We start from the raw sequence: 141,157 nt of genomic DNA on the forward strand, positions 1-141,157 counted from the left end.
CATGTTTGATCTGAAAGAGAGGTATTTGTAATCCTCAAATCGGAGACGGAACGAGACCGCTTGTGCGCGATTTCCTTTTATACTAATCGCGCATCCTCTGTTTTTTCTTTAATTTGTAGTAATGCTACGAGGGTCTCTTCGTAGGAAGCCTGTGTTTTGATGGTATCACTATGAAGTGAGTGCGTTTATCTCTCTTTCGAAAAACGAACGAACTCTGCGTATCTAGGAAATTGCTTTTAAGTTTGCGAATGAATGACGGTACGAAACAAAAATTTCTTGGTCAACTGTCTGTTCTCTCGCTGTCCGACGTCGCCCGAGTGGCATTCTCGCAATTCGGAAGAAGTCGCGAGGCTGAATTATTATTAATAAAAAAAAATTTGGTCGAACGAGGCTGAATTATTAGAGCGCAAACGTTGGTTTGGATGCGCAGGTATTTTTCAGCCAATTGATTCGCCTCTGCTACGTCTTCTCGAAACCTGCCGTTGTTTTCCTTTCCCTCTCCCACTCTCTCTCTCTCTCTCTCCTCGGTTCTCACCAACCTCTCTTTATAAGCATCTCCTCCTCCGCTCCTCCCTTTCCCCATCTCTCTCCCTCTCTAAGCAGCAAGAAGCACTACTGCACTGCACTGCACTGCAAAGGACGAGACTGGCTCTGAAACTGAAACCCATAGTCACCATGGACTCTGCGGCCGTGAGGAGACCCTGTTTCATCGAGGAGGACGACGGGCTGGCCTCCCTGGCCGATATGGAGGCCGGGGTCTCCGGGAAGCAATGCCACTCCTTCGTCTCCCGCCCCCTCTGCTCCGCCAGGAGCGGCTTCCGGAACGTCTCCTCCGCCTACTCCGTGGCGTCCCCGAGATCTTCTTCCAGGTTCTACGATGCCAGATTCGAGGATCACCACCGGCCCCATTTCCTGGAGTCCTGTTTCCTCTGCAAGAAGCCGCTCGGGAGTAACAGGGACATCTTCATGTACAGGTCGGTTGAATTTTCTCGCTGCTCTTTTTGCCTTTTCTCTATCTCCTGGTTTGTGGAGCCGAAGTGATTGTTGATTTGACCCATGAAAAGTTTTCTGCTAGTACTGATTAGTGTTGGAGAAGAAAGTCCCGGACAGATCTGGCGATTGTGATTTTTTTGGGAAAGTCTTTTTATGACTTGATTTTCCGACTTCATTAGCAAATACTTTCGATTTATTCCCGGGGCTTCCGTCAGTCTTTTTTGGTCTGATTTATGAAGGTGGCGTGTCTGATATGAGTTTGTTCCGTGGTGTTTCTTGCAGAGGGGACACCCCATTTTGCAGCGAAGAGTGCCGGCAAGAGCAAATAGAGACCGACGAGGCCAAGGAGAACTGGAACCTCTCCTCCTCCATGAAGGCTCTGAGGAAGAAGAAGGACCAGAGGAAATCGACCTCTCCAACCAAAGCTCAGGGCTACACGTTCCATGCGGGCACCGTCGCGGCTGCTTAGAAATCAAGACATCGCTTATTTGCGCGCTTAATAATTACATAAAATATATATGAACACGAAACTACTTCACATGAACCAACCCATGTCGCACAAAGACGAGATCTTTGGTTCTGGGTATGTGGCTGACTGACCGAGGAGGGCCAAGGAGAGTATAGCAGGAGGAGGAGATCGACGATGATGACCCGACAAAGCAGCCCAAAAATGGAAATGAAAGGAAGATGAGTAAAGAGAAAAAGGGACCCATTTTGATGTTTTGTTTTCTCGATTGTGGGTGTATAATTTTCAGGGGATGATGTGAGATATACAGAGAGGTTGTGGTTGGGGGTCGTGGTTGTGGTGTTCTGGGAACGTGCTCAATGAGATGGCTCTGGTTTTGGCTTTTGGTTCTTCTTTTTTCGCTTTCTGTTTTCTCGGTTCCTTGTGTAATTTTTGTTCTACTTTACATGAGAAATGAAGAGGCTCCAGCTTTTAGTTTTCGGTTCGGTTCAGTGGGAGTGAAAAACCGAGTTATTGAATCAAACGGGTGGGGGAGTTTTTTTTCTGCGAACAGTGAGCCCTGCTCTGTCAATCAGACGTTGTTCATGGGTTTTGGGCCTTTCTCGATTGTGGGTGTGTAATTTTGAGGGGGATGGTGTGATATACAGAGAGGTTGAGGTTGAGGTTGAGGGTCGTGGTTGTGGTGTTCTGGGAAACACGCGCTCGATGAGATGGCTCTGGTTTGGGGCTTTTGGTTCTTCCTTTTTCGCTCTCTTTTTTCTCGGTTCCTTGTATAAGTTTTGTTATGCTGCTCCTGCTTTACGAGAGAAATGAAGAGGCTCCAGCTTTAACTTTCAGTTCAGTTTAGTTCATTGGAGTAAAAAATGAGACATTTAATCAAACAGGTGGGGATTTTTTTTCTTCCTGCGAGCACGGAGCCCTGCTCTGTCAATCAGACAGCGTTCATGGTTTTTTGGCCCACCTATTTGAGTGTTGAAACATCAGTTTCTTGACTTCCGTGGTGGAGGGAGAGAGGAGGAGAAAAGTCATTATGGTTGTATGAACCATGTAAATCGAAATCGTCATGAGCATTCACTAGGTGGACCTCGGCCATAGAACGTTCCGAAGTAGAGGATGATCTCAGCTCTCCTGCTGGCAGCCACTCCTCAAAAGGAGTGGGTTTATATTTTACAAATTTTAATGTTTGATTTTATTGTGTGCAAAATGTTAGATATTTTGTAATATATATATAATATATCTAAAGGCAAATAAATGTTTAGAAAATCATATATGCGTTTTTTTTTTTGTAAATTTTTTAGAATTCTTTTTGGATTTTTTTAGTTTGGGACGGGGAATGAGAATTGCAAGTAGGAAATTAATTTAGCTGTTTCACGTTTGGGCTCCCAAACAACCTACGGGCAGATCAGATTGAGCAGGGCATAACAGGCCAATGCCTTGCGAGGCCCATGATCAGCTTTTGCCTCTGTTTCGTCACGAAAACTCGTTGTGCGCAGAAGAATAAAGCGCTCGATTGGGCCGAACTCTTTGTGACGTTTCTGATTTCCTTGGAGTTCGTCCCGGAATGAATATATATTTTCTTTGAAATTGATCACTCACGTGTTACGTCTCCCACAAGAACGAGTGAACAAAAAGTATATTCGTTGTCGACGGAAATGTTTAGACGTACATTGTTGCTGATAAGGGAATATTTTTCATTAATTAATTTTTTTAAAGATATAAGGGCAATCATCTTTAGAGAAATATTCTCAAGACATTTATCTTCTGCAAAATAGATGCATCCTCAAAGTCTCTATGGCGACTGTTACTGAACTTTGTCTAAATTTTTTTTGTGAGCATGCACTGCGTATTTTGTAAAGTTGAATACATATGTAAAAAGAGAAAACAATAGATTGAGAGTGGTCCAAAACGCAAAATGGTGGTTGCTTTTCGAGTAGGTGAAAAGAATGAGAGAGTAATTATTTGTTGAGTGGCATGTAAGGGCGCGAATGAAAATCAATTTGTTCATATGCTTAATTTTTGGCCCGAAATAGATTTTTCTGTTTCGATTCCCTTGATAAGTTTTCGAGTAGAAAGTAACGTTTGATAACGATACAAAATTTCCATTCTTCGAACAAAAATTTGTTTAATAGCTTCGATGTAGAATTTGTACATCGGCTGGTCATGATGGCGGGCAGCGGTGAGCTATAAGAAGAATTGTTATTTCTATTTATGTTCAAAAAATAGAAAAGTAGAAAGCAAAACATATTGCTACCGCTTCAATAACTAGAACCAAACATCTATATAAAATTAAGAAAAATAATACAAAGAATGAAAATGAGTGGCGACTCAATGAGTGAGAATTGTATATATTGGAGGACAACTTTGGAAAATAAAAAAACGAACAAACGACTCTTTTGGCTTGAAATATACTATTTAGGGTTAAGGCACGTGATATGCTGTCGTGCGCGTAATTAGGTAATTATGCATAGAAAGAAATGAGCACTTATGTGTAATAGGCGGGTCCAAACATCTATATAATGAGCACTAGTCGACCCTCACAATGGCCGGTAAGGGCTTGGGTGAAGGCCATGACGCCCTCGTCGGCCAAAGCGAGGGCGTGCAGCCCCTCGTCTAGGGCGAGACCGTGATGCCAAGTAAGGGTGAGCATGATTCCAGTGTAGAACCTGGAACCTTAAAACTTAATTGATGGTAACATATAGGTTCAATGTTCCAAAATATGTATGGTAGATTTCAGGTTTCAAAAATTGGGATATCTGTTTCGATGGACAGGTTCCAGGTTTAACATGTTTTTTGTATTTTTTCTTGGTTAATGTCTTTGCGTGATTCTGCGGTGTTTCATGGCGTTAGATGAATGAGTGTATAATTTGGAATCACTAGTTTCTTTCATTATATGACTTGTTAATGTTTCATATTCTTTGTGTCTCTAAATATAAGTTATGGTCAATGGATTGTGGCAACAAATGATGGTCATTAAATGTGGTGATTCACTGCAATTGTTCAATTAGTAATATAAGCGGAACCTGGACAGACCTTATAATCGACCTTAGTAGGTTTCAAGTTCCAAGGTACGAAGAGTTGGTTCCCTGTTCCAAAAAATGAGGAACTTGTTCTCATGGATAGGTTTCAGGTGCAACTTGTACGAAACTTGGATTGGAACCTGGAACTACTCATTCCTAATGTCTAGATTAGGTGAAGGCGTTGCGGTCCTTGCCCAAATCCGGTGAGGGTCAGGACATCCTCGCCTGTGGCCGGCGAGGTTTGGCCGGCCCTCAGTAAAAAATAAAGGCAAAGAAAAGAAAAAAAAACAAAAAAATATAAAAAAATGTCTACATAAGTACCAGAAAAATGCCACGTAGGACGGCCAACGTAAATGTTGGTGATTTTCGATCAAAATTGGCCGGATGGACTCAATTGGCAAAATGTGAGAATGTTTACGATTAAATTAGCACGATTGAAAAATTTACGATTGAATTAGCACAAATATTATAGTTTTAGAACTTTTTTGGTAATTTCCTTCAAGAAAGAAAAGAAGGGTAATTTGGAAAATATGTATTTTCATTTTGGTGGATATGGATATAAATGAAAGATTTAGAAGGCGGAAGAAGATGCATATGTAAAGCCATTTATCAATTCTCGAAAAGGAAAGAGAAGTCTTTAAAATAGGGAAAGAAATCACAAAAAACCTCAAATTATGATTACTGTGATATGCCCGAATTATTTTTTGTGACGTAAAAAATCATAAATTATATTCACGGTGATACATTTACCCTAAACTTTATTCTTAAATTTGTACTTATATGACATATTTATGATTTTCTAATCAAGATACCGTTGTTTTTATTATATTTAAGTTACATAGGCGTTTCTATGTCAATTATCGGTTTACTTTCCGACATCCGGGTAGGTAGATTACTGACTGTTCTTACTGATGTCCATGTAAGATAGTTTGGGAGTTTTATTGGATTTTCCTTTCAAAATAGAAAGACGGGATTATACATAAAAGCTCCAGAATTTTCCTTCCCTCCTCAGTTGGCGCCACGATTCATCCCGCCCGCCGCCTCCGGATCGCGTCCCATTTCCGAAAAGGCCCAAAAAAAGGAAAAAGGGGCCGACGTCAGCGCCGTATCCACTTCAGCAAAATACGGTGAATCGATCTCATCGACAACCAATCTCCGTGGACCAATAGGGATCCTCCCGCTCCGCGCCTTGCTCCCACGTGGCAAGCTCCCGACGGGAGCCCGCACCCGGCAGCCGGGAGGTTGCGTCGCAGCTGATCGCTCCGCCGCTCTCACCTGCCAGTCCGGTCCACCACCGAGGCCCGCCGCTGCAGACGTGGCCATCAAGACACGAATATCTCTCTCTCTCGCTCCTTCTCCGTTTCTGCAGAGGACTCCACCGCCTTCGACCTCGCCGCTGCCGGCGAATGTGCGCCTCTCTCTCTCTCTCTCTGCGTGCCATCTATGTCTGCTCACCCCAATCCTCGCGATCGAGCTGCTTTCGATTCGATCGGAGACGGTCACGATTGAGCTGAACAAGAGGGGGGGGAGGAGGAGGAAAAGATGTTGGAGGATCAGGTCGCGAACCTCCTGCAGAGGTACCTGGGGAATTACGTGAGGGGGCTCAACAAGGAAGCTCTCAAGATCAGCGTCTGGAAAGGTAACGACGATCCCCTCTCTCTCTCCCCGCATGCTCCGCTTGCTGTTCTTGTGTTTCGAGTGTGGCGGCGGCGATCGGTTTCGGTCGTGGGCGTGTGTGGGAGGAGAGGTAGCGAATTCAATGCCCCTGGAATTTGTCCATTATCGATCGTCTAACTTCGTGAAGTGTGTTCTGGGGTGTGTGGACATGGAATGTGTGCTATTAGGAAATTGGATATGGTTGGGTTCTGTGCGTGTCGGACGAGTTTCCAGTATCGAAGTTGTTGCTTGCAGGCCGCCCGCAGACGGGTAGCGCTTATCCGTCCAAGTTTTGGGCTACGATGGTTTTGCTCACGTACTGTCGGTTTATGTCTTGAGGTGCTGTATTGTGGCTTATCCATTTACTGAATTTGATAGGCCTCTGATTTTTGGAGATGGGTTCTGGAGTTCATTCTTTGATGTAATTTATAATGATAGCGTTGAGTCTACCACTTGTCGTGACTCTTGCAGGGTTGCCTTGGGCTAGAGTAGTGTTTGCTTAGCACATTTTTGAGGTGGGTTGGGGGGGTGGGGGGAGGGACTTTGCAGCTGCATTAGGACCATTCAATTTATTTTGCTCACTCAGCTTCACTTTTGCCTGACATATTTTGAGGTTTTCCTGCTGTTAAAGCGCATGTGTCATCCCGCAAGGTTTGAAATGTCACGAAACAACCCCGCAATATGTATGTAGCATATTTTTTTTTGTTTATACTCTCCCCTCATGTGTAAGTCAAACTCTACATAAGCACCACATCGGCTGGATGACTGGAGATTGAACATAATAGCATGAAACTAACAAAGTTATAGTAAGAGGGAGTGTCAAGGTCTTACTCTGATTCCATATGAATTAGCGTTTCCCCCTAAAGCCAAAAGAAATGTGGATATACATTTGGAACTTTTTGCCGATAGATTAAGCTGTTAGAGAAAGACACGGATTGTATTTTGTTATTTAACACTACCCTTCCACAAAGGCTGGTGGAATAATGAAGGCCTTAAGCTTGTGAACTTGATATATGTAGACGAGAGAATTCTTGGGCTTTATTGTGTGACCTAAGTAATTGGTTTAAGGAGAGTACAAAGAGTTGAACTTCGGACCTTTGGTTTCCATATGATTTTGAAGTTGAGCACATAATCATCCATTGCTTGAAAACGGGTGCACAATGTATAATTAGCATATTCTTGACATTTTTTTAGTACTTGGTGTTGTATTTGTGTAACGATGAGGCTCGATCCATGTGGGCCAAGTCCTAGAGTAGTAAAAACCGCAAAAGGTAGTGACCATTTGAGGGTGGATCTCATTTTTGAATCACTTAACAAATCCTGTCTTTCAGATGTAAGACTCTCGGGATTCTTCAAACTCTACCACTTAAGAAATTGTGTTCTCTTGAGTGTTGGCTCATATTGTGTAACGATACTCCCCCTATTCGATGTGTGATTCAATCCATTTCTGTCTTTGGCACCTCCTGAAAGCCTGCCGAGAGCCGCACTTTGTCTTAGCTCTCTTGGCCTGTGATTACTCCATGTTCTCACACAAGGCGGTGACCTTTTGTTACGTGGACCTGACTTATTGTTAAAGTATCCCTCAATTTTGTCTACGCGATTTGTATGGACCTTTTATAGCTCTCCTTCCACCTAATGGCTTAGGGCCTAGTTGTTTACATTTCTGAATAAGCAAAAAGTACCTTTTCACTTTCCCGCCAAATTATAAAAGGTTTTTATTTTCAGAAAATTGTGCAAAAGTTATATGTGGATGTATGTATCAACATTTGAGTGTTGTGAAAGTTTCAAGAATTTTGAAATTTCATAAAAGGTCAAAGTGCATGAGATATGATATTCAGATCAAGCAAAGAATAAAAAGTAAAAGTCAATTCCAGTAGGTCGTTAATTTTTTAGGTTTGGACTTTCTAACTTGGTACCAGGTCAGGTTTTGTCCCATTTTTGTTTTGTGTGTTTGGGTCCCTGCTCATCAATTCCACGTGCTGTTTTAGTCTGCTTTGCATGTGAGAGGGGGTGTTGAAGTATTCTCTCATTTGTTGATGGTTTTACTTGGGCCTTGTATACATCTTGTTCGCTTCCTCGTAATGGTTTAAGCTTGTAAAGTCGACTTTCTAACACTTACGAATCTCTTAATATAATATCTCTTAGTAGGGGTTCAAATGTGTTGGGTCTAAGGGGATATTTGGTCCGGCCTGAATTGATTGGCCCCGAGTTTTCTGGGCTCGGTCGATATGCTGGCCCTAAAAAAGAAAAAAAGGTCCGGTCAGAGATTAGTCCGACAAGGAGGGTTGTTTTGAGCATAAGCACAAATTTTTCTCTCCCTTTTCTAATTCCTTTCAAGAATATCAGGCATTATCAAAATTTCAAAACTCTAACATACAATTATCAAGTAAATGATGTCAACTTACTTAAAATTCATAAAGTTCATTAAAAGAAACAATCTGTGGATCTCAACTATACCAGGGTAATTAACTGTTTGTGTCCCATTTGATGTCTGATGACTAATTTCATAATTTTTTATGGCTTTATTAAGTTTTATAAGTAACAAATCATTCACCTTTAAATTTTCAATTTTAATTCTTCTAGTTTTAAAGATACTTTAAATGTTTTAGGCTGGTCCAGGCCAATTCGAGCCTGAGCATCTCAGGCCCAAAACACCTGGACTGGCGTGAAGACTAGCCTGGTCGGGCCGGTTTAGTCCAGTCTTTCTGGTCTTCGGGCTGGAAAGTACAGTCTGTTCTTCTATGGGTGTGAACTTTTGAGCTTAATGATGCTTTGCCGATGCATACTTCTTCATTTATTGGTGGCTCATGCAAACTGGTTGTTTGGAAGTGCTTTTTGAGAGGTGTTGCATATGTGTTACTTAGTTACATTTATAGTGAGAATAAAAAGGTTGCAGCTTTCTAATGAATAGATAAGCTAGATTGCAAGTATATTTGTTCATGGATGGCTTCTTTCAACAAAACTCATCCCTTAGGTTGTTGGAGAGCGTTTAGAGACTTCATATCTCTCAAAGAGAGAAAACAAGTTTGAAATGCTTGGTAATTCCACAGATCCTTGATGACAAATCCATCTTATTATTGGCTGTGTAGTAGGTGATTACTCAAACAACAGATAAAACAGTTAAGCTTTTGTGGATGAATGCCTTGGCCAATGAAGCCATTACCTTTTGTTGTTTTTAGTAGCATATAGTCCCACAGAATACTTTGCGAGTGAGCCTGTTCTTTGCATTTTGACCGTCCAGGGGTATCACACACTTGCTCTTAAAGCTTTTCGGCGAGGTGCATGTTTGGTGTTGAACTTGCGAACTTAATTTTCTTTTTTGGGGTGGTGATGGTATGCATAGTGTTATAATGTTGTTATATACTGTTGTAAATAATTCTCTTTACAAGTTAGGACATTTAACTGACAAACTTGTGTCTAAATAGGTGATGTGGAGCTAACAAACATGCAGCTGAAGCCGGAGGCACTCAATGCCTTAAAGTTGCCTGTGAAGGTGAAGGCAGGATTTCTTGGTTCCGTGAAACTTAAGGTTTGTGGCTAATTTGGGCTGTAGAATCATAGTCAACAGATAATGATATAGTATCTGATGTATCATCTCTGATATGGACACACACTTTGTACATCATTCTTTTTAATGTGAACTTTGGTATTTAACACATGCATTCTGAACCTTTCTCCATCTTGCATCTTAGAGAAATTCTACTGAAGAAGAAAAGGTTAAAAATAATGTAGTAGCTAATGGAAGCCATCAACTTCTCTTCAACATTTACAATTTAATTGTTCATGTGATTGAGCTTGTAAAGTCAACAATTTCATTGAATGAGAGTTTGACTTATTCTTTGCCTTGGGGACTAAATTGGTTAATGGGCAGTCAAAATTGTAACAGTAAATCAATATTATTTTTTTGTTTATTCTTTGTGTTTTCCTGATGCATTCGAACAATTTCTTTGAATAAAATTATATAAAAAAACGTCAGCAGATCAATGTTATCCTATTTTTTTTGAACTTATAGTTGGTCAACTGTTACTTCTAATTTACTTTCAAGTCATAATATCTTTATCCTCATCTATTGCATTGCATGAAAAGTTTTGCAACATTATACCGGAAAATGCTTCCTGCATGGCACAGGGTGTTGTGGCTAGTTCACAGTAAAATGCTCAGATCGTCTGCTCTACATTGTGTCAAAGGAGTACTGTGTGATTTTTCTTCATATCAGAGTAGAGGTAGAGGGGCACCGAGAAAAGGTGCCATTTTTTTCTCACAAAGAAACTGCTTGGGGCTTATGATACAACTAATGACTTACGGAGGCAAAGTGCCTAGGAGTGTCTTTTGGTATGAACAAGCAGCGAAATCTGTTTTTACTATTTTCTGTTCTACTGTACCTGGTTTAGGATGCCATGGAATGATGTGTAGAAAATTAATAAAATGTAAATCAAATGCATAAATGATGACCAGCACGCAACCACAGTGAAAGAAGAAGATAGGTGTATTTCTCTTTAGGATAATGCTACCCAGCTTCCTGCTTAGGTTAGATGGCTCCGTTTGGGCTCTGCAGACCGTGATTTTGGATGCCTTGAAAATGTTGGCCTTTTTTATTGCCCATTTCTTCCACATTGTCATCCGGGCTTGAGTAGCATGTAATGAACATGGACTTTGCAGTGACTCTATTTCAGCACGTTCTCCTATGCTGATTTGAACTAGTACATATGCCTCAAACATATGTTTTGGGTGTTTTATGCATGGCTTCCTTTCTTTCTTAAAGATTTTTTTGTGATTTACTCTTACTACTTTCTAGAGCTAATTAACTATGCAAGAGCTCGTTGACGTATTTCACATTATAGGTTCCTTGGAGCAGGCTTGGCCAAGAGCCGGTATTGGTTTACCTGGATCGCATTTTTTTATTGGCTGAACCTTCAACAGGAGTTGAAGGTTGTAGTGAGGATTCGGTACAAGAAGCTAAGAAAAGCAGAGTGCGGGTAAGACATGGTGAGCCGTACTTTATTAGATGTCTCTGTCAGGTGAGATTGTTATAGTTGACAAGTTAACTCCTCATATGGAAAGAAATGAAGCTTTTCATAATGACATTACTCCTCAGGGGCAAAGGGTTACTGAAAATCTTCTCTTTTGAATTAGAACTATGATGAACTTAGTTTGTCTGCTGCCGATAGGAGTTTGTGTGAAAAATGGAGGACTTTTAGTGCCAAACTGAGTGCTTGAGTGCTCTTGCTGTTCTTAAGACGTATGTAGGCTTGTTAATGGAATTAATCCTCCCATCTCTTTGGTTTTTATGCACAATGAAGATAAGTTACTTATTGGAAAAAAAGACAAGTTAACTCCTTTTCTCACTGTCACAGGAAATGGAGATGAAGCTGTTGGAAAGGGCCCAACAACTGAAATCAGAAGTGGTAAGACATGTGCAAACCATTTCATGAAGTGATAGACAGTAAAAACTGTCTGAAAAGCTCATTATTACCACGCTCCCAAAGAAAGGATGGAGAAAGTGTAGATAAAAGGAAGGCAGCCCTGCCCTCCAATGCGTCATAGCATCACATAACTAGTGCTGGACTCCATGAGATATTATAGTAATCAACAGTAATGGAAAATTCTCATTGCTCATATTTGATTGAATTTCACTACATACTCAAATGGCAAAGTTGGCACCTTGAAGCTGCTATTTGTAGACATAGGAATCAAATTTTTAAATGATTACAGGAGGCCCCATGTATTGGATTTATTTTTGTTGGATTTAAATTTAATTGGGAAGAGATACTGTCATAAGAGTTGGGCACTTAAATTACGATAAAGGATGACTAATTGATGGATGATAAACTACAGTGGAACTAATCAAGACTGTTGTTGATGATTGTGCACGAGACAACGAGTTTTCTCCATCTCTTGAGGACTTCCTCATCGGGCAGTGGATATTATTGGCCTAAAGTCCTGGGAAAAACTTATGGTCATTCTTCTTTCTATCAAGAGAATTTCTTGGATGAGTCATGCACTCAGTCAAATCTCGTAAAACCTCCTAGAGAGAGGTCTAGCATTCTCCTGAGTCTAGACTGGAACTTCAATATTTAGTTTTAGCGTGACGAGGCGGAAGGAATTATAGGAAAGGTGCTACTGAATGAGATGTTCTCTGAATTGAAACGATTGCCCTCTGCTGTCGATCCTTGTCCTCTATAAGATGGTACTAAGAGAACCGCACTTGCTCATGTAATGAGTTCCCTCACAGCTGATATAAATGCGATCTGACAGAGATTGGTCAGGGTATAGCTCAGAGCTTTAGGTCATGTGGCTTTAGTCTCTAGTTGTCTTAGCTAGTTTATGTCAGCCTTGGTTGTTTTAGTCATTGCTAGGCTTCCATTGCCAAGTAAAAAGTTTTTGTTGATGATCTCTTCTGGGACATGGCTCTGGTAATACAGTGACAATGCTATATGTATCTCTAGTTTGGCAGAGTCATGATGTGTCTTTGTTTTTTATGTTTAATGTTGTCAAACTTTTCTTTCTTTTCAAGAACAATTCCTGGCTGGGCTCGTTGATAAACACGATAATTGGGAACTTGAAGCTTTCTATATCTAATATACATATCAGATATGAAGATCTGGAAAGGTAAGAACTTTTTTCTTCATTTGATAATTGTCAGTCATTGGTTAGACAATATTCCTAACTGGTGTTGAACTCTTCTGTATGCAGCAATCCTGGCCACCCATTTGCAATGGGCTTAACCTTGGAGAAGCTGATAACTGTGACTGTTGATGATAATGGAAAGGAGACATTTGTTACTGGGGGTTCACTGGAGCGCATTCAAAAGGTCACCATCTTCTCTTGTTGCTGCACTTGCATTGTTCTATTGTTGAAATAATTTGGTTTTGGTGGACTTAGAGTTTCACAAGCTTTTGTTGTGGATAATTAGAATTGCTAGATGTGCGATTGCTTGTAGAGCTAATCTGTTGCTGAAAGACTGAGCATTTTCAAGTCCTAGAATTTTTGTAGAAAATGCAAATGGGAATGGGTCGTTTCATCTGTTGAGGGAGCAGACCCATAATGCATTTTTTTGGTTCTTTGCCTAAAATTTGTTGATGTTCCTGTCCTGATTTCCTCCTTGTATATGTTCCAGTCGGTCGAGCTTGAGCAAATAGCGCTTTATCTGGATTCTGGTATTTCTCCCTGGCAGTTGGACAAGCTGTGGGAGAATTTGCTCCCTGCAGAGTGGGTCCAGGTACACGGTTACTTCAGCTTGCTTATCGTCTGAATACTCATCAAAACTAATGGGACAACCGATTTTTTTTATGGTTCTCTGCGAGGTGTAGGTTTTCAGATTTGGCACTGATAAGGGGAAGCCAGCCAACAGGCTTACAAAGAAGCACACGTATATCCTGCAACCTGTGACTGGAAATGCAAAATATGTAAAATTGCGGCCAAATGAACATAATGATCAGCAACCTTTGCAGAAAGCAGCAGTGAACTTGGACGATGTTACTTTGTGTCTTTCAAAGGTTCTTCTTGATCATGTTTTGTTCTTACTAATGACTTTATAAATTGGTAAGAATGTCCGTTTCCCTCATCATCACTTTTGCAGGATGGATATAGGGATATGCTAAAATTAGCAGACAATTTTGCTGCCTTCAATCAACGGCTGAAATACGCCCATTTTCGTCCACTTGTTTCTGTAAAATCCAATCCAAGTTCTTGGTGGAAGTATGCTTACAGAGCAGTTTCTGACCAGTTGAAAAAGGCCAGGTATCCAAAATTCTGAATTGTCTGTTTACGTAATGCTTTCAAAGATTGTTTATAAGCAACTAGAATTGTCTTCTGGAGAAATGGAGACTTTGGCTTGTAGGATAGAAACTAGAGACCACCAAGAATAGCAAAATTTTATGGTTCACTTGGTAGAATGTTGCAATTCATTAGAGGGATGTCTTTTCCTTTGAATCCCAAGACAGAATCTTTTTCCAATGCTAAATTTCATCTTCAATTCTGTTCACTGAGACAAAAAATAACATCATGGACCACCATTCTATCCAAAATATAACAGGAATAACATTGATCATATATGTTTTGATTGAGCTTTTACTGAAGGCTAGTTCGCTTTAACAATAGCCTATCCTATCAAGCCTCTTCACATCTACAGTTTCTTTAAATTCTTGCGTATGACTGTATTTGGCTGTCTGCAAAGTTTCATTTTTGTTGGGTTTACAGTTTATCGGGACCGAGGAGTGCACATGTATCAGTGTTATTTTGGAACGTTGTTCAGGGACTCAGGATTGATATTTTTACATATAATATCATGTTGCCGGGAGGGCAAATAACAGAGTAATGGCATGTGATGGTTATAGGAGCTTTCGTATTCGAGGTGCAACAATATCAAGATAACATGAAAGAATGACGAAATTGATTTGGTTCTTTCTGATAGACTTTCAACCGCGATTGCTGCGGTTCAACTCATAATTCAAGTATTGCGTTACCCCTAAAGGGTCAATTTAAAGAGTCTTATATCGCAGACTTTTAATTGTTGGGGCCCTTTGTATGACCACGTAAGTTTAGTTCATCGTTCACGGTAACTCCATGTATTTGGACTATTGTATTTGCATTCTTGAATGTCAAGAAAATCGATTTGAGTTTTTGCAGAATCCAAACCACTGGCTCATAAATATTGTTGAATTATTGTCCCACATCGCTTGATATTGGGTCCTAAATGCTCTTTATATTCATGTGGCCTCCCTCCATCTATCAGCTTAAGCTTTTGAATTGGACTTTCTAATATCGTATTAGAGCCAGTGCTGTCCCTTTCGTGAATGTGTCTCCACCCCCCATTAGTCAAATTCCATGGGCCACTCGTAATCCGGCCTGCACGTGAGAAGTGCGGTGTTGAATTATTGTCCTACGTCACTTGATAATGGGTCCTAAATGCTCTTTATATTCATGTGGTCTCCCTCCACCTATCAGCTTAAGCTTTTGGGTTGGACTTTCTAACAAATACCTCTTATATAAAAATCTGTGCTGTCAAATTCTTTACTGTGTTCATTTGGGGGCACAGAATTTTCTAGAGATCTGGAAGCCCTTATGTGAGCATTGCGGTTTTACTCTTTCGTCTTCGTATGTTGGTCTTTTGATAGTATGACTTTTGTAGATCACTTATAAAGTTTTTGGCCGTTCTCGACCTGTGCAACCAATAAATTTCCTTGTTTTTTTTATGCTTTGTCTTCCCTGGAATAATGTGAAGATGGCAGCAATTTAGTGTCTTTTATTCAGTGAGAAGAGTCCTTCAAGTGCCTGATTCCATGAATTGCTTCGAAATAGATTATTGAGCTGGGTAACTCTAAGGGAAGTCATGCCTGAGGGCTGGGTAACTCTAAGGGAAGTCATGCCTGAGGGTACAACACGTGGATGGTAGTTAGGAATGTGATGCCTAGGCTGTATGCTAGACAGGGTAGTTGTCTTTGTAGAGCCTGCCAACAGTGTCCAATCCTCAAAGACAGGATCATTTTTGCCAATTGGTATGGCATTAGAATATAAAATTTTCCTGAAACGGACCGGAAGCATTCTGACTCCCTAAGATTTTTTTTTTCCAAAAGTTGAAAATCCTTCTCTTTTTTCTTTTGTGGAGCATGTCTGGATCCCTGTGGATATTCTTGGGGAGTTTGGTTCAGCTTAACAGTGTCAATCTTGGAAGACAGGATCTTAGCTGCCATTGAGGTGGAAAATAGACTTTTTGAATTTTCTGACACGGAGTGGAAGCATTCTGACCCCCTGAGATTTGTTTTCCAAAAGTTGGCCATCCTTCTCTTGTGTGTTGTTTGGAGAACGTCCAGACCCCTGTGGATATTCTTGGGCAGTTTAGTTCAGCTTACATAGTATCTTTCAGTGCTGTTTAATACCTTCAAAAGATGCCCTTTGATGTTGTGGACCTTCTGGTTGCCTTTTTGCGTTTGGGTATTCCTTTTCTCAAATGTTAATGGAACTTAGTGTAGTCTGTTTATTTTGAGATTTCGTAAGCTTTGCCAATTAAGTTCATATTGTAAATTCTGAGAAAGCATTGATCTTTGTTGCAGTGGGAAATTGTCATGGGAGCAGGTTCTAAAGTATGGAAACTTAAGAAAAAAATATATCTCTCTTTATGCTCAATTACTAAAATCTGATCCAAGTCGAGCAATAGCAGATGACAATGAGGAAATTGAAGAGTTAGATCGTGAACTTGACATTGAATTGATTCTTCAATGGAGGTACAAGGGCTCTCCTCAACTTTCTTCTTGTCCTCTTATCATATATGAACTGCATTAATTAGTAGCAGCTGTTAAGTGAGCCTCTAACATGTTCAGATCTGGTTTGTTTCTTCTCTCACCAGAGTACTAGTGTCTGGAATTCTCCCTTTAATGCTGCATCTTCTAATTTATTTACCTTTTGGTTTCTTTAGTTGTGTGGTTCTTGTCTGATTTTATTTTCATGATGTGCATTGCTATGTGTTTGCTGTAATCAACATACATTAACCATTACAGTAGAGTACTGCAATTTAATTGTATGACTAGTATCATTCGGTACGTTTGAGAAAGAAAGAGAAAGAAAAAGAGAGTTTTCATAGACATTAATTGTGTAAGCAAATTGTGCCTCTCATTCTAGTGAAGCATTATGGAAGGAATTACTTAGGGTTCCACTTTGTTGACTCCGTTGCTTATCACCCTCAAAATCTTATTCCTTTATCTCTAAACTGAAGCTTAGCTTTCTGAGGGGCAGGCAATGCTATCTGACCTCTGCAAGAAATGGTGTTTAGAAAGATGTTTTTACCATCATTATGCTTAACCGATCTCATTTTTATCTGAGGTTGGGCATGAGATTCTAATTTTATTGAAGAAACGAAGGGTAAAATCTAATCATGGTAGTTAAGGACCATGGAAATTGTTTGTTGTTGTCACATGGCAAAACTTGCACACTTCCTTGCTTTCTAATCGCATTTACTAGAGCATAAAGTCGAAGAAAAATGACCTTACCCTTTTCTTAATATATAAGTGCATTAATCGATTAATGCATTTATTTTATGTATACAGAGACTTAGTTTGTATCGGTAGAGAATATTATAATAATGATGTTTAACTGGATAGAGAACTAAATGGTTTAGTGAAAGGGTGACTAATGAAAAAGAACTCGAAGAGTGATGGTCTCATATGGTCATGCCATGTGGCACAATAATATGCACGAATGACCCACCTCTGGATGTGAATGATGAAAGACAACTACGATGATGATAGTAGTAAATATAGTGGCATTGCTAGCTAGTGCATAACCCACTTATGTTTAATTAATTTGACAAGTGGGTCTTCTGAGCATCCCCAGAATCGGCAATATACCTTGTGGTGTCTGATGTTGGAACTTCTATACAATTCTGGCTTCTTCTGTAGGATGTTAGCTCATAAATTTGTAGAGCAGTCGACTGGGATGGATCTTTACTTAAGGAAGCAGCAGGAAAAGAAGTCATGGTGGTCAATTGGATGGTAAATATCTGTTACTAGAAATATGATGTCTTTTTCTTCTTCACAAATTTGCATAGATGATGATTCATTTAGTTTAATCTTTGCTTATGTAGGAGCAGGTCATCTCTTAAGGATGGAAGTGAAGCATTTCATTTCAGTGTGGAAGACTGGGATCAATTAAATAGGATCATAGGGTATAAGGAAGAAGATGCTGGCCAGTCTATGATCATTGATGAAAAGAAAGATTCCCTTCACACTCTTGTGGAAATTCATATGAAGCACAATGCATCGAAGCTTATTGATGAATCCTTGGAGAGCCTTGCTGCATTGTCTTGTGAAAGCCTTAATTGCTCAATCAAACTTTATCCAGAGACTAAAATATTTGATATAAAAATTGGCTCATACCAATTATCATCACCAAACGGTCTACTGGCTGAAGTAAGATTCTTGTGCTTTATGATGAATCTCAAGATAAATTGAGAACTCTGTAATTTAGTTCTTCAAATATAAGCATTTTTCATCCTCTCTTCTTTCATTCAGAGTGCAACTTCTAGCGACTCTTTAGTTGGTATCTTCTGTTATAAGCCCTTTGATGCTAAAGTGGACTGGAGCATGGTCGCCAAAGCTTCTCCATGTTATGTAACTGTACGTTTAGTTTTGGACATCCATTTTTGTTAATTTTTCTGTATATACTCTTTTCTGATCATTCAGTGATTTTCACCAGTACCTGAAGGATTCTATCGACCAAGTCATTAAATTTTTCGAGAGCAATTCTGGCGTCAGTCAGAAGTTAGCTCTGGAAACTGCAGCTGCTGTGCAGGTTTGTTAGTCTTGGAATATGGTTGTGTGCTCCTTAGTACTAGTCAAGTTCGCATTCCTTAGGGGGCGAATATCTGTTTTTAATAGTAAACAATACCGAAGTTGATACCGGGACTGTTGGAGCTCCCAGGAAGCTTTGAGATTAGTGGAATAACTTCTTAAAGATGCTTCTCTTTGAAGGGAGGGAATTGAGAAATTGCACCCTCTGTGTTGGCATTGATAGGTTGTGAAAATGATGGCATAATTGCTTATATACAATCTCGTTTGTTCAGTTATCTGCCTTGAGTGTTCTTTGGCTTGCCCATTGCTTGATTGAGAGAGAATGCAAATTAACATATGAATTTTACATCCTCAAAAAAAATTGTTGACTCCTTGTTATAAATTCCATATTGTATTCTATTTAGCTGGTCTGACCAGGATTTTGCATTCGAATATTGGTTTTATATTGTTTCTCTATATTCTCAGATGACAATTGATGAAGTGAAGCGTAGTGCCCAGCAGCAAATGAACAGAGCACTCAAGGATCATTCAAGGTTTGTAAATTTTAAATGGATTGTCAAAAATGTCACCACACTTTTCAGGCATATTCTTATAAAACCATATTTTTATGCCTTTGGATGAAATTTATAAGCTGCTTTCCCTTATTCCAGTTGGCAATATTGCTAGATTATGAGGAAAAATGATAAGGTATATTCTTGATGTACATTGCAGGCATGTATTCTGGCAGTTCAAACTATTGGAAAAAAATTGTTGCTAAAAAATTAGGCTTGAGCTAAATTTGGGTTCAAGAGATTAAAGGTCCCAGGTGAAGAGCTTGTAAATATGTTGTGGGACTGACAGCTTAACATTGTGGCAGGTTCTTGCTGGACTTGGATATTGCTGCTCCTAAGATCACAATCCCTACCGATTTTAGGCCAGATGACATTCATCCAACAAAGCTTCTTCTTGATCTGGGGAACTTAATTATTCGTACAGGGGTTGGTCTATGAGAAATGATCATTTAATTTGAAGATGCAGGCTACAGAGCCAAAACTTACTTGAGGATTCTTACAAATGCAGGATGATAACGCCCAGGAGTCAACCGAAGAGACACTTATGTATTTGCAGTTTAAATTCGTACTAAGTGATGTATCAGCTTTTCTTGTTGATGGCGATTACTCTTGGAGCCAAACCACATATAGATCAGCAGGACCTACTTACTTAGGTGGTAACACTTTCTTGCCAATCATCGATAGATGTGGCGTTATCTTGGCGCTGGAACAGGTAGCAATTGTTATTTTTTTAGAGAAAAGTTTCTTGCTTGTGTGGCAGTCATGAGTTAACTATATCATTCTAGCCAGATATTATTGCAAATTCACTGATGAAGGCAATTTTTCCCGACATATCAGAATCGTTTAGAGGATCCATCCTATCCTTCAACAAGAATTGCTGCGCGGTTGCCATCATTGGGGTTTCATTTTTCTCCAGCTCGATATCATCGATTGATGCAGGTTTTAAAGATCTTTCAGGGTGAAGATAGTGATAGTTCAGATTCCATTCACCCCTGGAGCCAAGCTGATTTGGAAGGGTGGCTCTCTCTCCTTGTGCGGAAGGTTTGTCAAGAATCTCACTTTAAGGAGCTTATATGTCTTTGACATTCTAGTACCCTAGGATTTGATAACTTCTTCTTCAGGGTATGGGAAATAGAGAAGCTGTTTGGCAAAGAAGGTACCTCTGCTTGGTTGGGCCTTTTCTTTATGTCCTTGACAGGCCGGAGTCTAGATCTTACAAGCAATACATCAGGTGAGATGCCAATTTCTTGTTGTATAAAACATGGGGTGCTATCTGGCTTTACTACTGGCAGGGATCAGCTGTTTCATTAACTTACTTGTCATTCTGCTATGTATAGTATATGTGTTTGTTAGTATTTCTACTTTATGTATGGACTAAGTTAATGCTTTTGTAATTAACAAATGTGTGTTTAAATGGCTAAGTAGTCTGACACTCTCCACATTGGGATTTGGCCTAAGGCTAAAGCTTGAGAATCTATTCATAAATGCTGGGTAAATGCGTGGCTTGGAGAGATTCAAGAACAAGACCTGCTTTGACATCATGTGGAAATGTTTGGAACACGACTAACTTATCTAAAGGATAAGCTTGCTGCTTGATGAAGGCGTGGCTCCATATTTAAATATCGTTGACACTTAAAATATGACATTCATGTCATCTTTTTGACATGATAAACTACCAAGGGAAACAAAGCTAAGCCGATGAAAGTGAGAGGAATGTGATTATTTTTCCTCTACCCAAAAAGGTTTGTCATTGATCTGGATTGGTGAAATTGGATGACTTTATTTGAAGAGCTTGCTGCTTGTTTATTAGTTGTTGCCTTCCCACCAGACTATTCTTAATACTTTGGCCAATAACTTTCTTTGGCTCCCGAAGTACAGCATACTCATTCAATCTGATGACTGCGCAGGCTAAATATTTCCAGTGTATCCATTTTCGTTTATGTATGGGGTGGTCCATTGTAAAGCCAGTGGAACTGCTTATAGATTGTATAAAACTGACAATTTTCTTAGGCAGCTAATCGGATCCTGGATAATGTGTGAATCTTCTCAAGTATCTTGCACTTTAGGAGTTTTCATTTGTCATCGACTGGTCACTGTTCTTCAGATAGTATAGAAAATATATTGCCGATTTCAGAGGTCTCAAAGAGATATGATGTCTCAAGCTAATTTCTGCACGTGGTTTCGTGAATTTTAAGGGTTGAGTCACTCTTTTATCATACTGTGGCAGCTTGCGAGGAAAACAAGTATTCCAAGTTCCTGCACAATTTGTTGGTGATGTGGACCATGTGGTGGCTGTTTCGGAAGCTGCACGATCTAATAGCAAGGTATTGCTACATTACCAAGAAAAATCGTACAAGAGAAAAAGACTAATTTCTGGATCTTTGCTTGATTCAGGTCTGGGATGTCTAATATGTTTATCTCATTTTGTAGGTCGTGGAAGATGCAAATGCCTTAATCATGAGATGCGATACTGAAGAGTTGAGGAAACTCTGGCAAAGAAGATTGCAAGGGGCTATTTATCGTGCTTCGGTAATTTGGGCCCAATTTGATGCTTTTGAACTCATTATTGAGTTTAGAGTGATTTCTTTCTCATCCTTAATTGAAGATACCTGGACCTAGGCATTATGTGATGCTATTTTCTTTCCCGGTAAATATATTGGATCATGTTGGCCACGAATGGATTTAATGTTGTTATATTAAAGAACTTGCAAGTTGCAACAGCTAATGGAAAGAGAAGGGAAAAGGGAGATGATTACCAAAGAATTGGACCACTGGCTGACAAGTGATAACTCTTTAGACTATTTATTTTTGACAGCTCTGAAATCTCCGTTTCCTTGCCTGTATTTAGCCATACCTGAGTTATGAAAGCATAGACCCCTATTAGACCCTAGTTTTCAGGGGCGGGGACAGTTCGAGTTGAAATAGATATTATTCTAGGTCTTTGCAATGCACCATCAAAATTAACTTGCCTTTTGGGCCTTAGCATTAGAGCTTTCTCACACAAACCTTGCAGGGGTCTGCGCCAATTGTTGGTCTATCTGAAAGTTCATCGGAGCTTGAGGACTCTGAGAAAGGAGATTACAACAGCCAAGATACGGGTGTGGAGAAAGTGTTCATTACTGGTATTCTAGATGAACTCAAAATCTGCTTCTATTATAACCATCAGGTAAGCCTACACTTCCCTTTTCCATCGTGACATACTGTTAGCAAACACTTGGATGTCTGGCAGACTCGCTGTTCTCTGTAGCGTGCACAGGGCTTTATGAGAGTGCTGATTGCAGAAGAAAATCGTTTATTTGAATTTCGAGCTATTGGTGGGCAGGTAAACTGATATTATGCATGATTTGCCTGAGTACTGTTCAATTGACTTCTCCTCTAAAGGGATGTGAATTTTCTGAAACAGGTCGAGCTGTCAGTTAGAGCGAGTGAAATGTTAATTGGTACTGTCTTGAGATCATTGGAAATTGAGGACTTAGTTTCTAGTAAGGGCATCTCCAAGCGTCGTTATCTAGCAAGATCTTTCATTGGAAGTGCTGATGTTTTATCTCCCTTTGACGATGTTAAGAGTCAGAGCGTCAATAGCGATGACAGAGCAGCAAGTGAAGAAGATGATAAGTTTTATGAGGCCCCTGAGAGTTTGGCTGATTCTATTGATTCGCCTATGCAGTCATCTACGAGTTTATCTGATAACCAGAGAGCAGATTTCTCTCAAAGTTTGTCCTTGAAACCCCCGAGTTTCATTCGCACTCCTGGTCTTCTCCCTTATGACACCCATGAGACTAAGGGGGGAGATTCTGAATTAAAGGATACACTCAACAGTTTTGTCAAAGCCCAAATCATAGTACTTGATCACAACTCTGCTTTGTACAATAACATTGATAAGCAGGTGAGAAATTTCTTGTGTCCAAATGTACATTCACTTTCTCTATTTGAAATATTAAATCTTTTGCTGATCTTTTGTTTCAGGTCATAGTGACTCTTTCGACCCTGTCTTTTTTCTGCCGAAGGCCAACCATTCTTGCTATCATGGAATTTGTTGATGCGATTAACACTGAGGATGAGAAATGTGAATCTTTCAGCGAGAGTTCTTCAGTAACTATAATCAAGCATGATACCCATGGAGAGGACATGGGAAATGATCACCACTCAGAGGCAGTCGAGGAGTCTGTTGTCAAAGGCCTATTAGGAAAGGGGAAGTCAAGGATCATTTTTAGTTTGACATTGAAGATGACCCGTGCTCAGATTTTTTTGATGAACGAAAGTGAGGCTAAGTTTGCTACTTTATTGCAAGATAATTTACTTGCGGACATTAAGGTAAATTGGTTGTTTTATCTTTGTCAGGACCGCTATGCATCCTCGGTTACTTTTAGTCCTGTTTGGCCTTGGGGTTTAGTCTTCCTTTCTTGGCTGATCAAATTCTTCTTTTATGTTAAAGGTGTTCCCTTCCTCCTTTCGCATAAAGGCAGCTCTGGGGAACTTACGTATCAGTGATGACAGCCTCCCCAGCAACCATATGTATTTCTGGATATGTGATATGAGAAATCCTGGAGGCAGTTCATTTGTCGATGTATGTAGTTTTCTTCATTTCCTTAGTGTACAAGAAAGTTCTCTTCATTCATGTACTCCTTTGTTGATGTATGTATTTTCCTTCATTTCCTTAGTTTTATTTTTTAATTTTAATTTCTTCCCTTAATGCTAACTGGAGATCTTTATATTCTCTGATTGGCAGTTGCTTTTTAGTTCGTTCAGTGCTGATGATGAAGACTATGAAGGTTATGATTATGCCCTGGTGGGTGAGCTCTCAGAAGTTCGTGTAGTGTATCTTAATCGCTTTATCCAAGAGGTAACTTGTGTTAAAATTACTTGGATATATATATCCGCAAATTAAGTTCTTTTATAAGCCATGAGAGTTATCATGCAGATTGTTAGTTATTTTACGGGTCTTGCTCCGGGCAATTCAAAGAATGCTGTTAAGGGGAAGGATCAGGTAACAGACTCTGAGAAGTGGCTTACAACAAGTGAAATTGAGGGGTCACCGGCTGTGAAGTTGGATCTTTCACTTAGAAAACCTATAATATGGATGCCTCGGCGAACAAATAGCATCGAGTGAGTTGTTTCTTTTTTAAAACTCGATACATTTGTTTGCATTCTTTTTGTCAGTTGCTGTTTCTCATGGCCTTTTACTCCCTACAGCTCAGCAAGAGTTGATGATTTGAAATATTTTTTACAGTTACTTGAAGCTGGACATCGTCCATATTACTGTCCAGAACAGTTTTCAGTGGCTTTTTGGCAGTAAAAGGGAGATAAGTGCTGTCCATCTGGACATATTGACAATTTGGGTAATAGATTCCTGTTCTTGTGATCATTGAGCAAGTTGTTTGCCAAAAATAAAAAATCACGATTCTATAGGTTATTGGATGGTTGCATCTGAGGTGCAAATAACAAAATTATATGCTTCTGAATCAAGGGAACAAAATTATATGCTTCTGAATCAAGGGCTGCTTCATTTTGTCTTTCAAGAGAATTTTTTTTTCTTGGTTGCTGTTATGCTTTTGCAGCATTTTTTATTAACTTTTTCTGTTTTTTCTTCGCGTAATGTAGATTGAGGACATCAACTTGAATGTTGGCATTGGTACTGAGTTGGGGGAATCAATAATTCAAGATGTTAAGGGGGTTTCTGTTGTCATCAGGAGGTCACTACGAGACCTATTGCACCAAGTTCCCGGTTCTGAAGTCGCCATCGAGGTAATGCATGTTCATGTTGGGGCTGGGTTCTCAATCAAAGAGACCTGTATTGTTTGTTCCTCATTTTCTAATTGTTTCTTGTCATAATTCTCTGCAGATTGAGGAAATCAAAGCTGCTTTATCAAATAGGGAGTACCAGATAATAACTGAATGTGCACAGGCTAATTTTTCTGAAACACCTAATCTTGCGCCTTCTTTGATTGATTCTGGGATATCTTCATCTGAGGCAGATGCTCTCGTACCTCAAGTCTCAGATGTTGAAAATGCTACCCGGGATGGTGAATCCTGGATAACGACTAAAGTTTCTGTGGCTATTAATTTGGTCGTATTGTGCCTGCGAACTGGGATTGGGGGAGACACATCCCTGGCTACTGTGGGAGTAAGTTTTTATCCTGATAATGTTCCTTAACTGTAAGTTCCTGGAAATTGCTTGTGGTATGAAGAATGTCATTCCATCTGGCATGCTCAGAATCAGAGCCTTTTATTTTGCATGGGAGATCAACCTCTTCATTATGCACGGACTACTACACTGTGCTGTTAGATGCTTCTGAACCATGTCATTGTTGTTGGATACCTATTCTTGAATATTTTTAGCTGAAAACAAATACATTTACATCATGTTTTGCAGGTCAATGGTATGTGGCTTTTATACAAATCTAACAAAGCAGGGGATGGCTTCCTGTCAGCATCACTTGATGGTTTCACGGTGATGGATGATCGTGTTGGTACTGAAGAGGGGTTAAGGTTGGCGATTGGAAAGCCGGAGGACATTAGAAATAGTCCAAAAAATGCAGCAATCGATTATAAGAACTGGAGCAGAGATTACTTTGATGCCACAAATGACAATGATGTCAAAATAGTTCCTACAATGCTCATTCTTGATGCAAAATTTAGTCAGTCATCATCGTTTATGTCCCTTTGTGTTCAGAGACCACAACTGCTTGTTGCTCTTGATTTTTTGTTTGCTGTGGTTGAATTCTTCGTTCCATCCATTGGTGATGTCTTGTCTCATGAAGATGGTGAAAAATCACTACCCTTGAATATAGTGGATGCAGTTACTCTGGATCAGTCGGTGTACAGGCAACCCTCTGCTGAAATGGCTCTCTCCCCTCAGAGACCTTTAATTGTTGATGATGAGAGATACAATCATTTCATTTATGATGGTCAAGGTGGAACGTTATATCTCAAAGATAGATGGGGTAGAAATCTCTCTGCTCCTGGCAAAGAGACAATGATATATGTGGCAAATGGGAAAAAACTTCAATTTAAAAATGTCATTATTAAGGTAATTTCTGCCAACTTGCTTTCTTGATCTCGCTCTTTGCAATTTGTAACTGCCTATCAAGAGTAATAAGTATCATTTGCTTCTGCAGGATGGTAGATACTTGGATTCTTGCATTTTGCTAGGTACCAACAGTAGTTACACAGCTTCGAAGGATGATCACGTTTACTTAGAAGAAATTGTTGAGGCTTCTTGTGGAACATATTCAAAGGAAGATCTTAATCAGGAACTCCCTCCAAACAATGCTGTTGTAAGATCCACGGAATTCACCGTTGAGTTGCAGGTTAAGTATTTATTCAGTTTTACTGACCTTTACCTTTTCTTTTCTTCTATGATTTTATCCTTTTTATTTGACTAAAAATGAAAGCGAAGAGAAATATGGAGTTCCAGGGAACTGTTGGTAAAAATTTTAGAAATTGTTGTTGCATATACCAGGGGCAGTTGTCTAGAAGGATTGATGTAGGAGAATATGTCCCAAAGCAGTGAGCTCAACTTAGTAGAGAGCATGAATGGAATTTAAAAAGAAATAGCTCAAATGGCATCATACGTGAAGCTTCCTAAGCATCGCACTTGGGTTTTCTCGATGACTGCACTTAATAAAAGAATTGCATCACACACGTCGAAGCATTGAAAATAGTTTTTTTTTTTTGTATATATACTCTTCGAAAAATTCCTGCTCCTAATAGAAATAAAAAATATATTGTAAAATTTCGTATGTCAATTGCCAATTGTTCTAAAAGCTTAAGCTATTAGACAATGGTGCAGTTTAATATTTAAATGTTGTAACTGGCTTTGGCGTAAGACTGAAGCATAAAAATATATAATTGGTGAGGCAAATAAGGGGCCTAGACAGATTGAACTCAGACCTCCTGCTCTTCTGCATGAGAATTTTTGTGAGACCACTGCAATTGTTTAAAAACTTAAGTGGTTAGGTGATGGTTTATTTTGATATTTAAATGTTGTAACATCTCAAAATGAAAGACATAATCAAAATTCTAATCTGTGAGAAAGGAAATATGACATCCTTCTTAGATAAGGAAAAGCAAATTAAGAAATGCTATTAGGACTCAAATCCTAATTGATGTGACTACTATTTCAACTAGGATAAGAATCCTTTTAGGAGTCATTGTTGGGTTGTGAATTGATGCAAAGGTCCATCTTCACTGAAGTTTCATAAGAACGGCAATATTTGAACAAGTAACAATCTTGTGGGCTGCATCAAGTATTTTCCCAAGAGAAGGGAGAAGCTGGACTATATGGGCTACCAATATATAATTAGAGAGCTGGATAAAATAGTATCAATGGTTGTGCTACGTGTCAAAATCCCATCTATTCTAGTCTTTTGTATAAATGGCTTTAATCAATTCACCAATGTGACATGTAAAGAGCCCATAGATGGTTACTTTTTATTAAAGCACTTTATTCACTAAACTGAAGCACGATGAAGAATAAGAAGGATTTTATTAAGTTTCATATTTAGTTTAAGTAGGATAATGTGTTTCTTATTTCAATTATGTTTCTTGTTTATAGGTTTTTTTTTTCAACTAGGTGTAGAGCTTTTGAGAGTTAATATACAGGGTTGTTCTTTCTTTTCAATAGAGTTGATAATTATTTGGATTTTGCAAGTACTTGCTTTGGTACCGTGTGATGCATTTCTTCTCCTATGTGCGAAGCCTAAAGATTTGTTATTTGTTGTGGGACTCGTCCTCCGACATTAACTTTGGTATCAGAGCCAAGTTTGTACTACTCTGGGGAACAATGATGATTCCAAAGTTAGCGAGTTGAAATCCCAGTTGAATGCTTTGCCTAAAGATTTCAAGCTACAAAACAACAAACTCAATCAATTATCGGAATAAATAAAAGGCTGTTAATTGCCCTAGGAGCGCAACCAACCGAAACAAGATCATCCAGTGTCAAAAGAATCCATGATTAAGGATGAAGAACTTGAATCACATGACATAATTGATTGGAAGGACAAGATTGAGAATGCCGATGAATCAAGGATAGAAGTCAGCTCAAATCATATGTGATTTTGGTGTGGAGAACTAGGCCATGTTGCTTGTCTATGTCTAGTTAAGTGCATGTTGGATAAAACAAGAAGTTCAAGGTGGCCGTAAGATCACATAAGCATAATTGAGGATATGGATTTTGTGATGCCAGCCAACTTTGATCATGACTCTTTCTCAAAAGATGCCCTAAATGGACTTCTTCGGCTCGAGGGACATAACTTCTCATGATGTGGATGAAGCTGGAAAATTCAACTGTTTAACATGTCAAAACTCGCGGATGAGTTTTCTCCAACCAGGGGAGAATGATGGAGCCAACAAAATCATGCAAGATGATATTTGTTCAAATATTGGCGTTTCTACCATGTTTTGGTGAAGATGGACTTCAAAAATCAAATAAGAGCCCGAAGGGATTAGGGTTCTTCTCGTATATTCTTTAGGACTTGATTCTTTTATTGAGTTTCCATTTTAGTTTAAGCAGGATGGGGTGCTTCCTATTTCAATCATGATTTCTGTCTGTAGGTTTTCTATTTTAACTAGGAGTAGGACTTTAGAGAGTCTATATGTGGGGTTGTAAGTCTTTCTTTTCAATAGAGTTGGTGATTGTTTGAATCTTTCAAGTATTTGCTTTGGGATTGTGTGATGCAATTCTTCTCTTACGTGTGATGCTTAAGAAACCCTAGGTGGGATACGAAGTTTTGGTGTGAAGTCTAAAGATTTGTTCTTCGTTGTGGGATTTGCCATCCTTCATCAGTGCATCTGGTGCAATATAAGTTATTCTACCTGGACATTTCCATGACGGGCTTTTTATCCTATCACCCATTCCATTTATACTGATTCAATGAATTCATTGAACTTTGTGGCTCAATGAAAGGCCATCTGTAAATTGACAAGAAGGCCACAATGGCACTTCAGATTTTGCCTTTAGAAATGAGCACATGTATCCTTAGGTCTGAAAGACTAAACTGGTCTGCAGTTTACTTAGGAGAGAACCAATTGTGCATTGCTAAGGTCTGAAAGACAAAACTAGTGATATCGTAGCCAATTCAATCCATAGGCTCACAAAATCCAGTAAACTCATTGATTCACTGTTATTGTAGCTCACCTGTATTCTGATGTTTAAGCTGATCCAATTCCGTGGTCATCTTTCACCATCTACCTTTATCTGTAAACACTGTTAGATCTGACAGATGTACTTGTTGCAGGCTATTGGTCCAGAGCTTACCTTCTACAGTGCTTCGAAGGAAGTGGCTGAGTCACGATCACTGATATTGTCTAACAAGCTTCTGCATTCCCAGTTGGATGTATTCTGCAGGTCAGCACTCTTGTGTAGAGTTTTCATCATTTGGCATTGTTTTAGATTGTTTTTACTATGGGTGAATTCATGATGTGCACTTTCTTCACTAGTTCTTGATTGCACTGATTGGTTGGAATTTGTGTTGTGTTGTTTAACATTATTCTGTTTTTTTTTTTTTTAAGTTTATGATCCAGAAAACTACAGGATTCTATTTTTAAAATGCAATTAGGATGTGCGTAGTGGACTTGTATTTTGCTAGACAAAATCCGTTCGAGTCTGTAACTACTCAGTAATGTTTGAAGGATCTGTTTCTCACTCTATTCCTTTATTATATATCGATCGAATGCATCCACAGATAAATTAAATGTAAAAAAATCTCTTTTTTACCCTCTATAAATAATTCATCTTCTCTAAATCCCGACTCTATAAATAATTCATCTTCTCTAAATCCTCTGAATATCTTGTGCTTGGAAAGCTTAAGCATGGTTGGACTTCAGAGTTTGCCATTTTTCATACCCCATTTGAGACTGGGAAAATAGCCAGACATTTATCATCTTGATTCCTTCTTTGGTTCAACACTTCGGAAGCAAAAGTTGGGATTTATAAATAGAATGTTTTCCTAAATTGGTGAAGAATATCTATCTGCATATTAAATTTTTCTGTATCAATTGCTGAGCACTATTTTGACTGGAATTGATGCGATATTTGATGCAGGCTTGTTATGAAGAATGACACCATTGAAATGAGTGCAAATGCATTAGGTTTAACTATGGAGAGCAATGGGATCAGAATATTGGAGCCGTTCGATACCACTTTGAATTATTCAAATGCTTCTGGGAAGACTAAGATTCAGTTATCTGTTTCCGATATATTTATGAATTTTTCCTTCAGTATCTTGAAGCTCTTCTTAGCTGTTGAAGAGGACATCTTGGCCTTTCTAAGAATGACATCGAAGAAAATAACTGTCGTCTGCTCTCAGTTTGACAAAGTCGGGACTATAAGAAGTATGTCATTTATATTTGATTCTGTCATTCTTTTATATCTTAATACTAAATGCTGCTTTGCAAAATTTCTACATAGATTTTGGGGAAATTATACAAAACCCCTGAACTTTGGGGCTAGTACACGTTTGCCCCTCAACTTTCAATTCTTACACATTACCTCCCTAAACTTTCAATTTGCCACAGCTGCTGACCCTCTGTTTTTCCATTCGCATGGTAATGCACATGACTTTTAAGAAGTAATTGTGTATTTTCATCTCATTTTTTTATTGAAACAAATATAAATGATAATTTCAGAAAAAAATAAATATCAATGATTATATTTTAAAAATATAAATTGTTAAAGTTAAATTATGAGTATCAAATTTTTGTTATTTGACTATTTTGTTATTGAGGCAATTTTTTTTCCCTCAATGTGTTTTTTTCCTTTAAATTATCTTATTAGTTCAACTAATATTTCATCAATTTGTAAAAAAAAATTATTTTTTAATATGATTAATGATGTTTATTTTATGATATAATATTTTTGTTAATTTATTTTTCTCTATTTTTGTTTAATTTTTTCATCTTTTACAGAAATCAAGGGTAAAAGACTAGATTTTATTAAAAAATCAGATGAAAATAGAAAGTTGGGGGAAAAAGTGTGTAACTGTTGAAAGTTCATGAGCAAATGTGTGCTACCTCGAAGTTCAGGAGAGTTTTGTGTAATTTACCCTAATAATTTTGACAGAAGGATATTTAAAGTACCTCTAAATGCCTTATAGCTTCTTGCACATTAACAGTTTGGTTGATCCTTCTCTTTATCCTGAAACTCTATTGCATAGCTCCAACCGTATATCTCCACCTCCCAAAACCTAGCGATAGCTGGTTTGACGGGCTTTAGGTAATGGCTAGACTAATTTCAGCGTATACCGGACATCAAGTTAGAGTTTACTGATTCTTGAGAAAACAGCTCAATGGAAGCCATGAAACCTTGGTGACAAACACTTCTATTGTTTTTTCAATTTCATTCTTCCTTCATCTACCTCATGTGAAGTTTCTGCCAGCTTGATGTGATGACAACAGTCCACTGTGCTGATAGTATAAGTGGGTGGCTAGAATAGATAGCTGAATTCAGACTTCTTACCCAAAGCTGGAAAGTCAATGTCAGCTGTGTAATTTCCATGGAAATTTGCCAGATGTCCTTAGATCTCCAAGATGATTCCAAGGCCTTAACTTGTCCCAGTCAAAAGTATCAATGACTCTATTGGGAGGCAGCCTCGAGTAAACAGACTTCATCTAATTTATCCTGAAGATGTAGTTAATTGAGCAATTGGCTCCCTTGGTTTATTGTAGTGTATGACTTCTTATATTGGCACTAAAGGATAGTAAAGGAGATAGAATGAATCTCAACTCCTATCTTATAGTCTCCATTCTTTGGTTATAGGTAAAGAAACTTCATTCTTGCATCTCAGTATGAGCTTCCACATCCTTGACTACGCAATATTTGGCCAACAGCCAATAATTCTAGCCTAATTTGCTTCACCTTGCAGATCCTCACAATGGTCAAGTGTATGTGTTCTGGAGGCCACGTGCACCGCCTGGTTTTGCTGTTCTTGGGGACTATCTGACGCCAACGTAAGTGAGAATACTTCTCCGTCTTCTGAGAAGCATTTCCTCTTTCTTGAATATGGGACTTATTACACCTCACTTGACAGGGAAAAGCCACCTACGAAAGGAGTTATAGCTGTCAATACGAACTTTGCACGAGTAAAAAATCCTCTTTCTTTCAGACTTGTCTGGCCAACTTTAAGTGCTGGAGTCAGTTCTGAACAATGGTCAAACGGTAATGAGGGTTCATTGAGGAGTGTTGTTGATGAGGGAGACACAAGCTGTTGTGTATGGTTTCCTGAAGCGCCTAAAGGTTATGTTGCCCTTGGCTGTGTGGTTTCACGAGGAAGGAAACAACCCCCGCTCTCTTCTGTCTCTTGCATCCTGACTTCTTTAGTCACTCCTTGTCCATTGAGGGATTGCATTACTATAGGATCTGACAATCTGTAAGCGGATATATTCATTCAGCTCGTCACCACAAGCATATTGATTTGCTATTCCTCTTTTTGCTAAATTCGATTCCTGCTGCCAAGAATTAGAAGTCAGTTTGTTTATTTGATACTGCACTATCCTGTTTTAAGGATTCACTTTTTAATCATGTTGAAATAAACTTAGTGTTATTAGGAATTAGTAAAAGGGCAAGTCTTAATTAAGTTTTGGGTGTCTCTCTCACTCTACAAATAGTTTCTTGCATGTACTCTGTCAATTAAGTCATTAAGTAACAGATACAGCCTTTAGGTATTTTCTCTGTCCCTCTCTCTTAAGATCCTAGAATATATACAATCATATTTGATTTGATCTAACTGGAGAATCAATCATTGACCTTGATCTGAAGTCTACTTCATAAATTGATTGCAGATGCTCATCTACTTTACTGTTCTGGCGTGTTAAAAACTCAGCTGGTACCTTCTTGCCAGCGGATCCTACTACTGGCCTCTTGAATGTAGCATATGAATTGCGTCATTTATTGTTTCCCATTCTTGATTCGCCCAAGGCCTATAAAAGTCCCAATGCCCAAGCTTCTTCTAGCCATATTGACACCCCACAACCACAAAGATCAATAGGTGCAAGCTCTTGCCGGCGATTTGAGGTAATTGCTGATTTTGAGTTGGTATGGTTGAATCGGGCCTCAAATTCAGGAAGGAGACTATCAATATGGCGTCCCGTTGTTCAACGGGGAATGGTTTACTTTGGAGACATTTCTGTTCAAGGGTACGGCGAACCTCATTCTGAACTTTTATGATTTCGATGTGTTTTTAATGATTATATTGCTGTTCATAATTTGCAACAGATACGAGCCTCCAAGCACATGCACTGTTCTCTGTGATACTGGAGACGAAGAGCTTTTCAGAACCCCTTTAGATTTTCAACTGGTTGGTCAGATTAAGAAACAAAGAGGTGTGGAGAGTATCTCCTTTTGGATGCCTCAGGCTCCTCCAGGTTATGTTTCCTTAGGTTGTGTTGCCTGCAAGAGCATACCGAAGCAATATGATTTCAGTGCTTTGAGATGCATTCGCAGTGATATGGTCAGTGGTGATCAATTTTCGGAAGAAAGTTTGTGGGATACATCTGGTACCAAAACTAAGACAGAACCATTCAGCATTTGGGCAGTTGGTAATGGCTTGGGAACCTTTATTGTACGTAGTGGCTTCAAGAAGCCTCCACGAAGATTTGCCTTAAAGCTGGCAGATTTGACAAACGGTTTAGATGATACCGTCATTGATGCGGAAATCAGAACTTTCTCTGCAGCACTCTTTGATGATTATGGTGGGCTGGTGAGATCTCTTATCCCATTTATCTTTAAGACTGCTTAGTTAACCTAATTGCAATGGAAGCACTGGCATATGAGTCCTGATCATTCTCTAGATACAGGATTTTTTTCTATAGCAAGGGTTGATACTTACAGAGTTGGGGCTCTTGCAAAGTGTCAATCACCAGGAGCTCCTTGGCTTGAATTCAATGAGCCTCGATTTCTAGATTAGTTAGATCATTAGATATATCTAAGGAAAATTCGAAAGACGTGCATACCAATGATTCCAAAAGGTTTGAAGGTCAGCCTACTAGCCTTATTTCGAGACTTGTTCTTAAGGAGATATTGACAGCCCATTCAAGCTTCAAAAGATGGGAGGGAAGAGAAACTGATATCATTTCTTGCAGACAATTAAAGGCCTTCCTTCCCCCCGGGCGCTCTCCCTCCCTCCATCCTTCCCATCCCCCCATCCTCCCTATCTCGCTCTGTCTGAAGAACCCTCCTGCTTTGTCGGTGTGTCTCTACAATGACATTGCTGCATGAAACATTGTTGCTGCTACTTGTATTTGGTTTGAGTTTGGCTGTTTTCTCGTCGATTAAAATATGTGAATTTGTTTCTCTTGTATAGATTAAACTATCTTTTCCATATAGTCCCAGTTTGCTAATTAATATATCGCTGAACTTTTGCAGATGGTTCCCCTGTTTAACGTATCTCTAAGTGAATTAGGATTCAGTCTACATGGAAGAAAAGAGTGTATAAATTCCACTGCCAGCTTCTCCTTGAATGTTAGATCATACAATGATAAATATGAAGCGTGGGAGCCACTGGTTGAGCATGTTGACGGGTTCCTAAGGTTAGCCATCTTGTACTGCATGTAATCACGTGCCAGTCACTGCTTTAAATACCAGCTGGGACCAGCTGGTTCAACCTGTTCGACCAAGACTGGCCTGGCCTCCGGTTAGGTTCATAATTTTATTCCTTTTGAGGTCGGAACCAGTCACAACCGGCCTCAATGGTCATACTTTTTCAGTATGACTGGATCATATCAGTGAATTTTGCTGAGCCTTAGACTTTATAAAAGGAGAAGGGTTGCTGAAACAGTGATTCGAACACCTGCACCCACAGATAAATTTCAGTCACTCAACCAACTGTGCTGAGCACCCACATCTGCCTTTTGGATGGCAAATAAGTCATTTAAAGCTGAGCCGAAGAATTTCTTTCATTGTTGATTTGCGTTATATATATATATATATATATATCTATATCTATATATTAATTATCTTAAGTGACCCTATTTGAACAGATCGGTTTAAGCAATTGTATCGGTTGAACCAGTCAACCGCGTACAGTTGGCCATCCGGTATGGCCGCCCTTATGGTTTTAAAAACACCGGTGTCAATCAAAAGCAATAGAGAAATTAGACTGATCATGCACAGTCCCATTCAGTTGTGTGTGGAAACTATGTTAAAATATTGATTTTTCACATGATCAAACAGGACTGCCTAAATTATATGTCTTGGTGATCTTAATTCTCATCTTGTTTTTTGCTGTGAGCATGCATTTGGAGAATAAGAATCCAACAAGCTGATTCTTTAGCAATCTCAGTACAAAGAACTGTAGTACTGTCCCACCCATCGGTGGCCGCGTTAGTTTGCGCTCAGTTCCTTTCACGAGAGGTCCTGGGTTCAAACTCGCCCATCGGTGATTTAAGTGGGGGGTCGTGGCGGTGGGATGCTGCGCTAGCCCCCCTCGAGGACTAGTTGGGCATCACCGCTGGTTTGAGTCCTAGCTCGCCGGCCGCGCGGACACCTCGATTATCAAAAAAAAAAAAAAGAAAAAAAAGAACTGTAGTACTGTGATATCCTGAGCAACCTTCGAAATAAATGATGTGAAAAAGGTGCGGTGATGGTCTCCCTGACCTGCGACATTATTAGAGTAATTGTCTCTGCTACTGGAGATAAGGAAAGGGATGAGGGCGTAATCTAAATTGGTCCCCTTTCCAAATCATTGAACATCGTATACCACTTCAATTCTTCTTTTGTGTCCTGGCGCCCAGAGAACATCTTAATCTAAATTGTTTTTTTCCCCTTTTGGGGGAGAAACTGGTTCAGTTTTGGTTTGACAGTTCTTGGTCCTGTTTGCCTCCTCATTGTTGTTATTGGAATATTGTCGCACTCATTAGCAATATCATCTTCAGTATTCTCCTTCGAACTAATGCTGCTTTATCTGCTGTAGATACCAATACGATCTGAATGCCCCTGGTGCAGCTTCTCAATTGCGTATTACTTCTAGAAGGGATTTAAATCTAAATGTCTCTGTATCCAGTGCCAATATGATCATTCAAGCTTACGCAAGCTGGAGCAATCTAAGCCATGCTCATAAATCCAATAAAGTAATAGTATTCCTCTTCATTAATTTATCTTCTTTCTTCTTTTTCACATATTTAATTTTTTCTTCACTGATGAACCTTCTGACCAGATTCTCTGTATTCTTATTCGTGGAAGAAGCAGCAGAGAGAAGAAGCAGTTTCTTCAACTTATGGGGGAGGATCCATTATAGGTGTTCATCACAAGAGAGACTACTTCATCATCCCGCGGAATAAACTTGGCCAGGATATTTTTATTCGTGCTACAGAAATCAGGGGACTTCCAAATATAATTAGGATGCCATCTGGGGATATGAAGCCACTAAAAGTTCCTGTATTGAAGAATATGTTAGATTCTCATATGAAGGGAAAACTTGGAGGGAAAGTCAGAGCCATGGTGACTGTACTTGTAGCAGATGCCCAGGTTAATGTCTTCTACCATCTTTATGGCATGGGTTGCTTTAACCTCGAGTTTAAAATAAGTATTTCTGTCCCATCAATGAGAAAGAAGAGTTGCCTGATTGACCAGATATGATGTTTATCAATCTACAAGGGAAACTTGCACCATTAGGAATTTATGATATGGAATATATAGTTGTTGATGATCGCACTGTGGTCAAGGTAAAGTTCTCCTTCCATAGGAGGCTGATGTGCGCTAGTTTGATCTGTGAAACCTTGGTTCTTGCATGGCGATTGCCTTGAGATGTGGACAACACGAATAGAGTGCCTCAATCGTACCACTGATGATTTTTTGTATTGCCTTTTCGCTTTTGGAGACAAGTTTAACGATTAGAATATTCTTTATTTTCATTGCTTGTTACATGCATTATACTCTAAATGCGCTCTTTTGTGGTTTAATTGTCAGCACTATTTGTTCATAACATAACAGTGTTCCTTGGTCCTTGCTGAGACACCCATGTTTGTGAGAAGACCTACCTGATAACTCTATCTGATTAGAGTTGAGTCTGGATGTATAGAAAACATAAGCAGTGCCTACAGTATCTATAAAGTACAATATTGAGGTGCACTGTGAGTAGATATTAGATTTTCAATGAATCTTCTCAGAATGACTTAAAAGCTATGAAAAAGTTCTCTGTACTTATGAGATACATGTTTTGCCATATGGTATTCTGATATAAGAAGAACCAGAATAACTAACTAAAACGAATGTTTCTGTGCACATATTTACTGAGGTTGCTCATCAGATGGTTCTTCGTTAATGAACCAACAGATCTTGTTTTATCCTCGCACGTACACAAGAATTATGTAAAATCTGTTGTTAAATTTTGATCTTTAAAAATATGATCTACAAATAAGTTAAGGGTGCTATGTCAAAAAAGTTCCATCAAATCTCACATCTAAGAAAATTGGGGGGAGACTATTGGATAAACGAATTCTTTTAATGACTAGATGTTCTTGGAATGCTTAAATAATCTCTTACAACTTCCATAATCGAGCTTGCAATTATTGGAGACTAGGGATGCATTTGGTAACCATTCTGTTCTCGGAAACAATTTCTGCTCAAGAATGATTTTTTTTTTATTTAGTTCCCGGAAACAATTTCTAAGCATTTGAAGGCGTTTGGTAACAACCCAAAATTTCCATTCCTGGAATAGAAAAAGAACAAAAATGCGTTTGGTATCTGCAAAATTTCTTTTTTTTAATAATATTTTAAATTTTTTTAATATTTCTTTCTTTTTTTTTCTTTTCTGTTTTTTCTTCTTCTCCTTCTTGGCCGTGACCGGTTGGCCGGCGAGGGCTGGACACTCGCAGCCTGGGCGAGGGCCACCCTCGCCGGATCTGGCGAGGGCTGGACCCTCGCGGCTTGGGCAAGGGCTGGAAAAGGCCGGCGAGGGCCGCGACGCCCTCGCCAGCACGGGCTTGTGGCCAGTCGCCAGTCGCCGGCCACCGGCCACAGGCCAGGAAAGAAGAAGAACCGACCACAGCCAGGAAGGAAAGAAGAAAAAGAAAAAAAAATATTCTCTTTTATTTCTGATTCTACTCCTCAGAATCAAGAAGTAACTTTTTTTTTATTCTTGATTCTGTTCCAAAATTGATTCTGGGAACAAATTTGTGCCCGGGAAAAAAAAAATTACCGAATGGATTTCTGTTTTTTTTTTGTTCCAGGGAACAAAAGAATAGAATCAGTCACTATTTGGCAAGTTACCAAACACACCCTAGGTTTCTCCGACCTGTAATTAATTCAGAGAAGCCAAATTGGCTGCTTTTGTTGATCAATCTCGTGGTGTGTAGCTGATGTTTACTGTTGTATTCTATATTTATTCTATTTACAAAGGCTCTGTTTTGCGTAAAACTTAGTTTGTAGTTTTGGAAAAAAGGGCATATCTGATGTGCAGATTCCTGTAAATGCACGGGCTTTTTAGCTAGTCGATGAGTGTAATCCTCAGTTTACCTGCATCGAATTTATCTGTCTAGAAACATGTTGTCCATTGCTCCGTGGCTTTAACACTAGGGGTGTTTATACCTTCTCTTTTATTTCTTTTGTTTCAAGGCTTTGATGGCTATTCCATAAGTGTTTGTTGCTATTCTGTAGATCTTAAGAGTGGAAGGATCAACTTCCAAACAGTATGCAGTGACAATACGACTTATACAAGACCAAAGCATCTCTAGTGAATCGTTGCTCAAGCAGCAAAGTGCACGCACACGCGGAATTGGTTCAGAACACTCCTTGTCTTCTGAGCAGGAGCTGGTCAATTGGGGTGAAATGTTCTTTTTCAAAGTCGATTCCCCTGTATGTATAACATCCCTTTTTCAAAGTTGATTCCCCTAAAATGTCCATTTTTCTTTTACTTATAAGATAATAAGCTTCTCAAGAAAGTCAATCTCATACTTGCATGGCGAGGAATTTCTCACATGATAAATGTGTCTGCTTGACCAGTGGACATATATGACTAAATCAGGAGAAAACTTGGAAGCTTCTCTCTTATTTGCCTAAACACTGGATATATGGCCTGATCTCTCTGTAAAATTGTCAGTGGTCACACTGATCACTTGTGCTGTTTATCTTAGTTCCCATTTTGAGTTAACTGTATTAGTCTGCTTCCACTGTGGCTTCTACTCCTATGATGCCTCATCAACTCCTTTGAGTCTTATTGAATCAGCATAATAGATTTAGATTCTAGTACTTTACTATAGTTACGAGCAGTGTCTTATCGAGAGGATATGTATTGCTGTGATATTACTTTGGAAGTCTGTGTCTCCCCTTAAAAGATTCATATTATGGTGCAATGAGTGCAGTCCTGTTTGAGGGATCTGATGTGAAGGACTTGAAATGGTCCCTTATATGATTACTATAAGTTGAGCTTTGAAAGATCAATTTTGAGGAGTTTGATGTTATGTACATATATCAAATGATGCTACCAGTTATTTTTGAGGACTTGACGCAAGATTATGGAGACTTTGCGAAATGTTGACTGAGATATGGCACTATGAATTTTGCTGTGATTGGCCAAATTGGTTGTGGAAGTTTCTTAAGGGAACTGGAGTAGGCAACAGTAAGGTTGATTATCTTCTTTAAAGAGATACTTGGAACTATTGTGTGTAAGGTTCAGTGTTGGATTGATTTCGAGGTTTTCTTTGACAGAGGCTTGATCTTATATTTCTAGCTACTCTGGGAAAATTCTCTATTTCTGCAGAGGTCGAGAACTTCTTAGTAATAGTCTGCCTGAGTGTTGCTTTGAGACCTCTCCATCTGCACTAGTTCTAGAAAAGCTAGACTTATGAATTATGCGTTGCAGATGATGTCATTGTCTTGAACAGAATCGGTAGGAGCAGATGTGAATTTCAAATGTAGATGAAGAGTTGTAGGATCTTGAATTGTCATTTTGATTAGGTCAAGAGTGGGAATGTATTGTTAATTATGCTGAAGTCTGCAAATGAAGAATCTGTTTGAGATTAAGATGCACCAAGGTAATGTGGGTGCATTTAGCATGAAGGATTTCAGATTTGTGCCGATGTCACTCCATTTTCAGAATGTGAGATGCATTGGAATTGTGTCATTAGGGAATGACACTATAGCTGTGTCGGGTTATTTTTAACGAAATTGAATGCTGGGTAGTCAGATAACAGGATGCAGGCAAATAAAGTGTAGCTTTCTTTGAGATAATGAAGCAGATGGCATGGTCTAAAAAGGAGGCACATTTTTTGTTTTGAATGACTATAGTGGAGGGTTGATTATAAGGAAACCTGGTCAAGGATATGACCTAGGGAATATTAGTACAGGTGTTCGAGCTTGTTAATATGGTCTAGTAAGAAGTGTTAAACAGAATTGGAGAGGTGAAGCAGATATAGATAACATTCCCTCTCCACAGCTTGCCTTTACAGCTAAGTGCTTTTGCCATCAAAACATATGTCCATTATTATTCGTCAAATGGGAGTGTTAGGATTGAACCTATATTTCTACCTTTCCCAGCTTGTTTGACATCATCAGACCATTAGATTGACTTGCTAAATTTCTACCATAGTCTTCTTCAGCCATCTAAATCATAACTTCATTTTAATGTGTTTTGCCATAGACTTGAGGGATGTCAGTCCTTTTCTTGATATGCTGCTTCAAGACTGTACATGGTTTTTTATGCCAACTCATACTTTCATTTTGGTGCAGGACCACTATAAGGTGGAACTAATTGTCATTGACACAGGAAATGGTACTATTCTGATTTATATAAACTTTCAAATAATTGAGAAGTGAGATAGGACCGTAAAATTTGTAAGTTGCTTATTGTGTTTTTCAACTCGTACGTACTGTCTCTGTGTTACAGATGACCATGTTTCTACCGACCTCGTAACATCAAAATTCTAGCTGTACAAAACGTATTAAAGTTGGAGATTTGAATCTAATAGATTGTACTTATTCTATATACAACAATTTAAACTAGCATGACTTTTAGTAGCTGATAAAAAATAATGCCGAATTTCAGTAAGTTTGTGGTGTTGTCTGGACTAATTATTGTAACCTTGTAGGCCCTTGAAGGTTTAGCTTGGGTGAGAGAATCGTCTGTAACTTATATCTTCTTGTCACAGGTAATCCTGTTGGATTCTCTTCGTCTTCTTTAAAGCAGGTGGCAGAAAATATCCCTGACAGCTTAAGCCCATCAGCTTATTTGAATAAATTATCCTGGATGGATCTGTTCTCTGCACAATCAGTGGTAATCTTCTTCTCACATGCTTTGATAGGATTTGTTCCAGGTCTCTACTCAGTAAAGTTTCTACATGTATGCAAGTGGACAGTGACACAGGTAGCGTTGGGAAGGAGTTTCTAAATTTAGTTATTCTCAATGCTTAATGCAGAACTTGGTTGAAGAAACAAAAGGTCAGAAATTGTGTGGGAGAATAAGGTGTGGCATACTACTGTCATCTGGATATGAGGTGGAGAATCAGGAGAATTCCTCTATGTCTGGCAAAAGATCTGGATTTATCCAAATCAGTCCTTCAAGGGAAGGTCCATGGACTACTGTCAGGCTAAATTATGCAGCACCTGCTGCTTGTTGGCGTTTAGGCAATGATGTAATTGCAAGTGAAGTAATTGTTAAGGATGGTGACAGATATGTAGATATAAGGTCACTTGTCACTGTACGGAACAATACAGATATCGCACTTGATTTATGCCTCTGCCTCAAGTCCAAAATTTCGGATGATAGAACTCTTGATGATGCTAGTAAGATTGAAGTGCAGCAATTTGAGGATGATAAAACTGAAAAGGACGAGTTCTTTCAAACAGAGGAGTACAAACCAAGCTCTGGCTGGGTTAGCTGCTCATTTAAACCTAAGAAACAAGAGCTAGGTGGAAACCCCTGGAACGTGAGTTAGTACATCATCTCTTCAGTGCCTCAGCTAATTGTTTTTTTGCCTTAGATGCTAGTTTTCATCACCTCAATTAATCACAGCATCTCATTAGCCTTTTTTTTTCCCGGGTATATTTATTCATTATTATATGTTCATCCAATTCAATGTCAAGTAACATCTGTCTCTAATAGTTCCAGTCTGTTATCAATTTTGATCTTTAGTATTCAAGAACTTCAACAGTTAGTCACTAAAGTAGGCAGGAAAATGTAATAACGATGCTCCATCTTTTTTTTTTTTTTTATAGCTGATCCTAATGTTGGTTGAACCGTTTGAATAGTTATTGTGGTAGTTTAAAAGAATCTCTGAAGGGGAGCTTTGGCTTGGTCGAGCCGCATTACCACAATGATCCATTCGCGCTAATTTAAATTAAGCAGACCAAAAAAACAAAGAAATGACTTAATTACCTACTAGCAACAACATTTATGTACTTCCGCATTAATTTATATAGCTTATTAATTTGGGTGTACTTTGATATAAAATTATTAATAAAAGTAGATCAGCCCATTGAAAAGTTTTACTTTTACTTAATTCTTTATCCCATAATCTAATTGAAAAATATTTGTTCATTTTAATAAACATCATGATATTTATTTATTTTTGTTGAGTTTTGTATGCATCCCAAATCACAATTTTAAATGAAAGTATTGTCAACAGTGTATCGCCTCTTACTTCTGCTAGTATCTGATAATGTTCTCGTTAAATTCTGTAGAATAAACTTTATGGGCGTAGATTATGCCAAAGAAAAAATAATTCTATTGTTGAACACAAAACCTCGGTATATCTTTTGGCCATAAAATCACGGTACATTCGAACGATCATTTTTCACATGTTCCATTGCTGTTCACATAATTTACTTCTTTCTGTTTATGGTTTTACAATTTCATCCTTGGTCTTTATCTCATTTTGTTCCCATTGATGATCGTCTATAAGTTAATGCAGGAGAAATCAATCTCTGAGTCACCACCAGGTTGGAATTGGATTGACGACTGGCATTTGGATAAGACGTCAGTAACTACTGCTGATGGTTGGGTTTATGCCCCAGATGTTGAAAGTCTGAAGTGGCCAGAGTCATGTGATTCTCTTAAATCTGTCAATTATGCTAGGCAAAGAAAATGGGTCAGAAACAGAAAGAAAATTTCAGGTCATCAGAAACTGGAGATCTCTCTTGGACAATTGAATCCTGGAGACACTGTCCCTCTCCCTCTCCCAGGACTAATTCAGTCAGAATACTTTGTGCTGCAATTAAGGCCTTCCAGAATCCATGATTCCAATGAATATTCCTGGAGTTCTGTGCTGAATAGACTAGAGGATTCTGGTGAACCGAAAGGAATTTCTGAAATACGTGTATCAGCGCTGGTAGAATCCGATGAACTGTTGTACTGCACCCCGCTAAATGGAACTTCTTCAAATGGATCCCAAAAGCTATGGTTCTGTGTAAGCATCCAAGCAACAGAGCTTGCCAAGGACATTCGTTCGGATCCAATTCAGGATTGGAACATTGTGATCAAAGCTCCGTTGTCTCTAACTAATTTTCTTCCTCTTGCTGCGGAGTTCACTGTTCTTGAAATGCAATCAGGTGATCACTTCTCTGCCTGCGCAAGAGGGATACTTTCTCCTGGTACACCTGTAAATGTATACCATGCGGACATAAGAAGCCCATTGTTCCTTTCATTGCTGCCTCAAAGAGGATGGTTACCAGTGCATGTAAGACATCACCTTAGCCTTTACACATATATGTAATATCTTTCTTCTCTTTTTCTCTGACAATATGTATGCAAGATTTGCTTAGATTATAATGGACTCTTACTCCATCCGCTTCTGACACTGCCTTTACAGGAAGCTATTCTTCTTTCTCATCCCCATGGAGTTCCAGCAAAAACAATGAGCTTAAGAAGTGCTATTAGTGGCAGGTCAGTGATAGCAGATTTCGACCTTTTTGTTATGTAATGCTTTTGTGATCGAACCACCTTTTCTTAGGTAGCTTCATGCCTTATGATATTGTTGTCTGCAGGATAGTGCAAATCATTCTCGAGCAAAATTATGAAAGAGAACAACCCATGCTGTCAAAAGTGATTAGAGTGTATGCTCCTTACTGGTTTGAAATTGCCAGATGTCCGCCTTTGACATTGCGATTTATAGATATGGGAGGGAAGAAATCTACCAGGAAATTTGCTCTTCCTTTTCATTCTAAAAAGAGCAATGGAAATTTTTTTGAGGAAATAGCAGAAGAGGAATTATATGATGGTCACACTATTGCCTCTGCTTTGAATTTCAACATCTTGGGCCTATCAGTGTCTTCTTCTGGTGAAGGGCACTTTGGACCTGTGAAAGATCTTTCTTTGCTCGGGGACATGGTATATCTGACATGCACAGAAACCCTTTTTGTGCTTTTTGGAGAGAATATCCTCACTTAGTTTTTCTCTTGGTCCTCAGGATGGATCACTGGATATTAACGCCCATGATGCTGATGGGAAGTGCGTGAAGCTTTTTGTTTCTACAAAACCATGCCCCTACCAGTCTATTCCAACAAAGGCAGGCATCTTTTCCTTAATTCTTTGGTGCATTTCATATGTTGTTTTCCTTATTATTTTTTTATCTCCTTTGGAAGTGAAAGGAGTGAGAAACAATGAGATCTTTTATTATATCCGCATTTGTTTATTGCAGGTCATCTGCATCCGACCATTTGTTACTTTCACAAACAGACTCGGTCAGGAAATCCTGCTTAAGTTAAGCTGCAGAGATGAAGCAAAGATTCTTCGTACATGTGATTCTCGAGTCTCCTTCCCTTATCATGATGACGATGGACCTAATAAACTCCAGGTTGGTATCCAATTCCAGCCCTTATTACTGCGTAGCTTTGGTAGATTTTTTCCTGAAGAGGGTGCTGACCTTTGAATGTCCCTTGCGGTGCAACTTTCTCGCCGCAGTAACACAAAGTACTGATTGCACTTCCCCGTCCCCCTTGATTTAGCTTCCTATTATGATGTGGCTTGTCTTACCTCTGGAATTGCTAGATTGAATTTGAAAGAATGAGCGATAGTACCGCTTATCAATTTGTGGCTGACGTAAGCATCTTGATGCATGTTCTGCTCTACCTGCCTGCATGAAAAGTCTACTTATTGTAGTCAAGGAGGAGGAACTCGCTGCAGATGGAGAGCATAAAAAACTATTACCATGTCGTGATAAATGAACTGGGTCAAATAAAATGGAAAAATTGATGGTATATTAGATACAGTGACGATGAAAGGGCCTAGAGTTGCAGTCTTTTAAGAAGAGTCCATGTGCTCATGTATGAATAATTTTTGCTTTAACTGATTCATAGTCTCCCTTTGTGCTAGAAAACATATAATTCTTTGAGCGAGTGATCAATTGAGTTTTACTATATTTCTAGGTTCGATTAGGAGATACTGACTGGTCATATCCAATTCAAATCACAAAAGAAGATACCATTTCATTGGTTCTGAGGACCCAAGCTGGCATTCGGAAGTTTGTGAGAACAGAAATACGGGGCTATGAGGAGGGATCACGGTTTATTGTTGTATTCCGCCTCGGGTCAGCATTCGGTCCAATCAGGTAGTTTTTCACTATTGAACTTATTCAGATGAACTAACTTATATATGAAGTCACTCTAGATGTTTTAGTTTGTAACCATGTAGCTTTTGGGAAATGCTATCGGTCTCTTTTGGTTGCACTGTGTTGTAATTGACCTATGATAGCTAATCTTGGCTTGAATAGGATGGAGAACAGGATTGGAGATAAAAAAATCAGCATCCGCCAGGCTGGATTTAATGAGAATTATTGGATTCAGATGGAGCCTTTCTCCACAACAAATTTCTCTTGGGAAGATCCCTATGGCCAGAAATTTATTGAAGTTAAAGTGGACGATGGTACTAGTGGAGTTTGGAAATTCGATTTGGAGGAGTCTGGGCTTCACTTAGTAGAGCAAGGGGAACTGAAGATGAAATTTCATGTTTTTGAGATGGTTGATGTCAAAGTTGGGAGGTTTGTAGATGACAAAACCTCAAATCTAGATGAAAATATGCTTGTCACATCTACAGGAAATCAAGGAAGTACTCAATTGCCAGCAAAAAAGCAGAATGAAGTGACTCCTCTGGAGCTTATAGTGGAATTGGGAGTTCTAGGAGTTTCTCTTATAGACCATAGGCCAAAAGAGTTGTCATACTTGTACTTGGAGAGGGTCTTCATATCTTATTCAACCAGCTATGATGGGGGGACAACAACCAGGTTAGAGAGCATTTGTATGTAAGATAGCTCTTTTTTGGTTGTTTTAAAGATGTAAGATTTAGGCATGTCATGCCCTTTTTCAAAACCGGTGCTTCTGCCTGAAGATTACACTACCTGATGATAAGTAAACAAGAAATCTTTTAATTCTCCGTGCAGTGATATGCCATCTTTTTTGTTACTAATTGCAGATAATTTCTTATCAAACTCCTAAGGTACAAGTGTAACTCATAGTCAGCAGCTTTTTGGGAAGGCCTTGCCTGTTATATCGTTGCAACTTTAAAGAGCAATGTGTAATGACATATGTCAAACTGTTTTTTATTTATTTATATATATTTTTTTTGGTGAAGTTGAGCAAGTTGTTACATGCAAGTGGATATGAATTTGTGGATGATCATAATGCATTAGTGAATCTCAAGGAAGAAGCATTTTATGTATGGTATTGTGAATGCAATTTATTTGAAGATAGATGATGCTGATTTTTCTTTTACCAGAAGAAAAGAAAGAGGTAAAGGACATCCGCATCTGATGCTTGCTTCCAGCATCTTTTCTGAATATTGAAACATACCTTCAACTTCAGAAAACTTAATTAGCATATTTTATTTTTATGGAGGATAATATGAGTGAATCTTAATTATTATATATTATTCTGCTTTCTTTCTAGATTAGAACAATTGCCAAAATCTTCGCTTTTGGGTGAAGAAGGTCCTTAATTGGGGTTTGTTTATCTTCCAGATTCAAGCTCATTCTGGGGTACTTGCAGATTGACAACCAGCTCCCATTAACTCTCATGCCTGTCTTGTTAGCTCCGGAGAAGGCCACTGACTCGCATCATCCAGCATTCAAAATGACTGTTACAGTTTGCAATGAGAACCCTGATGGCATTGTGGTCTATCCATGCGTATACATACGGGTAATGTTGAATGCCCTACGTGGTAAAACACAGTTGAAGCAGATCTTGTCAATCTGATGCCAGTATAAATTTACACGACAGGTGACGGATAAGTGGTGGAGGCTCGATATCCATGAACCTATTATTTGGGCTTTGGTGGATCTGTTCACTAACATCCAGATGGACCGTATGCCCCAAACTTCTAGTGTCACACAAGTTGATCCAGAGATACGAGTCAAGTATGATTCTCTTGTGTAGCTAGTAATATGGATGTCTAATACAATTAGGAAAAGGATAATTCTAGATGCACGGTTGAATGCCACCTCATTTTCCAAATCTGATTGTTAGAATCGTCTCCTACAACATGGCATAATCATACGTGACATCGAAATGCACATTCTCCATTTTTGCATGTATTTCTCATTGATGAAGAGGTGATATTTGCTGGGTTCTTGCGTGGGCATAGCATACCAAATTTTGTTAATGTTGACATGCTGGTTAGGACACTGCCCTGATCGAACTAGGTTGTTATGTTGATGTGGATTCTTCAGTTTCATATCAAACTTGAAAGGATGACTGTGATGACTGCAATATTGGAAATAGAAGGGCACGCAAGAATCTAATTTTGGCTTTGATAGAGAATACTTAAAGCTATGCACCTGAAGTGTCAATGTCATATGCATTATCTGTCAGGGGATTTTCAACTACTACTGTGCTGATTTACCTATTGGCAATCATTATTAAAACGAGTTAGCAAAGCCTCCTGGCTGTCTCATTTGAGACAAGAATGCAGATTTTAGTGATCTGAGACTTCGATAACGAGGACTTAGTGAATACTGGTTTCTCTGTCTTTAGTAGTAAAAGTTTGCAAAACGAATATTTTCAGCAATCAAATATCATCATTCAGGTTTCCAATCACCAATAGTATTAGCTAAGAAAGCCCTTTGGAACCACGAGTGATTGAGTTCTTTTCAAAATGGCAGCCCTTAAATTTCTGCTTGGTTCTTTTCATCCCGGTGGATCATAGTATGAAATTTTCATAGTAAAAAACTCATCATCAGTTAAAGGCCACAATTAGTCCTTGCGTCAAATAAATTGGGATGTAGACAGATCACTGACTTGTTATTGTTGTCTTTACGGTTTGCCTTTATATCATTGAGATGCAAAGACTTTTCACTGTACATCTCTATATTTTCATGCAGTCCCATATCCTGTCCCATGAAAAATCCTATTGGTAGATCCAAACCTTTCTGGCGAATTCCAATTGGGGCTGTAAATGTTATAGTATATTTTAAAAACTTACTCCATCAGTTTAGCTACAGTGGAATCAGTCATGAAGAATAGCATCTTTTATGGTGGCATCCCCGTTTTCTCATGCAGAGTTGCATATCCCCTATCCCATGATAAATCCTTTATTGGTTGATCTGAAGCTTTCTAGCATAACACCTACTATTGGGCTGGTCGCAACCTCATAATGAAGCTCAAAACTTCTCCAATTTGCTTAATATTCCAATGGACCTCCTTTCTCTACATGATAGGCATTTTCTTTTACTAACATTCAACTAAATTGAGATGCATAATTTTTCCCTCGAGAAAGAGGATCCGATTATTCAAATATTACTCTTATAATGAAGACGGTTCAGAAGAGATACATAATTGTAGTCTGTCTCTTCTACCAGTTTAATAGATATTTCGGAGGTCAGACTGAAGGTGTCTCTAGAGACTGCACCTGCTCAGAGACCTCATGGCGTTCTGGGGGTTTGGAGTCCCGTCCTGTCTGCTGTTGGAAATGCACTTAAAATACAGGTGAGCTTGATGCCCTATGAGAATCGACCCTCATTATTGTATTTCCTGTGCTTTCTCATGAGGTGATACTAGATTGTTGGTTTTTCTTGTAGCACATTGGCCTATGTAATATCCAGCTTTTTGCCCGTCGTGTTAGTACTTCCACATGTTGGTTTTTAGACAGTTAGATGTCGATGATGTACCAACAATTGTTGGTCACATATTGGCACCTATCTTGGTGGCAGTGTCCGTGGGACTAGAATTATTGGGTTTAGAGCTCCATTCTTGTGGTGACACCGAATCAATCCTAACATCCCGCTGTCTTCTTTTTCACTTTTTGCAGTTGCATCTGAGGAGAGTTATGCACAAGGACAGATTCATGCGCAAGAGCTCTATACTTCCTGCTATTGGAAATCGTATTATGAGGGACTTGATACATAATCCTCTACATTTATTGTTTTCAGTAGATGTACTTGGAATGGCGAGTTCAACATTGGCTTCTCTTAGTAGAGGGTTTGCCGAGCTTTCAACTGATGGTCAGTTTCTGCAATTGCGTTCAAAGCAGGTAATTACTTCTCACTGATGATTCATATCAGTTATTTTCCTAAGCTAAGCTCATCACTGTATGTTGAATTAGGTACGATCAAGGAGAATCACTGGGGTAGGTGATGGAATTCTTCGGGGGACAGAAGCCCTAGCACAAGGTGTTGCTTTTGGGGTGTCTGGTGTGGTGACAAAGCCTGTGGAGAGTGCAAAGCAGAATGGTGTTCTAGGACTTGCTCATGGGGTTGGACGTGCTTTCCTTGGGATTGTTGTTCAACCAGTCAGTGGAGCATTGGACTTTTTCTCAATGACTGTTGAAGGAATAGGTGCGAGCTGTTCCAAATGCTTGGAAGTTCTAAATAGCAAGGCTACCTTCCACAGAATCCGAAATCCGCGAGCTATCCGCACTGATGGCATTCTGAGAGATTATTGTGAGAGAGAGGCACTTGGTCAGGTACAAAACTAATGCCTTCTTTTGTCCATGTCATCTGTCTTGATTGGAGATGATGAAAAATAGGCTATACGGACATTTAACCTTTTTAGGCAAATGGCTGTTTAATCTCAAAGCACGGTCAAAGGTTCAAATCCCAATGCTTCCCCTTATTGTCATTTTCTCTCATTTACTGTTCTTGTGGTCCAGTCTGCTGTTGTTTGTGTGATGTGCTTCTGTCTACATGTCTCTTATGTATAAGGTCTGGCTTACACTATAGGTGAAGTGTTGAGAAAGATGCTAGAAATATTTTTTGTGATATTGTTTAGTGGATATTTAGATAGTTCGTCAGAAAACTTTTCAACATCAACAAGAGGTTTTAGCTTTGTGACCCTGATCGAATATGCCGGAACCTAAACAATAAAGCCGATAAGTTCATTCTTAATTCTGGTTGTTCATGTATCTTTGTTTTTCATAGAAGAATACAATTATATTAGTTTTATCTTTTTGGCAAGAACCTCCCCAAAATATGAAATTTTCATCAGTGTTTTGGTCAAAATGGATTCAAACCTTTATACGCTGAGGATAATTTTTAATATTTCAGCATGAACATATTGCTCACATCACATCTCATGCGCATTGCCGGTGGGTTGGTCATCCTCAATAGCTCTGTCACTGTTAAAGCCAGCTTTGGTTGCAGTAAATTACCACCACGCACTCTAGTTGCTATCCTTTTTCAAACCATTTTTTTGGCGCAATATGTGGTTTTAGATCCTACTTGTTTTATACATCCCTTCATAATAACATACATATGCAAAAGTAGTAGTTTTTCACAAGTGTAGTCCCTGGAACACAGACTTCTCAAACAAGCCATGATCTAGTTGAAATGAAATGAAACACTTGTCCCATTCTTTTGATGGGTATAAGCTATAGGGAGGCATTTTCTAATGAATGGTTTTAAAGATCACATCAGATTGAACATTGCATTTTGGGTGCTAGTTGTGAAATGTCGATGGTGTACATGCATCAATAAGCCAGAAAGTGTTCTCCTCATTGTCCACTGAAAGATTTGGGGCTTCTGCTATGTAGACATTCCACCTGTCTAAACTTCAGGGCCTGCTTAAAATTTAGTAGTTATGTCTGCATACATTCTCCTTGTGTCTTTTTAGCATAATTAATTATGTGTTGTTATCCAAGAAGAAGGCATGATGATTATCTTCTTTATGGAGTGTTGAAAAATGATTAACCTATTTGTTCATATCATGTTTCCAGATGATACTCTACCTTGCAGAAGCTAGTAGGCGCTTTGGATGCACTGAAATTTTTAAGGAACCATCTAAATTTGCCTGGTCAGATTATTATGAAGAACATTTTGTTGTGCCCTACCAAAGGATTGTTTTGGTGACCAACAAGAGGGTCATGCTGCTTCAGGTTATTAAAGAAATCTTAAAATATGTATACATTCACCAATTAAATATACAAATGCAAAAATTGTGATTCTATTAATTGTGTGTGCATATGTAGAGCCTGAATCTCGATAACATGGATAAGAAACCTTGCAAGATCATGTGGGATGTGTCCTGGCAAGAGCTGATGGCACTGGAGTTGGCAAAAGCAGGATGTAACCAGCCCTCCCACTTAATCCTTCATCTTAAAAATTTTAGAAGATCCGAAAATTTTGTCAGAGTTATTAAATGCGTTACTGAGATGGAAACTGAGGGAACAGTTCCTCAAGCAGTCACAATCTGTTCAGTAGTGCGGAAAATGTGGAAAGCATATCAGTCTGACATGAAATGCCTTATTCTGAAGGTTTGTATGCGGGATGAGATTGTTTTAACGACTGCTTATTCTTGTGATTCTGAATGAGTTTTTCTGCTCATAGGTTCCTTCAAGCCAGAGACATGTATATTTTGCTTGGAAAGAAGCTGATGGGAGAAAGACACTTAACCTGAACAAAGCCATTGTAAGATCGAGAGAGTTCTCCTCTTCCAGCTCTGTGTCAGATGACAGGAAATTTGTCAAACATAGCGTCAATTTCACAAAGATCTGGAGCAGTGAACGGGAAACAAAGGGTCATTGCACTCTGTGCAGAAAGCAGGTGCTTCTTCAATTTTCTTAGTCTGCAGTGCTCTATCTACTGAATTTTCTTTTACCAAGGTATCTCTTGAGAATTTGATAGTTTGATTGTTAATGAAATTGCAATTTTTTCTTTTATCAGAGTTCAGACCATTCTGGAATCTGTAGCATTTGGAGACCCATTTGTCCAGATGGGTAAGGTTTAAACTTTAATGCAATATCAGATATGCTGCTTTATATTTTTTGGCAGTCATGAAGGAAATTTCCTCCACCTAGTCTTTTATCACATAGCAGCATACGCGGTCCTTGTAGCATGGTGCAGTTCTGGTTATTTAAGAATCTTTTGGTGGGTTCAGAGTTCCTAGTGCTTGTGCTCTAACAACAAAGTGTGCTAAACCTATAGGTGCCTTGGGGTTTATAAGGGGAACCATTAATGACTTAGGGCCAGTTTGATCGCCCAATTAAGTGATGAAAATTGAAAACTCAGCAATTTAACAAAGCACGTTTGATAATCCTTATTATCATTGATTTGACAGGTTCAATTAAGTAAAAGATCTGCTTAATATGTTAATTAAGTGGTTACTCAGTTCATTCAATTGAAAAAGCAATGAGAACAAATCAGGATCTTACCAATTTTACCAATAATGATTACAATTCTTTTTTTGGTGAGAAACTCAAAGTATATGGTAATCAATTTTCAGTTATCATCAAGCAATTTTTTTATTTTTAATTACAGTACTCAAGATTTCCAGCAATTAAATCTAGTACTTAAATTCTCAGCATATAGTTTTCAGTTTTATCAAACCAGCCCTTAGCATCTAGAACTAGAAAGCTGGGATAGTAATGTGATAGATACACTAGAGATGACTTATGAACTAGAATCATTGCTGGGTGGTTATTATTGACAGTGTCGGATTGGATGATCATCTCTCATCCAATCACTTCTGATAGATGAGTTGCGTACCTATTGATGGTTTGTTGGATAAAAAGATGGTACGGGAATTTTAGATTGTGATAGTCATTGGGAGAGAGGTTGTGGACTCGAGTGGTCACACAGGTTTCATGCAGCTCGTGTTATTGTGGTTTTCATTGTGTATCTGTAAAGTTGTTGATGCTCTTGACGAATTTTATTTTTATTTCATTTTAGTATTTTTCTGTTTATGTGCAATTAGGATCTTCATATTGGTTTAGAGTGCATGAACTGTGGTTAGTTGCTGCTAAGGAGGTCCTGGCAGTCATTAGGCAGACCACTCTGTCCTTTTCTTTCCTCCTAGTGCAAAGGGCCCGGGGGGTGAAGAGAGAGTGGTTTAGTTCGGGAATGGATAGAGATTGCTAGCAGTTCACAGAGGATACTTAGTAAGAGAATTTATGCTTTTCGAGCCCATATGGGGAGAGGGGGAGAGAGTGAGGTCATTCTAGGCGTACGTATGATATAGCCTTCTTTCATTTTTAGGGCCAGATGATGTACAACAATATAGCTGCAGTTAATTAACATCTTTTCATTTCTGGCGACGATTGTTACGCTTCTGATATCTTAATAGATTTTGGACCTGTATGGCTTTTCTCTTGTAGGTATGTTTCTGTTGGAGATATAGCTCGAGTTGGTAACCATCCTCCACATTGTGCTGCTGTTTATAATAACAGCGACAGACTTTTTGCCCTTCCAATAGGCTATGACCTGGTAAGGAGACTTAAACTGGCACTCTTTTGAGCAGACGAAATGAAACTTTCTCCTGGCACCTAGGAACCAATCAAAATATGAATTTGGAGAGGAAAATTTAGTGTGTTTTCAAATCTAAAGAGGCTACATGACCAAAAAAAGATCTAAGAGGCTAATTTCTGTACCTTGTGGAGTAACTCCTGCCTTTTGGTCGAGTCACAGCTGTCTCAGACTAATACATCTTGCAAGTTGGGTCATCAAAATCCTTACAAGTCAAATGTTAGCAAGAAAAGAGAGGAGTTGGTCATGAAATATATTGTATATCCATTTAGAGAGACACGCACATGGGCAACAGTATGTTCAAACTTACGTATTCCTCTGCTCCCGGAAGCCATTAGGTTGGTGAAAGTGGAAACCACATGCCCACTTAATCCGATGCAGTTCAATGCTTTGCTCATGTTCGCTGTCTTATTCTTTACATTGCTTCAGTTCTTGGGTCTGATAACAGATTATGATACAACTGTGATTGACTGTCCAGGTATGGAGAAACTGCTTAGATGACTACACAATTCCCGTCTCAATTTGGCATCCTCGAGCACCTGAGGGATTTGTTTCTCTTGGATGTGTTGCCGTACCTGATTTCACAGAACCGCAACCAGCTGTAGCCTATTGTGTGGCAGAATTGCTCGCTGAGCAGACGGAATATGAAGAGCAAAAGATATGGACCGAGCCAGATTCATATCCTTGGGCATGTCATGTATATCAAATCAAAAGCGACGCTCTCCACTTTGTGGCATTAAGACAAACCAAGGAGGACTCTGACTGGAAGCCTATGCGGGTTCACGACGAACCGGCGGCTCAATTGCATTCATGATGAACTATATATACACAGGAAGGCCATTAGTCGTTGAGGAAATTGAAAGGTCATCTGGTTTTTCGACGACTTGCCAGCAACTTGCGGACTGGACCGTATGGCTTGACCAGGAGATCACACATATTGGTTCGTCCCATAACAGTTGTTACCTTATGGTACAAACAGAAATGGCTGCCCTGATTTTATAAGCAGGGTGCCTCCTTTTCTTCCGAGTTTCCACCTACCTGTACCATAACTATGTTCATCTGTCGACGTGTACATGTAATTTTGACAATGTCAAACTTCTCAATGAGGCATTCCTTTACAGGTTCAATTAAGATGGTCCTCGGACCAAGATTGCTTCTTTTTTAACGAAAATCTGGCCCTTTTGGCAAAGGGAAATTTCCAGTGTTGCCTTGTTTGACCCGAAATTTTTTTTACCCAACGGGAGCTGTAGAAATTGTGGTTAAGATGACTGGAGAAGAGGCTGCACAGACTAAAGTGGTCGGGTCTGACTCCGAGCCATTCCCCAATTGTCTTCGCCAGCAGAACGATATGCCCAACGAAAACTTGTGCTTCAGGGATCTTCGTTCTTCTCTTGATGAAAAAATTGATCAATGGAGAGAACTGTCCCAAAGTACATCAGAGAAATAATGTGATATAATCATAAATTGGCCGTTTCGGAAACACGAATGCATAGTCACATCATGATAATTAATACACTGGGTAGAAAGACAGGAAAGCCAGCAAACTCTCTGGACCATGTTCAAATACATCACAAAGAAAGTTGACGTAACCCGGAGACTTCTATCTTTGAGGGGAGGAGGGTCTGAAAAATTACAAGCACGTATCTCCATCACCTGAGTAGATTTCTCATCTAATGGAAAAAGAATAGCCAGAATAGCCGAGAGAATTCTAGTGAAACTCCCGAGAATTTGCCTGTGAATTCGGCGGGCGGGACGTGGGTGGGATGCCTGCGGTGTCACAGCCATCAAACAACTTGGAACATGACGAGACCTTCCACATGGTAATGTATAAAGTGGTCACCATCTATCTTTGTTTAGGTCCCAAAGTAGTTTCCGAGAAGGAGCAGGAGGTGCCAACCCCGGAATATCGCGAATGTCCTTGTTATTCGGGTGTACAATCTGCAGATGAAGGAACAGGACCAATAGCAATTCAGTTACATGCCTACTTAGCTCAAAAGTAAAAGAACAGAAATTGGAAAAGTGCTGAAGCTTGTCTAAGAAGAAATAGGGTTCGATCCGCAGATGCAATGCCTGAGGAGCAAAACATTGCACAACAGTTGATTTACTGATGGTGCAATCATATTTTGAACTTGAATGGAGTTTAGAGGGTCGACCTAAGTCACTTGCGTGGATTACATCAATAGAACTATCTACCAGCTGCCCTAATGCAAAGGCAACCTCACGTGAAAAGAAAGAGTATACAAGTTCATCTTTGGAATAACAAGGAAATAGCAGAGCACTTACTTTCACAATAATGATGGCTATAACTCCAATAACTATGAGGACGAGCAACGCCATAATACACCTGTCAGTTGCAACCTAAAGCCCAAAGAGAAAAGATCAGAGGAGAATGGAGCTCTCACAGCTAAGTGGGATAATAGCAGTTTTGGGAACACGAAAGAAAGACATGAGGAGAAATTTGACCTGCCTACCAATTTCCTTGACCAGCTGAGATGCTTTCTTGATTGAAAAATGAATGGAATCCAGTTCATTTACAATCCTGCTCATTTGCTCAGTCTAGAAACAGGAACAGGTGTTCAATTCAGAGAAAAACTAAGTTCTGTACAAAAACCAACATGCTGAAATGTCAATTTGCTGGTACGAACCTGAGCCTTGAGAGCTACTGCAGTCTCTGTTCCAACATTCACAGTATCTTGGACAGTCTATCGGAATGAAGAGAAAAACTTAATACGTTTCTTTGTCACACGGTTAAGTTTATCAACCAAAACAATAACAGCACGTACGACTTAGCTATTTTCCCAATCCAATTTGTGTGATATATCTTAATATGTAATAGAAGGAAAACCAATTATGAAACGAAATGAAATGAAACAAAAAAAAAAAAGGGAAGGGGGGAGAATTGTTGGGGACATCTAGGAAGGTTAGACAGGTCAAGAAGACAGAACTCAGTCTAATGTTTTGAAGAATCTTAAACAGGTGACAAAGTCCCCATCTAGATAGTAATAGACCAAAAAGAAAACGAATGAGAAACTGATAAGATTGATACCACAACTCTAAAAGTTTCAAGTCACAGTACAGTAACAAACCTTCTTGGACCTTTCAATGGCTTGATCTGTCTCATCCATCATCTGGTTTCCATGATCCATTAGCTGTTGATTTGTCATGGCTGAGATAAGATGCAGATAAAACTCAGGAAACCTCCCATCATTGAATAATACAGAAACTAAGATATGCAGCATAAAGCACAGCAACTTCTTATCAATGATAAATAATAATACACGAAAGAGAGTTGCCAGTTAGGAAGAGGATTACTTGAACTTCTCTAACTTCCAAAATTATCAGAGAACCAACCCCAATTTACCAGTAATTTCAGTTTTTGTTAAGTCAAAAAGGGAATCTCAACAAGCACATAAAAATTTCGAGGCTGTTTGTACTCAATCATAGACTTAGTAGGTAAGAAATGGGTAAGTAAAAAGTGTACTTGCAGGGCTGCAAGATGATGCATTAGCAACATATTCAATATCCCTCCAGAACAATTTACCATAGAATAGCTCGTATGTGAATTAAACGATGCTTTTGCAAGAAAATTTTATTTTTTGGAACACGAAAATCAAGCGAATAAAAGCTGACACCACCCAAAGTTGGCCTTATACAACCCTATCATATGGACCTATGATTACAATATTCACAATGTATGTTGTGATGTAACTAAGAGAGTTTAATCCATTACACTCTCAGAATTTGATTTGCTTTACCGCCACAAGAAAATTATTCTCATGAATTTCTTCTCTGTGCTCAACACGTTCCGAAAAAGTTTAAAGTTCCATTTAACAAATTCAATCCTCGCTTCATTGCCTACTTTCGAGACATACATATTTTGGATTTAGAACAATTAGATTGCTATTTTCTATCCATGCATTGAACAAGCATTTCCTAGTAAACAATAAAAATGGAACTAGGGAAATGAAACCTTATTCCAATTGCCAAAGTTGTGGAAAGAAGATCAATTGTTGTTATCTTACTTCAAAACCTTTATATTATAGCCCCTAAAGGGTCTGTCATTGCTTTAACTATGACGAGTGACTGCTTTATTATAATTTTGATGTACTTACATGAAGCGAGCAAACCATTATCTTCACCAATTCCTTCACTGGGCTCATCAAAGAGATCAACTCGTTTGTTTTCAAGATTTGTTGTGTATCTGCAACAGCATAAAATCCAAAGTGAACAAGTTCAACAAAAGGTTCTGAAGGATCCAACAATTTTACTATGTAGTAGAAGTTCAATCGTTTGGACAACACAGATAATATGAATTAAAGTTGAGATGTACATGTAGTGCACCTAATTGCTAAGCAGGGTATGCAGTGAATTAAAAGAGAATGAGTGATCTTTTATGCTAGTTTCAGCCAAGAAAGATATTATTCCCGAAGTTACTTGTAGATACAGGATTAGGACCCATGAGCATACCTCTTTTTTTGGGCAACGAATGAATTAAGCTCTTTTATCTGCAAAAATACCCATTAAACAGCACGGTTAATTCTGTTCATTGCAAAAATACGAAGCTCAACAACGCCATCAATGAAATGTCCTAATAAAAAGCCAACCATTGACTGCTTTTTCTCATTGAGCATTCTGCTGGTTTCTGCATCATTTCTACCCTCAAGATCGTTTAGTTCTCTGTCAAACTCCTTAATAAGCCTGAAATGATCCCATTAAGCAACATTATATAGAGTACCGTGAGCAGGAGAATCAATGCGGCAAAACCATTTATAGGACATCTCCGATCACAACATTACAGTTCCAAGTTAACTAAGAAGGGGAACGTCCAAGCATGTCTTTAGCATACAGGACATACCATGTTTCATTCGGGCAAGTGGGTTTAGAAAATCAAGTGAATTGTCTGACCATAAAGCACAGATTTAAATTTTAAGCATCGGGCCTGAGTCCTTCCATCCATGTCCAAATTAAAGCCGGAGCAATCTTTATAATTCAATGCTAACTGAAATTAGGCATTCACACTGAAAACTATTGTATTGCAGTTGATTCATCTAGAAATTCAAAACCAATCAGGTGGCATTTCTGCATCAACATGGACTAGAAGATTCAGACATCCAGACTAAGGCTGCTAGCGTTGCAGCAATCACTAGTTAGTAAACAAGCAGATCCGCTTGAGATTCATATCTTCAGTAAAAGCTCTTTGCACGAGCATTGATAAGAGGGAACATAATCAGTTGTGCACTCACCTCTTACACTCGCGCATTTTATCTGTAAGCTCTTCCAATTGTCTACTCTGCCGGTTGGCATCCTTGATCTTATCCAGTTTCTGGAATCCATTTCTGAGAAAAGAAAAAAGAAACTACTTTAGCCTCTGAAATGTAATGAACAGACACCAGAAAGCTCAGCAGCAGAGATTAAACTGGAATAAAACTAGTAAATGTGACCAAAGTGTTTATATTAGCTACCGAGGACAGCAGTGAGATAGCACCAACTATTAACTTATCTGTCAATGCTTATAAAAGAAATGACACCGGGAAGCATATTTACCCACAATAATTTTCTCAACCCATTTCTGCGCAAGAACAAATTACAAACGCTTTGGAGTTTGGTCCATGGAATCTAACAAACAGAGGACGGTAAACTAAAGCTGAGCTTAAGCTAGAGCTAGCTGGAGAATGCCACTCAGAATTACAATTGTATAGCGTCACCACTGTAAATCCGCAATCGAAGCATTTGAAAGAATCGGACTACCACAATGACAGCGTCAGAAGGGTAAATTGACTTCGAACGCGCACCATGAAGCGGATTACATATATCAAAAACTATATCACGCTAGAGTTTGAAAAACAATGTCCGCGATCAGTCCTTCAATTTCAAGCAAACTGCCTTCATCTATGAGATATAATTCAACTAATACCAGGAAAAAGTGAACTGCCTTAATCTACGAGATGTAATGAAGGGATACCAGGAAAACAATGAGCTCAACTAGAGCTAAAAATGACAAATGCGAGCCAAAGTGCACACACGATACTCCGAACCGCGTTGACATAGCAGTCTCGCTACGAATCTGGTTTCTTCAAGCATACGACGAAAAGAACAATCACAGCGAACACAATGCCGATTCATGAGGACAGGATCGACTCCAAACACGCAGAGACACAACAAACCGAATCTTACGCTAAAGCTCGTAAGATGTCGGAGATCTGTCCGTCGAGCTCCGCGAGCTCCTCGCTGATCGCAGACAAGTCATCCATTCTCGAGGACGCCAAGGGAAGGCCGAGGCGAGTCGCGGCGATATTCCAAATCCCGACGCCGAATCTCGCGGCGAGCTTCCGACTCAAAGAAAGCCGGAAGCAATCGTCAAGACCTCGAAAACAATGAAAATGTCGATCAGAGCCGCCGGCGGACACCAGAAATGCGGCTCCCGCGCCGTGCACTGATCGTCGCCCGCGGACGTACCCCGCGCGTCTCGGTGCGGAGGGGCGGAGGACGAACCGGAGAATGCGGCGTCAGGGAAGGAGGAAGGAGGAAGAGGAGGAGGAAGAGGAGGAGGATCACCGAACGGCGGTGGTCGCCGCCGTCGTCGTCGACGGATCGGGCGGATGTTGCTGCGATCGGATCGAGAGCGACGTGGGTGGGGGGAGGTGGTGGTGGTATAAACGATGGAGGTGGTGGAGGAGTCTTGTAATGTAATTACAGCCAATTAATTCGAATTTTTTCCTTAACAGAAATAAAAGAAAATATGGGAAAGAAAACTGTTTTCCGGATATTTTTAAATATAAATATTATTTAAAAGAAAGTGTTTTGGGGGGAGGCTCGCAGGGAAGAAGGTGAGAATGGGGGGAGGTTATATATATTCCAGAAAATAATTTTTAAAAAAATATTATTTTAAAAGAAAATTTTTGTGAGGCTTGTTTTTTTTTTTTAATTTGTGAGGCGTTTAAGCCGCGAATAATGCGGCGTTTCAAGCTGTTTTGCGTGGGGCCCACCACCACCAGCAGCAGACCAAAAACGGCTTCCCCCCCCCCCCCCCTCACGCGCTTCTTCAAAACGCGGGACTCCTCCGCGTTGTGGGCCTGGAATTCACCGATGGTAGATTGGAAAATGGGCCGGGCCGGTCCAAGACGGCCCAATTTGTGACGGCCCGTTAGTAATGTGCTGATACTTTAGTGCCAATGCCAATTGGAATTTGCTTCGGCTCCCGTATAGCAATCTTGTTTGAGGATGTTTTTCTTTCTAAGACTATTTCTATGAACCTTTTAGCGGACTTCACGTAGCCTCCTTTCGTATGGAGACCCGGCTTTTGTGTCCACGAGATTGATCCAGTGATCAGAATGGTTATGGAACCCGCGAGAGTCCCTTTCGCCGTGCGGGGAATGTGTCCGCGTCTTCTAATGTTTGGGGCACGGGGACTCTTGACCTCTCCAAAACGGTGAGGAGAGATGACTTCGAGCTACACGACGCGCCTTAAGGACATTGTAGAGACTTAACCTTTGGCTGTTTTCAGTCCCACGAAACACCGAATTTGAAGACGACATAACAAATGCAGACTAGGTAAAACTGCCGAGGTCCGAGCTCTGTTTTCGACTGTGGAGACTGTGGAAGCTCTCGGCTTAGCCGGCAGTGTAGAACAATAGACAAAGAAGCTGTTTCCAAACGGAACAAGGCATTTTTTGCTTGCCCCTCGTATGCAGTTCTCTCGTGAAAAAGCTACAACACGTCTATTCACATAAAAGCCAAGAAGTTTATTACAGTACATAAAATAAGACCTCATCCTGCTCCTCAATCAGCCATTTTAGCTTTTGATGACCGTATGTGGTTCCAGGAGGGCACCGCAGAAATGAACATCGCTTTGAAAGGGATTACATGCAACTCTGACGGGCATGAGATAATGCATATCGCCAAAACTGAGTGGAAATCGGAAAACAAAAGGAGAAGAAAGTGTCTTCGACTTCTACCTATCTTGCCGACATCTGTCTAGTGCAATTGGATTAGTTGCTTAAGATACAAGAACCGGCAACGCCTGATCACCAGGGGTATGGTCCTGATACACTCGATTTTGAACTGCTTTCACCGCAGCTACCCTTGCTGCATTGGCCGACTTATTAGCGAATGCTATAGCTCTATTCACCCGCTCGTCCACCTTCCCGATATCATGCGCTCTCTCAGCTGCTCGTCGTGCTTCCTGAGGGCAAAGGCAGTCAGTGAGAAAGCCCATTTCCTGTTTCTTGGTTAATGAAATAAAGTCTGTCTTCTAAAGGTATTGCCATGACACAATCACTTCCACAATGAACGACCTAATTCCTAGAAACAAGCATAGCAACTGAAACTTAAAGAGTGCCAATCATTTTTCTATTTTCCGATAGATAATAAAGGCAGAGTGCCAGTGATGACTTGCCCTAATTCCCAACCGTGCACGTAAGATGAAAATAGTCCCCCATGTATGTTGGTAAATTAAGCCAGAGTTGCAAACAGTAACACATATAAAGAGGATATTATTACCTGTACCGCATTGAGGACTTTGGAGTGCGTGATGGATGAGTTTGGTCCCCCAACAAAGCTTGGTGAGCCAGGGGAATCAAGAACCCCAGTCTGCCAGTGACCGCATTGAGTCTCCCCACTTCGAAAACTATACATGCCAAAACCCTGCCTTCTTCCTTCATGCCAAGCTCCTTCATAACAATGACCATTTCCAAACAGGTACACTCCAAAGCCATGCATCTTGTCTGCAAAATATTCCCCTGAGTATGTATCCCCGTTTCTGCAGTTTATAAAGAAAACTCCTTGATGAGTTTAAGTTACCATGACTAGATATGTTTTGTGAGGATCAAATTTGACGTACTTATAGCAGCAATTGCACAGTAATAACGGCTTTCTGAGAAAGTAACAATGCTTTAGACTAGATATACTCCAACAAACAGGTCCCCACATTTGAAAATGGAACTTCAGAACAAGGACTCGGGCAGACATGACCATTACACTCTGTCTTGCACATAAGGCGTCATGCTCCTAGTTTTACGCGACAAATTTGACAATGAAACTTAAGTACCAAGATTCAAATCACGCATGAATTTTTGCACTCTCCGCCCTTTTCATTAGACGCAAAAAGTTATCACTATCATGAAAGAGGTCCGCATCCAATGCGACCACTAATAGAAACTCAGAAAGCCTGAGACTTCTGTTTTCACCACAAGAAAGCTTTCTTTATTCTCAACACAACTTGTTACCAAGACTTCCAACATGAATGCCAGCTTGAAACAGGATATCAAATACGAGGTCAATGATTGGCATTGGAACTGAGTAATAAGTAGGCTTCGGTTCTTCTTTCGCCTGTCGCCTATCATTGACTATAGCGAAGAAACAATTGCTGGTCTTATCAACAACAGCTTGTGTGTGTTCTCCAAAAGCTACTGCATCCCCTAGAAACTACTGAGGACTCGCGCAATAAATTAATTGCAGACCCATGATGCAACAAGTATTATCCCAGCAAACTGACAGTGGCAAGAACAAATGCATTTTCAAAATTCACACCAAAGGATAAATGAGCAAATGAAGTGCCTTCTCATTGTGAACTATAAGTGAGGAACATCTATGAAAAAGATATGCACAATCAGCATCAATTATAGGTGTGCTAACTCAATGTACTTACAATCAATTACATTCTTATGATATTTTACCTGAAATGGTACCGACCGAGCCCGTGCTTGACACCCCATTTGAACTCTCCAACATACTTGCTCCCATCCTCACAAGTGTGCTCTCCACCACCATGACACTGCCCATTGCACCACTCCCCAGCGTAAACATCTCCCGTGTAAAATCTGTACACCCCGACTCCATTCCTCAAACCCTGCCTATACTGTCCTCTATACCGGCTCCCTTTAGCCCATGTCTCGACGCCATAACCATCATACTTCCCGTCGACCCAGTCCCCTTCATACCTCCCGCTCTTGTAATAGTAATAGACCCCGCTACCTGAACACTTTCCTCCGTGAAATTCGCCCTCGTAAACATCCCCATTGCTATAAACCTGAACCCATGAACCTGAAGTCGCTCTTTTCTCCGCTTTCGGTTTCGACCCGATTGACCAAACAACAGGCCGAGCTGGTGTTGAAGCCGAAAATGGAGCGATCTTTGCAGGAAACGACCGTGAAAACAGCAACCGAATCGAAGGAAATCTGGGGACGGCTAAATTGAGTGATATCAACAGTGCCGCAGAGAAGGAAACCACAGAGATGAGCTCGAGCAAGAAAGAACGGTTAGGATTGGACGCAAAGAAGTAGAGCACCGGCACCAGTATGAGAACTAGAAATCGCAGATGTATGCCGAGCAAACGCACGCGGCACAACTGGTGGCAGAATTTACAAGACAGAAACTTTCTGCCGCGAAATGGGATCGCGAGCGAGCTAAAGCAAGAAAACCTGGGCGTGCCGGAATCCGAAGCGAAAAGACTCTGCTGCTGGTGGCGATTGGCGATGGGCAATTGCGCGCCGGAGTGATAGAAAGCCAGAGGCGACTGGGTCATCATGGGCCTCTTGTGGGGCGTCGAAAGATTGGTCTTTTGGCTCGTGGAGGGGCTGTTGCTGCGTACGCCTTCATCGTCGAGGTGGGTTTCCGATGCGGGCGGGATCCGAACGGAGAGATGGCTCGGTTCGCGAGGTGGGTCCGGTGCGAGGCTGGCGATCTCTTGCTGGGGGCTCGAATTCTCCTGGTGGGTGCTGATGGAATCGGAAGAGAGGCTGACGCTTTCTTTCCCGATCAGAAGCGGCTCGGATTTCTTCTGATGCATTAATCAACCGCAGGTGGCGAGCGTGCGCAAGCGTTGAAAACTCTCTCTCTCTCTCACTCCCTCTCCAATTCAACTCCGCCGTGCTCTGTTCTATTGCTTGCTGTGTGGTATTGGCCTAAAGGATGGATCTTTATATCTGGGCGAGGGGGGTGGTGGTGTTTCGGACAAGCGACTGATGAATCTGGACGAGGGACTGTGTCGTGCGGGGGCGGTTTGGTGTGTCTTCCATGGTTTTGGTTATTTCGGAAGACGGAGTGGTGCTGTTGTTTCTTTGCAGAACAGGACAGGAACAGGTGGGTGTGGGGCTCTGGCTGTAGGGGCGGAGGAGATCTCTTTGGGGATTGGGTGATGAGTAACCTGGAGAAGCTTTGACGCAAATGCCCCTTTGCTTCGCATGGATATACGAAGATGACACTTACCATTTCCTATCGAAACCGTGCGGCATATTGCCAAGAGTTTATTGGGTTTGGTCTGTTTTGGTGAAATTGAAAATTAAGTGCTCGGACATTTTTGAGTACTTAATTTTAAGCACCGATACTATTAAGAGCCCCCTCAATAGAAATAAAAAGTTGTATGATGATGATTGAAAATTGATAGTAAAATATTATTGATTTCTTTCTTATCAAACATACGAGATCATACTTATTTGTGGGTTTTATTGATATTACTGACAATTATTTTTTTTTACTGAATTAACTAGGTAACTCCTCTTTTGCTTATCGGATTAAGTGACTTGATCAAATCATTCAAGTCGGTTCTATTTGAAGGTGTTGAACTAGCTTATTCTCATTGAGAGTGCTGAAGTTCTTAATTTTTCATATATTATTGAGTTATTAAACAAGCCTCAAGTTGAATATGATTGAGTTGCCTAAATACTCATTTGTTAATCACTTAATGAATTATTTCTTTACTGTGTCGTGTTCTTTTAGCCCTCTCATGACAATGCTTCACTATTTCAACTGGAAACTGCATGACCAGGTATTCCATCGATCACAATGCAAAATGATTATGCTTTTGAGATGAATGAAATGAAAAATACAGGGAAGAAGAATAAAAGGATGCTTTTCTTTGTAAAGCTTCATGTGAATTCGAGTAATTAGGCTTTTGACTTTTATTTGCGCTGCATATTTTTACCTATAGAACCGCGGTTAAACGATTCCATAGACACGACGATATTAGCGATCGTGAGAATAGACAGGTAGTCAAATGTAGGCTTTACATTTTGCAAAATGTTGAGATGTTACATTCTTCACTTTAGTCCATTCAAAGCAGAAAATGACAAGTTAGATTTCACCCATCTTTGAGCTTATACCAATAAACCATATATATGGGAAAAGACCACAAAAAACTCCAAACTATACTCATCGTGACATATTTATCCCAAATTTTTTTTAGTGACACTAAAAACCCAAAATTATACACATTATGACACATTTATTCTCCATTAGGGTTCTGTTAAAAATATCCGTTTACAAACTCTGATGTGGTGCAACATTAGAAAAAAATTTTAAAAAAATTCAAACAGGTCATTGTTCATTGCGAGTTACTGTTCATTTGTCTTCGAAGTTACTGTTCATCGTCTTCTCCCTCGGCCAGAGTTGTTCCGGAGCTTGTTCGTCATTGCCCACTGCCGCCTAGACCTCCGGGAGCTTCATCGTAGCAGCTGACCATGGCGGCCGCTTGAGCTCGAAGCTTGGCCTGATGACGAAGAAGAGGAATACGATGACAAAGATCCACTTCAACCAAGTTTCACCCTCAGGCCAAGCTTTGAGCTCGAGCAGAGCGGCCATGGCCAAGCTTCGAGCTCGCGGCTGCCATGGTCAGTAGCTATGACGAAGCTCCCGGAGGTCTAGGCGGTAGTGGGCAGTGACAGACGAGCTCCAGAAGAGCTTTGGTTGAGCGAGAAGACGATGAACAGTAACTTTGAAGACGATGAACAGTAACTCACAATGAACAATGACCTGTTTGAATTTTTAAAATTTTTTTTTCTAATGTTGCATTACGTCAGCGTCGCGTCTGAGTTTTAACGGAGATTTTTAATAGAATCCTAATGGAGGGTAAATGTGTCACAATGTTCATAGTATGGGGTTTTTGGTGTCGCAAAAAAAAGTTTGAGATAAATATGTCATAATGAGTATAGTTTGATGTTTTTGGTGGTCTTTTCTCTATATATATGAGGTGAAATTTTCAAATAGAACTTTCACTTTTGTAACGAGAGAGGTGGCAAAACTGCAAATTCCGCGTCATATGAAGGGTAAATATGACAATTCAGGCGGTGGAGCCTGGGAAGTAGTTGCCACCAAGCGGTCGCTTCGCCTCTTCTCAAAAGCCATCACTCGAGTGGAGCTCAGGGAAATGAGAAACGAGGAGCCCTCCGCAACCGGAAGCTCCGGTTGCCGGTAGACCCACCAGCTCTTGTCCACGTGGCGCTCCACAAGTTGACCAATTTGCCACGCTGCGGCGCTTTTCCTCTCGTCCCTTTTTGCAGGCCGGTCCCTACCTTCCCATTTTCAAGATAAAAAGTTCAAAGAAATTCAAAGCGCACGTTTTTAGATCGCAATTTACGTACGTGCCACTGGTTTCCAATCACGGAAAATGGACGCAGGGGTGATCGGTTTTCGGATTGGTCATTTCCATTCTAGAACCAGGAATCAGTCCGGTCGACGCCAGCCCGGTTCTCGAGTTGGACCGATCCGGTTTAAGGTTTTGACAAATTCATTTTATTTACTCTTTAAAAGAAAAGGAAAAGTTTTAAAAAAAAAGGTCAAGGCGGTTTGGTTCCTAATTTGGAATGGGGAACCGGTCGGTTTGATCCGGTCTGATGTTCTGGTTTTCGGGTCTATGTATCTACATAATTTGGGTCAATTCATAATTTTACCTAAAGGTGAAAAAAAAAACAGACAATAACATGAGATTTGACAAATATCTAACTGTTTGGCATCTTATTTTAATATCATAGGATTAGTAGATGGGACACTTGATTATGCGATAATAAAATGATTAATGAATAATTATATATTTTTTTTCCAATCTCCTTAGCGTATTTATATTCAGCAGAGAGATGCCCTCAGTTTAAACATTTTAGGGGAACCATTGTTTTTTGGGTGGTTTTGGTCGCTAAAGAGGTTGACCAAAACTTTGTTTATAGACTCATTTGGAGGTGTGTTCCTGTCCAACATTGAATCTATGAGCAAATGCTCAACTCGATTGCTCGAGATTTCAATTGGTTCAGTTTCATTCTAAAAAGGGATGCTATGAATTAAAATATATAGAATTTTGTTAAAGAATAATCTTAGGGCAGGTCTGTTTCAATTTTCCACACCTTAAATGGCTGCAGCGCGGCAAAGTTAAATAATATTATGATTGGCCTAATTCTCTAAAAAAAACCATTAATTTTAGGTCTAGTCTTAATATTTTCCTGAACGTTTTTTTGTCTTAAAAAACCCAAACTTTAATCCAGTCCCAATTATATCTCAATTTTTTTTAATCTAAAAGAAAGCCCCCAAAATTTAGATCCACATTCAAATCTGCCCCAAACATTTCTGTTTAAAAAAGATCACAAACTTTCAATCTAACTCAAATTTGGCCCGTTAACCCTCCATCCAAAAATTGCCATTAGTTGTTTGACGTAGCATTTCCATGTCGGTAATAAATCAACATTAGTAAGGTAACATGGAAAATTATCTTTTAAACGAGACCTTTCTTTGATATGAAAATTAGAAAAACTTTTTTTTGTCAAAAAAAATCACAAACTTTCAATCTAGTATCTAATCTACCCCCTATTGACCCTCCGTCGATAATACATCCACATCAGCAAGGTGTCGCGGGAAATTATTTCCAAAAAGAAATCGTTCTTTAATACGAAAATTAGGGAAATTAGGATGACTAACAACGATTTCTGGATGGAGGGCTGATGGGAGCATATTTAGGACTAAAGTTAAAATTGGTGATTTTTTTAGACAGAAAAACGAAAAGCCGAGTCTAATTAAATCCACGAATGGAAGGGCTTGCAAAGTCTCTCTCTCCTCTCACATCTCCTCTTTAATTTCGAGAGACACCCATGTCTAAAATACTTAGAAAATTTGACTGTTAATCCGAACCTGCAAATAAAAATTTGAACAATTTGCTCCTTTTTTCGAGTTAAAGATCTTAAGTTTAATTCTCAGCTCGCAAGAGGGGTAATTATAAAATAGATTAGTCTATACAAAATGCTGGGTGATAAATGTGGTTATCAAAGTGATTTTACTAGAAGTTCTTTTTCTTTTCAAGTTGGTAATGCGAATTATGCCCCCAGGGTATCCACTATTCGCTTGTGGATTTGTTCTTATCTTTCGTTCCTGAGTGAAAAATCAAGAAAAGAAATGGACTAGATAAGCTGTTTAGGTTGCAACATCTACATCTAAAATTTTCTTATCCGGGAACAAAATTGGATAATACAGATTGCGTCAGCTTGCTTTAAATAAGGGCATTTAAGTATGAGAAAGTTTTTTTGTTAATATGGTTGTGTATGCAGCCGTTTGAAAGATAGAAATAGTGCTCCTATTTTGAAGATATGGTTCAGCAAAATATGAAAGAAATCACACTTTCAAATAGATTGATTGTTTTCATTAAGGGGCGTGCTTTTCGCAAAAAACGAATGATTTAGAAATGTTGTCTTGAAATCGATTGTATTACTTATAAAAATGAATGAACAGAAAATATCTTCATCGTACACGAAATGTACAGACATAAATTGTTATCGAAAATGGACTCTATATGTACAGTTAATCGTTTTTCATTAAATATGATGGAGTACTCGCTAATATGACCTGACATAACTCGCGCTTAGGTTCTTGCATCAGTGTAAGACTAGTTGATTCCTTTCGAATTTCATGGTACACTACATTAGATCTGCAAATTCATCAGATGGCCTTGCTCCACAAGGGCATTATGTATGCTAGAATGCGAATTATATTTGTCTATGACACTCTTAAAGATAATCATATACAATTGTGGCCATCTCTAGATAAACAACTGTTGGCACATTTAACCTTCAATCCAACCTAGGTGGGTCAACTTGTCCTTGTCTCTGTGCTGGACAGCTTTGAACAAGAATATCAGAAGATAAGAATAGTTTACATTAATATTATCGAATATCAATAGATGTTCCTCGATAAGCCTCTGAAGGGTGCATCTGAATCAGCAACATACCATTTAGGATAATAATAAAAGCTGAGTCAAATCTGTGTGGTGGTTAGTTCTTGTCTGAAGCAACTGAAAATCTTTAAATCACTGCATATTTTTTTAAGTTTTTATGGGGAAAAGGGCTGAATACTCAACATCTCTGACTCAGAGATTGGAATGGGTGGCTTCTGTTTTGGTCTTATCCAACACATGCATCACGCATCTCACTTTCATGGCCTTACATTACACACACAGCCCTTTTGTCCTCATCGCCCATGTTCCATGAATCGCTTGAAAGGAAAGTGTAGCCATTTCTTTCACATATTTTTCCATCTTCTATTTACTTGATTGTATCCATCAAGAGACTGAGAAAGGATATGTGAAATGGACAGGTCCTCCGCTAAGTGTTGCTAAGCTTTGAGTCTTGCATATGGTACATGTTAGTCGACCTTTAATAGAGATGGGGAAATGAAAGGACAATTCGAAAGAGAGAGAGAGAAAGGGGGATTAAACTGAGATATCGAAAATATGAATGCTGGAATATATTTTCCAGCAACTCGACAAAGCACCTCGTCGTGTCAATTTTCTAAACACATCAAAAGCATAGATTAACTCCACCAATTTTTTTCATTTATCATAAGCTTGTCCCAAATACCACCTTATGTAATATGAAAACGGAAACGAGAAAAGTCGATACGTCCCGTGTGGATTCACCTGACAATGAAACAGGCATACCTCAGATGATATGATGACATGTTTGAATTATAATGTTTAGAGAAGAAAAATGGGACATTTTACTCTAGATGAAGACTTCCTTTGAGGAAGACTGGAGTTTTATGTACATGAAAACATGACTGGAACGTCTATATTCATCAAGTCCAAGCCGTCCACTTTTTATATTTCTAGATGAGGCGGTATGGAGTGATGTGGTTGGGTCAATTTGTGCAATAATGTCTGACGTCTAATCCCTATTTTCTATGATGGGGGACATGATGATTGTACATCGCCGCAATTCAGGCGAATGAAGACCTTTGCCTCATCCCTCATAGATTATATTAAGGCGTAGAACTTAAGCTAATTAACTCTAGTTAGGTACTAAAATATCATCGAAAGTCAAATTGAGAAGTAATGGGAAGCCATTAGAAGGACGTCTTTCAACGAGGAAAATAATCAACCACGAAGTTTTTCACCTTTTGGACCAATCCCAAGGGTGAAAAGAAAGCAGGAGCTCTTCTGAGGGTGGCCGTCCAAACGAGACTCAAGAAGGATGACTGCGAAAAACCATATCCAGCCTGCAACTCAACATAAAGTTCTCAGACTTCTTTTTCTAAGGTCACCTTGAGAAAACTGGCAACGCCTTTACATGACTAAGGGTGCGCGCACAACTGTAGAATCTTATAATTCCGATCTCAACAACTTATATCATGAAAAATTTCAGCTTCATTCATCGGTAATTAAAGAATTACGGAATGATACACACAAGAGTACAAAAGGACTGCAACTAGATAGCAGCTAAAAGTAACAAATAAAAAAGCAAAGAGGAAGCCATCTCAAGGAGCTTGAATTGATTCCTCCTCCGATGCAGCGAAACGTAGTTATGATCCCGGCACAGGATGATGACAGTTACTTCCTCGTTATGTATGTGAATATAGGTTCCTTGATCAGATATTGAAGAACCCAGACGTGATGTCTCGTTAACTTTACATGGACAGTGAGAAAGCATTTGTTCCAAGCAGAATCCATACTCATGATACCCTGTATGAGCAACTCATCATGACTTGTGGATCTTGAACCCAAAAACTCTAGGGACGTAACTCTGCGATGCACTCTGTGGCTTCAGATGGCCATATGTCATCAGAAATAGGTGAGGAAATGTAGTTCCAAAGTATGCACCATCGATGTCTAGGTAGAGTTAAGGATGCTTTCAAACTTGAGAGCAATGGACACACTTCCACATCATAAATAACTTGCTGGATCTATCACAAGAAAAGCAATGGTTGGACCAATCACACTGATGATTCTCAAACTAGAAACCGAATAAAAGCATGCACCAATTTAAGAACAATCAATATTTGTCTTAGATGATTATCACGATCACATCGACCTCATCAGGTACCAGTCATACCTTTTCATATCCTGAGTTAAACCAGCTCAAAAACAACTTATTTGACTAAGTGGAGTCGCTTTTTTCCCCAGCTCATAATAACATATATTTGCAGGAAGAAAAGTGGAAATGCTGGAAAGGCACATGTTTGTCTCAGTATGTAAAATAATTAATGCATGCTGCTTTTAAGAAATTGAAATATCACATATCTGCAGAAAATAACCTAAGTTACTAACCATTTCTTATCACATTCTAAGATGCAATGCCTACTAGCTGAATATTAGCTGTCAGATAATCAGAAAAGAAATATGGTATAATTAAGGATACTGCCTTGGTACTTGGATCGAGGATAATATATATCCTCACATCTTGGGCAGTATATTTTGACGGTGCTTGAACGAGAAACGTCTGATTGCCCAACAGGGAGGCATGGTTGTCCGCAACAATAAACCCTTGGGCATCTACCAAAGTCAATGTTCTTGTACTTCTCCAGCTGATATTAAGCAAAATAACACATTTGTCACCTATTTAAGTAAAGTAGTGCGTAATAACTAAACAGGTACTCATGAGCGCAATCTCACCATAGCTGCCATTCCTTTGCTAGTCAGTATGTAGCGGGAGTGAATTAGACCATAAAGCATCTCTGCAGCTGATTCAACCAATTCATTCTGCTCCTCAGTGAACATGTCACCTATCCATACCAACAAAATGCATCATGAGCACTAAAATGTTAAAACTCAAGATAAAATACAGGAGCAGTCAATCCTTACACATGCCGCATCATGCTTTCTAATTCCAAGCTTATTATAGGAGAATCTTTATGTCCCATGCACATTGAACAAATGAAAGAAAACCGACCATTAATGGAAAAGCATGTATGGAACCCGGGTTTACAAAACACATGGAATATGTGGTACAGCTCTCATCACCCTTCTAGTACTATGATAGTAGTGCTCTTGCTTACCATGAGAGGACTCGACATCCAAAATCAGATCAAGTGCGTAATCATAGTAAGGAACTTGACTGCTTAAACCGCACAGGTTGAAATCATCTTGTATGTAATCATCATCAACTTCACAAAAGAATTCATTTCCTCGAAGATTGCAAAACCATGAGATCCAAGATGAGTCGTCTGCATCAGAACCGCTCACGTCTGATTCTTCACTATCTGTTTCAGATTCCTCTACAATAAACACCCATAAGAACAAATTAGAAAACTCCAACGTAACATTTAGCTGCATTAAGTAGTGGAAGGCTATATTTGATGGATGCGGAAAAATCTACATGCTGCCCTAACCAAAGTGATACTCCAGTTCTATAAGATCTAAAAAAAGCAAAAGCTGGAAGCAATCAGATATATACAACAGCAAGGTCTAGAAAACGAAACTGCATAAGGTGCCATGATGAAACTGAGGAATGACTGGACACTTCAACAAACCACAACATACACTGTTAAAATATGTTTCTGCCAGAATCTGAAGCATTTAGTAAAGTATATATTCAAGAGCTGAATCTCCAGCATGTTCTAGAAAAGATATCTGTGTCATGAAAAGATTTCCTGCAATGATTTCATGCTTTTATGTTCTTTCCATACTGGACTGAACCGGTATAGGGTTATACACATTCTTTGCAGTAGGGGTGTCGGTATCGGTCCAAAGGTCAGAGTTGTCATACGAAATGATGTCTCACAAAACGAAGCACAGAGCCAACTGGCAGAACTCCAACTTAAAAGAGGATTCATTCATTCTATGAATGGAGGTTTCCATCAGGTCTAATTTTATGGACCAATACTAAACTGCCTCCAGATAGAACCAACACTGTTAAAGTTATATCTTATCACTCGATTATGAGTTCATCTTGGCCTCATACATGTCAACCATTCTCCCACTAATGACTTAAGCTTCTGGATAGGTTCCTTTATGTCAGCTTCACATTCTACATGTAATGTCAGTCTGATCGCGAACATGTACCTTTGGGTCTGATGCTGCAGCACCACTTGCAAACCTTAATGTTTGTGGCATTAGAAAAACAATATTCAGAGATAGAAGCTGAGGGTTCATGCAAGTAGCTGAAAAATAGAACCTAGCATCTGTTGTTAAGTAACGGAAAGTGAACCTTCACAGTGGAATAACGATAATACCAATAGCAGCCCAAGCCTGAAAAAGGTGGTTGATCACGACTTTGATAACGAAATTAATGTTAAGAGCTCGAGTTCACCTTTAAAGGTAAAATAGATCCTAACAAGAATCCACATTTGCAGCAAGTTATCTCGCCTCGGCAAGATATCGATGGCAAGATGAGGTGCCGACCATATGCAGCAAGTTATCCTAGGGAGGATATGGACCTAACTTGGCCTTAATAGTTCCACGGGAAATCTTGCCCGAGCCAGATCAAGATGAGCACAAGAGCTGGGAAGTGGCGAATAGAATAGAAATATCACATTTGTCATTATTTTAAAAAGACCAGCATATACTTAACAAGCAGTGCCGTATTGACTCTGACATAAGGTTTTGCTGTGTTTTGCAGGACAGGAATAGGTTTTATACATTCATCGATCTTAAGATGGGGGGCGATTTAATTTCTGTGTATAAATGGAAAAACACTAAAAACGGAGAGAGAGAGAGAGAGAGAGAGAGAGAGAGAGAGAGAGAGAGAGAGAGAGAGAGAGAGATGATGATGATGGTGGTGGTGGTGGAGCCAAAAAAAAAGATTATGCTAAAACAGACTCCATTGCAATTCTCATGTTTTTCTCTTTCTTCAACAACTGTTTGCTGGCATGAATTTGGGGATTATGCATTATTTTTGGCTAGTCATAAAATATCTCCAGCTGCTGCCGCTGCTCCAATGGCAGCTCCAACTCGAACCCAGAGTGCTCAAAAGTCAGACCAGAGAGACCTAAGGGGGGCTGGCGACTCCATGCCGGTAACTACACCGACTTCTGCGCGATGCATGTCTACTTATGAGGAAGGGAGATACAGTGAAACTCTCCATTCAAATGCTTCTGGTTGGAGGTGTTGCAAATCTTGTGGGAAGAGGGTACACTGCGGAAGCATTGTCTCAGCTCATGTATTTGTTATGTTGGATACTGCAAGAAATGAGTGACCTCTTGCGCTCGGAAAAAACGTAGTTTTGACTCTAAATTCAGTAGGGCGACATTCTCTGCTTTTTCATGGCCATCCTCCAGCACGGAATTGGGGCAATGCTCTCACTTAACCAAGAAAGCGACTTGTAAGGAGTAAGGTCATTTGAGTCGTAAAACCAGACAAGCATACCTCCTCAAATCAATGTGATAATATAGTAATGACCCTCCTAAAAATGTGATTAAAAAGAAGCTAAGTTTTAGGAAAAGAACACCCATGCACAATTTATAATCAGACATATAGATATATATTAAAATGTCTTAGTTAGATCTTATCACTAGAATACATTCACAACTTCCTAAGCAAACAAGAATAGCAGTCAAGAAGTGAAGACTTGGTTTAACTAGTATATCCAATCCAATCTACATAAGTACTCTTCCACTATGTAAGTCAATGCTGACGATAACGCGCTTCAATTACTACACCAAAAAATAATCATGGCATTGGTGGTAATAACTTAGGACGTATTAGCTGGGTTAATCGGAAACTCGAAAGAGCAATCAAATCTCTAGGAGTTGACTGGCAACTGTTCTTTCCTACAAACACAGCAATACCTCATTCACAGAAGTGATTTACAATTATGCACTCAAAAGAAAACTTGATTACGACCAGTCATGTCTCATAAAAATACCGATCATTTCTTTTAATGCACATATTTGAAGTCCACATCATTCGAAGAGATGTGCAAGAATTTGCCAGAGGTTGCAAGAAACACTCTAATCTATCTAGGTGGGGTTATCATCAAGGACTGATTTATCTTTCCAAAACTTATTATCCAGTACCCAGGAGGGACGAGAGAATGTGCTCCTTAGTTCCAATAGCTATTACAGAATCCTCAAGAACTGCTTATTCTGCAGTGCATAAACTTGCCAAAGACATAACAAGGTACAACCTCTTAGGAATAATTGCTTCAAAGCAATTGGCGGAGAGATCATCTTAAAACGAGGCAGCAAGTAAATATACACAAAAGAATCCATTACATGCTCTCCCCGTGCTAACACTATAATAAATTCCGTAATGGATAGTTAATACCTGAAAATCACACTTCGTTTCAGCAACTCAAGTATCAAAAGCTCCGGCCTAATACCAAGAGTTCGACAGGGGACACACTTAACTCTTCCCCTAAACTAATAAAAAAACATGCTCAATACATCAAGAGCTGAAACACTCGGATCGTCGAAATCCCCGAGCAAAATCCAAACTTATGCAGACAGATATACATATTGATGGGTACGCCCCCGTGCGAAATCAACCTCCACTTCTAAACAAGCACAGACACGAAAGCGCAGATAACAAACGGAACCCCTCTTCTTTCCTTTCGAGAATTAGACTGAACCCGAAACGACGCGCACGAGAAGGGAACTCACACGACACATCATCAAATTCGACGAGAGAGAGAGAGAGAGAGAGAGAGAGAGAGAGAGAGAGAGAGAGACGGACCATCGGATTTGGCCTTGAAGCGAGCCGAATCGCGGTGATCGGAGGGGGCCTTGCCGAGGACGACCGCGTGGGGGGACTTGTCCTTGCCGTTGACGACGCGGGACGTGGACGGGGAGGACCGCTCGAGGAGGTGCTTGTCGAGCACGTCGTTGATGTTGATCCTCTGCTTCCGATCCGCGCCGCCGCCGCCGCCGACGCCGACGCCGACCACCACCTCGGACTTGGAAACCCCGCCGCCGCCGCCGCCGCCGCCTCTCTCCTTATACATATTTCCCCCCGCGACCTCCTCCCTTCCTTCTCTAGAGCGCGCGCACTTCCTCCGCCCAGATTCTTGCGGGATAAACCCTAGGCCTCCGCCGAGGGATTTGGGGGGGGGGGGGGGGGGGTGGCCTTAGGGTTTCGGTGGGCGGCGGAGCGAGCTCATTTCTACACGGGGAGTCGATCGCTCTCTCTCTCGCTCTCGCTCTCGCTCGCTGTCCTGCAGGAGCTTCTTCGAGAGTGGTGGTGGGGGAGATGGGGGAAATCCGTCGATGGCTTTTTTTTTTTTGGAGGAATCAGTGAGGAGAGAGGAGAGGGAGAGGGGGGGTGGGCGTGAATGGTGTGTAGGTGCCGATAAATCGGCGAGGGACAGCTTCGAGCATTTTGGCCTTTTGGCCAATGAGGAATCTTTTTGGGCTCTTGCACTATGCGGAATAAAACACCCCCCCACTTATTATTCTCTTTTCATTATGGTTGTTATCTTCTTCATTATCATTAGTGTTATTATTAACTGCCCTTTTGCTGTTGCTGCTTGTTCGTTGTTTTGATTTGGACGCGCGATATTGATAAGGATGGTCGCCGTCGATGTGCATCCGTGGTGTCATCGGGGGGGCGGGGGCGGCGGCGTCGGCCCTGGTTACGTTCTAACAGCATGTCGCCGGCTGAAACCCGTCTACTTTCGATCGCCGTATAGAGGACCGGTAAACGCGTGAGTCTGTGAAGGGGAAACGTGGATGATGACGGCACATGTCCTTTTTTAGTTCTTATGAAATGTGTCGTAGGGCTTTATTGTCGTAGTCCATACATTTCTTGACTTTGTGTGCATTTCTTGACTTTGTGTGCATAACGCTCGAGATGATATTTACGCAATCGATACATTTCTTAACCGAGGCATATATATATATTTGTGAAGGAAATAGGAGTGATGGTTTTATGCGATTTTTAAATTTTTTTTATGTAATGTCTCTTAGTCCTTATTACCATACTTAAATGCATCTCTTGTTCTTTTCTTTGTACACAGCTTTTTCTGCTTGAATGTGTGATGACGATGACTTTACTCAAGGTAGACTCCCACGAAGTTACTCTGCTTGACCTCGTGGAGAGCAAGTCATTAAATCGTTAATCCCTTTGATTATTTTCGAACAAGTAGTCTTTGGGCAATCACAGAAACATCGGGAACTAACAGCATCATCAATAATCGATTCCAACAAAAAGATACCAGCTTTATCCAAAGCTCGGAATGCACTTAACAACGAATCATAGCACGTGACGATACAAACGCGATCGACACACGAAAATATTCATCGGGAGATACTTTTTTCTCGTGACGGCACGATATCCAGGCTTCTTTCGAGGACCCGATTCGTGTCTCTCCCCGCTTCGATAGCCATTTTACTCTCTATTGCCGAGGGATTAGAAGTCCCCCGGGGGAGATTTTTCCCAATAGGGCTTCCGATGATGAAACCCCAATCCGTCCAGAGCGGGACCAGGAATCACATGCTTTCCACGCCGTCGGACGTCATGTGTTTTCTCTGCCGCTAGCGATGTGCGATGCGGGGTGGCGTGGAAGGTGTTCGTTTGTTCGACAGAGAGAGAGAGAGAGAGAGAGAGAGAGAGGATATTTCGGGCTGTTCGACAGGACCATCGTAAGCTTAAGCTTGAGGCCCTCGTTTCACAATTCGGAAGCAAAAAAAAAACGAAAAGATCAGAACGCAGGGGCAGCTGTAGGAATGCGTGTCGACGTTCTACTGCCACGTCAAGCGACAAGGATCACGTGCACCAGTACACAGGAAATACCTCCACAACTCACAAGCAGCCAACAAACGAGAAGTTGGCCTTTTTGTCATAAAAAAAAAACGGATTATGTCGCTTTCGGTATTTTCTAGAGTTTAGTGAGCTTTGGTGGGTTTAGATTTTCGCTCAGGATTCTTCGCAGAAGACTTGACCGAAAGGGGGCCCCATCCCCGAGGTCTCATCGGTGTCGAAGAATCGACGGCGGAATATGCCGACCTCGCCGGAATGGGTCGGACCTGAGAAGGACTTGGGAATTGTCAATGCCACCAGCCGTTTTTATGGGGCACGACAGCATAACACGGTGGAATCTGATTCGTCTATATCGTCTGTCACTAGCTAAGCTTTTGGCCCCCCCCCCCCCCCCAACTCGACAACAGGCCTCTTGATACGAGATACATACCCTCCGACGGTAGAATCAAAAGGCCAGCTTCATGAGAACTGTCTGAGCATTCCGTTAGACAAACCGCCAACCGCGAGCATATGCCATCATCTTGGGGATGATGTTGTCGCAAAAGACCGCCGGATTTCCAGTTGCCGATTATAGCAGCAGATTCAACAAAATTTGATTGATTAGATGCACAGACAGAGCCGGGAAACGGAAGACGTTTCTCGTGCTAGGAGTTCTAAGCAAACTTCTATAACACGGTCCGCGAGTCGTGATCCCAGCTTACGGTTGCATTTAAGATGGCCTGAGAAAAACTTCTGACGATGCTTGAGTTGGCAGACCGATATCTTCGGTTACAACTTTGCCGAATTTACAGGGTCAGAAGCTTCTGGGGAGACGAAAAATGGGCGCTGCCAAATTCAGTATTACAGATAGAGGGTTGGCTTCGGTATTGTACCTGAGGCAACACAGAAAAAAAATGGGGAAATGGTGTTAAGTCATAGAAACATACCCTCTTGCTTCCGTTGATCTGCGAGGCAAATCTCCGAAAATGTCACAATTGCTCGACATGGTTAGTAATCGCATCGGGGCAAGAGTTAGCTTGCAGTAGCTCCAAACGATTAAACGGTGGAGCAAACTGCAGGATGTAGTCTTCAACTGAAAATGCACAACCACATCATGAGAAGTTCACATCACTATAGATCTTAAGTGTTAAAATGACAATCTCACAAATGACGAGCCGCTGCAAAACTACGCGATCATCTTACAAAGACAAGACATAAGGTAATGAGATATAGATATCGGAATCTCACTTTCTTTGACTGTTCCATACAGCCAGCAGAGGACTTCAACAGCATGTGCCAGGCACACTCCTCCCTGCCAACCAGCTTCATTTTCAATTCAAGCAAAGGGAAGCAAAAAAGAATGCTCCCAAAGATATCATTTTGGACAGGTGAAGTGCATCTTGTATTTCTCCACCGAATCTCATGCGACAATTCATCAGCTTAGCCGAAATGATGATTTTTTTTGGGGTCAAAAGCCGAAATGATGATAAATATATATAAACAACATCTTTTTATATATTATTTTTCACAAGTACATGTTGGGAAAAATGTACACGTGAAACGAAACGGGAACAAAATAGAATCAGATTTTAAGGCGTGATAACACTGTCTTTAAAAATTATTTGCCCCACAATGTTGCTAAGGATACAACAAAATCTCAATGAGAATACCAGATAGCAATTCCGGTATTTCTCCATGATCCCTAAGGGTAACAATTGGAAAAGATGGCTATATAATTTTTAAGAAAGAAGTATCAAAAGTAAGTAAAAAGAGACTTGAAAAATATGAATATATACTTTAGTCTCTTTGAAGCGAATGCAACTTTTCGGGAGAAGTTGCATTGTCAAAAGGTGCCTTCTCAAAAGACATATTAAAAATAAACATTCGGATTAAAATTATAATAAAATAAAATATTTTTTTATTTATTATTTCTAATTTTATAAATTCTGAAAAATGATCTTTGAACAAATACAACATTTCAAAGATGAAGGAGTTATGTTCGAAAAGACGTAACCCGGTGAAGTAGTTATGTCCGAATAGACACACTTCTTTTAAAATTTGTAAGAACGTCAAATAACTGTTAGACAAAATAATAAAATTCGAAATTAATTAATAAAAAATAATCAACACTCTATACTGTTTCAATAAGACAAAACAGTTATTTTATAATAATAAATTCGAAATTTAATAAATTAAAATTATAATAAAATAAAATATTTTTTTATTTATTATTTCGAATTTTATAAATTCTAAAAAATGATCTTTGAACAAATACAACATTTCAAAGATGAAGGAGTTATGTTCGAAAAGACGTAACCTGGTGAAGTAGTTATGTCCGAATAGACACACTTCTTTTAAAATTTGTAAGAACGTTAAATAACTGTTAGACAAAATAATAAAATTCGAAATTAATTAATAAAAAATAATCAACACTTTATACTGTTTCAATAAGACAAAACAGTTATTTTATAATAATAAATTCGAAATTTAATAAATAAAAATTAATAAATGAGGAATAGTGGTAATTATGATTCACGAGCACGCAAACGTGCTAAGTGCTAAGTGTGCCAAAATCACGCACCCGCATGCGGGTATTGTGAGATCTAGTCAACAGCCAATCGTCTTCAATTGAACAAGTCAAAAGACATCCACACTAATATAGTGGCCAACACAATCAAAACTTTCATATGTGTGACAAGGAAAAGCACTATTTTGTTTGTTTTACAAACAAACAACCAACAATCCCCCACTTTGTTTGTAAAACAAAATTACAAAATAAAACGTTAAAAAATATACAGCCAAGAATTCCATCAGATTAATATACATACATAAAGGTCTCTTTTGAGTTAAACTTTTACTTAGTGCAAATACCTCAAAATTATATAAAAGTTTCAAGTAGCTATGCTTTAAACTTGCTACTTTAATAATTTTTTCAGCAAGAAGTTCTAATTTAGTCAGCACTATTATGGCCTTGTGCTTGTACCTGTTTCATGAGCTCTCTAGAAAGCAACCCTAACTTTCGTAAGAAGCGGCACCACTTCTAAGCTCATATAGGTGAAGTATCTAATATGTGTTTATGTTACTAATAACACTTTGTAATATACTTAATTAAGAATTTAATTTAGCCTACAAAACGTAACAGACGATATTGACTTCTCATGTCTAGGCTAATGTATCAAATAACTACTTTCAGTAACTTGTTTTTGCCCATTAAACTTTATAACTAGTGATTTACTGGTATTAGGTCGGGTTACCATCATTGGCGATTTTAGTTAAAGGATTTCGGCCCCATTTCTTTTGAGGTCATCTTTACCATATCTCTTGGTAAAGCTTTTGTAAAAAGATCAACCAGATTCTTGCTTGACCTCACGTGGACAATTGTTGCGGCAACATCCTGAATTAATTGTCTCATATACTCATGTCTTAGACTAATATGTCTAGACTTGTCATTATAAGTGCTACTAAGCTCTTGCCAAAGTAGCTTGACTGTCACAATGAACAGAAATAGGAGGCATAGGACTAGGCCACAATTTAATATCCAACAACAAATTTTTAATCCATTCAACCTATTTCCCAGTTACAGCTAAAGCAATAAATTCAGATTTCATAGTTGAGTGTGATATGCATGTCTGTTTATTGCTCACCCAAGATACAACACATCCACCTAATGTGAAAATCCATCTAGAAATAGAATAGTCATCACCCGCACTTGTAATCCAACTAGCATCAGTGTATCCTTCTAATACAGCCGGATAATTATTATAGAGCAATCCCAAATTTTTAGTTCTCTTAAGATAACAAAATATTATGGTAATTGCTTTCCAATGTTCTATACTTGGATTACTAGTATATATACTCAACTTACACACGGAAAAAGCAATATCAATCTAGTGCAATGCATCGCATACATTAAAGACCCTACAACACTTACATACTCAAGTTGTGCCACTGCTCTACCAGTATTATAATTTAATTTAATACTGGAATCAAATGGAGTACTCATATCTTTGAAAGCAAAATGTTCAAATTTATTCAACATTTTTTCATTGTAATCACATTGGGTCAAAGAATAACCCCCACTATGTTTTTTAACTTTAATATCTAAGATAGTATCTAGTTCACCAAAATCTTTCATTTTAAACATGGAAGTTAGATACTTCTTAGTCTCAATGATTCCACTCATATTAGTTCCAAAGATAAGCATATCATTAACATATAAGCACACTAAGACACCATAATCTTTAGTGAATTTTAGAATATATACACTTATTAGCACTATTGTGTTTGAAACCATTAGACAATATGACTGAATCAAATTTTTCATGCCACTGCTTAGTTGCTTGCTTAAGCCCATAAAGAGATTTAATCAATTTACATACTTTCCTTTCATTTCCAGAAAGAACGAAACTCTCTAGTTGTTCCATGTAAATTTCCTCATTTAAATCTCCATTCAAGAATGCTGTTTTGACATCCATTTGATGAATGCAAAGATCATAAATGGATGCAGTGCAAAAAGGATTCGAATAGATGTTATACGTGCTACATGAGCATATGTATTAAAGTAATCTATTTCTTCCTTTTGTCTATATCCCTTGGCCATCAATCTTGCCTTAAAACCTTGGATAGAACCACCATAACTATATTTTCTTTTGAAAACCCATTTTTTCCCAATAGGTTTAGATACTTTTGGTAAATCTACCAATACCAAAGTATTATTGGACATAATTGAGTCCATTTCATCATCACTAAAACTTTTAGGATCATCTTCTAGATTCAATACTAAAGGGTATTAATTTAAAATATTATTATATCAGTCTCCTTCAATAAGGAAAACATGAGTAACAAAATCCGGACCTAAATCTTTCAATTTCCTTGCTGTAGTGCTTCTTTTGGGTTCAATCATGTCTTTAGAATCATTTGTTTCTTTCTCATGAGAATCTACTTGAGTTTCTATAGGTTCTAAATTATTTTCAATAATTTCAAAGCCCGTAGAACATTTATTCTCAAAGAATTTAACATCTCTTGATTCTACAACGACATTGCACTCTAAATTAAGAAGCCTATAAGCTTTACTATTTTTAGCATATCCAAGAAAAACACTTTTGATAGCTCTAGGACCAAGTTTTGTTCTCTTAGGGTCTGGAACTCGGTAGTATGCCAAACACCCCCACACTTTAAGGTATGACAAGTTTGGTTTTCTACCTTTCCACAATTCACAAGGGCTTATGTTATTTCTTGGGGATGGTATCCTATTATGAATATAACATGTAGTAATCAATGCTTCTCCCTAAAGATTAATTAGTAGCTTTGAATTTGAAAGCATACAATTAACCATTTCTTTCATAAATCTATTTTTCCTTTCAACCAAACCATTTTGTTGTGGAGTGTACCGTGCTGAAACTTGATAAATGATAAAGTGATGAAAAATCATTTAAGAAGTATTCTCTACCTCTATCTAAACGTAGAATTTTAATTTTCGTTTCTAATTGATTTTCTACTTCAGCCTTATATTTCCTAAACATGGTAAATGCTTCATCTTTTGATCTCATGAGATAAACATATACATACCTAGTGCAATCATCCACAAAGGCAATGAAATACCTTTTTTCACCACGAGTTAACATGCCATTGAATTCACATATTTCGCTATGCACCAAATCCAATAAATTCTAATTTCTTTTAACACTATGAAAAGGTTTCTTTTTTAATTTAGACTTAGCACAAACTTCACATTTATCAAATTCGCCATTAAAATTTATCAAGTCCAACCTTTTCATATTATTTAAATAGCAAAAATTAGATGTGCTAATCTAATATGCCATAAAACAGGAGACTCAACAGTATAAGCAGAAGATACAATATTATTATTGATACTCAGTTGATACATGCCATCAGTGGCATAACCGTTTCCAATAAACAGCCCATTCTTCGACAAGAGAACCATGTCGGATTCAAACAAAACCCAAAACCCCTTTTTACAAAGCAAATCAATACAAACTAGGTTCTTCTTAATTTTTGGTTCAAACAACACATTAAGAAGGGTGACCTTCTTTCTAGAAGTAAAATTTATGTCCACCATGCCTTTGCTAGCAACCTTTGCAAGAGTATTATTTGCCATCAGAACCTCTTGAACATTTGTGTTGACGGTCTCTTCAAATTTTTCTTGAACATATGTTTGTCCTTGCACACATGGACCGTTGCACCAGAACCTAGCCACCAACCGGATTCGACAGAAGCAGAATTGATTTCAGAAACCACCGCCACGGAATCATTTATTTAGGAAAATTTCATATTTGAAAACATAGCTGAAATCATGGCCACATAGTTTTCTTAAACCAAGTTTGCATCTACCTTCACCGTTGGTATGTTCTTGTCCCTTGATGAATTCTTGAGGTGCCTGCAGTCCTTTGCATAATGACTCTGTTTGCCACAAACAAAGCATCAACCCTTTTTCTTCTTGTATTGTTTCTTCTTAAAATTCTGTCCTCTCTCGTGTTTCAAGTTCCGGAGGTTTTTGGATCGAAATTCATTACCCTCCACAACATTCACCTTGATATCATACAAAACAAAATTATCACGTACACGTGACTCTTCCTCAATTTAAAGGTGTTTTTGCAAAAGGTGATGTCCTCTGACTTGTGCATCAGCCTTTTCCCATAATCTTGCCAACTTGGAGGCAATGTTGCAACAATTGCTCCGACTTGAAAAGATTCTGGAATATCAATTTTTAGGGCACGAATTTTATTGATTAGCACTTGTAATTTACGGACTTGCTCCAACAAAGGTTTAGTATCAATAAACTTAAAATCAAAATACTTTGCGATCATATACTTATTAGTACCTTGCTCCTCTGCTTTGTACTTGAATTCAAGTGCATTCCAAATATTTTTGGCATACTTCATCTCAGTGAATAAGTCATACAGTCGATCGGATAGTGTGTTCAGAATATGCCCACGATAGAGCAATCATCCTCTTCACGTTTCTTTCTCTCTGTATTGTCCCCTTCAATAGATTCTGCACTTGGTTGTCCCCCTTCAATAGTAGGCTTTGGATCCTCTATAGGCTTCGGATTGGGATTCATAATGTAGGAAATTTTCAAGGCAGTGAGAAGGAACATCATCTTGTCCCTCCAACGAGCAAAGTTGTTCTCACCGAACCGGTTCAGTTTGACCATGTCTTGATTCGTTACTTTGATTGACTCTGACTCTATTGTTGAACAAAGAATTCCTTAAAATTGTTGGGATAAATGTACACATGAAACGGAATGGGAAGATAATGGAATCGGACTTTAAGGCGCGATAACACTCTCTTTAAGAAATTATTTGCCCCACAACATTGCTACTGGTTACTAGCAAAAAGCCTTCGAGATACAACAAAGTCTCAATGAGAATACCAGATAGCAATTCTAGTATTTCTCTATGATCTCTCAAGGGAAACAATTAGAAAAGATGGTTGTATAATTTTTAAGAAAGAAGTATCAAAAGTAAGTGAAAAGAGACTTGAAAAATATGAATATATATTTCATTCTCTTTGAACCAAATGCAACCTTTCGGGAGAAGTTGCATTGTCAAAAGATGCCTTCTCAAAAGACATATTAAAAATAAAAATTCGGATTACAATAATAATAAAATAAAATATTATTAGCTTATTATTTTAGTATTCCGAATTTTATAAATTCTAAAAAATAATCTTTGAACAAATACAACCTTTCAATGATGAAGAAGTTATGTCCGAAAAGACATAATCTTCCAAAGGTGAAGTAGTTATGTCCGAATATACACACTTCTTCCAAAGGTTGTAAGAGCGCCTAATAACAGTTAGGCAAAATAATAAAATTCGAAATTAATTAATAAAAAATAACCACCACTTTATTGCGAACAATCACACTATTTTAATAGGACAAAGCAATTATTATGTAATAATAAATTCGAAATTTAATAAATAAAAAATAACAAATGAGGAATAGTGCTAATTATGATCCGCGAGCGCGCAAGCGTGCAAAGTGTTAAGTGCGCCAAATTATCGTGCCAAAATCGCGCACTCGCACGCGAGTAAAGTGAGATTTAGCCCATAGCCCATCGTTTTCAATTGAACAAGTCAGAAGACATCCACACTAATATAGTGGCCCGCACAATCAAAACTTTCCTATGTAGAACAAGGAAAAGTACTATTTTGTTTGTTTTACAAACAAACAGCCAACGGTACATATATGCTATGACGCACCAAAACGTTACACACAACATGTGTAATGACCAATTATAATTCATAATTATAATAACGCATACGGAAGTTCAATAAAATTTCTCCAACAAAATCTCATACAAGAAAATCGCACGAGTGTAGTTAAAGTACATAGACCTCTTTATTTATATTAGACATCAGTGTCAACAACTTTACTACATTGTCCAAGCAAAATACAAAACACCAAAGTTTTAGGAAGAGGGTCGGGTCAACTAGCGCCTCTACTCCCACATTAGCCCAAAAGCGAGTCACCATCCAACTCAAGGGTTGATGGCTTCAAGCATCATCTTGTTCCTCCACCGCCCTATTCAGGGGACTATCCTACAAGCTGAAAAATAAAGGAATGAGCCGAAACCTAGTAAATGAAATCTCTACCTTTAAGTTAGAAGAATCATTTTATCACTTCACCTGGCATCAACAAACAGCGTAAGTTCAAGACAAATACAAAATACTCATATAAGACAAAGCAGGAGTAATTATTTTATCTTCTCACATCGATGGAACTCAATGACAATGCTTAACATCATCCACTCAAATACAAGCAAATGAGATATTCTCCTGACGTACACACATTATCGTAGTGGCTCACCATTATAAACGGGGGATATTTATTCCCTACTGATCATGAAGCTTACACATAAACATAGATAAATTCATCTTTGTCATGAAGATCACTAACATGTGATCAACTTCATATTGGCCATGAAGCTCACTGATATATATAGATGAGTTCATACCAGTCATGGACCTTACCAACTTCATACGGGTCATGAAGCTTACCGACACATACATGTAACTTCACACGAGTCATGAAACTCATTAATATACACGAATGAGTTCATACTTATCATGAAGATCGCCAACACACATAGGTGATTTTATACTGATCATGAAGTTTACCGACTTCATATGGGTCATGAAGCTTATCAACACCTACATAACTTCATACGGGTCACGAAGCTCATTAATTGACACAAATGAGTTCATATTTGTCATGACGATCCCCAAACACACAGGTGACTTCATACTGATCATGAAGCTTACCAACTTCATACGGATCATGAAGCTTAGCAACTTCATACGGATCATGACAGTAAGTATTCACAAGCATTTCAATACACATACTCACCTTCTTGATCCACCACATATTTCTCAAAGAATTGATGTATTAGTCAAATAAACAACTAAGAAGCAATATGTGATAAGACTTATTAGTCGAAAACATTCAGAAGATGGATATATTTCAAAAGTGGTTCTGAGCAAGCCAATGACTATATTCAATGATTAAGTCTAGACGTGAATCTAAACATAAATCTGGACACACGAATGAATAGATTTTGGAATTGAGTCTGAACGTGAATCTGGACACACAAATTAAATCTGAACGTGAAATTAAACATGAATTTGGACACACGAATTGAGTCTGAACGTGAATCACAACAACAAATGGGTAGATTCTGAGTCTGAACAATAATACAAGTATAGTATGAATCGGGACAAACAATGAGTATTTCTGAGTCTAGACAAATAAATGAGTATATGTTGAAGACAAACGGAATACTTTCAGAATTCGGAAAATAAATACATTTGTTTTAAGAAAGTAAATATATTCGGGTTCATAAAGTAAAATCTACTCTGGTTCAGAAGTAAATAGATTCAGATTCAGAGAGAAAAATCTGTTCGGGGTCAGGAGTAAACAGATTCAGATTTAGAGAGTAAAATCTGCTCGGGTACAAATTTAGAGAGTAAAAATCTGCTCGAGTTCAGATTCAGAGAGTAAAAATCTGCTCGGAGTCAGATTTAGATATATCCATATTTAGAGTAAAATCTACTCGGGTTCATATATACAGATTTAGAGAGTGAAATTTACTCGGTTAAGAAATAGATATATCAAGATTTAGAAAGTAAAATCTACTTGGTTCAGAGATACATATATACAGACTTAGAGGATAGATTTTACCAACGATGATTAAGTCTGAGTTTACAAGTACGACTTTTCCAAGTTCAGATTTACCATTGCCACTTACCAAATGTACCACATTTTAAGTAAAACGATCAATTACCTTTCAAACATGTATAAGACCAACAAGACGAATTCAACAATCACCACAAGGATAATATTTCCAAATTCAGATTTAACAATTTCACTTGCCAATTATACCACACTTTAAGAAAACAAATCACACACCTTTTGAACATGTACGAGACTAGCAAAACAGATCCAACAATCATTGTATCCACAATATTATAGCATATCAAAATGGCATATCACAACCAAGTTAAAATTGTTAATTATATTGAACTAACTTAATATCTAGAGTCTTCACTTCTCGCGCAAAATCTGACCAACCCAAAGTTAAAGCCCCCTTATAAATCTTGGACCGGGTAGTGGTGAAAGTAGAGTATCTTTAAAAATTGAAGGTGAAGAAGAGAGTTACGGCCAAGATGAAAGATTCCCCTCCGATGTTACTAAGATGAAAATGATGTATAGGAGTAGATTTTAGGTGGAAGTATGCATGCACTCATAGGTGGCAATTCTTCACTCCATCCACAGCCAAGTGTAAGAAATTAAGATATCTTAGAGATGACTAATAGCCAAGGGTGATGATTGCTTATGGCTATGTGTCAAATTAGTGCAAGAGCTAAGCTTAAGAGTGGCATGCGGCCATGCATTTAATTTCCAAATGTGGTATGTAGCCATGCGTGAAGTTTTCAAATGTGGCATGTGGCCATCTATGAATTCTCTAATTGCCACGTGAGGGTTATGTGTCTTAAGAGAGGTTTTGTTAGAAATAAAAAATAAAAATAGAATTACCTCCATTTATAACACCATACTTAACTAAAGTTTAAATTAATAATATTACCCATCAATTACTAAGACGAAGGTGAATTAATTAACACCGTTATAATATTAACATATACCTCGACGTATTTTAATTTGCAACACGTCAAGCTCGGACGATTTCGTTCACGAAAATCATCCTCCGCGCCTCACAAAATTTACGATCCAACTAAGATTTCTACGTGTTCACCCGAATTCTAAACAAAATAATACTTAACGTTATGATGTAGGTATTATTACTGGAAACAGAAATTTCCAAATATCACATAAATACTATTTCGAAAATTTCGGATGTCACATATGCAATAAGTGAACACATACTATACAGCCGCTAAAACAATTTCAGGAACATCCTTCTCCACCTTCTTTTCTTCAGGGTCTCGTAGACTGACTTTGGAATTTATATACCTAATGCAGGATGCCGTATATATACTTAGGGAATTTGTATACCAATTTCAGGACTCGTAATAATCTCGGGATGAAATAGACTCTTCATAATAATTTCCAGATGGAGTACAAAAGCTAGCCCACAAAAAAAAAGGCCATTAATGCAGCCCATACCAGCACTACAGCCCTAACTCTTTCATATGTTGTATTACTTTTGCTGTTCGGGGTGAATATTAATGTAAGTATTGCATATGTTGCCGCCGCAAAGATAATTACAATATACATCATCAGCATTGCGATCCTTGTGAAGATCCGCTGCTTCAAAGGTAGACTGCTTATGAGGATTAAAATGACGTTGAGGGATGCGAGGAAGCTGATCGTGTTGCATGTTACGAAAAGCTTGTACTCCTTCGGCAACTTGTGGGGCATCACGGAATTGCCCACGATATGTGCTATATCATTTTTGCCACTCTTAATATCGTCCTGTGAAACCCCGCCGGGTGGGGTCATTCCTACTTGGAAAGCCATGGTGGCCAGCAGTACTACCACCACCATAAGGGTCTTATGCATCTGTTTTGCTAGTTTCTCATCATTTCCCTTTTGTTTTTTATTTCTCCAAGTACATGAAATCTGGTGGCCATAATAACAGGGCGAGCTCTGTCCTTTTCTTGGTCCCCACCAAATGGTGCCCATATGCATTCCCAATTTCTTGAATACCCCGCATGCCAACTTTTGAAAGCTCTTGTTACTAGTCTTATTTGGGAAAATTGGAAGGTGCCGTCTGTTTAAAACGGTTACAGTGATTAGTATATTGACCTTCCTCTCGTGGAAAGTTTGGACCCGTGGAGTCTCCTTCGCTTGCAAGGGTTTTCCTTCCCTTCTTTCGTGCAAAAAATTCCCTTAAGGTAATTCACTGAATGCTGATGACTTCAGGTAATTCATCGAATGTTATTCGTCGATTTTTCATGAGAGAGGACCGGATTCAATGACGACTTTGGATAGGAGATATCCAAGCGAGAAAATGAATCCACTAGCTTCGACCAAAACAATACTTGATTGATAACAAACTCGAGTACTACAATAGATCCAAACCAATCCCACTAGCCGTTTATTGGTGGCGGTATCGATTTATAACAGGAAATTGCACTCCAACTTCGTTGATGACATGTTACATTAATGCTCAAATATAAAAGTCTACAGCTAAAGAATTTGAAAGTGCAGTGTAGAAAGCTTTAAAAATAAAAGGATAGCATCTTGATTGTGATTTTCGGGAGGCTCTTCTGCTAGTCATCTGGTAGTATTTATAATGATAGCGTGGTAACCGCTTTTTGACACCTGTCAATCCACGTTAGGTAACTTCCATCGACCTTATCTTTGCTCCTTATTTTCACAGTCTCAAATTACCCACGTTCTCTCATAACCCATATCCATCATGTGCAAAACCGTATGTCCCTATCGACAACTTCCACGGCCATGTTCTTAGGCGATAACTGCTTCATCGATAGCTTTTATGACTAAGTCCTTAAATCCCCTGGTGGTAACCACTTCATTGATGACTATTATGACTGAGTTCTCAAGTTCTATGGCAATAACCACTTCATCGATAAATTCTATGACTGAGTTTTCAAGTGATAACTATTTCATCGATAACTTCCGCAACTAATTTCTCAGGCGATAGTTGTTCTCTCTTTGATTTAATGTGCCTCAAATTTCAAATATTTAAAATCTCCCCGCCAGAATCACTATTGGCGGCTGCCAGCTGTTTGTTGTCGTACTTTGACAACTAGACCCGCAGTACATATACATCTCTTCATTCATGGCTATATGTATGATGAACATGATATATGTATGTGGTTATCCAATAGCTAAGTTACTATCTTGTGCATTTCTTACTCTCATACGAATTTCTATTGTCCACAACTTAATTATTTTTGGGTGTCAATAGAGGAAATAAGAGTGATGATTTTATGCGATTTTTACTAAAGTTTTCATGTCTCGAAAACCTTATTATCAAACTTAAATGCATTTCTTGTTTTTTTTCTAAGTGCACAGCTTTTCCTACATGAATGTCTTTTTCTAGGTAGGCTTCCACAAAGTTGTATACCTCGACGTATTTTAATTTGCAACACGTCGAACTCGGATGATTTCGTTCATGAAAAAAATCATCTACCGCGCCCCACAAAATTTACGATCCAACTAACATATCTACGTGTTCACCTGAATTATAAATGAAATAATACTTAGTGTTATGATGTAAGTATTATTACTAGAAACGGAAATTTCCAAATATCACATAAATACTATTTCGAAAATTACGGATGTCACATATGCAACTATACAGCCACTAAAATAATTTCAGGAACATCCTCCTCTGCCTTCCTTTTCTTCAGGGCCCCGTAGACTGACTTCAGAAATTTACATACAAATTTCAGGACGCTGTAGGCATACTTTGGTAATTTGTATACCAATTTCAGGATTCGTAATAATCTCGGGATGAAATGGACTCTTCGTAATAATTTCCAGATGGAGTACAAAAGCTGGCCCACAAAAAAAAAGGTTATTAATGTAGCCTATACCAGCACTACAGCCCCAACTCTTTCATATGTTGTATTGTTTTTGCTATTCGAGATGAATATTAATGTGGGTATCACATTTGTCGTCGCCGCAAAAATAATTGCAATCCACATCGTTAACATTGCGATTCTCGTGAAGATCCGCCGCTTCAAAGGTAGACCGCTTATGAGGATCAAAATGACGCTGAGGGACGCGAGGAAGCTGATCATGTTGTACGTTACGAAAAAACTTGTACTCTTTCGGGAACCTATGGGCCATGACGGAGTTGCCCTCGATATGTGCTAAATGATTTTTGCCACCCTTGATATCGTTCTGCCAAAACCTGCCAAGTGGGGTCATTCCTACTTGGAAGGCCATAGAGGACAATAGTACAGCAACCATCATAAGTGTCTTGTCCATACTGTTTTGCCAGCTTCATATAATTTTCCTTTTGTTTTCAAAGGTAGACTGCTTATGAAGATCAAAATGAAGAAGAGGGATGCAAGGAAGCTGATAGTGTTGCACGTTACGAAAAGCTTATATTCCTTCGGCAACCTATGAGCCATCACGGAGTTGCTCGCAATATGTGTCCTATGATTTTTGCCACCTTCAATATCGTCCTGTCAAACCCCGACGGGTCAGGTCATTTCTACTTGGAAGGCCATGGTGGCTAGCAATACCGCCACAACCATAAGTGTCTTGTGCATACTGTTTTGCCAGCTTCTCATCATTTCCCTTTTGTTTTCAAAGGTAAACCGCTTATGAGGATCAAAATGACGCTGAGGGACGCGAGGAAGCTGATCGTGTTGCACATTAAAAAAAGCTTGTACTCCTTCGACAACCTGTGGGCCATCATGGAGTTGCTCGCGATATGTGCTCCATGATTTTTGCCACCCTCGATATCGTCCTGTCAAACTCCACCGGGTGGTGTCATTCCTACTTGGAAGGTCATGGAGACTAGCAATACCGCCACCATAAGTGTCTTTTGCATGTTATTTTGCCAGCTTCATTTTCAATGGTAGACCGCTTATGAGGATCAAAATGACGTTGAGGGCGGCGAGGAAGTTGATCGTGTTGCACGTTAAGAAAAACTTATAATTTTTCGACAACCTATGGGCCATCATGAAGTTGCCCGCGATATGTGCTATATGATTTTTGCCACCCTCGATATCGTCCTACCAAACCCTGCCGGGTAGGATCATTCGTATTGGGAAGGCCATTGTGGCCAGCAGTATTGCTACCACCATAAGGGTTTTGTGCATGCTGTTTTGCCAGCTTCTCATCATTTTCCTTTTGTTTTTTTTCTTCCTCCAAGTAGACGCAATCCGGTGGCCATATTAACAGGGCCAATTCTGTCCTTCTCTTGGTACCTACCAAGACGCCGTAGACATATTTCAAGAATCTGTATACCAATTTCAAGACTTGTAATAATCTCAGGATGAAATGGATTCCTCGTAATAATTTTCAGCTGAAGTACAAAGCTTGCTCACGAAAAAAAGGCCCATTAATACAGCCCATATCAGCATTACATCCCAAACTCTTTCATAAGTTGCATTGCTTTTGCTGTCCGGGGTGAATATTAATGTGGGTATCACATTTATCGCCGCCGTCGCAAAGATAATTGCAATCCATATCGTCAGCATTGCGATTCTCGTGACGCCATAGACATATTTCGGGAATCTGTATACCAATTTGAGGACTCGTAATAATCTTGGGATGAAATGGACTCTTCGTAATAATTTTCAGCTAAAGTACAAAAGCCAGTCCACAAAAAAAAGCCCATTAATACAGCCCATATAGCACTACAGCCGCAACTCTTTCATATGTTGTATTGTTTTTTCTGTCTAGGGTGAATATTAATATGGGTATCACATATGTTGCACCGCAAAGATAATTGCAATCCATATCGTCAGCATTGTGATTCTCGTGAAGATCCAACGCTTTAAAAGTAGACCGCTTATGTAGATTAATATCAAGCTAAGGGACGCGAGAAAGCTAATCGTGTTGCACGTTACGAAATCTCATACTCCTTCGACAACCTGTGGGCCATAACGGAATTGCCCGCGATATGTGCTATATGATTTTTGCCACCTTCGATATCGTCCTATCAAACCCCATGGGGTGGAATAATTTCTACTTGGAAGGCCATGGAGGCCAACATTATCGCTACCACCATAAGGGTTTTGTGCATGCTATTTTGTCATCTTCTCATCATTTCAATTTTGTTTTTTCTTCCTCCAAGTAGATGCAATCCGGTGGCCATATTAACAGGGCCAATTTTGTCCTTTTCTTGGTCCCTACCAAGACGCCGTAGACATACTTCAGGAATCTGTATACCAATTTCAAGACTCGTAATAATCTCAGGATGAAATGGACTCTTCATAATAATTTTGAGCTGAAGTATAAAATCTGACCCACGAAAAAAAGGCCCATTAATACAACCCATATCAGCACTACAGCTCCAACTCTTTCATATGTTGTAGTACTTTTGTTGTCTAGGGTGAATATTAATGTAAGTATCATATATGTTGCCACCACAAAGATAATTGCAATCGACATCGTCAGCATTGCCATTCTCGTGAAGATCCAACGCTTTAAAGGTAGACCACTTATGAGGATCAAAATAAAGTTAAGGGACGTGAGGAAGCTGATCGTGTTACGCGTTACGAAAAGCTTGTACTCCTTCGACAACCTGTGGGCCATGACGGAATTGCCCGTGATACGTGCTATATGATTTTTGCCATCCTCGATATAGTCTTACTAAACCCCACGGGTTGGGGTAATTCCTACTCTGAAGGCCATGGAGGCCAACATTATCGCTACCACCATAAGGGCCTTGTGCATTCTGTTTTGCCAGCTTCTCATTATTTCCCTTTTATTTTTTCTTCCTCCAAGTAGATGCAATCCGGTGGCCATATTAACAGGGCCAATTTTGTCATTTTCTTGGTCCCCACCAAGACGCCGTAGACATACTTTGGGAATCTGTATATCAATTTCAGGACTCGTAATAACTCGGGATGAAATGGACTCTTCGTAATAATTTCCAGCTGAAGTACAAAAGCTGGTCCACGAAAAAAAGCCCATTAATATAGCTGATATCAGCACTAGAGCCCCAACTCTTTCATATGTTATATTGCTTTTGCTGTCTGGGTGAATATTAATGTGGGTATCACATATGTCACCGCGGCAAAGATAATTGCAATCCACTTTGTCAGCATTGCGATTCTCGTGAAGATCCGACGCTTCCAAGGAAGACCGCTTATAAGGGTTAAAATGAAGCTCATCGTGTTGCACGTTACGAAAAGCTTGTGCTCCTTCGACAACCTGTGGGCCATGACGGAGTTGCTCGCGATTTGTGCTATATGATTTTTGTCGCCCTCAATATCGTCCTACCAAACTCCGCCGGGTGGAGTAATTTTTACTTGCAAGGCCATGGGGGCCAGCAGTACCGCCACCACTATAAGTATCTTGTGCATACTGTTTTGCCAGTTTCATATCATTTTCCTTTTGTTTTCAAAGGTAGACCACATATGAGGATCAAAATGAAGCTGAGGGATGCAAGGGAGCTGTTCATGTTGCACGTTACGAAAAACTTGTACTCCTTCGGCAGCCTGTGGGCCATCATGGAGTTGCTCGCGATATGTGCTCTATGATTTTTGCCACCCTCGATATCATCCTGCTAAATCCCGACGGGTGAGGTCATTCCTACTTGGAAAGCCATGGTGGCCAACAGTATCGCCACCACCATAAGTGTCTTGTGCATACTATTTTGTTAGCTTCTCATTATTTCCCTTTTGTTTTCAAAGGTAAACCGCTTATGAGGATCAACATAACGCTGAAGGACGCGAGGAACCTGATCGTGTTGCATGTTACGAAAAGTTTGTATTCCTTCGACAACCTATGGGCTATCACGGTGTTGCCCACGATATGCACATTATGATTTTTGCCACCCTCAATATCGTCCTGCCAAACCCCGCCAAGTGGGGTCATTCCTACTGGGAAGACCATGGTGGCCAGTAGTATCGCCACCACCATAAGTGACTTGTGCATGCTATTTTGCTAGCTTCTCACCATTTCCCTTTTGTTTTCAACGGTGGACTACTTATGAGGATCAAAATGACGCTGAGGAAAGCGAGGAAGTTGATCGTATTGCACGTTACGAAAAACTTGTACTACTTCGGCAACCTGTGGGTCATCACGAAGTTGCTTGCGATTTGTACTATATGATTTTTTTCATCCTCGATATCGTCTTGCCAAACCCCACCGGGTGGGGTCATTCAAACTTGAAAGGCCATGGAGGCCAGTAGTACCGCCACCACCATAAGTGTCTTGTGCATGTTGTTTTGCCAGTTTCTTATCATTTCCCTTTTGTTTTTTCTTCCTCCAAGTAGACGAAATCCAGTAGCCATATTAACAGGGCGAGTTCTATCCGTTTCTTGGTCCCCCATGTGCATTCCCAATTTCTTGAATACCCCGCATGCCAACTTTTAAAAGCTCTGGTTACTAGTCATATTTGAGAAAATAGGAAGGTGCCGCCTGTTCTAAACGGTGATAGTGATCAGTACATTGACCTTCCTCTCGCGGAAAGTTTGGACCTGTGGAGTCTCCTTTGATTGCGAGGATTTTCCTTCATTTCCATCGTATAAAAAATTCCCTTAAGGTAATTCACCGAATACTGTTCTTCGATTTTTATGAGAGAAGACCAGGTTCAATGGCAACTCCGGACAGGAGATCCAAGCGAGAAAATAAATCCACTAGCTTCGACCAAAACAATACTTGATCGATAACAAACTCGAGCATAAAAGTGTACAGCTAAGAAAACTGAAAGTGTAGTGCAGAAAGCTTTTAGGATAAAAAGACAGCATTTTGATTGTGATTTTCGAGAGGGCTTTTTTGCCGGCATCTGGTGGACTTTATAATGATAACGTGGTAATCACTTTTTGACACCTGTCAATCCACGTCAGGTAACTTCCATCGACCTTATCTTTGGTCCTTACTTCCACAGTCTCATATTACCCAAGTTCTCTCATAACCAATATCCATCGTGTGCAAAACCATATGTCCCTGTTGACAACTTCCACGGTCACGTTCTTAGGCGATAATTGCTTTATCGATAACTTCTATGATTGAGTCCTTAAGTGCCCTAGTGGTAACCACTTCATCGATAACTATTATGATCGAGTTCTCAAGTCCTATTGCAGTAACCACTTCATCGATAACTCCTATGACTGAGTTTTCAAGTGATAACTATTTCATCAATAACTTCCGCAGCTAATTTCTTAGGCGGTACCTATTCCCTCTTTAATTTACTCTGCCTCAAATTTCAAATATTTAAAATCTCCCCACCAGCATCACTATTGGCAACTGCCAGCTGTCTGTTGCCGTACTTTGACAACCATAACCACAGTACGAATACATCTCTTCATTCATGGCTATATGTATGTGGTTATCTCATATTTAAGTTCTATTTTGTGTATTTCTTACTCTCATACGAATTTCTATTGTCCACAACCTAATTATTTTTTGGGTGTCAACAGAAGGAAATAGGAGTGATGATTTTATACGATTTTAACTAAGTTTTCATGTCTCGAAAACTTTATTATCAAACTTATATGCAATTCTTCTTTTTGTATTTGTGCACAGCTTTTCCTACTTGAATGTCTTTTTCTAGGTAGATTTCCACAAAGTTGTATACTTCGATGTATTTTAATTTGCAACACGTCGAACTCGGACGATTTCGATCACGAAAATCACCCTCCGCGCCTCAAAAAACTTACGATCCAACTAATTTTTCTACATGTTCACCCAAATTCTAAACGAAATAACACTAAGCGTTATGATGTAAGTTTTATTACTGGAAACGGAAATTTTCGAATTTCACATAAATAATATTTCGAAAATTTCGGATGTCACATATGCAATAAGTTAACACATACTATACAGCCACTAAAACATTTTCAGGAACATCCTCCTCCGCCTTCTTTTTCTTCAGGGCCTCATAGACTAGCTTCGGGAATTTATATACCAATTGCAGGACACCGTAGACATACTTCGGGAATCTGTATATCAATTTCAGGTCTCCTAATAATCTCGGGATGAAATGAACTCTTCGTAATAATTTCCAGATGGAGCACAAAATCTGGCCCACCAAAAAAAGGGCCATTATTGCAGCCTATACCAGCACTACAACCCCAACTCTTTCATATTTTGTATTGCTTTTGTTGTCCAGGGTCAATATTAGTGTGGGTATCGCATATGTCTCCGCCGCAACGATAATTGCAATCTACATCGTCAGCATCGCCATCCTCGTGAAAATTTGCCGCTTCAAAGGTCGATCGCTTATGAGGATCAAAATGACGTTGAGGGACGCGAGGTAGCTGATCGTGTTGCACATTACGAAAAGCTGGTACTCTTTCGGGAACCTGTGGGCCATCACGAAGTTGCCCGCGATATGTGCTATATGAGTTTTGCCACACTCGATATCGTCCTGCCAAGCCCCGCCGGGTGGGGTCATTCGTTCTTGGAAGGCCATGGTAGTTAACAGTATTGCTACCACCATAAGTATCTTGTGCATGCTGTTTTGCCAGCAACTCATCATTTCCCTTTGATTTTTTCTTCCTCCAAGTATGCGGAATCCGGTGGCCATATTAATCGGGCGAGTTCTGTCCTTTTCTTGGTCCCCACCAAATGGTGCCAAATGCATTCCCAACTTCATGAATACTCGCATGCCAATTTATATTGTGCAAAAAATTCCCACCATTGTTGGAAAACCGAATTGACTTAACTGAATTTCCACCAAATTGACTTAACCGAATTTGTTGGACAACCGAATTTGTTTTGATCTTGCACCTTTGACGAGTACGACAACAAATTACACCCTTGAAACTCCTGCATGTCAACTTTGAAAAGCTCTTGCTACTAGTCTTATTTGGGAAAATTGTAAGGTGCCGTCTGTTCTAAACGGTGATAGTGATTAGTATATTGACCTTCCTCTTATGGAAAGTTTGGACCCATGGAGTCTCCTTTACTTGTGAGGATTTTCCTTCCTTTCTATTGTGCAAAATATTCCCTTAAGGTAATTCATCGAATGCTGATGACTTAAGGTAATTCACCGAATGTTGTCCTTTGATTTTTTATGAGAGAAGATTGGGGTCAGTGGCAACTCCGGACGGGAGATATCCAAGCGAGAAAATGAATCTACTAGTTTCGACCAAAATAATACTTGATTGATAACAAACTCGAGCAGTACAATAGATCTAAACCAATCCCACCAGCCGTTTATTGGTGGCAGTATTGATCTATAATAGGAAATTGCACTTCAACTTCGTTGATGACACGTTACACTAATGCTCAAATATAAAAGTCTACGACTAAGGAAATTGAAAATGTAGTGCAGAAAGTTTTAAAGATTAAAAGATAGCATTTTGATTGTGATTTTCGGGGGGGCTTTTTGCCGGTCATCTGGTGGTATTTATAATGATAGCGTGGTAACTGCTTTTTGACACTTGTCAATCCACATCAGGTAACTTCCATCGACCTTTTCTCTACTCCTTATTTCCACAGTCTCGGATTACCCACATTCTCTCATAACTCATATCCATCGTGTGCAAAACCATATGTCTCTGTCAACAACTTCCACGGCCACGTTCTTAGGCGATAACTGCTTCATCGATAACTTCTATAACTGAGTCCTTAAGTCCCCCGGTGGTAACCACTTCATCGATAACTCCTATCATTGAGTTTTCAAGTGATAACTGTTTCATCGATAACTTCCGCAGCTAATCTCTCAGTCAGTAATTGTTCCCTCTTTGATTTAATCTGCCTCAAATTTCAAATATTTAAAATCTCCTCACCAGCATCATTATTGGCGGCTGCCAGTTGTTTGTTGCCGTACTTTGACAACAGGACCCGAGTACGGATACATCTCTTCACATGATATATGTATGTGGTTATCTCATATCTAAGTTCTATCTTGTGTATTTCTTACTCATACAAATTTTTATTGTCGACAACCTTATTTTTTGGGTGTCAACAGAAGGAAATAGGAGTGATGATTTTATGCATTTTAACTAAGTTTTCTTGTCTCGAAAACTTTATTATCAAACTTAAATGCATTTCTTGTTTTTTTGTTTATGCGCAGCTTTTCCTACTTGAATGTCTTTTTCTAGGTAGACTTCCACGAAGTTGCTTTGCTTGACCTCGTGTAGAGAATAAGTAGTTAAATCATTAATACTTGGATTTTTTTTGAATCAATAGTTTTGGGCAATCACAAAAACATATTGGGAACTAAGGACATAATCATTTCTCCATTTAGACAAAATGATACCAGCTCTCTCTAGAACTAGGAATGCACCGAACAACGAATCACCGCACGTGACGATAAGAACGCGATCAACGCACGAAAATATTCATTGAGAAATTTTTTTCCTTGCGACAACATGGTGTCCAGGCCTTCTTTCGAGCACACGCAAGTCTCTCTAATTCGACAATCGTCTGTTGTCGGATTCCGTCGCGATCGAGTAATTATTGAGGGATTAGAGTCCTCCTAAGATTGACTCGGAATGGAAATGCAAGGGCAAAAGGCAACCCACGGGGATATTTTCCCATAGGGCTTCCGATAATGAAACCCAGTCCATCCGAAGTGGGACCACAATCACATGCTTTCCACGCTGTCGGACATCAATGTTCCATTTGGGAACGGGAAGGTGAGGGTTTTTTTTTTGGGTTTTTCTCTGCGCTAGCGATGTGCGATGCGGGGTGGCGAGGGAGGCGTTCGCCGTAGAGAGAGGATATTTCGGGCTGTTCTCCGGACCACCATAAGGCCCTCGTTTCACAATTCGGAAGGAAAAACGGGAAAATTAGAATTAAAGAAGGTTAACTGAAATTCCAGAGAAGAGAAAAAGATCAGAACTCAGGGGCGGGGCGGCGCGGGGGTCCACGGAACAGCTGTAGGAATGTGTGTCGACGTTCTCATGCCAAGCACAGCAAATACGTCCACATCTCACAAGCAGTTTGCCTTTTGTTTTAAAAAACGAATTCGGTCGCTTTCGGTTTTTCTAGGGACTCTTCACAAAAGACTTGACCGAAAGAGGGCCCATCCCCGAGTTCTCGGTGGCGTCGAAGAGAACCCCATTTGAAATGCCCACCACCCCCAACCATAAAACCAAGATCTGCCCCTTTCCACGAATACGGAAAAACAAGAATAAAAACAAAAGAAATCAAAGGCCGTTTTTGAGATATGATTAGAAAGAACAAGAACCCTCCGGGGTAAGACCAGAGGACGTAGGCAGAATATGCCAACCTCGCCGGAATGAATCCGACCTGAGAAGGACTTGGGAATTGTCAATGCCACCAACCATTTTTATGGGAGCACTGCCGAGATGACAGCATAACACGGTGGATTCTGATTCGTCTAAATCGTCTGTCACTAGCTAAGCTAGTAGCCCCCCAACTTGACAACAGGCCTCTTAATACGAAATACATACCCATCTGACGGTAGAATAAAAAAACCAGCTTTATGAGCACTGTCTGAACATTCCGTTAGACAAACTGCCAACCGCGAGCATATGCCATCATCTTAGGGATGAAGTCATGAATGACCGCCGGATTTCTAGTTGCCGATTGCAGGTAATTATAGCAGCAGATTCAACAAAATTTGATTAATTAGATGCACAGACAGAGCCGGGAAACGGAAGACGTTTCTCGTGCTAGAAGTTCTAAGCAAACTTCTATAACACGTCCGCGAATCGTGATCCCGGCTTATGGTTGCATTTAAGATGGCCTGAGCAAAACTTCTGACGATGCTTGAGTTAGCAAACCAATATCTTCAGTTAACCACTTTGCCGAATTTACAAGGTCAGAAAGCTTCTGGGGAGATGAAAAATGGGCACTGCCAAATTCAGTATTACGGATAGAGAGTTGGCTTCGGTTCATATTGTACTTGAGGCAACACAGAAAAAAAATGGGGAAAAGGTGTTAAAGTCATAGAAACATACCCTCTTGCTTCCGTTGATCTTTGGGGTAAATCTCCGAAAATGTCACAATTGCTCGACATGGTTAGTAATCGCATCGGGGCAAGAGTTAGCTTGCAGAAGCTCCAAACGATTAAACGGTGGAGCAAACTGCAGTATGTAGTCTTCATCTGAAAATGCACAACCACATCATGAGAAGTTCACATCACTATAGATCTAAGTGTTAAAATGACAATCTCACAAATGAGGAGCCACTGCAAAACTAGCGATCATCTTACAAAGACGAGACATAAGGTAATAAGATATAGATATCGGAATCTCACTTTCTTTGACTGTTCCATACAGCCAGCAGAGGACTTCATCAGCAAATGCCAGGCACACTCCTCCCTGCCAACCAACTTCATTTTCAATTCAAGCAGAGGGAAGCAAAAAAGAATGCTCCCAAAGATATCATTTTGGACAGGTGAAGTGCAACTTGTATTTCTCCTACCTCATGAGGTTACTTGTGCTCATGGAAATCAAACAGTAAAACCAATTCTCATTGCACAAGAAAACGAAATTGAACTGCTTCTCTTGCTCAAGTTATTGCATTACGGATATAATACCCTCAATTTTGATCCAGCAATAACACATAACACCAACTTGATCTTAGAGAAAAGGAAGCATGATATTCATACAGAGCACGGTTCACATGAATCGGATAGTTCATGCCATGCAAGGATGTAATTGTGCATCAATTGGAAGAGAACAAGCAAAACCGTCAGCGCCATCCGAAAAAGAATTGCCACAAGCATGACTTACCTGCCAATAGTTCTTCATTTTTACTCTCTGAGTTATGTCTTTGGTTCTTAATCTCTCTGTCCGGACAAGCCGGCCGGCATCATCCCTACAATGACAGCACCACCCATCAATTGTTTTCAGGGCTAAAATGGTCAATGTAGTAAGATAGACCTACATATGATGCAGAAACTGTAATACAATAAGGCAACACAACAGAGGAGTGAAGAAGTTCACAACATTGGATGTTCTTTAGGAGAGCTAAAGAGGAAACTAGGGTCTTCAGACCTATTCTGAACTAACCACCATGTAATACTCAGTGTTTGAGTACAGCTGCGGAGATAAAATGTCACCTATAAGAAGACAAAAGATGAGATCTACCTGAATCCAACAACTATACAAGGAACACCAGCCAGGAAGGTTTGAATCTGCAACAACAGATTAGTGCTTTGTCAGCAGACTGGCAGAAATTAAGTGGTACGCACAAGATACATGAAATAGCAAGGTAATCCACACAGAAAGACTATCAATCCCAAATTAGGAGGCTTAAAGGTCCACTTAAATTATGTCTATACAATCATCAAATTACAAATAGAGGAATATCTAAAAGGGATTTTCACCATTACATTTCAACAGCCACAGAAAAACGCATAAAGGAAGTAGAACATAAATCTAATCACGACATTGAAAATGGGAAGCTAATCATGACATTGAAAAGCTTACCCAGAACTTGAGGAGCTTCTCTCGCTCATATCTTTCTTCAGTGTGATATTCTAACTGCAGAGTAGGTAAATATTTCAAGAGGAGAAAATAAAGAGAAGGCCACTAATTGTTTGACGATAGAAAAAATAGAAAAAATGTAGCAGAAAAGACACAAGCGATGAACAATCTCATTACCTCACGGCTGGTCTTTAGCTCGATATAAAATCTCCTTCCATCATCAGCTGAATCACAACAATCCATTTCAGCCCCCATCAATATCCGATGAGCCCCTAATTTAGTTTTTATCACAGAACAGTATTCAACATTGGCGTCGACATGATGTATCCCTTCTCCCACAGCTCTTTGGGGGTCTTCAGTTGCAAGGTTCTCAAAGCAATATCCCCAGTAACATCTACATACATAAGCGAACGAGTGCAGTGAGATCCAATTTCAAAGTCTATTCGATGCTCTTGACATCAACTAACAAAGAATTATCCTACAAAAGAAAAGCACCTATCCTTGATTTAAGTGTCATGTTAAAACCATAATGGTTACGGAAGACTAGTACCTGCCAAAATGGTTCTCCATAAGTTAAATGCCCACAAGAAGTACGGCAGGTACAAAATCAAGGAGTGACACTTCCACAAAGCAGCTACTTCAGAAGGCCTCATAGAGATTGCAATCTAATTCCACACCTATGTTGGTTTGCCTATTTAATATGAAATGACTATAAAACATGTAACATAGTTGAGTACTGAATATATATTCATTTAAGTGAAGACTGAAAATGATCCCATTGATTCAAAAGTTGTCCCCTGAGTAGTCACTAAACTTGAACATCCCCACCCCGTAGTTTCTCTTCCAAAAAAAAAAAAACAAAGAAGCAAAAAAAAGGTTCCCAAAGACATTTCGCAAGTTTCAACTATTAAGATTGGTCATATCCATCTGACATGCAGCTTTCAGCAGAAACTCACAATACATTCATCTTCTTGTTCTCATGCAGAGAAAACTACCAATAAGATCAATGCCACTCACAATCTAATCTAGCATACATTTCAACGTGAGGAACCTAGTTTACAGAAGTAGAAAAAGAAATCAGGGAAGTGCAAAAGAGAATTTTCATATCAATATCTGCGAAAATAGGTCAAGCGATAATCATGTACATCCTCGAGTTTACGTATAGTAGTACCTTCTGCGATCTAAGTCACTTTGAGGCCTTTCTGGAAGTTTGTGAACATCAAGGTAGACAACCCCATTCCTTTTATGCACCCCCATCTCCCAGGGCTCATTCCTAATATAAGCTGTAGCCAATATCTGCAAAACAAAAATAGCATACATTGCATAAGACACCGATGTGAAGGCTTCGAATTGAATGTCATATACTTTCAGTTCCACAAGATAGAGTTAACGTGCATTCCATATTAGAGCATTTAATAATAGTACTTGATGAAGGAAAAAAAATAATTACATGGCAAGACAAAGAAATGGCTCGACACTCTTTTTGTTTTGTTTAGCAGTAAAATCTGAAAGATGAGTATAAGTCTTATTAAGCCTTTCCAGTATTCAATTTGGTAAATGGGCTGGCACCACAATGTTTCTTATAAATTAATAAAAAATTTACACAGCTATAAATTCATAAAGAGGATAATACATTACCTTATTGAGGTTGTTCCGGAATGTCTGCAGTCACAGAAATCCCAAGGGGAAGAAATTAAACCTAGAACTTAAGCAAAATCCAGGTAGATGGAAGTCATATGCAGCATATTTCATACCACAAAATGGATGTTCTGCAGCGGGATATTTTTGTCCCTTACGCAAGCAAGAAGGTCACCAAAACCCTCGGAACCCAATTCTGTCAGAGAGAGAGAGAGAGAGAGAGAGAGAGAGAGAGAGAGAGAGAGAGAGAGAGAGGCACGTGTGAGCATCCTATGCCCATTTTTAAAATTTATAATTCCACTCTAATCAAGAATTAGGCTTTGCAACATGTCATATCTCATACAAACAGCAAGCACACCTTTTTTCTCAATAAAAGTGTCAAAACCTTCATTGAGATCAGCTCCCACGTCTTCTGTTATTAAACGTTTAAAGAGCCTCTACAATCAGAAAATATAGCCTCAGGTGAGGTACGGCGCGAATTGGAAAAACTTGTTGACTTAAAGCAGGAAATGAACCAAAGAAAGGAGCACCGGAGAGCTCACCAAGTTGCGATCATCAAAGTAGACATGTCCACCTTCTACACGGCTATAGCAAGCAAGTTCACATGGCTGTTAAACAAATCAGCGCACATAATTATATTTCATACCATTCTAGGTCTTCCGAATCCGATAATATAATTTACCCACAGCATCTCATTAGAGAGGGAATCGATGGCTAATAGAAGTTCGTGAAAATTCCGAAAAGACCACTATTAATGTCATCTCAAAAAACAATGAAACTAAAAATCAGCAAGAAAACAACCACAATGATTCTGTTCCCATATTCGTTCTTCTGGTCATTCCACATTGCCATATAAAAGGCATGGTGTTCTCAGTCGTGAAATCCGCACAAATACCATCTAAATAATAAAAATACCAATAGTAATGGTGATCGATTTGTCGCGCATGCTCTGATTTATGCATGTGACAAATGAAGTGACAATCACATGGCTAAAACTGATGCAGCCAAAATCTAATCAAAAGCTATCAAATACCTCCTGAAATGCAATGCATCTCCTCGATAATGTTTCTTCGCTCTTGGAAAGCTTAAGTTCAGAAACAAAACGCTCGTCGCGATGACCATTGGCAAACTTCGGTCCGTAACCATAGTTTTGCCTTGGCGGATAAGGTCCAGGCCGGGGAAGGATACCTGCTCCTCTACCATTCGAATGCCCAGCCTGCCACCGACCACGACCAAAGGTCCCTCTGCCCTGACTGTTATTGGTGCGCATAGGGGGCAGTACTGCCAAGAGAGATACACTGATCAGGCACAAGGATGCAAAATAACGAAATAGACACAAAGTACCAATATTACTTTTTAGAGATTCTGCGAACTTACAGCCACAAAAGTCCTATTTGTTCAAATACAATGACTATTTGTTCAAAAAAAAGTGAAAATTGTCAAGTTTCACCCGCATGCGAAGCCTATGTTAGGCGATCCTATTGAATACTATTCCAAACTGTGGTGAAACTGAACTGCAACTTTCCCTCGAATCAACAAAGTACAGGAAAACGCGTGCACTCAGGGCTCCAATCATACACTATCAAAAACCAAAATATCCGGCAACAGGTAGACGGAAGCTGAAGAATCGCGAATAAGAGAATTGTACCGGGAATCGGAAAACGACTAGTAGCCGGAGTTTTACAGTACTCCTCGTTATCGGACCCGAACAGATCGGTCTCCTTCTCTTCGAACTCACTGCGGTGACTGTTCGTCACGCCACTAACATTCTCCAAATCCTCTCCGTTGTCGTCTCCTCTCCCGCCACTGCGAGGGCTTCCGCCGTCGCTGCTGCTATCCGCCCCGTCGGACGAAGATCCGGACGACGACGAGGACGACGCCGCCGAAGAGGAAGAGGACGATGAGGACGACCGCGACGACGATCCGGAAGACGATTGGCGGTTCGCGCTCCGACGCTCGCCGCCGCCGCCGCCGTCGCCGCCGCCGCCGCCGCCGCCGCCGTCGTAGTCTTCTCCGAAGACGTCCACGTCCTGCTCGGAGAAATCCATGGGGCGAGGTTTTAGCGACGGAGCTTAGGCGACGATCGTGAGCAGACGGTTTATATATTCCATTTCTGAACGGGGATTGGAGAGTGAGTCGAATGACTGAGGCGACTCGTTCCGTGACTCGGATGAAACGAGCCTCGTCTCGGTCTATTTGCCATTTTTAACTCGGTTCGGTGGAGACGGTTCCCGGTTCGGATTTCTCCAGACCGGTCACCGGTCCAATTAAGTTGATTATTTCACGAGTCTTTACAGTTGGGAGTCATCGGTTCCCGGGTTGGGCCAATTCCACCCTAGAAGTGCGAATTGGACCGGACCAGTTGGTCCCAGTCCGATTTTCGAGTTGGACCCGTCCGGTTTAGGATTTTGACAAATTTCTTTTCTTTACTCTTTAGAAGAAAAGGAAAATTATAAAAAAAAAAAAGGTTCAAGCGGTTTGGTTCTGCACCTCTAACTGGAAAATTGCCTAGAATTGATCGATTTGATCCGGTCCTATATGTTTCGGTTCTTGGGTTGGTCCGATTCTCATGTACACTCCTAATCACAGTCCAATAATAAAAAAGCACACAGATGAATTGCTAACTGTCTCAATGTATCTTAAGGTTAGTAACTTTTCCAATTGTATAAGAAAATGAATGAAACCATAAAATTATTTTTGATTTAGCTCATGAACTTAGTAACTTTTATTAAATTCCAATTAGTTGCAGCAAAGGCAAATCCAAAGGCTGCGTTTGGCCGTCTAAATATTTTTACTGGATAGGAAAGGTCGGATAAAATAAGGATGAAATAAAAGTTCTAATATCCTCTATATTATATAGTAAATGTCAAGACATAACACCCGAATCAAATCATCGTTCTCTCAGGTCATGTGACCACAATAAACGCAAAATTAGAAGAGCGCCAAAAGTGCATGGCAACAAGCATTAAAGCTTTCAAAAAATCGAATCCATCTTGCCATCACTTAAAACTTCAAAATCTCAACCAACATCAACTCCAAAATCACCACCAGCACGTACCTTGACTGATAAATTTTTCTCCATACTTCATGATCGATGTCCGCCTCTGTCGTGCAAGAATCATACTTTGTGTCGACCTAGTCTATCCACTAGCTCAGATGCAAGGCTTTCCGGCAAGGGAGAAGACGACGACGACGGCACAAGTGCTGCAGAGCTGGTAGAGCTCGAAGGCCTTCTTGTAGAGGCCCTTGTGCCTCTCTGAGTACGTCACGAGCCGGGCAACCGCGACCAGGTCACACACTTTTCTTCTCACGAGCATGCTGGTGAAAGGGAGGGCATAGGCGATGAGGGTGGCGGGGGCAAAGAAGAAAGCATTCGTGGTGGTGAGGGAGAGGGGGGTCCACGGTGCAATGCAGATTTTCGGGCGTATCCTATTCTTAGGTGGGATATTTTTATCCATGTCATATCCGTACATGTTCGAATTTTGCGTTGCTCCAAACACCGGATACAAACACTCACCACATCATACGAGAGGAATGAATGAACTCACAAAACAGCCATGTGTGACAGAAGAGTTACTTAGCTGTGATTGTATCACTCAGAATCTAAATAACTATTCTTCAATCCAACCAAAGTACGTGATTCCAAATGTCTATAGTTAGACTTGCCTTTCCATACGTCATCTTGTCTTTGCTTTCAAGTTCATACTTCAACTGTCAGTGAAAATTAGACGTGAAGAAAAATGAAAAGGTAAGAGGATCGGAAGAATGTGATGATTCAAGCATTAGAGATTAGTACTGACCATTTCTGATCAAAGCGTTCGGCCACAGCAAATTTCTAAACATGAATTATGGTATCTGTTTACCTTGTGAGACAGCATATGTACCTCACTAAATGAGAAAAAAAGTGCTTTACAAAGTTGACAATTTACAGTTCAGATAATGGGAATGATGTTAGAAAGGACTAATAAGTTTCCACTGGCATTAACTTGAAGATGACAGAAAAAACAAACAGAAGATTACTCTGTTTACTGGGCGTGAAGAAATCAATGACTCCAATCTCCAGGAAACTATAGGGTACACAAGTTTGATGTTTTGTTTTGACTTACGACAACTAGCGCATCACTAAGTATGAAGCTCATCTTTTGTTCGTCGGAAAGTGGAAACTAGTCGATCCTAGCCCATTTTCTGAACTCACGAACATGCTCAAGCCTCTTTCTCTGAGCTTCTGTTCTAGCCTCCGATGCACTTAAATTCCGGTAAAGATTCTTATGGAGCTTTAGGAACTCGTATCTGTACATCCCCTTATCAGCAAACAGTTTATGATCCATCATAAAGCTAATTACCTCCATTACTCTCTCAAAGTAACCGCCTCGAATAAAGCTCAGCACCAGGGATTCACAAAGATCCCTGCTTATTACAAAATTATCCTGCGTCATACTCCTTTTCATGTCCCCCCACAAGATGGTTATATCGCGGTACATTTGCCAAGATGAATACCCACGTACCAAAATTGCAAAGGTTTGCTCGTTGGGCTGGATTTCCATTTCTTGCATTCTTCTATAGGTTTTCAAAGCATCCTCCATCATTTTGGCCTTGCAGAAAAAGTAAATCGAGGTATTCAGCTCGTAAAGCACACACGGAGTGGACTTTTCCTCCTCTTCCATAGTTTGGACCAGCATCTTGGTCAGATCAGAATATTCAACAGCAAATGACACATTAGAACTGGGTTCACTTGTGGCTGCTTTCTCCAGAACAGAAGTGAAGATGGTCGTCTTATCAAAATAACTACTGAGCACACCACTCTTCTTCATCTGTTTTACCAGTCCATTTGCCTCCTTAAGCATGCCTCGTTCATAGTACGCTTCCAGAAGTGCGATATGCGCAGAAGAGTCAATAGCAGCCCCAGCAAATTCAAAGTCATCCAAGAGATCGTGAGCAGTCTCTGGCCACCCTACGCCTATGCACGCATTGATCACACACAGAAACAGATGATATCTGCCCAATGACGCATTCTGCTCCTGGATACTTAACAAAAGCTTCGAAAGCTCACCGATCCTCCCAATTCTTCTGTATCCATATATGAACTTGGCAAGAGCTTTGTTGGTGAGGTTGAATTTTCCATTCCTAACTGCAACAAGATCTTCTTTCCTTTCCGCTTCAAAGGGACGATCAATATCCAGTTGCTCGGGCAGAATTCTCATCTTCAGTCCACTCTTGAGATTGGAAGATCCAACTGAGACAAGGTGAGGCCTCTGTTCATTGTTCAGAGGAAGAGCCTCGCGATATCTATCCAAATCCAAGACAAGTTCAGCAGCAGCACTGATATCAGTAAACTTGAAGTGCAAGCTCAACAGACTATTATAGAAAGACTGATAATGAGGAACAAGTGCAACTGGAATGCGATCAACATAACCCTTATAGTTCTTAATCTCATCCCTCTGCCCATTCATCTCATAAATCTGTGCAATGATATTAATCGAGTGTGCATCTGCAACTACTCCTGACTGTGCCATAAACTCGATTATGTCTTGTCCTTTTAATGCCGATCCAAACCTCACACAAGCATCAAGCACTAAATTAAAGATAATTGTGTCAGACTTCATCTTGTTTCGAAGATTGCTACCACATATAGTTATGTGCTGGTAAGAATCAGACATCTGAAACAGTAGATTGGATGCAAGATATGTCCCAATCTCTGTCTTAACCATATGCAGTAGTACTAAATTCAATATGTCAAAGGGTGGTAGATACTTCTTCTCCAGCAGCAATCTGAGGATCATTGAGGCAGGAACGGGCATTTTAACTCTCGCTACTGAGAGAGCCAACTTAGCTAGAACTTCGACATGAAAAAGGTGTGATTTTCTCTTCCAGTGCTTGAAAACTAAATCACAAGCTCTGCGTAGCCATTGTGGGTCGGATGAGTACGAAAGTCCAGTGAGTAATCTATTGATGAGAGAACAATCGGAAATATCATATGACTTTCTATAATCCTTAAATATATCCCAGGCTTCTTCTATTTGGTGATCTTTAAGTGCAACTCCAAGTTTCTCCAGCAAAAGTGCTCGAGTTGAATTTGGTGCTATTTTAGTGTTTTTGCAGAGTATGAACTCTCTATTTTGCCTCCGTGACAAAGCTCTCTTCTGATTGAAGTAAGGAAAAAATAATCTCAAGAGATGGCTCTTTCCAGTGCAATGATGCACAATAATCTCTCCTCGTGTCGTTAAAGCCATTCATATACAAGTCAGTATAACCCAACACTTGCACAAGCCTAGAAATAGTTTCAGCAGAATATCTTCATCTCGCATTATTGGCTATCATAGATGACTGCATTACTAACCTCAAGTGAGACACCCCCTTCATCAACTCTGCTTGACAACCAGGGTTACTGGGTTAATGGTCAGGCTTTCGATAAGCCGACACCCGGTTGCACCGATTTGAGGAATTCAATCAAGCATCAAGGCCTTTGATGAGTAAATGACCTGTCTTTGCATTTCAAAGCCGATCTATGCAAACCGAAAAGCTTCAAGCTCACCGAGAAGCATCTTTTGATCCCAGCAATTGAACAACTTGACCCTACAAAAACCTGTATATTACAAGGGAAAAGACAAGCTTTAGTAATGCAAGTACTCATTAAAGAAGCTTTGAAATGGAATCTAACAAGAGGATATTGCGAAAGAAAAGGAACAAAGAACATAAAACTGAGCACCATACCCCTGTATATCACCGTTAATCATCTCCTAAAAATCTTATCTTCTGTAATGCGTAAATACGAGCAAGAACGTGGACAGTATAATCGTGCTTACGAATAAATAACAGCAGTACAGTGGCAATTGAAGTTTCTAGAAGACATAGCGCTTCCCCAATTAAGACGATGAACACATCTCGATTGTTATACAGCATGGTCTTGGGAACGTCAAGAAGTTCGAAGCATGTGCGAGAAGTGTGCAATTGATCACTATGAAGTTAAAATACTGCTTGGGCATTATGTCGAACAACGCATGTGCATGCTCTCACCCTCAAAATTGAGAGAGCTAGACTAGTGCAGGAGCTACACCACCATACTTTTCTCAGCACCCCTTTTGGATGATCTCATTCAACCCACATGAATTGAAGATCGAGAAGCAGTAAATGGAAAAAAGAACGATGAGGGTGCTAAGGGTGTTTCTGAAGCATGCCTGTGGACATGGGGTTTCCATGGGAATTGTGGGCAGCCTCAGAAAGTGGCTGTGGTCAGGCCGAGAAATGGATCCAATTTGTCCACGCATGGACGCGTTACTCAATCAAATGTATACAGCTTCAAGCTTCCTCCATTGATGAGCACGTCCGGACGAGTTAAAGCTGAGCTGCTCGACGCTACTCGGGGAGTTGGAAAAATTCGACTCAAAGTAGGTCACTAACACATTATCAAACGGTCTAATTTCATTACAGGGTTCTTTCTCTCGATCAAACTAACATTTACGGTCGAATTGAGTAGAGCTGGTTGACCGCTTTCCCAGCTGAACCACGAGTTTTGCATAATTAAATTGAATTGAGTTAAGCCGAGCTAAAATGTTAAAACATATCAACTCGGTCTAATTTCATAAGTAAGCATTTATAAATATTCTGTCTCTAGCTTAAATTAACATTTTCGGTCGAATTGAGTGGAGTTGGTTGACTACTTCCTGAGTTGAACAACAAGTTTTGCATAATTAAATTGAGTCGAGTCGAGCCGAACTAAAATATTAAAACGGGTCAACTCGTTTTAATTTCAAAAATAAGCATTCATAAGTACTCTATCTCTAGCTTAAATTAACATTTTACGATCGAATTGAGTGGAGTTAGTTGGCTGCTCCCCAAGCTGAACATCGAGCTTTGCATGATTAAATTGAATAGAGTTGAGTAGAGCTAAAATGTTTAGACAGGTTAACTCCATGTGAACTGAATTACACTCTTGTAAGTCATCAGGGCCACGCGGCCTACTTAGCCCGAAAGGAGAGTGGGCGGGCTTAGGCAGGAGTATTGCACAGACGAACGACTTGACTGGAAGATTTAGTGGTAGAAACGCATGAAAAATTTGGCTACCGTTACCAGTTCTTTCAAGAACCAGAAACGAGCAAAAGAATTATCAGCTAAGATCTTAGTAGATACAGGGAGAAGGTCGTCTTATTGCATGAATCGAGATCGAGTTGAATTTTATTTTTTTTTCTTTCCAATTCAATAGGTTTGATTAATCTCCAAATCCAACTAAACCTACCCCAAACCATGAATGTCGCAAGCAACTTCTTCTCAATAAGTATTGCAGATGGAGCAATCCTCAACCAGGATTTAGCACTATCAAAAGCTAAAAAAGATTTGACAAAACTTCACCCTATTGCACAATCATCTCTACAGTAGGCAAAGTTCCATCCTCGAAGTAATGCAGATACTTTGGCCTCAAAATGAAGTATCTCACATTCTCTCAACAAATTTAGTGGTGAAATAGGAACTTAATTGTCGCGATTCTCATATACAACCTCCTTAGGTGGCAATCTCCTCAACCGCAGAATGGAACACAAAACTAGGAAACGTCGTTGTTATATCCCTGCAAGAAAGAATGTACTCCAAAGAATGAGTTTCAAGTCTGACTACATTATAGTCACAACCTGGATATAACCATATTTTGGCTGACCTTAAATAAGGGAGGGTCATAATCTTGAGCAAGGATGGATTTCTAGAAACAAAGTTTCGCCATTCGCACTTATCTATCTTCCCATCCTCGTTTACATCAGCTTCGAGAAAAGTCTGCCACAAACGGAAGTGTACCACAATCATCGAATCAGCATGTGAAAACAATTATGTCGACTTAATCCTACTAGAACCTGTGCTATATAGCCAGCTCTGGCACTTAACCTAAAGGAATTGGATCCAATGAGAGATGAGAGGCTTAAAAGAGGGCCTAATGAGTATATCAAGATAATAATATCTCGTTCCATGTCCATTAAGATGGATCCAATTAAAGTGAAGAAGAATAAGTTCAGGAACAGTTGGGGCAAAGAAACAAAAAAGTTAACACGGGATTACCTAACCCTGCCAACAACAATAATCTTCAACAACTTCTTAAACAATCACAAATAGCTTTCTCTTTTGATTATCTCAGCAACAACTGCTCACCTTGTCAAGGATTATCTCAATCGTTTCGTCAGCTAATCTCATTTCTGATTCACATAGAAGAGCTATCAACATTTGCTTGACCTGCCGACATCAGATGGATGCCTCTATCAGTAAACTAGGATACCCAAACACTTACGAGAATACCATCAAATTCCAATCAGCATATCCAGACAAGAAAAGAATTTTCAATAAATGTCTGTAAAGCTGCAATTTTACTGTGCTTTAAGAACTCTGGACAGATGCTATCATGTGCATCGCATTTGAGCTTTTCCCCTTGAGGCTAGATGAGGGGGAGGGACATGGAAAAGAGTGAAGCGTATATTTGCCCAAGTCCCATCTCCACCATCAACCAATGAAGGCTCATTAATGACGGACTTTACAACAGCTCTCTCATAGATGCCAAATGTGGAGAAACTAACAAGCATATCTTTACCCAAGTTCTCCCCTCCACAACCAACCGGTTAAAAGAAATTTGCTCGGGAGACTTGGAGGACAAATCTCTTAATAGCACTCTATTGCTATATATGTCACAATCGCTGAGTTATGCGAGCTCCTAGGAAGCCAAGTTACGTGCCTAGTTTGATGAACTAAGAAACCAATGAAAGAAAAGCAATTAAAGACAGAATGCAATTAAGGTGAACAAAATTCCACAGGCAAACCTAAGAAGAAACCAAAGGATAGAAAGGAAGTATCAGATTATTCTCACTTAAGCAAAAAAAAAAAAAGTTGATGATTAATCAATTAATCAGCTTACCTCATGCCGCTCAATGAATCCCGTGCTATCCAAATCATAAAGCTTAAATGAAACTGCAATGATACACACCCATATAATCATACAAAAGTACGAATTACAAAATCCTGAATGCTTAGCGGGTGTCTGCAACTGTAAATTTTGAAGGTACTTCCTGCAGCCAATGACTTACAATTAATCTTGTCTTCTTGAGGGACATTAGGATGGAAAACATTGAGAGATCTAACAAAGTCACCAAAGTCAATGGAGCCAATGTGTTTAACGTCAAAAAGATCAAAAATCTGCAATTCAGAAAACTTCAATCTAAGAATACATCTTATTTTTATTGAAACGCAAAACATGAAGTGAGCAACAAAATCAATTGAGATGTCAGCGGACAGTGGAAGATGTGCTAACTACATAGAAGTTATGAGCCTCAACGAAGGGAGCTTCTAAGAAAAGTTATTGTAGCACCACATGGCATGCAACTATCATCATAAGGTCTCTTGATTTGAAAATAAATGGGTGCTATAACTACATGAAACCAAAATGGACAAACATTAATTACCCTGTTAGCAAAGAGATTCTCCTTCTTTCTGTTCTTGAATAAAGCCAATTGAAACTCTTCCTGCATAAATAACAGAAGAATTCAAATTCTCTATAATATCAAAAGTCAAAAACAAGAAAGTAAACATATTAGAATTACATCCTTAAAGAAATGAAGAATCTTCCAAGAACACACGCAAGAATAGAAAAGAATGTGGATTGGGCCAGAATTATGAGACTGAAACACACTACAGAAAATAACGTATGCATAACAGCACCTTGCAGAAGAATACATGCCCGTTACCTTATTTATTAGCCCATCATCAATCACAGAGCTGCTGATACTCTTGTACAGCTCAAACAGTGCTTCAACTTCGCTGACACTAACTGGCCAATCACAGAATAACATGAGTGGATTAAATCAACTGTGGAGATTAGTGCATGAGAAGAGAAAGAGAGGTTGCACTGAGTGGCACTAGGACTCATCATGAAATGTAAGACAGAATTTTATTTTCCACTTTTCTAATCAACAAAATTGGCATCTCAGAGTTGCATATTGTCCATTTCCTGTAACTTGAGGAATTCAACTTTTCTATAACGTGGCCTATTGACACAGTTAATAAAAAGTATTTACAATGTTAGGAAGTGTCCCATTGCACTAAACAATGCACTTCTTCTCTTCACCTGATGTATCATCTTCAATATTTAAGCAGGGCCAACCTAAATCAATTACCAATTATCAAATTTCAAATTGAACAACAGCTTATGAAGACCCATTGATTTAACAATAGATGTGAGCTGGTATTGGACATTACTGCAATAGCTTCAAGGTTTTCACCCTAGCCACATCTCAAGCTTAAAAATAAAGAAGAAAATCTTCGGGCGGCCTTCATGTCATGCAAAAACTATTCTTACCAAAGCCTAGAAAGTTGTCCCACAGGTAACTGAATCAGAATTTCAAACAGAATCTATCCAGACAAAGCTGAATTGCCTTGATCTGCTAACTACTAGCATACAAATGGTAAAGGTTATCGCTTTGCAACATGAAAGATTTGCCACTGATGTGAGGACTTACAAGCTGTTTGGGAAGCGAGGGCCATGGGGTCCTCGTATCCAGGGAACTCTTTTCTGTGGGACGACGGTAAACAGCCCATTTACCGAAGAAGAGAGAGGAAGCAGCGGACTACTAGCCACTCGATGAGCTTCACTACAACATATTATCAAAACCATCTCAACCTTGAAAAGCGCAAACCAAATCGAAAGATCACCATGTGAAACAATAATAACCGAGTGTTTATCATTCTAAAGTATTACGGAGAAAAAAAGGAAAAAAAGAACGTAACTAGAAAAACAATGACGTATAACAAAAAAACAGTTATATCACAAGCCAAAATTCAAACTTTTAGATTCGCCAAGCTATAAGTTTCATTTGAAATCTTTGCCTGAGCCTCTTAAGACTACATTCTTAAGAAAAAAAAGGACGAAACTATCTGCTGCTGCTGCTGCTGATCCTATCGAATGATTATGAAGGCTCAATCAACAGACCCGCTGGCTATCGCTCGGCGATTATCACTAAAAATCACTTCTTTTACCAGACAGCCTTATGATCCAATTCAGGACTCAGGCACGTTGTCACGATTAAGCTTCAAAAACACTCCCTTGCGTCATCCACCCAAACATTGACAAGACAAGAAATTCAAGCGCCAAAGTTTCATAAACGTCGCTCATCCTTTCGCCGTCGATCGAAACAGACTCCACATTTCAACTCGAACATGAAGAACATGAACAAAAACAAGCGCCTCATCCAAGAAAACCGAAAGCAGGAAAACAAAAGCAATCCAGCGAAGGAGAGAACAAGAACATCGTAAATTAAACCAGGAATCGAATCCTAGAACAGAGCAACGTTAACGCGGAAAATCGAAACCGCACGTACCGACAGAATCGCCGGCTGGATAATGCCCCGTCGCGAACGAAACCGCAAGACGATTTTAGAGAGAGAGAGAGAGAATTGTAGAGAGAGAAGTTGAAGCTGGTCGGGCGCCTCTGTTTTGTCTGTTGCCTTTGATTGGTGACTGGCGAGAGAGGGAGAGGACGGAGGGAAACGAACGGAAGCTCCAGTGAAGGGGAGAGCATCGACGGCCCGTGGCGGGAGCAACTCGATCGGACGGTCGAGAACTGGCGTGGGCGATTCGGCTTTTGACCAGTGTGTTTCTTCTTTGGCCAGTTGACCTGTGTGAACGACACGTGTCGTTTATTTATGGTAAGAAGAATAATGTGGGTCGGATATTCTTATTTCCGGAGTTATGACAAAGATTTGGTGACCATATTCCATAACATTAATTTTAACGGGGTGTGAATAGTGGTTATGTGCTTTTCATTGCGAGATACTTTCTGAGCTGTAAATATTAATTCAATTTTAAACTTTTTTTCATTTTATTAATTTAGTCATAAATCTTTATTTAAAATTTTAATGTAGTCCCTCTGCTTAATTTTTGCTGAAAATTGCTGACGCGACGGTTGGGTAATTGCTTGTCGGCTATCCTATGTGAAAATTGACTGGAATGACTGTATTGGAATATTGCGTAAAGATTTAAGACTAAATTGGCAAAATTGAGAAGTTCATGACCGAATTAGCATCCGTACAATAGGTTATGATTGATTAGACAATCTCCCTACTTTCTGCTTGGACTCGTGATCAAGTCTGCCGTTAATCCAACGATTATGAAATTGGTATGGTTTAGAAAATTGTAATAACCCTATAGGATTAATGTTGTAGAGCCCAATTAGAAGGGGCCCATTGGTATTTCTCAATGTCAAATTCTCTTTATCCCCTACAATAGTCTGCCGGACCTCCAAAACTAAACGTGTAGCCCCAAGTCCCCTTATTATATCGATAATTCCTCAGAGCATAGACATTAGATTTATCCACCACCTCTTTCGTGTTCTTCGAAGGAGGTAAGACGGCCCCGTCCACTCGACCCCAATTGAGCCGTCGGAAGTACGTCGCGCGCACAAAGTCGTGATCACCGTCGGGCTTGTGGCCGCTTCCCATCGGAGGACAAAATCCATTTCTCCAGGCGAAGCCATCCCCTCCCCAAGCTACATGTAGCAAGCCGTGTCGTAAATTCAAGAACAATTCCTCGGGCCAGTAACCCACACTGATCGGTGGTTCGGACACACGCAACCGCCAATTTCCAAAAGTTCGGTCCTGGTCAGAAAGCAAAGCTTGTTACCAAAGTCCAGTCAACCTTTGCAATTTATTGACATGCGCGTGTCACGGGTCGATCGATCTAGCATTTCCTTTCCCATACGACCTTAGGAATTTCTCTGGGTCGTGACACATGCATTTAGAATTATTGATTAAATGTGAAATAATTTAATCGTTTTTGCAAATTAAAACTATCATATAAATGGCCCGTTTGGTTCGGCTTTTCAAATGCAACTTGGGGGAATGCAAATACCTTTAGGTGAAAGCCACTTGGGGAAATGCGAGTGATGTTTGGTAAAAAAAATTTTGTGAAGCTGCTTTGGCCTAAGTAGTGTTTGGTAAATTTTTTTTTGCAAAGGGCTTTGGCAATTTTTATTCTTAATATTCCGGTTTCACCTCTATTACTGTTCATCTTCTTCACCGTGAGGGTGGCCGACGAGGGTGGCCGGCGAAGGGCCGGCAAGGGCGGATCTGGCCGGCGAAGGGCCGGTGAGGGGCCGGCGAGGTCGCCTGACCTAGGCGACGGCCGCCTGGGGTCAGGCAACCGCCCAGGCGCCGTCGCCTGGGTCGGTGGTCGCCCGGGCAACTCCGGTAGGCCCACCGCCGACCCAAGCGACGGCGCTGGGCGGTCGTCCGACCCCAGGCGGCCGTCGCCTGGGTCAGGCGACCTCGCCGGCCCGTCGCCGGCCAGATCCGCCCTCGCCGGCCACCCTCACGGTGAAGAAGATGAACAGTAACAGGGCAAAATCGGAAAATTGAAATTTGAGTGAGGGCAATTTGGGAAGGGAAAAATAGGCTTCAGCATTTGTGGAATGCCGAAAGGCCAAAGCTGGTCCGGACTAGCTTTGGGCTTTCGGCATTCCAACGGCATTCCAAATGCTGGCTTTCGACTTTCGAGGCCGAAAGCCCCTTCCCAAAGCTGAACCAAACGGGGCCAAAATACTGATCGAGGAAAATATTTTTCTCGAGAAAAAAAATCGCGAATCAAAATTACCTGTTGAATTTGGATTGGGATCTCGTATATCTCTCCGCCATAAACGGAAGTCGGGGACACCCGATAAGTAGAAGTTACTTGACTATCTACCTGGACAAGGCCCGGACATAATACATTGTAGCATCCATTACGACCATTACCCAATAAGAATGATGCTCTCTAGTCAACAATAGCCCTACTTAGAATTCAAGTGTTAAGTAAAGAACTAAATTAATTATTGTAAAACTAACCGTCCAGTACGTGAATAATTGAATAATCTTGTGAGAGTATCGCCGTATAATAGGGGACAAACCTGGTAATAAAACTTCGGCCTGTTAAACTGTTCATCAATTTCATATAAAGGAAAAAAGAAACAATCTATTTACAACTGCAATTTCACTTACCGTCCAACCGGCTGCGATAGCACTGACATGGCCCGGAGGACCGGATTCAATCACCATATAATGTGTATTGCGCTGGTCAGGAGCAACGGTAAGATTGAAGACGGATGTACTCCCAAAACCTCCATATTTAACATTTGCTACCATGTCATCTTTCAACAAAACGAGCTGCAACAAAAAGAGACATTTTTATTTATCAGAGGGGTAAAAAGCTATTTGCGATTATTTTTTGTTTTTTTTTTTATGTAATACTAATGAAGCTTGAAAATTATAAATAGCTATAGGTGACCACCGGCTAGATTGCTCGTGAGTCTCGAACAGAAAATGGGCTATAGTTTGAACAAGCGTCTTTTAAATTCCATGGATTTGGCTTAGTTGTTGAAGATATGATTTTTGTACTTGAATTATGGACTCAACATAAGTTAGATCCCGCTCATCATCAACTAGGGGTGTCAAAAATACCCGCTCAAACATGACCCGACCCGAACCGACCCGACCCGAACAAGAAATTTTCTCATTGGGTCGGGTTGGCCTTAACTTATTTGGGTAACAGTATAAACAAGGCTTAAGCTTGTTTTGGATCTACCCGAACCCGTCCGAAACAAGGCCACCCAAAACAAACAAGAGCCATTTGTTCTTCTTGCTCCAAGCTGCCCCAAACCTTGTTTATCGTGATAGTGCGACGCGATCTATCATCTTCTTCCAGAGCTCCGGATCTGCAACCGAGTAGTGCGACGCAAAGGCAACTGGCGGCGACGATCGGCGTCTTCGCCGCCGGCGCCACCCTGATTGCGGCTGGCATCACCAAGTCGGCGAAGTAGGGTTCTGTAGTGTTCCAGAAATATTCTCATGGGTTCGTGACCAGAAGTTCTCTGTTCAACGAAGGTAAATCTGCGAGGAAGGGAGCGAAGGAAGAAGAGAGAGGTCAGTCGAATCGAACGTGTGCCTTGAGATTTTGCGTTAAAATCTCCGCCTCCGGCTTCTCCTCCCCTGTATCGGATCGTTTGCGGTTCTGGGTTGGTCTCGGCTTCGGCTCCCCTCATCTGGGTTCAGGTGCTCGACCGGCGTTCGGTCTTCGGTCCGGGTGAGTTGGGTTGCTCTAGTCTCCCGCATTTGTATTCGTGGGTGATTCCGGCTCTCTGCGACTTGGGTCGTGCCCTATTTTCATTGCTTTTACTGTCTTTGGTGTGGGTTGAATTCTCGAGTTTGGTTTGGCTTCTCAACTGGAAGTGGAAGTGCCATCCTTTGTTGAAAGTCCTGTTCTTACCTTGCTGGCATTTGCTTTTCTCTTTTCCCTCTTTGTTGCGTGATGAATGAAATTAAAAGGTGTGTGATTGTATCGAGAGTTTTCTCAGTTCAATTTTTTGTGTACTTCTTGTTGTTCTAGCAGCTGATCTTCGCTTTGCTAGTGGGACTTAAGCTAGCACCACCTTGTGGTGTGATTTTAAGGCAACATCTGTTTGTGGGATGACCATGTTTTGACTGATCTCTGTTCAACAGAATGAGGAACCCATATGGATGCTTACACGTTTCGTTCATTGTTACATTGTCCTTTACGTGATTAATACAACCCCTAATTCACAATGCTGGTTGGTTTTTTATAACAGAACGTTGAGCAAGAATGCATTGAGAAACAAGAAGAAAAGGGAGAAATAAAGGGAAAATAAATCTGCAGAGGCCAGTTCTGCCTCAAGTGATTCATGATATGATAGTTAATGTGAGTTGCATGTCTAGAATCTTGGTCACTGGTTTGATTTCCTGTGCATAACGAAGAGGTCATAGGGAAAAACAACGGCGCAATGCCTTCTGGCAATTCCTTTAGAGTGGAGCTACTCCAATGCTGCCGGTATTGGGCTTTTGAGTGAATATTGGAAGACGAACTTGTGAAGAGATGGCTCAGTGTACTTCTTTGCTCTCTGTTCACCGTTCTTTGAATTTATTGTGGTGAGGGGGCAGCATCGTGCCAACTTGGAACTCCTTTTCTTCGAATAATGTTCAAATATCCGTGAAATAGCATAAATTGTTCGACTTACTTAGCTTCTACTAATTTGGCGATTGAGTCGTGTTCCCGTGTGTCTTGGTCTATATATCTATGCATAACGAAAGCTATTGCCAATAGAGCATTCTTGAGAGCTTTGGTCTATATATCTAATTTGGTGTTCCCTCTTTCTAAAACACGAACCCAACCCGACCCGAACATGACCCGAACCGACCTGATTGTGTGGCTATATCATGTTCGGATCTTGTTTCGGGTCGGGTCGGGTATAATGAAAACCCGATCCTATCCGACCCGACCCTGTTGATACCTATTTTTAATTTGCCCAAAATTAATTGCACAAAATTTAGGAGTTAATTTTGTTTAATTCCTAAAACAAAAATATTTCAATTTAAATATATTGCACATAGAAATTAGGCACATTTTGCATTAATAGGGTCTATTAGAGAAGATTAAAAAAAAAAAATCGAGTCGGGCCGGGTCGGATCTGGGCCGACCCGTCCCATTTCTTTTTTTTCTTTTTCCCCCCGGGCCCGGCCCCTTTTTCTTTTCTTTTTTTCCCTTCGCGCGAGCCCGGCCTGCTTTCCTTTTCTTTTCTTCTTTTCCCCCCTCCGCAGCTGGGCCTGGCCCGGCCCAGCCCTTCTTCCTTCCTTCCTTCCTTCCCGGGCCCGCTTTCCTTTTCTTTTCTTCTTTTTCCCCCCTCCGCAGCTGGGCCTGGCCCGGCCCAGCCCTTCTTCCTTCCTTCCTTCCCCCTGCGCCGGTCGCTCTCTCCTCCCCTGTTCTCCCCTGTGCGCGACCGAAGCGTGACGCACGGCGGCGGCGCTCCTCATCGTCGTCATCCGGTCAGAGGAGGCTCAGGTGAGCACGCCGACGGGACTGGCATTAATGGCCAGTCCCGTCCTCCCCATTTCCCCTCTCCCTTATCCCCTCCTCCCCTCTCGGTTCTCTGCACCCTCTCTGCACCGGCCCCCCTCTGCTCTGCTCTGCACCGGCCTGCCATGGCCGCGAAAGTCGCGGGGCAGGTAGGCCGGTGCAGGCCGTCGTCATTGCAGACGTAACGAAGCCGGGGGACGCGGTCGTTGGCCTATAAAAACGAGAGAGAGAGAGGGAGCCCCGGTCGGCCATTTTTCAGAAAAAAAAAAAACAGAGATAGAGAGAAGAGAAAGAACAGAGAGAGAAACCGAGAAGAGAGAGGAGCCTCGGAGGGTCTTGCAGGTCCCAGCCGGCCTCGTCGTCACCAGCAAGCCGATCGGCAACTCCCGGAAGCAGCCCCGGTCGGCCGTTTTTGAAAGACAAAGTGAGAAAAGAGAGAGAAAGAGTGAGTTTAGAGCGTACCGAGATCACGCCGGAGTACGAGCGAGAACCAGCAGCGTCGCCATCGTCCCCCGACCAGTCGGAAGCCTCCCAGACGCGCCGTCGACCGGTGAGTCGTCCCCCGGCCCGAACTGCTATGTTCTCCCCTGTTTTTGCTCCCGGTTTGGCCGGGATCCGCGCCGGCCGTTTCGCGTGAGTCCCGGCCCATACCGCCGTCCCCCGCCGTCCGTGCATCATCGTTAAAGGTAAGAACAGGTTTCCCGAGGACGGCGGGGCCTCGAAACAGGTCGGAATCTCCTGTTTTTGGTCGCGCACGCCCGGTGTTCGACAAAATGCCTCAAAGAGGCCGGTTTTTAATTCGGTCGCCGGCCGGCGAGCGGTGGTCAAACGGCGACCCAGGTGGACGGCGAGGCTTGGCGGTGTTCCTAGAAGCCGATTTGGGGGCGGCGCTGGCCTGGGTCAGCCGGCGGACGGCCAATTTTGGCCTCTCCGGCGCCCCCTCCCCGCGAGTCTGTATATTCGGGTCAGATTCGACCCGAATCAACAGATTCGACCCGGGTCAACGCCCGGGTCGGATCTGTTGACCCGGGTCGGTTCCGGCCCGATCCGGATTGACCGATCCGACCCGGGTCAACGCCCGGGTCGGATCCGTTGACCCGGGTCTGTTTCGACCCGGCCCGGATCCGCAACCCGACTCGGTTTAATATTATATTAATATTTTTATTTTATTTTTTTAAAAAAATTTTAATTAAAAAAATTTTAAATTTTTTTTTGTTTTTTTGTTTTTTTTTCTCCTGTACTATATATATTTCGAAAAAAAAAATTTCAAAATTTAAAAAAAAAAAAAAATCTTTTTTTAAATATTATTGTGTGATATATTCTAAATGTTTAATTTATTGTAGTATTATTGTGCATATTTTTGTCTTGTTTAAATTAGACAAGCCTGAGATTGCGCGGTAATATTTTGCATGTTATTTTTATTATCGCTGTATTATTATGCATGTTTTTAATACAATCGCATGAGTTGTGTTTTGAATGTCATCGACTTAGTTAAGGTTAGAACCTTAGGCTGCATGAATTGTTGTGTTCCTGACTGCTGATCGTTTCTGATTATGCACTCGCTTGATCACCTCACATGTTAGGAGAAAGGTCCTAAAATCAATCCAAATTGCCTGACAAATGTTTTCAGAAATGAACAGGGTAAAATGGTACCGAAAGGGCATTAGTTATCCAACTAGTGTAACCAAGTCCCCGAACTCATTTAATCTCTGGTTCGTAGGAATAGGGTGATTCTCCCATCACCCTATTTGGGTTTCTAATCGACCCACCCCAAATCGATTAGTGGCGACTCCTTGATATAAACCACTTGCATGTTAAAAACTTAAACCCTAAGTCGCGATATGATATGGGCTTGGGAGAGCCCGAGTTAAGTCCCGAATCTAGACTTAGCACGTACCAGGCGAGCCCCCCCTTTTTTTGCATGTTGTTTAAAAAGGGCTCGGGAGTTCGGTCGCGACAGACCCATTGACACCCCTATCATCAAGTGTAAACAACTCCTTGTTTGGGGCGCTGACCCGAGCTTAGGTTGGCCGCCCATGTCTTACTTGGTCTATGCGATTAGTGAAATATTTCATAGATATAACATACGTCTATTGATAGACTATCTTTATCATAAAATAAAAAAATAATCAACATATTGGATAAAAAAAAAGTCGCACGCCTCTGCCCAGGCATGGCTAAATCCAGATAGCCTATATATATATATATGTAAAAAAAATAATACATATCGATATATATGTATAAAATTTATACTATAATGGTCGAGCTTGCATTACCAAATTAGGTTTAATCATTAGGTTGTGAATAACTGTCCAAAAATCCTAAACCTTTTATACACGGCCAATTTAGTCCTAATTGTCCAAAATAATGTAGTCGTCCTGGCCAAAATTGGCTAAGAAAATGCTTATGTAGATACCTTTTTTTTTTTTGCTAAATGCTTATGTAGATACCTAGTCATTGTCGATATAGATCTAGACGGATTTTGTAATTTTGTAATTTTTAATTTTTTTCCTTTTTTTAATTTTTAATTTTTAATTTTTTTTCTTCCTAAGATTTTCGGCGAACGGGGTCTGGCGACCCTCGTTTGGCCACAAGTGAGAAAGAAAATAAAAGACAAGGAAAAATTGTGAATTTCTTTGAAAATTGGCCAAAATTATCTATGTTAGCGCCTGCCATCATCGGCTGTGTCATGTAGAACAACCAGTGTTGACTAGGCATCCATGTAATGAGAAGACTATATTAGCAAATCATCAAAATGTTCATGACTAAATTAGCAAAATTGAAAAGTTTAAGACCGAATTGGCCATTGTACAATAGGTTGAGGCCTTTTTGCACAATTTTCCCTATGACTCTATGAGCGTGTTCGACTCGAGTTAGTCCAATAATCATTTCTATTTATGAGCCATAGATTTTATAATATGAATCATGACAGGGGGTTCCTAAGTCTAACCCAAGGGATATTCATTTCTGTGTATAAAGCTTGTGGGAAAAGAAACTAATTACTCTTCTTCCTTCCAACTTTCTCAGTCTTATCTTATTTAATGATCTAAACTATTGCAATTCATACATATATTGACGTATAGATTCTTATATTTCTTTTTCATAAATTATTATCATTAGATAACCTTTTCGTTTTATAATTTTGGAAAAGCTGGAATTTACAAAAACAAAATTGAAAAAGATACAAGATGTAAGTTTTAGGTGAAAGCAATACATCCTGCCACCATTACGAGAGAGAGAGAGTACATGTTGACTTGTAGAAGCATCCTTTAGCCCCTCAGCTTGTATAGATGAAATCCTGGGCATGGTTCTTGCCCTTCTCAAATCTTTTTTTGTTACTTGAGGAATGGGTACTGTTCCGGTCGGGCAAGGTTTTCTCAAACCGAAAGGTACAAATTTTGCATTTGAAGAATTACCAAGATGAAATCTAGTGGAATATAAATTTGGATTTTCCTGTTAAGCAAAAGAATCGATCATAGGATATCGAAGATTATCTATATAACTATAGTTGGGAAATGCGACATCATTATACGAATATTTACCTGAACTTTGTGATTTTCCAATAGAGGATGATCCAGTGCCGGGTGCTTGTCGATATCAACACAATTGATGGTATCTCCTTCCCCGGTCTATGTGGAGATATCAGGACACAAATGCTCGTCAAGGACAAGTTTGTTTGAAACTTCATAAATGAACTGCGAAAATAACAAAATTCCACAAAAAAATAAATCGAAAATGACAAGATTGTCGATGGATTTGAATATCACTCGTTACCTCAAACGTCCGGATCGGTCTCTTGTTCCTGGTTGTGACCAGTCTTTCCAGCTCTGGATCATCATCTCCTGCAACATTTGACATCTCACACAAGGAAGCACAGCAAAGTATGAATAACGGTTGCGGAAGTCTCATTTTCAGCGGCATGGTGATGGAAGAGTCTTCACGTTCGGTGCCCCCGTATTGATAAGGCCCCGTCTATTTGTAACTTGCGAAAGTTTGATGGACATCCTTTACATATACGAAATGACGTAGTCGGGCTGTAATGGGAAAAGCACCAAAAAAGCTTTAAATTTATTGCGTTAGTATCAATTTAGCCTTAAACATTTCAATTGAACTAATATAATTCAAACATTTTATATCGGTACCAATTCAGTCCATCCGGCCTAAATGATTGCTGACATGAACGCTGTCTGTTCGGCTAGCACCGACGTGAACAAATTTTTTTATTTTTAGTAATTTTTTTTCTTTTTTTTTTTCCTTCCATGGCCGAGAGCGACCCTTGCTTAGGCGAGGCTAGCCCTCGCCAACCATGGAAGAAGAAAAAGGAAGAAAAAAGACAAAAATTCAAAATTGAAAAACATTATTAAAAAATGTCCATGTCTGCGCTAGCCGTGCCACATAGAATAGTCGGCATCCACGTCAGCAATTTCAGACCTAAATTGGTCGGACGGACTAAATTGGTACTGATGTGAATAAATTTATGACTAAATTGATCCAATCGAAAGGTTTATGACTTAATTGATACTTTTCCCGATTGTTATTTACCATTAAATATGGTCCAATGATTTAACTGCCCCCTTATAATTTACTGGAACTCTCCTAATTTCCTTGCCTCGCGGGTTTAACCCATGTAAAGGAGTTTTATCCCTATGATTAAGACTGTATATTTCTTTCCAAAAGTAAGTTGTATTGATTGAATTTGATTTACAAACGGGGGTACGCACACTATTTGAGAATATAGGGTTGAATTGTAAGGGTATGCTTCATTGAAAGATAACGTGGGCCTCTTTAGATGAACTCAGCGTAACAAAATTCTCGTGTAGAATAAAAGGGTGAAAGCTCATTTGAATTTGATCTCCGGGCAAGCCGGTATAGCACCTGTGCATGGTGCAAACGTGGAAGAATTCGACGGACGAATGGCGAGCATGCATGCTATTACTTAGGAATAAAAAGAGAAAACCCTAGAGATTGTCGACTTCCTATCAATGCCTTTGGCTGAAAAACTCGTTTTCATTTCATGAATAATTTTGTTAATGTGTGTGGTTTCCATGTGTAACTTGACATGAAACGTTAATCTAATGTAATCATGCATTATGTGACCGACTGTCGCAAGATTCTACAGACGAATGGCGAACATGTACCTTTTTCAGGAGATACGAAGGCCAGCGAATATGTGTGGTCTTTCTCTTTTACACGTGTTTAAATTATATCATCATTTATCCCTCGTTTCAATGAATAGCCTCGTCACTAAATTTGGATTGACATCGCGTGGCAATGAATTCTCGTGACTATGTATAGCATGAAAGACCTAACTAACTTCACGGCACCGAAATATGAGAGGGTGAAGGGGCGCTTTAACAATCAGACGAGAGCGGGGAGTGATCGTAAGGATGAGAGGACTGGACAAGGAGCGAATCCCGACATGCTTCTAAGATGGCGAAGGGGACATGACTGAGCCGAATTGGACACTGAAGATAGAGAGAGCGTATAGTGAAACTGGATTCAACTTACAATATGTGCCGTTTGACGTAATAATAACATTTAGTATTAAAACTCCAATATTAAGTGTGCTTAGGTGAGAGCAGAGAGGATGGTCTTTTAGGAAAGTGCATACCTGTATACCAAAGGACAAAACGGAGCCTACCTATACGCCAAAGGACAAAACTGTGAGGCTCAATATGATACGGGTCAAAATAGACAATACCTCGAATGAATTAATCCAGGATGCGATATTAGGTTGTGGTGTAGGACGCGATCTGAATGGGAACCTTCATGATTTGGTTTAAAGAAAGAGACCAGAGATGAAGGTGGGCATTGTTGTTGTTGCGGTTCTCAGAAGGCAACAGAGTGAGATTCAAGTTAAGACATGTTGATGCAGAATGAGTCTTAAAGTTCGTATGGGAATTATGGGCATGGCTATCAATTCCACAGGAGCGAGGTTCCTCGTAACAAATTCAACATACATAAGATGGCCTTGAGGATCATTCCACCTACTAAAGTTTCTCATTCAAAATTCGACACTAGTCCTTATCAAGAGACATTGTTGATTTGAAATGTGCATTTATTGACTTAGATAGTTCGTCAGACAAATCATATACACCAAATTTCGAATTAAAGATATATATTGTAGTTGACTAATATGTCCTGGATGGAGATCATCTATTTCCTTAATACTAATACCATCCATGTCATAGTCCATAAGCATATACATAAGCAATGTGCCATTCTTGTAATATAATTCGCACGATTCATTAAGGAGAAATGACACAAACAATCCCTAAACTTTAACCAAATGTGTAATCTGGTTTCTGAAATTTTAATTTGTTCAATGCAGTCCCTGAACTTTAATCTAATGTTCAATGTGGTCCATAAACTTTTAATTTATTCAATATAATCTCTGTATTTTTTATACATGTTCTATTTAGTCCATGAACTATATGAAAATGTTCAATGGACTACATTGAACAATTTCATATAATTCATGTGCTAAATTGAACATGTACCAAAAGTTCAGAGACCATATTGAATAAATTAAAAGTTCAGGGACCACATTAAATATTAGGCTAAAGTTCAGGGATTGTTTGTGTCATTATCCCATTCATTAAGGCACACTTCTCGAACTCTCGTTCATGCTCATTTAATAGTTGAGGTTAGATTTAACTTGTCATCCAAACCCATTGAATAAATTAAAAGATCAGAGACCAGATTGCACATTGGACCAAAGTTCAGTGACTGTTTGTATCATTATCCCATTCATTAAGGCACACTTCTCGAACTCTCGTTCATGCTCATTCAATAGTTGAGGTTAGATCTAACTTCTTGTCCAAAACCACTTACGACCAAAAAGTTATGTGTATAGCGTTGTTTTCATTGCGCTACGCTCATAACTTGTGCTCTTTCTATGGTTCAATTGAATATAAAAAATATATAATTTCGGTAACATTCGCAAAAAATAAATCAAATAAAAAAATGTGTGGAAGTTCATGTTGTGTTTCATATTTTCTGGACCCTAGCAGTGCGATTGAATCCACATGAATCGAGCGCTCTCGCATCCTAACTATTGATTACATCAACACGACAATGCTCGACCAAAAGATAATCTAATTAATAGCAAATGACTTGTAATCTAAACGAACGGTTGTCCGCTGCGTCCATTGGCCATCGTTTTTATTTTTATTTTTATTTGTCGTTCCTCTCGTTCCTATGCTGCGGTTCTCTCACTTGGAAAAGGGGGTCTTGACAAGTTCGAAATTTTCAATAACTCTTTTTATGAGAACATCATTAAATTGGTAAAATAATAAGTGCATTGAAAGTCCTAAAACCTGTTATGAAATTACAATGAAGTTCTAAAACTTTCGAAAAGTGCAATCAAATATTATAATTTGTCACGAAAGTGTAATGGAGTCATAAAACTTTCAAAAAGTGAATAAATATTCTAAATTTGTCAAATTAGTGTAGTTGAGTTCTAAAACTTGTTAGCATTTTTCGTTTGTCAAATTGGACGTAGTTAATGGAAGGAGTTAAAGTTTTAAGACTACTTTCATGATAAGTTTTAAAACTTCTAGTACTCTTATCCCATTAATCAATTAAGGCTTTGAGAGGGCATGCTTGGGTAAATACGGTCTTACCCGTGTTTGTGCATATTTTCACTTTCATTTACGTAAGTATTGGGTGTATATTTCTTGCCGTCAATGTAATTACAGGCTTATATGAATTAAGCCTGTGATTGTCAGAATCATTCCTCCTCTCTTGCGTGCCGCATTAAGACTCCAACCCTATCCACAAATCTTGCTATTCATTTGATCACGACGACCGATGCTTGTTCAAACTCCAATTAAATCTAATAAACAATGACAAAACTCAAACAACCTTCATCCTCTGCATCCACCGACCTAAGAGATAAACAATTATTTGTCTCCTTAAATACATTTTATTTTTCTTATTGAATTAACAAGTCTACCCCGCGGTCGTTCTCGTGGTCCCCCCATTCATTACCTTTCGGCGATTCTTGGAATTAAAAATAAAAAGCGTTGATCTAATCACATTCTCAATCGGTCAAGAGTCGGGACCAAGATACAGCTTCTCTAGGCAACTTTGGTCGCCCAATGCACGAGCCCACATCGTCGGGACCGTATTTAGACGAGACCCGTAAAGGGATGTATCTTGGTACATAGCGCACACGAACGATGGCAAGTTAGTGAAGATCTTTCCATCGTGATAAGGCCATTCATTCGGAAACTAACACGTGTCTCTTGGGAAAGAACGAGTTTAGAAATCTTGAATCGAGGGACATTTTGTGATTAGATAGCTCTCTAGATACGTTCCAAACATCTAACTCCATGTATTTTCTCGTAAGAGGTGGTGGGGAAAAACCAGAATTGTCAGAGACTGTCGTGGTCGAACGTAGGAGAGGGAAAGAAGGTATTCATGGCAGTTGGCACCAAGGGATTCGCTAGCATTCCCCCATCGCGCCATTAACGATTGTAGCTCTCTTTAACTGACTAAAAACTACTGGTCATTGGCCCTGCCGCCCTGGGACCCGCCGGAGCACATTCCTCTGTCCGTGGTTTTCGTGGGCAGCTTCGCTTAATTTGCCCAATTCAGACAATACAGCGACCGGTCTGCCGAGAAGTCCCACAGAAAGCTCACGCGTGTCAGAAAATGGAAAAGAAATCCGGCTAAGATTTTTGTCCAGTCGCTGTCACTCCTTTTACAGAAAGACCGCGTTTTGGACCGACCCTTTGACTCGCGTACGTGTATCTGGTGGTATCTCAATTCTCTCTCCGAACTGAGTGGCATGCGACTGTGATGTGTTAAGGCCCCCCACCATCGAAACAGTCGGAAAGGCATTTTGATCTCCGTTGAAGAATCGTGGGTTCAGTTCAATTTGGGTGCTGGGTACTCCGTTTCTCTTGCTGGAGTGGTGAAATTTGTGTGTTTCTGTGGGAGCTTGTGCTTCTTGTTTTGCATTTGAAGGCTTTGTTTTTGGTGGTTGGGTTTGATTTGGGAAAATGGAGGAGAGGTACGAGCCATTGAAGCAGTTGGGTTCTGGGAATTTTGGGGTGGCTAGGTTGGTGAGAGATAAGAAGACTAAGGAGCTTGTTGCTGTCAAATACATCGAAAGAGGAACGAAGGTAATTCTTTGCTTTGATTTTTCGGTCGATTTTTCTTTAATCCCAGTTTGCTCAGGACTAAAGATGCACTGAGAACAGTATCAATTTGTTTAACTGATCTTTATAGTAGTAGAAGGTCAGGATATCAATTTAAAGCGTGAATGTGTTAATTTTATAAGCACCTCGTTTTTCTCAGACCATGGTTGTCCATCCATATACTGATGTTCGGAGAAGATGGCGTAACATCAACGGACTTTCGGTTGATATGATTAAAACCGCAACAGAAGCTTTATTTGCTGTGTTGTGTAGCCTCTGAATTGCTTCAGTAATGCAAGCCACTGCATCTGATGTTTTTATACATCCTAGCGGTGTCATTATGGTTAGGTCTTTTGATATCCTTAGCTAGTAATATCTCTTGATGGATTTGATGCTTTAGAATTTAACATAGGAGGGATAGTACCTTCTATCTATTGGATAAAAGGTGGGAAAGCTAGCTTATGAGCTGTGAACAGGGTACCTTTCAACTGTTTTGATATTTTTTCAGAGACTTTTGGCCACTTTTTCCACAGAGAGGGAGCTGCATTTGGAATCCGTTCATCCTCAAGTTTCCTTTCATGTCTTATTAGCTTCGTGCTTTGATATGGTTTTAGCCTCGTCATTGTGTGGGGATAGTTACAGTGTCATTCTTGTCGTTGTGCATGCGTATTGCCTCATTCTGATGCTGTGCATTCTTCTTTCAGATTGATGAGAATGTTCAGAGGGAAATCATTAACCACAGATCGCTGAGGCACCCAAATATTGTTAGGTTCAAGGAGGTATGGCACTAGTTTCATGTCTTTCACCATATGATGGACAGATTGATGAAGATTTAGTCGAACTTAAAATTGTAAAAGCAAGTCAAGCTAGTCTCCACTGAATCTATAGTTTGTAAATCTATTTGTTTCGGTTAGCTGTTTCAAATAGTTGAATTGGAGAAGCTTAGGCAGTCGTATATCATGCTTGTTATGTGGTCCTGCATTAGCTTTATTGAAGTTTCTAAATACAAATTGTCTTTGTTCGTCTAACATACTGAGCAATCAACTCAACATTGACATAAACCTATGCTATAGTTTTAGTGGAACTTGAATAGCACATTAGATGCAAACTGCATTGTGCATTGTAAAAACTTAGTCCCATAGTTTCCCACCTTAAGGTTTTATGAGGTCTTTAGAATTGCAAAACTCATCGCATTGTGTGGTCGGTGAAACATTACCACCTTCCATAGGATAAGAAATTTAACGTGACATAGTGAATTTTGCGCTGCCCCCGTTGAGCTGTGTAAAGCGGGTACACCTCCTAACTCTTGCGGCTGCACTGCAGGTTCTGTTGACCCCAACACACCTCGCAATAGTCATGGAATATGCAGCTGGAGGTGAGCTTTTCGAGAGAATATGCAGTGCCGGTCGGTTTAGTGAAGATGAGGTTTGTGTTTTGTGCTTTCTATAGAATTATATCGACGTTCATCTCCTCGCATCATATTGCTGTTGGAATGGGCTAGACTTTTGGGTTATTTGTCTTTCATTTCCTAAATCGACATCCCTTTGCAACAGGCTAGGTTTTTCTTTCAGCAACTTATATCAGGAGTCAGCTACTGCCACTCTATGGTGAGATTTTGGATTGATATATATATTACATCTTAATTGGCAACGAATTTCCTCCTCATATCATCCTCCTTTCTTGTTGCAGGAAATTTGTCACAGAGATCTGAAGCTGGAAAATACTCTTCTGGATGGAAGTCCGACTCCGCGTCTTAAAATATGCGACTTTGGTTACTCCAAGGTCAGTGATATTCCAGTGGACACAAGGATTAGGCTTGAGATTTCATCAGTCGATTTTATTTCTCATCTTATTAGCATCTATTGTCAAGTTCAGCTTCAAATGTTCATTCAGCTTGATTTTGTAATTGCAGTCAGCTTTGTTACATTCACAACCGAAGTCAACAGTTGGAACACCTGCCTATATTGCTCCAGAGGTGCTGTCTCGGAAGGAGTATGATGGAAAGGTATTTGTCTCTACAATAGCTTATTTACAATGCTCCCAACATGATCATTGACTCTTCTTTATCTCTCCGAAGCTAATGCTGGACATTCTGCTCTTACTTGGGCACAGATCCTAGCTTACTCATGGAAGTAGATTTCCTTCACATTTTACGTGCTTGTTTTACGAATTTGTAATGAATAATCTTTATTCTTGGCTTGCAGATTGCAGATGTATGGTCATGTGGTGTAACACTGTATGTGATGTTAGTTGGAGGATACCCGTTTGAGGACCCTAACGATCCTAGAAATTTCCGCAAGACCATTGGGGTAAGTTTGCCTGTGTAACGAGACAAAAAAAAACAAAAAGGGATTTGAACATGAGAAAAATGGGTTTTCTTCATCCTCTTTTCCGCATGTATAGATTCTTCCTTTTGTGCATCATATTCTTTGGGATGAGAACTTAAGTTCTTGTTTGTGACAGAGGATTATGAGTGTTCAATACTCGATACCAGACTACATTCGTGTGTCTACAGATTGCAGGCATATCCTTTCTCGTATATTTGTTGCAAATCCTGCAAAGGTAATCCTGTGCTTCTGTATTACCATTTTCTCTATGAATTGGCAACATAAACTTCTTAGCATATCACCTGCCATTTGAATCTCAGTCTCGTCCTTATAAATTGGGATTTCTCTCTATAAAAATGCTGAAATCATGTTGATACTTCTGGCAACACGAATGAAGTTAGGAAATTTCTGAATCATGACGGTAGTATGCATAGAGTAACTTTTAATGTAGTGTCCATGACCAAATGAAACTTGACTGAAATGAAATATCCATGTGGAGGATCAACAACCTTCTATGCTGTTATGAAAGTAAAGCCTTCATTTTTTGTTTCTGTGTTTTTCATCCAAAAGAGGATCACTATCCCAGAGATAAAGAAGCACCCGTGGTTTCTGAAGAATTTGCCAAAAGAACTCATCAAAGGTGAGAAAACCAACTATGAGACCGAACGGGACCAGCCTCTTCAGAGCGTCGAAGAAGTGATGCGGATTGTTCAAGAGGCCAGGACTCCTGCGGAGGGATCTAAAGTTGGTCAAGGTGTGGCCGGTCCTTCGGACCCTGATGAAGATGCTGATTTGGATTCTGAAGTCGATAATAGCGGTGACTTCGTAGCTGCAATATGATACAGAGCTCTACCAAAAAACAGTTCTACTGGGATAAATTCCTCCAGGGTCTTGGAAGGCATTTCTATTGTTTGGTACAGATTGTACAGTCATAATGCTGGCTATATTATGAATCATGTTCTGTGGCTTGCTACATACTTTAATCTGTAGCGCGTGGGAAGCTCACATTCGGTGGCTGATCATTGTTTAGGATTGAGTGCACTGAAAAATGAAGTGGTGTTTTCATTGACTTGATTTGCTGGTTCAACTATCTACATGTGCATGTTGGATCTCTGTGGGCAACCATCTCACTACACCCACAACAATCTACGGCTTTTCCATTCCCATTTAAATAATTGAGGAGAATGAACCAAGAAAGAGTCGTACATAATTGAGTCATAGGCAATTGAAAGCCAATGATCTGGATGCTTGAGAAGCGATAGTTGACAGAGATGGTGGAGTTTGCAAGGCAATTTCATAGTCTACCCAGTCAAGAATAAAGGACAAAAGCAGAAGACTTGGGATGTACTGTCGGTATTTAGATCTTGGATTAATACCACGAAAAATCCTATAATAATATATTTGTGATAAATTTACTCTAAACTAATTTTTTTATCATTAAAAACTTAAGGCTGCACATGGCAACCATTCTGTGCCCAGAATCTGATTCTGGGCAGAAATGATTCTTTTTTATTCTGTGCCCGGAAACAATTTCTAAGCATTTGAAGGCGTTTGGTAACTGCCCAAAATTTTTGTTCTTAGAATAGAAAAAAAACAGAAATGTGTTTGGTAACTACACAAAATTTCTTTTTATTAATAATATTTTGAATTTTTTAATATTTATTTTGTTTTCTCTTTTTTTTTTTCTTTCTTTCCCCTTCCTTTCTTGGCCATGGTCGACTGCCGGCGCCAGGGACCGACCACAGGCCAGGGTCAGCGAGGGCGTCTCAGCCCTCGCCGGTGGCGACGGCGAGGTCGGCCTCACCAGATATGGGCGAGGTCAAGCCTTGCACAGCCAAGGCGAGGCCGACCTCGCCGTCGCCACCCAGGTCCGTCGCCTAGGTGGCGACGGCGAGGCCGGCCTTGCCTTGGCTGGGCGAGGCTCGACCTCGCCGTTGCCAACCCTAGTGACGGCGAGGTCGGCCTCGCCTTGGCTGGGCGAGGCCGCGAGCCGCCCTCGCCGGCCCTGGCCTGTGGCCGATTGCCGGCGGCCAGCGGGTGGCGGGGCCGAAGAACAATAACAACCAAAAAAAAGAAAAAAACCAAGAAGAATCAGTTCTGAAAAAATTGTTCTAGAATCAAGAAGCTACGTTTTTTTTATTCTTGATTTTGTTCCAAAACTGATTCTGGGCACAAAAAATTTAACAAACGGATTTCTGTTCCCAAACTTATTCTGGGAACAAAAGAACAGAATCAATCACTATTTGGCAAGTTGCCAAACAAGCCCTAAAACTGGTACATTTATGAAAAATTTACCAAAAATTAATTTTTTTATCACCAAAAACCCAATTGGTACACCTGTGATAATTTTACCCCCCGTTAGTTTTCATTAAATTTTAACGTCAAATTTCTAAGTTAAATGACATGTGGCAGTTAATTGGTATACCAGTTTGGGATTTTACCCTTCATTTGTCACGGGTATACCAGTTTGTGATTTTTTGTAGTATTAATCTAATTTAATGAAGGGTAAATTTGTCACAAATGTACCAATTTGGGGTTTTTAGTGGTCAAAAAATTATTTGGGGTAAATTTGTCACAGGTGTACCAGTTTGGGTTTTTCGTAGTCAAAAAATTAATTTTGGGTAAATTTATCACCGAATGTACTAAATTTGAGGTTTTTTGTGGTAGTAACCCTTAGATCTTTGACAAAACTCACCACAGATAACACAAAGAGTGTTCATCAATCATTCGCATGTGCTGGGAGAGAGATCTCGCACGTTTCATCTTCACAAGTTGACTGATAATTGCAACTGCATCAGTTCACAGGTCCTATAAATTCTGCATCGCCGTCGCCCATCGGACTTTGAAGCATACACCAAGTGCCTAAAATAGAGAAGCAAGGAATATGAAAGGCCTAAAAAGTGAGAGTGTATGGGCATTGGTGATGGTTCTGGGTTTGGCCCTTGTGGCTCTGAGCGAGGTTAGGGCGGTGCACGGGCCCCGGCTGAGCCCGACCCAGTGTAAAGAGGAGAGGTGGCTCGCCATCAACACGTGCCAACCGATAATGGTCGAGCAGCCCCCATAGCCGGGGTGCTGCGAGCGTGTGAGGCTGAGCCACTACCAGTGCGTGTGCCTGATATTCAACCCCCGTGAGGCCGATGTCATAACCGTGGACAAGGCCATCAAGCTCTTCCAGAGCTGCGGGCGGAGGGTCGCCCACCATTTCAAATGCGGAAGTGAGTTCTCTCTCGCTCTCTCTCCCTTGCACTTTGCGCTCATTGCAAAGATTTGGCCAGAAAAAGTATTGGACATCATTGAGTTTTCCTTATTCTCCTGAATGATTGTAACTGTAATGTGTTTGATATCTCCATTTCAGGTCTATATTTTCCATGAAAGTAATGATCAGACAAGCCTCTCAGGAGGGCCAAGATCCAAGATTCTCTGACTATAAGCTTTGAAGTAATAACGAATTCCTGTTTTAAGTTCAGGATTGTGCTCTATAGAGTATTTTGACTCTCAAGGTTCAGAACTTCAAATATATGCACTTATCAAATAAGACACAAATAAGACATACTATAATTTACTTTTTCAGGAGTGCTATTTCATCAAATCAAATGGTGTGAGACTAGAATGTAAGGCAGTTTTTGCCAAGAGGGAGCACTAATAAAATGAGAAAGTAGGATAGTTTTTTTTTTTTTTGGGTCAAGTAGAAAGCAGGATCAGTCACCAAAAAAAAAAAAAAGAAAACAAGAAGAGGGTAATAAAAGTAAAGAAAAGGTCCCACCGGGATTCGAACCCAGGTCGCTGGATTCAAAGTCCAGAGTGCTAACCACTACACCATGGAACCCCTGCTTTGATGGTATATCCCAAATTAATAATTTTATATTCTATAGCTGTCTTTTTTTTCTTTTTTTTTTATAACCGAGGATCCGCCACCATTCCCCGGGGACGAGCCCACACAGGTAATCGGAGCGCCTATACCTCGGGGGAGACTAGCCCAGCAACCTACCGCCAGGGCCCCTCACTTAAATTAAGAAACCGAGCGGGGAGGGAAGGAAAGCGCCCACCAACTCGGCCATGCGCAGGTGGGTATATTCTATAGCTGTCTTTGTTTTTATGAAAATGAACAATGCTTCAGAACAACTTTTTTTTTCCTAAATAATTAAACAGAAATAAGCGAGACAAAGGATAGAGGGTTCGAGGTCGTTTCCAAAACTTTGTAGTGTAAATACGCGGGTGGGTCGACGTTTTCCTTAAGCAATGACCTCAGCAAACACTTGAAAAAAAATCCATCGTCTCCTTCCAAGGAGTCCCGGATCATCAACCGGATAGTTTTTGTCCGGAGAAACTCACGAGAAATGAAGAATCTCTCCAAGCACAATGGAAGAACTTTCATTTGCATAAAATGAAAAGATGAAGTATTTATGAGTGCCCACGCTTACACCAAAGGGATCCGTGGCGCAATGGTAGCGCGTCTGACTCCAGATCAGAAGGTTGCGTGTTCGATTCACGTCGGGTTCAAACCCCCCGAAACTGTTGGCTACCCCTCCCAACGGATCATCTCTTTTTCTTCTTTTTATCTGTTCTTCCTTCTTTCTTTTTATCCTTTTCTTCTCAACTACTTCACGATGACGAGATCCAGTTTCCCAAAGCTGCAATTCATTCGGATCCTGCCTTGATCTGTCGACCTTAGGGACTTGTCCTTCTTGGGTTGGTCGAGAAATGGCGCAGAAGCATGCATTTAGCTTCATTTTTGGATCTTCCTTAGATTGCTTCAAAAAGCCACAAGTCGTTTGTTTGGTTGGGAGAGGCTTGTTGTATTTCTTCTGTTGTGTGTGTGGCCTCAACAGTTTTATCTTGACCTTCTCCAAACGCGGAATTGCTTTCTGCGGCTTTTGCTGACATATATCGTTAAATAAGTTCCTCCAGCCTTGTGTTGATTCGAGACGGCGCTTGCACACCTCGGACGTTCACATCTTTATCTTTTACAGCAGAAAAAGGCAAGTCGCTCTGTTCAGTTAACTGGAAACTGCTCGTGCAGCACTCATCATGCGATGCATATAGAACAAATTGGATAATATTTTCTTGTTACCTAAGTTAGAGTTCATTGATAGTACAACGATGATTTGGTTAGAGTAAAGAGTTCTTGCTCTCTCTTTCTACTTTCCGTACCGACTAACCACGGCACTCGAACCACAGGCTTGACTAACTGCACCTTCTCTCTTTTATATCTCTCTGACCTGTGGCTTACTGGCACCCGGAGCTACCGTCCAACCAAGGTGGAGGCGATATGGGGAAAGCTAACTTTTTCTCTTTTACTACATTTGGCAAGCGCAATCGAATCGATATTTGGGAGCACATTAGAAATGAAAGTCTATCAGCATCTGCCCTTTCTCACCCTTTCATGTAGTCGACGGGATGAATGAATCCGCTTTCTGCTGACTGAAGGCATCAGCCTCAATTGACAGAACGAGAGCACTTTGGCTTGGAGGGGTTCCTTTTTTACTTTAGTCGAAAGGGCATTTTGAGTGGGGGTTCAACCATCAGTACTCGATCGACCTTGTCGGGCAGGATTTGACCCACCACTAAATACGTAATAATCATTAGAAAGTTCATCTAGTTACCCCCCCTTCCTGTCATTTTCTTGTAACTGAGTGGATCGAATCTGAGGCTGACCACTGTTTGAACTTGAACAGGACTAGCCTGCAATTGGATATCTAGTTGAGAGAAGAGAAGGACCAACCTTCACTGTCCTCGTCGGTCTGCTAAAAGTCACAATAGGACCAAAGCTACACAGCAGATTCTCAAATTAAGTTCTTAGAATCAAGGGACTTTGAAAGAATTATTTCCTTGTGACTTGATGTCGAAAACAAGTTGCATCGAGTATCAATTTTATAAAAATCTTGGGCTCATACGGCGTGAACTTTGTAGAGTCTTGCTAACTCGGTTTCCCCATTACGGGGCCGAATTGGAATAACTTCATGGTTGTGATGCAAGAATGGTAGAGTGTCCTAGTGTTTGGTTATATGTGCTCAAACCATCAATTGTGGAACGCTTTCATGTGATCTACATAAGAGTAATTTATCAAGAAAGCAAAAAAGGAGGTTAAATGTGCCTTTGCTATTACAACTATAGGAATGATTCTATTATTCTGTTTCTTTTGGTAGAATTCTAAATACAGTTAGTAAGTCCAAAATTATTGGTAAAAAAAATTCACTCATCTGCTCGTTAACTTGTTGATAACTTAATGACTTTTATATAGAGTTTTTATAAATCATCATCTCATCTTAACAGTTTGCAAATTACCAACTTTTCTTACATTTACCAATTTTTATTTGCCTTTCTTAGCAACGCATTAAATTTACCGATTTTTATATGAATTTAGTGATCTTTATCTAAGTGACTTGCCAACTTTTTATATTTTATGTACTAACTAGTTTTTGGGTTACCAACTCTCATTTAAATAACTTACCAACATTTTTTTATCCTTGTGATTAATCAACTTTGATTTTTCTATAGACCAACTTTT

The 141,157-nt window shown here is 40.0% G+C and overlaps 10 protein-coding genes, 1 long non-coding RNA gene and 2 other non-coding genes across 19 annotated transcripts; 5 read left to right on the forward strand and 8 right to left on the reverse strand.

Moving 5' to 3' along the window:
• Positions 1-437: 437 nt before the first annotated feature.
• On the forward strand, positions 438-1,937 carry LOC115689252 (FCS-Like Zinc finger 2). Its single transcript, XM_030615252.2, has 2 exons — positions 438-974; positions 1,276-1,937. The coding sequence occupies exons 1-2, from the start codon at positions 676-678 to the stop codon at positions 1,460-1,462; spliced, it is 486 nt and encodes a 161-aa protein (XP_030471112.1). The 5' UTR covers positions 438-675; the 3' UTR covers positions 1,463-1,937.
• Positions 1,938-5,626: 3,689 nt separating this feature from the next.
• Positions 5,627-54,688, forward strand: LOC115689248 (uncharacterized). Of its 3 annotated transcripts, none has more exons than XM_056318280.1 (64): positions 5,627-6,115; positions 9,558-9,661; positions 10,974-11,108; positions 11,487-11,537; positions 12,647-12,741; positions 12,826-12,943; positions 13,250-13,351; positions 13,443-13,628; positions 13,712-13,872; positions 16,185-16,355; positions 17,526-17,618; positions 17,711-18,035; positions 18,138-18,242; positions 18,322-18,417; positions 18,882-18,949; positions 19,273-19,393; positions 19,476-19,679; positions 19,805-20,008; positions 20,089-20,198; positions 21,195-21,291; positions 21,398-21,496; positions 21,981-22,133; positions 22,215-22,289; positions 22,371-22,853; positions 22,934-23,281; positions 23,403-23,534; positions 23,697-23,810; positions 23,889-24,073; positions 24,198-24,306; positions 24,569-24,712; positions 24,810-25,091; positions 25,341-25,997; positions 26,086-26,277; positions 29,206-29,315; positions 30,012-30,301; positions 31,831-31,915; positions 31,996-32,334; positions 32,747-33,100; positions 33,180-33,663; positions 34,329-34,492; positions 35,875-36,037; positions 36,147-36,428; positions 38,559-38,756; positions 40,629-40,671; positions 41,048-41,172; positions 41,315-41,824; positions 42,800-43,573; positions 43,706-43,779; positions 43,881-44,223; positions 44,303-44,401; positions 44,534-44,689; positions 45,261-45,442; positions 45,605-46,114; positions 46,847-47,024; positions 47,106-47,242; positions 48,683-48,809; positions 49,132-49,353; positions 49,426-49,785; positions 51,034-51,192; positions 51,286-51,570; positions 51,644-51,859; positions 51,980-52,032; positions 53,410-53,518; positions 54,036-54,688. In XM_056318280.1, the coding sequence occupies exons 1-64, from the start codon at positions 6,019-6,021 to the stop codon at positions 54,369-54,371; spliced, it is 13,083 nt and encodes a 4,360-aa protein (XP_056174255.1). In that variant the 5' UTR covers positions 5,627-6,018; the 3' UTR covers positions 54,372-54,688. The 3 variants fall into 3 exon arrangements, with proteins under 3 accessions (XP_056174255.1, XP_056174256.1, XP_030471108.1); XM_056318281.1 differs by having other exon boundaries at positions 35,875-36,031; XM_030615248.2 differs by having other exon boundaries at positions 35,875-36,031; positions 36,150-36,428.
• A 304-nt stretch (positions 54,689-54,992) lies between these two features.
• On the reverse strand, positions 54,993-60,234 carry LOC115689251 (novel plant SNARE 11). Its single transcript, XM_056318282.1, has 11 exons — positions 60,050-60,234; positions 59,732-59,883; positions 58,801-58,893; positions 58,162-58,255; positions 58,025-58,062; positions 57,670-57,758; positions 56,644-56,723; positions 56,203-56,259; positions 56,021-56,113; positions 55,841-55,915; positions 54,993-55,495 (listed from the first exon to the last, which is right to left on the reverse strand). The coding sequence occupies exons 2-11, from the start codon at positions 59,806-59,808 to the stop codon at positions 55,394-55,396; spliced, it is 798 nt and encodes a 265-aa protein (XP_056174257.1). The 5' UTR covers positions 59,809-59,883; positions 60,050-60,234; the 3' UTR covers positions 54,993-55,393.
• A 1,025-nt stretch (positions 60,235-61,259) lies between these two features.
• Positions 61,260-64,642, reverse strand: LOC115689249 (uncharacterized). The gene is made up of 3 exons (XM_030615249.2): positions 63,232-64,642; positions 62,057-62,315; positions 61,260-61,739 (listed from the first exon to the last, which is right to left on the reverse strand). Exons 1-3 carry the CDS (start codon positions 64,341-64,343, stop codon positions 61,554-61,556), a joined length of 1,557 nt encoding a protein of 518 aa, XP_030471109.1. The 5' UTR covers positions 64,344-64,642; the 3' UTR covers positions 61,260-61,553.
• A 6,163-nt stretch (positions 64,643-70,805) lies between these two features.
• LOC115689250 (putative casein kinase II subunit beta-4) lies at positions 70,806-76,543 on the reverse strand. The gene is made up of 5 exons (XM_030615250.2): positions 76,191-76,543; positions 72,575-72,793; positions 72,192-72,301; positions 71,938-72,103; positions 70,806-71,408 (listed from the first exon to the last, which is right to left on the reverse strand). Exons 1-5 carry the CDS (start codon positions 76,456-76,458, stop codon positions 71,278-71,280), a joined length of 894 nt encoding a protein of 297 aa, XP_030471110.1. The 5' UTR covers positions 76,459-76,543; the 3' UTR covers positions 70,806-71,277.
• Positions 76,544-101,704: 25,161 nt separating this feature from the next.
• LOC115689246 (NAD-capped RNA hydrolase DXO1) lies at positions 101,705-107,383 on the reverse strand. Of its 2 annotated transcripts, XM_030615246.2 has the most exons (14): positions 106,969-107,383; positions 106,354-106,601; positions 105,863-105,928; positions 105,679-105,757; positions 105,437-105,516; positions 105,321-105,344; positions 104,854-104,978; positions 103,860-104,076; positions 103,686-103,739; positions 103,344-103,390; positions 102,987-103,071; positions 102,509-102,572; positions 102,210-102,355; positions 101,705-102,103 (listed from the first exon to the last, which is right to left on the reverse strand). In XM_030615246.2, exons 1-13 carry the CDS (start codon positions 107,366-107,368, stop codon positions 102,252-102,254), a joined length of 1,593 nt encoding a protein of 530 aa, XP_030471106.1. In that variant the 5' UTR covers positions 107,369-107,383; the 3' UTR covers positions 101,705-102,103; positions 102,210-102,251. The 2 variants fall into 2 exon arrangements, with proteins under 2 accessions (XP_030471106.1, XP_056174403.1); XM_056318428.1 differs by having other exon boundaries at positions 101,705-102,355.
• Positions 107,384-109,271: 1,888 nt separating this feature from the next.
• LOC115689277 (pentatricopeptide repeat-containing protein At4g17616) lies at positions 109,272-112,821 on the reverse strand. The gene is made up of 2 exons (XM_056318392.1): positions 112,335-112,821; positions 109,272-111,903 (listed from the first exon to the last, which is right to left on the reverse strand). Exon 2 carries the CDS (start codon positions 111,548-111,550, stop codon positions 109,484-109,486), a length of 2,067 nt encoding a protein of 688 aa, XP_056174367.1. The 5' UTR covers positions 111,551-111,903; positions 112,335-112,821; the 3' UTR covers positions 109,272-109,483.
• A 781-nt stretch (positions 112,822-113,602) lies between these two features.
• On the reverse strand, positions 113,603-117,789 carry LOC115689216 (calcineurin B-like protein 1). 4 transcript variants are annotated; one of them, XM_030615209.2, is made up of 9 exons: positions 117,659-117,789; positions 116,801-116,927; positions 116,030-116,112; positions 115,748-115,807; positions 115,373-115,481; positions 115,204-115,256; positions 114,450-114,530; positions 113,968-114,080; positions 113,603-113,880 (listed from the first exon to the last, which is right to left on the reverse strand). In XM_030615209.2, exons 2-9 carry the CDS (start codon positions 116,877-116,879, stop codon positions 113,817-113,819), a joined length of 642 nt encoding a protein of 213 aa, XP_030471069.1. In that variant the 5' UTR covers positions 116,880-116,927; positions 117,659-117,789; the 3' UTR covers positions 113,603-113,816. The 4 variants fall into 4 exon arrangements, with proteins under 4 accessions (XP_030471069.1, XP_030471067.1, XP_030471068.1 ...); XM_030615207.2 differs by having other exon boundaries at positions 116,801-116,961; positions 117,659-117,780; XM_030615208.2 differs by having other exon boundaries at positions 116,801-116,932; positions 117,659-117,778.
• Positions 117,790-118,549: 760 nt separating this feature from the next.
• On the reverse strand, positions 118,550-120,454 carry LOC130140070 (uncharacterized). The gene is made up of 3 exons (XM_056318435.1): positions 120,311-120,454; positions 119,928-120,017; positions 118,550-118,933 (listed from the first exon to the last, which is right to left on the reverse strand). Exons 1-3 carry the CDS (start codon positions 120,452-120,454, stop codon positions 118,550-118,552), a joined length of 618 nt encoding a protein of 205 aa, XP_056174410.1.
• Positions 120,455-120,971: 517 nt separating this feature from the next.
• Positions 120,972-121,760, forward strand: LOC130140090 (uncharacterized). Its single transcript, XR_008818086.1, has 2 exons — positions 120,972-121,395; positions 121,538-121,760. It is a non-coding gene; the product is annotated as an uncharacterized LOC130140090 (long non-coding RNA).
• A 10,053-nt stretch (positions 121,761-131,813) lies between these two features.
• Positions 131,814-135,723, forward strand: LOC115664808 (serine/threonine-protein kinase SAPK3-like). The gene is made up of 9 exons (XM_030586694.2): positions 131,814-132,307; positions 133,027-133,101; positions 133,646-133,747; positions 133,876-133,929; positions 134,012-134,104; positions 134,235-134,327; positions 134,527-134,631; positions 134,786-134,884; positions 135,220-135,723. The coding sequence occupies exons 1-9, from the start codon at positions 132,185-132,187 to the stop codon at positions 135,487-135,489; spliced, it is 1,014 nt and encodes a 337-aa protein (XP_030442554.1). The 5' UTR covers positions 131,814-132,184; the 3' UTR covers positions 135,490-135,723.
• A 2,680-nt stretch (positions 135,724-138,403) lies between these two features.
• Positions 138,404-138,475, reverse strand: TRNAQ-UUG (transfer RNA glutamine (anticodon UUG)). The gene has a single exon. It is a non-coding gene; the product is annotated as a tRNA-Gln (tRNA).
• Positions 138,476-139,077: 602 nt separating this feature from the next.
• On the forward strand, positions 139,078-139,149 carry TRNAW-CCA (transfer RNA tryptophan (anticodon CCA)). The gene has a single exon. It is a non-coding gene; the product is annotated as a tRNA-Trp (tRNA).
• The last annotated feature ends 2,008 nt before the right edge of the window (positions 139,150-141,157 follow it).

The sequence above is a fragment of the Syzygium oleosum genome, unplaced genomic scaffold, assembly GCF_021117445.2.
Source record: "Syzygium oleosum isolate NSW1041296 unplaced genomic scaffold, Sole_v2.1 Sole_v2.15, whole genome shotgun sequence".
NCBI lineage: Eukaryota > Viridiplantae > Streptophyta > Magnoliopsida > Myrtales > Myrtaceae > Syzygium > Syzygium oleosum.

Bases quoted from the DNA above. Each gene is read 5' to 3' on its own strand.
- LOC115689252 (XM_030615252.2), top strand. From the start codon at position 676: ATGGACTCTGCGGCCGTGAGGAGACCCTGTTTCATCGAGGAGGACGAC. The intron at 975-1,275 runs GTCGGTTGAATT...TGTTTCTTGCAG, and splicing joins AGGGACATCTTCATGTACAG to AGGGGACACCCCATTTTGCA.
- LOC115689248 (XM_056318280.1), top strand. From the start codon at position 6,019: ATGTTGGAGGATCAGGTCGCGAACCTCCTGCAGAGGTACCTGGGGAAT. The intron at 9,662-10,973 runs GTTTGTGGCTAA...TTCACATTATAG, and splicing joins TTGGTTCCGTGAAACTTAAG to GTTCCTTGGAGCAGGCTTGG. The intron at 41,173-41,314 runs GTAATCTTCTTC...TGCTTAATGCAG, and splicing joins TGTTCTCTGCACAATCAGTG to AACTTGGTTGAAGAAACAAA.
- LOC115689251 (XM_056318282.1), bottom strand. From the start codon at position 59,808: ATGGATGACTTGTCTGCGATCAGCGAGGAGCTCGCGGAGCTCGACGGA. The intron at 57,759-58,024 runs GTATGCTCATGG...ATGCTGTTGCAG, and splicing joins TTCGTTGCCCAAAAAAAGAG to ATACACAACAAATCTTGAAA. The intron at 55,916-56,020 runs GTCAAATTTCTC...TTTGGGCTTTAG, and splicing joins TCAAGGAAATTGGTAGGCAG to GTTGCAACTGACAGGTGTAT.
- LOC115689249 (XM_030615249.2), bottom strand. From the start codon at position 64,343: ATGCATCAGAAGAAATCCGAGCCGCTTCTGATCGGGAAAGAAAGCGTC. The intron at 62,316-63,231 runs GTAAAATATCAT...TATAAACTGCAG, and splicing joins CTCGGTCGGTACCATTTCAG to AAACGGGGATACATACTCAG. The intron at 61,740-62,056 runs GTAATAATATCC...CTTTGCCCTCAG, and splicing joins AAGTCCTCAATGCGGTACAG to GAAGCACGACGAGCAGCTGA.
- LOC115689250 (XM_030615250.2), bottom strand. From the start codon at position 76,458: ATGTATAAGGAGAGAGGCGGCGGCGGCGGCGGCGGCGGGGTTTCCAAG. The intron at 72,302-72,574 runs GTAAGCAAGAGC...TGGTATGGATAG, and splicing joins GGATGTCGAGTCCTCTCATG to GTGACATGTTCACTGAGGAG. The intron at 72,104-72,191 runs GTGAGATTGCGC...GCTTAATATCAG, and splicing joins GCAAAGGAATGGCAGCTATG to CTGGAGAAGTACAAGAACAT.
- LOC115689246 (XM_030615246.2), bottom strand. From the start codon at position 107,368: ATGGATTTCTCCGAGCAGGACGTGGACGTCTTCGGAGAAGACTACGAC. The intron at 105,929-106,353 runs GTATTTGATAGC...TTTGTTTAACAG, and splicing joins GATGCATTGCATTTCAGGAG to CCATGTGAACTTGCTTGCTA. The intron at 105,758-105,862 runs GTGAGCTCTCCG...TTCTGATTGTAG, and splicing joins ACTTTGATGATCGCAACTTG to AGGCTCTTTAAACGTTTAAT.
- LOC115689277 (XM_056318392.1), bottom strand. From the start codon at position 111,550: ATGGCTTTAACGACACGAGGAGAGATTATTGTGCATCATTGCACTGGA.
- LOC115689216 (XM_030615206.2), bottom strand. From the start codon at position 116,955: ATGGTTTTGATAATATGTTGTAGTGAAGCTCATCGAGTGGCTAGTAGT. The intron at 115,482-115,747 runs GTAATTAATGTT...TCTGAATTGCAG, and splicing joins AGAATCTCTTTGCTAACAGG to ATTTTTGATCTTTTTGACGT. The intron at 114,531-115,203 runs GTAAGCTGATTA...TGATGTCGGCAG, and splicing joins GATTCATTGAGCGGCATGAG to GTCAAGCAAATGTTGATAGC.
- LOC130140070 (XM_056318435.1), bottom strand. From the start codon at position 120,454: ATGGTAGCAAATGTTAAATATGGAGGTTTTGGGAGTACATCCGTCTTC. The intron at 120,018-120,310 runs GTAAGTGAAATT...GGCCTTGTCCAG, and splicing joins CTATCGCAGCCGGTTGGACG to GTAGATAGTCAAGTAACTTC. The intron at 118,934-119,927 runs GTAATTTTGATT...CTTTCTGACCAG, and splicing joins TCCCAATCCAAATTCAACAG to GACCGAACTTTTGGAAATTG.
- LOC115664808 (XM_030586694.2), top strand. From the start codon at position 132,185: ATGGAGGAGAGGTACGAGCCATTGAAGCAGTTGGGTTCTGGGAATTTT. The intron at 134,328-134,526 runs GTATTTGTCTCT...CTTGGCTTGCAG, and splicing joins GGAAGGAGTATGATGGAAAG to ATTGCAGATGTATGGTCATG. The intron at 134,885-135,219 runs GTAATCCTGTGC...TTCATCCAAAAG, and splicing joins TTGTTGCAAATCCTGCAAAG to AGGATCACTATCCCAGAGAT.